This window comes from Vanellus vanellus (genome assembly GCF_965231255.1).
Source record: "Vanellus vanellus genome assembly, chromosome: 6".
In the NCBI taxonomy this organism is placed as follows: Eukaryota; Metazoa; Chordata; class Aves; order Charadriiformes; family Charadriidae; genus Vanellus; species Vanellus vanellus.
The window spans coordinates 45,830,161-45,937,426 of record NC_138911.1 but is presented as its reverse complement, the minus strand read 5'-3'; the positions used below and the strand labels follow the sequence as shown (position 1 = coordinate 45,937,426).

At 50.7% G+C, this 107,266-nt stretch overlaps 8 protein-coding genes across 9 annotated transcripts; 5 read left to right on the top strand and 3 right to left on the bottom strand.

The window, feature by feature from the left end:
* Nucleotides 1-3,516: 3,516 nt before the first annotated feature.
* ZC2HC1C (zinc finger C2HC-type containing 1C) lies at nucleotides 3,517-5,659 on the bottom strand (the record flags this gene model as incomplete). Its single annotated transcript, XM_082485141.1, has 2 exons — nucleotides 3,517-3,777; nucleotides 4,436-5,659. The coding sequence occupies 2 exons, from the start codon at nucleotides 5,657-5,659 to the stop codon at nucleotides 3,517-3,519; spliced, it is 1,485 nt and encodes a 494-aa protein (XP_082341267.1).
* A 991-nt stretch (nucleotides 5,660-6,650) lies between these two features.
* On the top strand, nucleotides 6,651-7,628 carry ACYP1 (acylphosphatase 1). The gene is made up of 2 exons (XM_082484987.1): nucleotides 6,651-6,756; nucleotides 7,218-7,628. The coding sequence occupies exons 1-2, from the start codon at nucleotides 6,673-6,675 to the stop codon at nucleotides 7,431-7,433; spliced, it is 300 nt and encodes a 99-aa protein (XP_082341113.1). The 5' UTR covers nucleotides 6,651-6,672; the 3' UTR covers nucleotides 7,434-7,628.
* A 785-nt stretch (nucleotides 7,629-8,413) lies between these two features.
* MLH3 (mutL homolog 3) lies at nucleotides 8,414-33,127 on the top strand (the record flags this gene model as incomplete). Of its 2 annotated transcripts, XM_082485255.1 has the most annotated exons (11): nucleotides 8,414-11,705; nucleotides 16,000-16,070; nucleotides 17,084-17,188; nucleotides 19,051-19,123; nucleotides 19,774-19,845; nucleotides 20,869-20,977; nucleotides 28,846-29,005; nucleotides 30,206-30,229; nucleotides 30,442-30,523; nucleotides 31,848-31,999; nucleotides 32,654-33,127. In XM_082485255.1, the coding sequence occupies 11 exons, from the start codon at nucleotides 8,414-8,416 to the stop codon at nucleotides 32,723-32,725; spliced, it is 4,212 nt and encodes a 1,403-aa protein (XP_082341381.1). In that variant the 3' UTR covers nucleotides 32,726-33,127. The 2 variants fall into 2 exon arrangements, with proteins under 2 accessions (XP_082341381.1, XP_082341382.1); XM_082485256.1 differs by lacking the exons at nucleotides 16,000-16,070; nucleotides 17,084-17,188; nucleotides 19,051-19,123.
* A 1,169-nt stretch (nucleotides 33,128-34,296) lies between these two features.
* Nucleotides 34,297-39,845, bottom strand: EIF2B2 (eukaryotic translation initiation factor 2B subunit beta). The gene is made up of 8 exons (XM_082485257.1): nucleotides 39,668-39,845; nucleotides 39,249-39,369; nucleotides 38,560-38,708; nucleotides 37,651-37,814; nucleotides 37,274-37,369; nucleotides 36,233-36,370; nucleotides 35,461-35,527; nucleotides 34,297-34,540 (listed from the first exon to the last, which is right to left on the bottom strand). The coding sequence occupies exons 1-8, from the start codon at nucleotides 39,828-39,830 to the stop codon at nucleotides 34,383-34,385; spliced, it is 1,056 nt and encodes a 351-aa protein (XP_082341383.1). The 5' UTR covers nucleotides 39,831-39,845; the 3' UTR covers nucleotides 34,297-34,382.
* A 10,466-nt stretch (nucleotides 39,846-50,311) lies between these two features.
* Nucleotides 50,312-56,099, top strand: PGF (placental growth factor). Its single transcript, XM_082485258.1, has 7 exons — nucleotides 50,312-50,480; nucleotides 50,653-50,692; nucleotides 51,383-51,579; nucleotides 53,019-53,095; nucleotides 54,719-54,748; nucleotides 54,839-54,901; nucleotides 55,660-56,099. The coding sequence occupies exons 1-7, from the start codon at nucleotides 50,415-50,417 to the stop codon at nucleotides 55,679-55,681; spliced, it is 495 nt and encodes a 164-aa protein (XP_082341384.1). The 5' UTR covers nucleotides 50,312-50,414; the 3' UTR covers nucleotides 55,682-56,099.
* Nucleotides 56,100-61,948: 5,849 nt separating this feature from the next.
* RPS6KL1 (ribosomal protein S6 kinase like 1) lies at nucleotides 61,949-70,265 on the top strand (the record flags this gene model as incomplete). Its single annotated transcript, XM_082485891.1, has 10 exons — nucleotides 61,949-62,186; nucleotides 63,101-63,225; nucleotides 64,056-64,148; nucleotides 64,979-65,026; nucleotides 65,739-65,871; nucleotides 67,224-68,153; nucleotides 68,944-69,033; nucleotides 69,188-69,270; nucleotides 69,559-69,654; nucleotides 69,766-70,265. The coding sequence occupies 10 exons, from the start codon at nucleotides 61,949-61,951 to the stop codon at nucleotides 69,874-69,876; spliced, it is 1,947 nt and encodes a 648-aa protein (XP_082342017.1). The 3' UTR covers nucleotides 69,877-70,265.
* A 2,436-nt stretch (nucleotides 70,266-72,701) lies between these two features.
* On the bottom strand, nucleotides 72,702-90,127 carry DLST (dihydrolipoamide S-succinyltransferase). The gene is made up of 15 exons (XM_082485658.1): nucleotides 90,012-90,127; nucleotides 85,349-85,382; nucleotides 83,955-84,003; nucleotides 82,840-82,895; nucleotides 82,427-82,501; nucleotides 81,976-82,031; nucleotides 81,176-81,287; nucleotides 80,465-80,641; nucleotides 80,099-80,172; nucleotides 79,402-79,499; nucleotides 76,701-76,831; nucleotides 76,079-76,152; nucleotides 75,166-75,249; nucleotides 74,456-74,623; nucleotides 72,702-73,927 (listed from the first exon to the last, which is right to left on the bottom strand). Exons 1-15 carry the CDS (start codon nucleotides 90,078-90,080, stop codon nucleotides 73,793-73,795), a joined length of 1,392 nt encoding a protein of 463 aa, XP_082341784.1. The 5' UTR covers nucleotides 90,081-90,127; the 3' UTR covers nucleotides 72,702-73,792.
* Nucleotides 90,128-96,138: 6,011 nt separating this feature from the next.
* On the top strand, nucleotides 96,139-99,253 carry PROX2 (prospero homeobox 2; the record flags this gene model as incomplete). Its single annotated transcript, XM_082485745.1, has 4 exons — nucleotides 96,139-97,620; nucleotides 98,175-98,282; nucleotides 98,757-98,951; nucleotides 99,068-99,253. The coding sequence occupies 4 exons, from the start codon at nucleotides 96,139-96,141 to the stop codon at nucleotides 99,251-99,253; spliced, it is 1,971 nt and encodes a 656-aa protein (XP_082341871.1).
* Between the last annotated feature and the right edge of the window lie 8,013 nt (nucleotides 99,254-107,266).

The following is a 107,266-nucleotide window of genomic DNA, read 5'->3' as shown; positions in this document are numbered from 1 at the left end:
TACTCAGCATTAAGGCCTACAGAAGGGAGAACCTGCCTGATGCCTGCTCAGCCAAATGTTCCTCCACACTGTACTTAATGTCTGTCACTTCTAACTTTTTATCAGGATTTTTAGTAAATTGTGAAATGAGAGAGAGGCAGAGATCTGGACACTGAAAATGCAGCACGTCTCTGAGAGGGGGGATGATACTGCAGCAGCAGAAGAGGAAGCTGAGCTGGTGTGAGTAACATAGCTTGAGCAGTGCCAGGGTAACACTAACCATGGTAGCAAAGAAGCAGGGTAAATTTCTGTGCTGAGCCTGATGCTTTGGCTAAACTGTTACTAAGTTTTAAACAAGTTATCAGAGACCCTGGATACTGCCGTCTGTCTTGACCTGGAACAATAGCTCAGCAAAGAGGGGTGAGCTGCCCATGGTTAGCTCTGAAACAAAGATAACAAATGAAGCCTGGTGCTTTAATTTCAGTAATTTTTGTTTAATCTACAGTTTCAATCTCGGTGTTAGCTGTTTGCCTGTCACTTAAGAGAAGTCCCCAACAGATGGATTTATTTTACAGTATTAAAAGCTTTTCTGTGTGTATCTACCCCAGCCACCATTTGCACTCTGTTGACTTTTAGGGTCCACTAAACACAGTCAATAAAACGTGGTGCAAGGGAAATGGAGTTAATATTACAAGACAGGCAGTGGTACTGAATTTCTGAACTACTCTTTGTTTAATTCAGTTACACCTTTCATTAATTCAAGAAGGCTGGCATAAAGCTTCCAGTTTACTCCTTTCCTACCTCTTGTCACCTCTTGCGATCCTCTATTTTGAAGTTCTGAAGGGAGAGCACTGGTCTTGCTTCTCCGATCAATTTGGATATAGCGTTATTTTCCCTTGTTTCAAGTCTGTTTGTTTTTTTTTTCTCTCCTCCCTAGGTTTGTGCACTCCTATACCTGGCTGGCACAGTGCACCACTGACCATTTCTGGGACCTTCATGCTTCTCTAGGGCGTGCCAAGGGATTGGGATTTCTGCCCATGTATCTATAGGGCAGAAGCTCTGCAGCTGCTTTCAGGAGTCTGGGACACCCATGGAAGGCTGGAGTGTTTCTTCATGTTCAGCTTCTGAATATGAATAGTCCAGTTTAATCTAGTTGCTTTTTGTCTTATTCTAGGTTCCCATGAGCTGCTGCTACATTACTGAAGGACTTGCAAAAGGAGCTGCTGGAATTTTTTTGTTCCTTGTTTGCTTCCTGTTGCAACTTTCTCATACAAAGTAGTCATTCTTACTTTGAGAACACAAACCAGTCTGTGACTATTTAAAACAACTTTTACACAAAGAACTAGTCTTAAGAAATGAAAAATCAGAATCTGGAAAAATAACTAACTTAGAAATGTGCAGGAACTGTCACCAGTTAGAAGCAGATGATTCTCTAAAAGGGGCTGTAGGACACCTATTTCCCCCAAAAGACTTTTTAACAGCGTGTGACAAAGACCTTTAGCATGAGGCCAAAATCACCAAGAGCTACCTTGCATCTCAAGAAGAAAGCAAAAGAAGGGGTATATTTTTGTCATAATTCCCTACCATTGCATCAACTAAGATGAAAATAAGCAGATGACTCAAGGAAGGGTGCAAGACCTGTGTTTAGAAGACCCTAGCAACATGGCCTGCAGGAAAACTCCAGATTTTTTATATAAATCTAATTGTTGATCTAACCCTGAACATACGAGTGAAACAGCTAACAAGTTTTCTGATGTGAAGTTCCTTAATGTCCTGTCTTGGAGCAGGGCGTGTTTGGCTTTTTTTAGCGGTAGCAGTTCTTAAACATTCTGGATGGAAATTAAAAATAAATTAAAAAATATCAGAAGCCAAGTTAGGAATTGAGGGAAGGTTGCCATGGGAAGGAAGTTCCTTCTTAGCTCCTAATACAAGACGCCTGGAGATAGAAACAAATGCTCTGTATCACGAGTCTTAATTTCCAACTCCTGCCGTATGGTCCCTTCCATGATTTTCTCCAAGTCCACCTTGAAACAATGCGAGTTCCTTGCCTGTGCTAATCTATTTGGAAGTTTTTTCAATGACCTCACTCCTCTCCTGGTTAGAAACCTGATTTCCAGTCTGAGCTTATTCATGACTTATTTTTGATCTTGTGTTGCATTATGCTTTAATTAAGTGTTTCTTCTTCCACCCTTTCCCAACTCAGAGTCCCAGCTATTGTACGTGGTAACTAACACGTTGGGATGTTTGTTCTGTTGCCTCAAGGGTCTGGCTGGTTCAGAGTATCTCTGCTGTTCTATGCACGTGAATTGACGTATGGACTCAAACAGTAGGTACCTGCTACTGCTAGCTTTTCTAACCCCCTGAGTTTCTGATCCTGAGCTGCTTGTGTTGAGGAAGCCTTTAATAATACTCCTCCCAGTTCTCCTTTTCTAATTCAAGCAATGTCACACTGCATTTCTAAATGGTAACATTACAAATCTTCAGCTGGTAAGACATAGCTTCAGGATTGTCACCATCATTCTAAAAAAGCATTTAAATCAACTCTTGGGCTGCTGCAGAACAAGTGTGGAATAAACATACCTACACAGCTTTCATGATTCAACTGAACAGTGCTATGACAAATATGACAGAGCACGAGCAATGACCAAGCAGCAGCTCTGGATGCTGTTGTCTAGCACAGACACCAGGGGCGGAAGAACACAGCAATCTGTGTGCTGAAAAAATGTTAACTGCTTACATAGCTTTCTTTCCTGTCTGACTTTTCAAAATGCCTTGTCTAAATACTGAATAATTTTGAAGAATGTGAGTCCTTTCTATGGCCAAAAAAAAGAGGAACCCCTCAGATCCTCATCTTTTTTGTAGGTAGCTATAATAAGAATGCTACGCCTGCCAGAACCACTGTCACTCTTAGCACATTCAGGGGTGAACTTCTGCACCTACAGACTAGTAAATCAAACAAGAAGCAGATGCTGTTTGGCCCAGCTCTTCTTCTCATGACCAGCACTACTCTTTGATTTTAGAGACAGAAAAAAAACCTGAGTCTGCATCCACTGATGAGCTAAAGGAGAGCAGCTCTCTTCACATCAGACACCGCTAGTTTAAGAAAAAAAAAAAGGCAAAAGGCAAAAGCCCAAGCCTCCCTAACCTACAGGCAAGGTAGGATTCTAAAGAACAGCCCCTTTCTGATGGCTGGTTTGCTCCTCACTGCTGTACCCCTGACAGCCTGTAGCAACAGCCTTTATTCCCTGCTCAGCTGACTGAACAGTGACAGCCTTACACCTACACTGAGAATCCACATTGAGCTCACCAGATGGGAGAAGCAGCCCCCAGAGGGACATCCCGCGTGGGGCAACCCAGGGCACAGGTCAAAGTACACAAGTTCTAGTATTCTGTTTGTATGTCCTGAGCTGTTCATACAAGCTCAACACTCACAGCCAGTGTTGAGACGAGGGAAAGCGCAAGTGTCTGAGGCTGGAAACCTGGCAGAAAACAGGCAGGGAATCACAGGAGCAGGTACAGTTGGACACCGCCTCAGCATCACTTCCTCTGCGGTGGGGGTGGGGGCCTATTCTTGATGGTTTTGCATTTGGGAATATGTCTCTCGGCTGCTTGGGGAGCAAATCGGCGTCTGCAGTAGGGGCAGGCAATGTAGTCTGGGTTTTCGATGGGAGGCAACGGGGGCAGGTCAGCCACCTTACCTCCCTTGGAGAGGACTTGCTGCACCTGGCGGGCCTGGCGCAGGGTCTGGATGAAAACCTCATGCTTCTGCCTCCAGTTGTTCCTTCTGGGTGGATTATTCTGCAGAAGGGAAAGACAGTCAGAGCAACTGGCACCACCATTAGCCTCTATTCTCAATTTTATGCTCACGGTCCAACTCAGGTCAGCGATCCCTGGGCATTCCTTGTTGATGTAAAACCCTCCCTGAGAAGCTGAGTCCCACAAAGGGGATCAAAAAGACCAGCACTGAGGAGGATTTGAAGGAAATACTGATGGAGACATCGATACTTAAAAAGAGCTTGAGAATAACCAGAAAAGCAAGCAGTAGGGCCAAGGAACAGGAGAGGGTTGCTATAACTGCTTTGCAGGAACAAAGCTGCATGTTTCCACTGCCTTTGTTTTAATAGTCTGTTATTACCTGGATTTTCAGTTAGTTCCCTGCAGCCTCGAATGTCACTGCAGCAGACTCAGTCTGCATCCTCACTACAGCAAGGCGTGAGCTTTCTCCAGGAGTACACCCTTGACACGTTACAAAGACAAGTCGCTTAGGACCCCTGCCCCCCACCTACTACATTTTAAATGGATCTATTTATCCATTTGGCAAGAACCTGGCAATAGCTGGATTGTGTATCCCATGTACACGTGAAGGCACTCACATCTCAGTTGGAATTAGATATTGAGGTGGAAGGAATGTGAGCAGTAGATGTGGATTGTGGGAGGCAAAGGGACTGCACATTACCTGAGGCCTCTCTGAGCAATTCCACTGCTGATACTGTTCCAGTTCTGTGCCCCTAGCTCTGGCCCTGCTGGAGTCAAACACTTTCCTCTTGGAGCCTTGGCTCTTGCCACAGACACTCATGTGCTTCTCAAGCCTGGTGCAGAGAAACTTACGTCCACAGAAGCCGCACAGTCCAAGCCCTCCCTGCTCCACAGCACTGGCAGCCTGCATGTGCAGCATCTCTGCGGACAGGGGGTCACCAGATTCTCGGTCTGAGAGGGGAGAGGGAGAAGGGCTATATTTTCGGGCCAGCTCTGAACAAGAGATTAAATGCTCCATGGGCATGCGGTCTCGAATTTTGCTGTTGCTGGCCACCAGCCGCTCCTTCTTGAGTTTCCCCAGAGCCAGCTCCTGGGGGTGGAAGGTGGTGCCAGTCTTGGGGATAGTGGCCTCTGCAGACTGCACCCCACTGAAGACCCCATCACCTGGCCTGACTGCAACTCTGAAAGCTTTCTGTTCAGGGTGCTTTGCAGCCTTTCGCTCATGGGTCCTCTCCACTTCTCTGTCTCTTCTCTCCTCTGCCTCAACAAGCTCCTTCTCTCGTTGAATCCTCCTAAGCTCCTCCTTTGTCCTCCTCAGCTTCTCTCTGAGGAGGGCCTCTTTCTTTTGAATTTCTTCTTCCAGGTTTCGTCCATCTGCCTCCAACTTTAGGATGCAGGCCAGCTCTCTCCTGTATAAATGGTAGGCTGACTGTTTAGGCTCTGCTGTCCAAGGAGAGAGCACTGCACCTAGCTGAGCCCTCCCTGCTGGAGGCTTCCCTTTGCTTATTGATCTAGGGCTACTATTTGTAGCTTCCTCCATGTATGGGGAACTTCCGACCTGTGCTCTGTTGACCACCACACTCACACCCTTGTGGTGAAAGATTGGTTTCAGGGGATGTGCACGGTCCACTCCTTCTTTCCGTCTGGCTACTGATTTAGCTGGCAAAGTCTTGGTCTGGCTGGTAAGATACTTGCTCTGCAGTCCAGCTGAACAGACAGCTCCGTGCCTGGAGCAGTGTTGACTCCTTTCTGCAGAAAGAGAATATGAATAGCTTCGGCTCTTTCGGGCATACAGATCCTTTAAACTTCCCTCTATGTCAGGCATGAGTTCATGCTGAAAGTTGTTCTTCGGGTGTTCTAGCTGGGAACTGGGAACAAGCTTAGCAGCTGCCACCACAGAATCCACTGGTGGAAACAAAGCCATTCAGTGCCTGAGAAAGAGCCTGAGGTTAGAAAAGCAAAGTCATTACAGACTATCTTATCCAAAACTGGACAAATTTTCTCCTAACAGGCTAAACCTGGAGGCCACAATGACAGGCCATAATAAATATTAGCAAAGGTTCTGTAACTTTTCTGGGTTCCGTAATCTTTATGCTCCTTCCATCTGGGGAGCTCCCATGCTGCCTCTTCCAGCCCCAATCGTTTATGCAGCCAGAAATAAGACATGCTTTTATTTCGCTTTCTGCCTGAGCCTTATCACGATAGCAGCAGAAATATGCTGTACTGCCAGAGAAATTGTCATACTCCCCCAGGGTGTTTCCCATAACGCGTCCCTTCAATTTTGGCATCACAGATCCGCCAGTGTGGTACACAGCTGTCCGGCAAAGCTCGGTACAATCTTCCCGTGGCTCGTTCTACCGCATCCCCCGAAGCGTGCCAGGCACCCAGGCCACAGGCCGGCCCCGCGGGGCGGGCGGCGTTACCTGCGGGACAACGGCCGGCGCTCCGCCCGGCCACCTCAGCAAGCTGCGTCGCCTCCCGTTTCGCTCACTGGTCTGCCATGGCCCCAGAGACCCGACACCGCCTCCTGCCCTTCGCCCTCGCCCCGAGGCAGCGCGGAGCCCTGGCTCGCCGCTCCCCGCCCGCCGCCCCGGGACGGCTGTTGCCTGGAGACGGGCACGCGAATGCCAGTTCCTGCGCCGCTCTCGCCAGCGAGTGGCCTCTCTATGGTTCCGCCGCAACACTCCTCTGCCACTCCCCTCTCCGGAGGACCCCACCTCTATGGGGGAAAGGGGATTGGCCGGCAGGCGAGCCGATATGCATTACTCATGAGGCCGTTAATGAGGGACGAGCCCCCTCCTAGGCCGCTCGGGGGGCCTGGCTCTTCATTGGCCCCCAGGGCCGGGCGAGGCCACGCCCCCTCCGCGAGAACCGCGCCGCGCAGGCGCAGCGGGGTGTTGCGGCGGCGGCGGCGGCAGAAGGAAAGAGGCGGCCGCCATGGCGGAGGGCGAGGGCTTGGTCTCGGTGGATTATGAGGTGTCCGGCAAGGTCCAGGGTGTTTTCTTCCGCAAGTACACCCAGGTGCAGGGCGTGGCGTGGTCTGGCGTGGCGTGGTCTGGCGTGGCGTGGTCTGGCGTGGCGTGGTCTGGTCTGGTCTGGTCTGGTCTGGCGTGGCGTGGTCCTTCCTCCTGGGGTGCGCGGTGCCCTCTATCAGTGCTGCAGTGGTTCCTTTGGGCGCCTCAGCGGGGCTGCATGGCAGCCATGGCCCAGGCTCTGGCTGCTTGTGGGTGGGGGTTGTCCTCGCTCAGTGCTGCGTGATGTAAGCACAACTGAAAAGTGCATTTGAGCCCCAGTTTTTCGTGTGAAACAGTTTAACGAGGAGTTTGGTGAATCCTCTGCTGCTTCCCTGCTGCCCGAGCCAGAGGAACTTGCTCGGAGGTCTGTGTCTTTATCTGTAAAATCCGACTCCTGTGTGTGAGTGTCTTTCTGTAGCTGTCCTATGGTTGGGATCGATCTCATTTTGCTCTGTGTTGTCTTCTCAGGGGGAGGCAAAGAGGCTGGGGCTCGTTGGCTGGGTGCAAAACACGAGCCACGGCACCGTGCGAGGGCAGATCCAGGGTCCGACAGCCAGGGTACGGGAGCTGCAGGAATGGCTGAGGAAGATAGGAAGCCCCCAGTCCCGCATCAGCCGAACCGAATTCAGCAATGAGAAGGCGATTGCGGCGCTGGAGCACAAGGACTTCCAGATTTTGAAATAACTTCGTGCCGGGAAGATGCAAAACAGGGAGCGTGAGCTGCCCTCAGTGAAACGTTTTCTGCCCCCCCCCCCCCCCCCTTCTCCCTGTTCCTTCTGTATCCAGCTCTAGAGAACTCTCAGAAACGATGTATTTTTGTTGCAGAACTTTATTTATCCCCCCCCCGGCTCGTTTTAGAATAAAATTGCTTGGAGCGTCTTGTGTGCATCTATCATACGAGGGGGTGGGGGGTTGGGGGGTTGGGGTTGAGTGGATCACAGGCCTTGCTTGGGACGTCAGGGGGACTACGACTCCCAGCAGGCCTAGCGCCCGCCAGGTGCGGGCGCTAGGCCTGCTGGGAGTCGTAGTCCTCGTCTCAGGACGCTTCCGCACATGCGCTCTGCGCTCCCTGCCCAGGCCGTCGCTCCTTTCGTTTACCCTCCTGAGGAGACGCGTGTGGGCCCGGTAACTCGCCACGGTTGGTCTCGCGCCGCGGCCGTTGTGGGGCTACTGAGGCGGGGGGGAGTGTGTGAATAGCGGAGGTGCCATCTCCGGACGCTGCAGTTTTTGTGAGGAGACTGAGGTAAAAACGAAAGCAAAGCAGCGCTGCCTGCTTCTGGGTGCTGCCTTCTGTGTGGTTTTGATGCAAGTGGAAGCAGAAGGCTTTTGGTTGCAGATCCTTTGAGCTTGGCCTTCTCTGGGTTTTGGTGTATTAAGCTTGAGAATCGTGTATGTTGTTGGTAAGGAGTGTAGACTCACGTTCTGGCTGATTACCCTGAAGGCACCAAGGATGTGGAGTCAAAGCCTGAGCAGAGGAGTAATCACAGAAAAAGTCTTTGACTACCAGGAAAAGTATATTTATGAAGGTGAATGCAATAAATAAAAGTGTTTTTTCAGGTCTTTAATTTGCATTTCTCCTTTTTTTTCCTCTCCAGTTGTTTTAAGGAGCATGGAGGAGTGAGCTTCCTGAAGTTTCTTGAGTTTCTCGTCTTTCTGATTTTGACATGATCAAATGTTTGGTGGAAGATGTGCGAGCCAGGCTGCGTTCTGGAGTGACTATCAACTCTCTGGGGCAGTGCGTTGAGGAGCTTGTCCTCAATAGCATCGATGCCAAAGCAACATGTGTAGCTATCAGGGTGGATTTGGAAGCTTTTAAGATCCAGGTGGTGGACAATGGCTCCGGGATGGGGAGAGAGGACTTAAATGCAATGGGAAAGCGGTACTTCACCAGCAAGTGCAGCTCAGTGGGAGACTTGGAGAACCTGAAGTTCTATGGCTTTAGAGGAGAGGCTGTGGCAAGCATAGCCAACATGGCCAGCGTAGTGGAAGTTTCATCTAAGACCAGCAGGACAGCAAACACATTTGTGAAACTGTTTCACAATGGGCAAGCACTGGAAGTCTGCGAAGCTGAATTGAGCAGACCAAGTGGTGGAACTACAGTCACTGTGTGTAATCTGTTCCATCAGTTACCGGTGAGGAGAAAGTGTATGGGTCCTGTGTTGGAATTTGAGAGAGTGAGACAGAAAGTAGAGGCTATTTCGCTGATGCACCCCTCTGTTTCACTCTCTTTAAGGAACGATGCTTCTTGTTCTATGGTGCTTCAACTCCCTAAGACAAGAGATGTATATTCCCGGTTTTGTCAAATTTATGGACTGGGCAGATCCCAGAAGTTACGAGAAATAAATTATAAGTCTGGGGGATTTGAGCTAAGTGGTTATATCAGTACTGAAGGACATTACAACAAGAATATGCAGTTCTTGTATGTGAATAGGAGGCTTGTTTTAAAGACGAGACTACATAAGCTAATTGATTTTTTATTAAGAAAGGAAAGTGTCATTTGCAAGGCAAAAAGTGGCCCTGCGAGCAGACAGGCTAGTTCAAGCCCTGGTCGCCATCGTTGTGGCCCAGAGTTGTACGGGATCTTTATTCTCAATGTGACCTGTGCGTACAGTGACTATGATGTGTGTCTGGAACCTGCAAAAACTCTAATCGAGTTCCAGAATTGGGACGTTCTTCTAACTTGCATAGAAGAAGGAGTGAAAATATTTTTGAAACGAGAACATTTATTTATTGAACCATGTAGTGAGGACATCAGAGAATTTAATGAAGATAATGACTTTTGTTTATATAATGCTGCAGCTCTCAAGCCCTCGCTCTCTGACAAGAGCAGCATCCAAGACAGTTTTAAGAAAGCATGTGATGAAATTGTGGATTCCTATGAAATATGTAACTTGCAGTCAAAAGATGTCAAAAGGAAATCTGTGACTGGAAAAAAACCTTCAAATCTTATAGAGTCAGATAAAAATCTACAGGAAACTGAAATTGCCCCAAATCACAAGATTGCTGAACCGTCTGATCCATGTAGAAACAACAATGTGGAGATTCCACTGCTAAGCAAAGATGACACAGCTTCTGATTTCATTATATCAAATATCTCGGAGCAGGAGCCAAAAGACACCAACAGTTCCCAAAATACGTCTGATACTCATTTGAAACCTTCAGAAAATCTTCGTTCCTCTTTTAGTGGAGGGGCCAGATCAGAAACAAGAAAAATAGACAGTTGTGGTGACCTGCAGCATTGCACAGAGAATTACATAAAAGACGTGGGAAGCCAGCAAGGCAAAGTAGTACAGAAAAGCAATACGGTCCACATCTTAAATAATGATGTTATTCAATCACCGACTGATAGAGAAGACCCTACTGAAACAACAATGGGACCTGAAACTGTCTCTGGAAGTTCATTGATGCGATACTGTAGTGCAAGAAGAGGAGACAGGGAAACAGCTGAAGTGATAGATGATTCTGGAAGAGGGGCTGTTAGTTCAATACCGTTAAAATTGTGCTCTACAGGCACAACACATGTTATGCAAAATGAGCCCCTACATGAATGTGAACAAACAGAAACAAATCTTGAATTAAACATGCAGTGTGGACCTGGGCCTGTCAGTGCCAAGAATATTTTTGGCCACAAAGTGAATTTTCCAATTCAGTCTTCAAATGCTAAGGATATTTCCAGTAATACAAATAAAGAATATACACCTCCTTACACCAGAGAAGTATACATTGCTGATGGTAATGAGCGGTTAGAGAACAAAACTTTGTCAGATCAGGTGAGTGAGGGGATAGGTATGCCTATTGCCACCAGTAAAAGGCATGAGACATCGAATGTCACAGAATTGCCACTGGCAACTGCTTCAGGTATTCCTCACGATAAAGTTATAAAAAGCACTAGAAGACAAATAGCTGTGCCGAGATCTCAGCCCTCGAAGAAGCTGAGCTTGTCCACACAGCTGGGTTCATTAGAAAAGTTCAGGAGATACTATGGAAGAGTCAAGTGTACGCTACCAACACCGTTGTCAGAGCGGAGTGAATTCGATCTCCCAGTTTTTAATTTACAAGCTGATTGTGACTTTTCAAAGAATGAGAATGACAACCATGGTAGTTTGAGTGCTTGTGAAACTCCGGCTTTGGAAGATACAGATTCTAATAGTAGTAGCCAAGTTTTTGGCTCTTTGGTAGAGACTTTATTCTGCAGTGGAGAAACTTCACAGGACAAACAAGCCTTTTGTCAGAGTTCTTTGACGTTGTCTGATTACTCTCAGGTTAGTAAAAAAAATACAGGTTGTAAAAGATCTCCAGGGTCATTATCATCCAAACTGTCCAAAATGAAAAGTGACCACAAAGTAATAGAACAACTTGGTGAACAATCCCAAACAGATTCAGGTAGAAAAGATGACTGCTCTTTTGATCTTGAGTCTTCAAATAATGATTTTTTGTACAATTCTTGTCAAACATTTTCCTCAGTGGAAAAGATGAGGGAAAGTAATTACAGCATTTCTAAGGGGGATACATGCTGGCAATCAGGTGGTACAAGAGCAGAGTCCATGAAAAGTACTGTCAGCCCATCCCCACTCAGCAGCGTAGAAGGGGAGTACACAGTCTCTTCAAGCATCATTTTATCATTACCTGCTAAAAAAGATTGTACTAACATCATCTGCAATTATAAAAGTACATTAGACGAATCCTCAAAACAAAATTTGAAAGACACTGACGTTCCCCATATGACCTCCCCAAGTAACTTGGAATTCTCTGCAGACAACACAAGCACGGGCAATCCCAGGAATGATTTGTGGTGTTCTGACTGGCTGCAAGATTTTGATGTTTCATCAGGTAGGACAATATACATCAATACAGCAACTGGACTGAGCACCTATGGCACTCCTCCTACTGAAGGATTTCAAGCTGCCTGCATTCAAGATATAACAACAATGGCTGTGAATGTTGTCTCAAAGAATGGTAAGAGGGGTGGTGGTGATTGTCGTTGTACAAATGGGAGGAGGAGAACTGTTTGTGTTCTGCTGCGTGCATAAAATATCTTGCTGACAGCACCTGACAGTTTATACTGAAATATCCACTACCTTACATGTAGTAGCTCTATGGAAAACAGGAAATTGTTGGAGACTATGGAGACAGTAAAACATTAACATTCAAGATATTAAAAGATAATTTTTAATAAGACGATAAAAAGAAATGCTAGCACCTTGTCAATTAATAGGCAGCTGACTGGGCATCATGACATTTACTGTGATCACAGTTATATAAAATCTTTGTTATATAAAAGCGAGGGATACATTTTAAGTGTACTACAAAATTTTTGTGCTTTTTAACATTTTGTCCTAGCTGCATACACAATTTAAAACAACCCTTGAAAAATGAACATAAATCTACTCTTCATTGAGAACATGTAGTCTCCTTTCCGCAGATGTTGGAAGGCTGTTCCTTCACACTTTGTAGGAGCTACATCTCCTACAGCTTTGTAGGACGTGTACAGTGTTGTTGGTGGTTTGGTGATGGACGTTTTCCAGGGGTGACAGGACACTACACTGTATTGGTTTGTCAGTGGTGTGGTGTTTGTGAGTCCTTATTGATCTGTCTGTTGGGTTTGGCTTTCTCTGTTTTCCTGATCTGGCTCGGCAGAATTCAGTCTTTGGTGATTTTCCCTTCAATGGATTTGTCTTTGTTCAAAGTTGTTCCTTGGTTTGTCTATAGGTGCATTTTATGAATGAAGATGCAGCCGTTTGTCACATAGACCTTATTTTCTACTGTATAATTTGTTTTGAAAAAGTAGTTTAGACTTCTTTCTAGATAGTTCTCCTGTGAAATATTTGTCTAATCAAACATGATAGCCTCTGGTTTGTTCCATTTACTTCCTTCTTTGTCACCAGTCATAGAAACACTGGTGCAATGGGTGTTTCGGTTGTTAAGCTATTCCCTTTTAAGTATTGATGACAATAATTGTTAATCTGTTGCGTTCCACTGAAGTAAATTTGTTACAAGGAGAAGAACATCACTGTTTTTATTAGGCAAAATTACTTGCAAGTACACTCCTTGACTAACACTTTAAATTTCTGTGGTTTACGAGTTTCTGTTGTCCTCAGTGCTGTTTAGTAGCCAGCTGAAGCACTGAGATGTGGAACTTGACCTTCTATCCAAAATGTTTGGATAGTGCATTCATGTTTATGAAGAGAATACCTCACATAACCCTATGCTTTCAGATTATGTATAGTCTGTAGTCTTTGAAGACATATATTGTGTTGCATTTTTTTACCTCCGATGGCATTATTCCTTCTTAGCCTTATCATTGGTGTTACTCTCCATTGTATCAATGGTGCCACTCTTTTGTAACCCTGTCAGTGGTGTTATTCTTTGGTGGGATGGCTACTGCAGCTTTTTTGCTTCTCTTAGGTTGAAGGTCAGACCTCCCAAACCTTCACAAGGTGTTTGGACCCTGGCTAGACCCTGTATATCTTAGATTTTCAAAGTTCAACAAACATGTTGTTTCACACATTTTCCAAGCAAAGGATATTAATTCTCTTTAGTCATAGGAATAAACATAACTGTGTCCTAACACAGCATTTATGTCTCTTCATGTTGAACACTTGTTTTGGATTGCTGTTAAGGTCTAGGAGTGGAATAATTTCTTCGCTTGCTATGTATGCTTTCATTTTGCTTTTTAGAGTAGTGTCAGTAACTCCATGGTGTTGACTTACAATTTCACAAGCCCGTGATTTATTAAGAACAGCATCTCATACACAAATTTAGGGAAATTACGCTTGTTGGTGGCAGGTGGAAGGAGGTAAGAATAATCCATATCCTCTTTTCCATGACAGCGGTGACCGTCTGCTGTTTTTTCCAGTCACATGCCATGTGCACAACAGAAATGCTAGGTTTTGTAGGTTAGACTCAGGCATCTTTGTACTGATTAAACTGATTGCTACAGGAAAATTTATCAAGCTTCATTTCACCATCAGATGCCTCTTTGAATAACCTAATACTATGCATTCATAGTAGGTTGACATACCAGTTCAGCTTGGTCTTCATTGTTATGCCAGCTACGTTTGCATTTTTTGTTACTTTTATTACTTTATTGACTGATATGTCATTACACCAATATATTTTAATGATCTAATTGAGGCAACTGAAAATGAATACTCAAGTGTGGTAATTGTATGTGGTTTGCGTGTATAAAGTAGATACATTATTACCCTCAGCACCTTTTCTGATATGACTTGTCAGAAAAATCACATTAATAATATCTCTGCCAGCTCTGAATTCTCACTGGCCTTAGGGCAAGAAAATCCTAGCTTTGTGAAAAATGTATGTCCTGAACAAGGATTTTCCCTGCAGCAAGAGGCAGGGAAATGAATCTTTGTTGATGATTCTATCTATAAAATACTGGACTTCAGTTCACGTAGATGATAGATGCTTCTGTGGACTTGAGGGATAATATCTTTGAATGATAATAGCTATAAAAGTTCTGTCAAAGTCTGAATTAGGTGGCATTTGTCAACTTGCCACAGTTTACCAGGAACTACATCGGGCCATCTTGTCCTCTATTCTGGGCTTTGTGACAGTGGGATGCTGAATTACTCTCCCATGCTGCTTCCAGTTTGGATTCTTGAAAGGATTCTCATTCCCCAGGGTAGGATCATCACTGGTCCTTACTGGGATGGAGGAACAGTCAGGAGTCTATGGACTGGCCTAGCATCTCGTAGAACCTTTTCATACTGAGCTTATCAGCACGCAGCTGGTTTTCTTTGGCGTTATCACTCAGCCGCTTTTCCTGAATGCACACCCTTAATTTCTTTGTAGAAAGGAACTTTATTAATTCATTATTATTTCACAAAGAATAGAAGTCTGAATTGTACCAAAGGAAGGGTGAAATGTTTACCACTGCGCTGGAAATCTGAGCCACTTTTCTTAATAATCTCGATAACAGTGCTGCTTTGTAATATCATTAAATCATTTCTGGGTGGGTAGGAACATGTTGTTAGGCTTACTCTGATATCTCATGTGGTCTCACTGACATAGTTTTCAGTTTTACAAGTTCCTGATAACTGTATTAAGTATTGATAGGAGTGGTGATAGACTGACAGTTTTGCCACACCCTAAAAGAGGGAAGTTAAAAGTGTTTTGATATCTGACAGAATTTACTACATACCTCCTCTTTCCTTTGGGGATAACACTTGTGATTGCACTAATTCTGGAAGTAATTCTTATGTTATTAACTCTGCAGCCATTTTTCAAGAAGGACAGTCTTGCAGAAGCCACAGTAATATTTTAAAATAATACATTTCCTGATGTGAGTGTGTCTGATAATTATCAGCTTTTTACATACATTTCTCAATGTTAGATTGCAAAATGTGCAAGATACTCTAATTTGTACAGGGCTAAGCACATGCTCCTTTATAAGAATATAATACTTGTATAGCTTTTTGTAATTTTGCATGCCTTTGAATCTGCAGCAGTAAATTTATATTGTGTTTAGGGATTCAGTTCAGGTGCCATCCCTTTAGAAGTGAGATTGTGCTACCCTTCCTTCCTAGACCTCGAAAAGAGAAGACTCTAGCAAGCCAGGATCTGAGAGGTAGGGACGGCTTTCCAGGACACAGCGTTCTTTGGTTAGGAAAAAAAAAAAAATCAAAGAATTCTCCCAGGTGTCCCAACAGGAACCCAGAATTACTCAAGGTCTGTTAACAATGGGACCGTGTGAGTCATCTCAAATCTAGAACTGGAAAAAAAAAATCTTTTAGGGTTGAAGGCAGGTTAGGGGATACTTATTTACAGGATGAAATACCCAGTTCTTTGTTGAATTATGTCAGTAGTTTAAAGACTGATTACCTACTCCCTTCTTTGTACTTGTTCCAACCTTGGAATGTGAAAAATAGTTTCAATCCTCACCATTTTTTTTGCGGTGGAAATGATGAAATCATCTTTTTGGTATGTGGCTTTGTCCAGAGGGAGTGGGTAGCTAAACAGGTCTTTCTTTCCCTCCTTCTCCCTCCACTGCATTTCAAGGGCCTGTTGAATTGTGCTGCAGCATGTTTAGGAGTCAGAAAGCTGCAGTGTTCTTCCGAGTTAAAGACAACAATAAAGAAGCCCAGTCTCATATTCCATTTTTTATTTTTACGTTCTCCCCTTTTTATGATGGGAAAAAATATAATAATACTTGTGTGAGGTAGAAGTACCCAATGCCCCTTCTATTGGTGGATGGTGGTAGTCCCTGTATTATCTATGCGTTCTTTCCTAGATGATGAAGGGGAGTCTCTCCAGTCATTGCTTTCAGAATGGGATAATCCTGTTTTTGTTCCCTGCCCAGAGGTAAGTTTTATCTTGCATCTCGTGCTAAAATAGGAGTCAGTTTAGCCTTCTGTTGTTTCCTGACATGGGGACTAAAATTGCAAATATTGTAACTGTTGCATATAAGTTATTCAGCGATATATTAACTATAGACCTGGACATTATGTGTTTTTATAGACTATTTATATGTATGTCATTGTTGTAGATTTATTCAAAGTGAGAGAAGCAGGTATCAGGCTAATCTTTTGCCTTATATCATTTCAAAAGCAAAACATTATTGTAAGCTGTCTTTCCCTCTACAGAGAGTCGTCTTAGTATCAAAAGTTAAAGGATGGCAAAACTGTAATACAGTGTCTGTCTTCTTTCTGGACAGAGTTAAAATAACCCAGCTTTCTTCTCTGGGATGCAACGGATCTTAAAAGTGTATTTTACTATACTCATTTTTATAGCCTGGCAGGATTATAGCATGTGAGAGGGAAACAATGTTGGAGCTTTTAGAAAAACTTCCTTTGTTGTCATGAGGTAGTATTATCTTTAATCATCATCTTGTGTGTGTGTAAACATATGTATGTAACCATTTCCACCTGCAAACAATAGGGATGGAGTAGCAAACCACGTGCTGTTGAGTTTCTGAAAAGGAACAGTTCTGTTCAGTTTTTGCTGTGACCTGTACTCTGACTCATTTCAGGATAATACATCTTTTGTAATGCAATCCATTGAGAGCTCACGTAGGCTGATAATTAACTTCAGGTTTTCTGATAGGTACTTTAAATCGACTGAATGTATTGAAGTTAGCAGCTAATATCCAGATGGAAAAGTATATGGGGATGGAAGCGGAGGGATTGCTGGATAGTATCTTTAGCTAGTGCTTTTCTTGTGTAGAAAGACTGGTTTGTCAAAATACAGAGTTATTTCCAGTTTTTCTTAAAGCTGGTTTATTTGGTGTATTCTGTGTGTGTGTCTGGGTTTGTTTTTGTTTTTGTTTTTTTTCATATCCTTTATTGCCTACTCGATCTGTAATTCTGTTTTTATAGATTGCTGTTGATGTGACCAGCAGTCAGGCTGACAATCTGGCTGTGAAAATTCACAATATCTTGTATCCTTATCGTTTCACCAAAGACATGGTTCATTCAATGCAGGTACAATATGATCTATTACTAGTTTTTACCCCCAAATTCCCACACAGCAGATGGGATTTGCTGATGTTTCTGCCTGATGGGAAAGAGGTATCCAGGGAAATAGTTCGTATCCCTAATTTTCACAAGCACAAACAGAATTCTTGGTTGCTGTGTGATACCAGCAGACACATATGTCATGCCCAATCTTAGTATCATCTCATGATTAGTCAGCTATCTGCAAGTGACTCTAAAATTCCTTGACTGTATGGTTAAATCAAATTAAGAGGCAATCCTGTTACTGCTGCTTAGAAACACCGTTAACTAAATGATATTCCAATGGGCATTTTTTTTTATTTATTGTAGGCATTTGCTTAGTTTGTATTCCTCTGAAATCTGTCCTGTATATTCCAATGTTATTGACCTTAGAAATTTAGTTCTTCAGCAGAGTGGTTTCAAAAGTAAATCCCAGATTTTGTGGAAAGACTTGAAATTTCACTTTAAGATTTATGTCTCCCCTGAAAAGTGATTCTTAAAAATAGCATCTTAGCATCAAGTTTAACTGGTTTAGTGCTTCTTTAGCAAATGTTTTGAATGTTACCTTAAAAGCTAGTATAAATGTATGGCTTCAGCTTACATTATTTTATGGTTTGCCTGGATGGAAATGCCAAAGTGGATTCTCTTCCTCTCTTGCATCCCAGTGACAAAAGGCTTACAGGCCCAGTTAGCATTATTCTCATGCAGTCAGGTTGCTGTCTTTGAGATTGCAGGTTCTAACTGTGTGGGGCATGGTAATGTTGATCTCCAGGGTGGACAAGGATCCAAAGTATTCCCTTGCTTATGTTGCATGTGCAAGAATAACGGGAATAAATAAAGTTACTGCAGTAAACAAATTATGTTTCAAAAAGACAGGAGAGGAAAGGTGGAAAATGGAAGGTACCATTTTTCTGTTTACTCATAATAAGAACTGTTCTTTAAAACTTACTGAGTGGTTCTGTGATTAACTTTACCTGCGTAATGTTTTCCTTTGTTTGTTTTTAAGAAGGTAAAGCTAGAAGAAGTTACCACATCCCATCTCTGAAGAAGCTAAATACTGCCTTCAGTACACTATAACAATTTTGACAATCTCTGTAGAAAAGACCAAAAGCACAAAATGTTGCATCGTTCCACAGGAAAAGAATAAAAAGAATCATTAATATCTTGCATCCTTGTAGAGAAATAGGATCATCTATTCATTTTTACCTAGGAGGTGAACAATGCACATGTTGCAAGACAGAATTTGGAGTGAGCTCTATCTATGTGACCTGGGGAGAAATTCCTCCCTAACACCAGATCTGTTAATTTAAATCCAACAGTAAGATACTGAAAGTATTGTGCTTTTGGTGATATCAGCAAATCAAATACTCAGAGTTGCTGTGCACAGCTTTAATTCCCAACTCAAGGAGGCTTCTACTCAAGCATTTAATCCATTCTGTAAATTTCCAGCTCCACCTTAGAACAATTAGAGCTCTTGCCCTTATGACTCTCTTTGAAAAAATTGATCCAGAATTATTTTCATGGATATTTTGAAACTTTCTCTTAGTTCCAGAGTAAACTGTTTCATGAGCGATTTATGGTCATTTAACCTCCTGCCAGTATTGTCTTTTAGCCTTTTCCATATTTGACCTCCCACTGTATTTATAGAGAGTAATTACATACCTTCTCAGTCTGAGTTTTGCTAGGCCAATTTTTTTAAGCCTTTGGGATTGGAAAATATCTCCACTCCCCTAATCATTCTACTAGCTGTTTGTTGTGCTTGATCCATTTTGGTTGTCATCTTCTTTTGTTTACTTTCATTTAAAAAATAATTTTATAACTGGGTAATGATTTTTCTGAGTATCTTATAGGTTCTTCAGCAAGTGGACAATAAATTTATTGCTTGTTTAATCAACACTAGGAATGAAATGGATAAACAGGCAGGTAAGAGTGGTTATTAACATGAAATTGAGGTGGCTGTCAGGTGCAGTTAGACTGCAGAGGGAACACTGTCCTGTTTATATTCTCTTCTTGCCTTGGGATGATATTGTGAGTAGAGGAAAATGTTAGTCTTCACTTGAAATTTCCTGGATCTTCTTTATCTTTATTTTGGACATTGTTGAATGTTCCTACTGCCTTCAGATTGGTGTTACAAAAATAGATTGTACTCAAATTACTAACATCTTTCAGACTCTGTTCACAGTGTCTGGACATATTAATTGTTGAGGCTTGCTGAAGCTGTACAAAAAAGGCATTCAAACCCAGTAGTTTTCGTAACATTTTTAAAGACTATTAAACAGAACAGCTTGTGAGTGGCCTCAGCTCTCATTCTGGGGTTAGATGAAGATGTCAATAGACAAGAGTTTCAGACTTAATCTAATTACCTTAATTTAAATGCCAGTTTGGATCACTAAATTTCTGTTCTGTAGTGACTTAATGTTCTGCCAACACAGCTGCCTCCTCACTTTATTTCTGTAAAACTGGCTGATAGTTATCTTCTAAATGTGGCCTCTAGAGAGTGGTCATTCTTCCCAACCTGTGCAGTTGTCTGGTACAAAGTTGCCTATTTCTCATCTCTTGTGGTACGTGTTTAGATGGAAACCTCTTGATTTTGGTGGACCAGCATGCAGCTCATGAACGGATCCGCTTGGAGCAGCTTATTGCAGGTGAGAATTCAGATAATCTTAGCAAGAAAGATAATCAGTGCACAGAAAAGTACAAACGAGCTGCCTGAAAGGCAAAGCTTGCTAAGTAACTTATTGTAATGATCAATCTGGGGTGTATGAAACCAATAGGATATTCATTTGTTGTCTTTTATCCTGATCCCTAGGAGAGTGCAGACTGTTCAGTATCTGTAGTAGTCATAGTATTGGCAGCTAAAAATCGTTACAGTGTTTCCAAAAATAGAAGATATACTCCCTACCCACAGAACTATCAAACTAAAATAGTTCTGACATAATGAAAGAGCAGGAAGACTGATAGGAAAAACAATGAAGAGGAAATAGAACAACATCAATAAGATTATGTGGTTATGCTGTGAAGAATAAGACACGGGATGCAGAGTAAAGAGCATAGTTCATTCGGTTCCTTTTTTAGCTGAATACTGTGCTTAAAGCCTGAAATTTCCACAATCTGAAACTGTTTGCAAAGGGATAATGGTCTTCTCTGTAAGCTCATTAGCCGTTGGTTTCAGTATTAAAAAGCACAATAGCCATCCATCAAGTACTTAAAAATCATTGACCTTCTCTTTCATCAATAAAGACTGCGCAGTTCTTGCAGAGAGGGTTCCAGGAACTCTGCTCCTTTTGGTCAGGTACTGAAAAAAAGTTAAAGACTGAATAGAGAAATGCTTGATGAATAGTATTTTATTGCCATTTATATCAGACTTTTCTGTGGAAAAATTTCTCTCTGTGAGTTGGACTAAATATACAGTAGGTTTTTTTTTTGCTATTTAGGGTGACTCTTTTTTGGAACTGGTGGGAAAAAACAAAGTGGCATTAACCAGCCCTTCCCCAGAGACTAGATGTCTGGTTTGTGACATTCCCAGTCCTCCACAAGTTGCAGGAGAAGGCATTCTTTGGTCACTTTTTAATCCAAACAGAGGACTACATGCCAAACCATAGGGTCATTGAGGGTAATGGCTGCGTAAATATTCTAAGAGAGGATACTTCTAAACGATTCATTCACAGATTCCTATGAGAAGGAAGCTGCAGCATATGGCAAGAAGAAATTACTGTCCTCCTCCATCTCTCCCCCTTTGGAGATTGAAGTTACAGAAGAACAAAGAAGATTTCTACGGTTAGTAATGGCCAGTAGCTCTAAATTTTGGGAATGGCTCTGTTGACCAGGAAGATCTATATCTCTATATGTATTGCTAGGTTACCGTGAAGCTCAGGAAAGCAGCTGTTGATTCTTTCCTGAGCCGAGATCAGTTGGCTATATCTGTGCTGAGGAAAATAGGTGTGTTTCTCAGGCAGGTCGTTACAACATCTCAAGACAAAACCATGTGGTGTGCCATCTCTGTGCTGCTGCAATGTGCTCTGGTTTCCCTGGGAAAGTAAACCTTCATGTGTGGGCCAGGAGAGTGCCAAAGCAGTCTCTGACAGATCTTAGTGTCTGGGGCTCAGGACTTGGGAGTGCACACTGGAGTGCAGCACCCATAGTGTCGATCTAGTGACTGATTTAACAGGCTCTGTTTGAGAAGAGCAGGATGGGGTATGGAAAGTTTCTATTGTGAATCCTTCAAAAATGCATTCTTTAATCCTACGTGCTTGCCAAGAGTAACTAATGAACAGTTTCCCGAATGTTTCAGAATGGTGGCCTAGCTACTATTAGGATATTTAACTTTTGTACAGCGAGAGTTTAGATGCAGATTTGTTGTTGGACTATTGGAGACCTACTGGACACTAATCAGACTTTTTTCCCCCCAAATGCCTACTTGTCACCTGCCACGTGCATTTGTGGTTTTTTTTCCCTGCATTGTGCTTCATTTTCAGGTGAAGTTCTATCTTAACAGTCAGAGGACTACCTTACTATTCTCAAACTGCTCTTTTTTGTGATGCCTTTGGCAAACTCAACAGCTTTTAAATCACTACTCGTTAAAATTGTTGCCTATTATAGGGATACATTTATTTGGTGTAAAGCCCTTTTTGGGTGTATTCCAATCATAACAGTATCACTGCTGTATCCGTTTGGTAACTTTTTTGTGTGACAACAGCCAATACCAGAAATTCCAAAGAGAAGTGTAAAGCACTGTTACGTTCCACCTGTCTTAGGGAAAAATGTGAGAACATAACCATTCCTGTTCATGTAATTCAGTAATACAGGCCCAGGCCCAGGAGACCAGCTTCAGTGAAGGTAAGGCCTCACTGGGGAAGGGGATCACGGCGGATAAGGCCGGTAAAGGGCTCTTTTGAGGGCTCTCGTAGCCGGGAAAAGCGGCTAGCTCGTGTCGGAACCGGCAGCTCGGGAGCGGGCTGCTGACGCGGCAGGGGCGGAGACAACGTCAGGCGCGGCAGTTCTAAACGGGCGGCCAGTGGGCGTCACCCAGGCCCTCACTGCGGCACCGTAGCGGGAGGGGGCGAACAGGGCGCAACTTTTCGCAGGTAGGTCACTGAAAGCCCTGCGTCTGAGCTGAGCGCAAGCTGGGCAAGCGCAAGCAGAGGAACATCGGTGTGCAGGGGCACGGGCTCAGGGCTTGCGGGAAGCTGACAGCAGAGATTCAGCACCTCCCGCCACAAGAGAAGAACGTGCCCCCAAAACGGTCAAGAGCTGCTGCAAGAAAGAATGTGGGAACTCAGACCGAGCTCCCACGAAAGCATGTGGCTGTGCAGGTTTCAGGCTGCAACGAATGCCTGAGCCTGGCACTGCTCTCACAGGGAGCCAGTGACACTGCCTGCATACGGTGTGATCAAGTAAATTATCTGCTCAGGCAGGTGGTCGAACTGAAGGAAGAGGTAGAAAGGTTAAGAACTATCAGAGACTGTGAAAACGAAATAGACTGGTGGAACCATACCCTGAGGCAAAGGCAGCAGGAAGAGGCTCCATTGGAAGTGGATGATCCCCTTCCCTCCTGTCACCAGGTGGAAGGAGAGAACTTAAGGGATAAGGGGGAGTGGAGTCAGATCCCTCCCCGGAGAGGCAAGCGGAACCCCTCACAGCCCCCCTCACCATCCCAATTGCCCTTGCAGAATAGGTATGGGGCTTTGGAAATCGAAGACCAGGCGATTGAGGATGGAAAGGATGATCCATCCAGTGAGGTGCCCAGTGCTGGGCACTCACCCCGCTGCCTCAGGACTTCCTCAACCAAGAAAGAAAGGAAGGTAATTGTGGTAGGTGACTCCCTTCTGAGGGGAACAGAGGGCCCTATCTGTAGACCGGACCCATCCCACAGGGAAGTCAGCTGCCTCCCTGGGGCCAGAATTAAGGAGAAAACTCCCTTCTCTGGTTAAGACATCAGATTACTACCCACTACTGATATTTCAGGTAGGTGGTGATGAGGTAGGTACCAGAAGTCTAAGGGCAATGAAGTATGACTTTAGGGCCCTGGGACGGCTGGTTAAGGGATCGGGAGCACAAATAGTGTTCTCCTCTATCCCACCATTTGCAGGGGTTGACGAGGGGATAAATAGGAGGAGTCAGGAAATTAACTCCTGGCTCCGAGACTGGTGTATCCAGCAGAACTTTGGCTTTTTTGATCATGGGCTCATCTACAGGAAACCAGGCATGCTGGCAACAGGTGGGGGAAGCCTAACCCGAAGGGGAAGAAAGATCCTGGGACAAGAGCTAGCAGGGCTCATCTATAGGGCTTTAAACTAGGTTTGAAGGGGGATGGGGATGAAACCAGGATTACAAAAGTGGTGCCTGGGAGAAGTGTACCAGTGCTTCTGGGTAAAAGTGTTAGCAAGGTCTTGCAGCCTGTCCCAGTGGTGGTGGGGGATGGTGAATTGTGTGACAGCAAAGACATGAGGGGTAGTGATAATTTGCTAGCTACATTAGTGTCTGAGTATGATCAGGTGCGAATTAGGGCTTGTCCCCCTAAGAAAGTGGCAGGACAATTAGCCCAGCTGAAGTGTATCTATACTAATGCACGCAGCATGGGAAATAAACAGGAGGAGCTGGAGGCCATTGTACAGCAAGGAAACTATGATATAGCTGCCATCACAGAAACATGGTGGGAGGACATACACAAGTGGAGTGCTGTAATTGATGGCTACCAATTCTTCAAAAAGGATAGGCAAGGAAGGAGAGGTGGTGGGGTGGCCCTCTATGCTAGGGGCAGTTTTGAATGTCTGGAACTTAACAGTGTGGATGGCAGTGTTGAGTGTGTATGGATAAGAATTAAGGGGGAGGCCAATAAGGCAGACATCGTGATGGGAGTTTGTTATAGACCTCCCAATCAGGATGTAGAAGCTGATGAAGTATTCTATAAGCAGCTGGCAGAGGTCTCACAATCATCTGCCCTTATTCTTGTGGGGGACTTCAACTTCCCAGACGTCTGCTGGAAATACTACGCAGCAGAGAGGGAACAGTCATGGAGGTTCCTGGAGTGTGTGGAAGACAACTTCCTAACACAGCTGGTGAAGGAACCAACTAGGGGAAGTGCCCTACTGGACCTACTGTTTGTTAACAGAGAAGGTCTTGTGGGGGATGTAAAGGTTGGAGGTCGACTTGGGCAGAGTGATCACGAAATGATAGAATTTTCAATTCTTGATCAAGTAAGGCGGGGAGCCAGCATAACTGCCACCTTGGATTTCCGAAGGGCAGGCTTTAGCCTGTTTAGGAGCATGGTAGAGAGTGTCCCTTGGGAGGCAGTTTTGAAGAGCAAAGGTGCCCAGGAAGGCTGGGCATACTTCAAGCAGGTGCTCTTAAAAGTGCAGGAGAAGGCCATCCCCTTGTCTCGAAAAATGAGCAGACGGGGAAGACGACCAGCCTGGCTAAATAGAGAACTTTGGCTGGACCTCAGGAAAAAAAGGAAAGTTTACATTCTCTGGAAAAGGGGGTTGGCAACTTATGAGGACTATCAAGATATAACAAAGCTATGTAGGGGGAAAATGAGAAGGGCCAAAGCTCAATCAGAACTCAGCTTGGCTACTGCAGTTAAAGACAATAAGAAGAGATTCTTTGAGTTTATCAATAGAAAAAGGAAGACTAGGGAAAATGTAGGCCCACTGGTGAATGAGACAGGTGCCCTAGTGGTGGAAGACACAGAGAAGGCAAGTTACTGAATGCCTTCTTTTCTTCGGTCTTCACTGCTAAAGCTGTCCCTCATGAATCCCATACTCTGAAGGCAAAGGGGAAGGTCTGGAGAGAGGAAGATTTTCCCTCAGTTGAAGAGGACCGTGTCAGAGACCACTTGGCCAAGCTGGACATTCACAAGTCCATGGGCCCTGATGGCATGCATCCGCGAGTGCTGAGAGAGCTGGTGGATGTTATTGCTAGACCACTCTCCATCGTCTTTGAACGGTCATGGAGAACAGGAGAGGTGCCTGAGGACTGGAGGAAGGCTGACATCACTCCGATCTTCAAAAAAGGCAAGAAGGAGGACCCAGGGAACTACAGACCAGTTAGTCTCACCTCTGTCCCTGGGAAGGTAATGGAGTGACTCATTCTGGATGTCATCTCCAAACACGTTGAGGAACAGGAAGTTATTGGAAGTGGTCAACATGGATTTACCAAGGGTAAATCATGCTTGACCAATCTGATAGCTTTCTATGATGTTATACCTGGTTGGCTGGATGAGGAGAGAGTCGTGGATGTCATCTACCTTTACTTTAGCAAGGCTTTTGACACTGTCTCCCATGACATCCTCATTAGGAAGCTGAGGAAGTATGGGCTAGATGAGGTGACAGTGAGGTGGATTGAGAGTTGGCTGTGGGACAGAACTCAGAGGGTTGTGATCAGCGGCAGAGTCTAGTTGGAGGCCTGTAACCAGTGGTGTCCCCCAGGGGTCGATACTCGGTTTTGTTTAATATATTCATTAATGACCTGGATGAGGGGACAGAGTGTATCCTCAGCAAGTTTGCTGATGATACCAAACTGGGTGAGGTGGCTGACACCCCAGAGGGCCGCGCTGCCATCCAGTGTGACCTGGACAGGCCGGAGAGCTGGGCAGAGAAGAACCTAATGAGGTTCAACAAAAGCAAGTACAAGGTCCTGCACCTGGGGAGGAAGAATGAATGCTAGGCACCAGTATAGGTTAGGGACGGACCTGCTGGGAAGTAGCTCGGAGGAGAAGGATCTGGGGGTTGTGGTAGACAGTAAATTATCCATGGCCCAGCAATGTGCTCTTGTCGCCAAAAAGGCCAATGGAATCCTGGGCTGCATAGGGAAGAGTGTGGCCAGTAGGTCGAGGGAGGTCATTCTCCCCCTCTACTCTGCACTGGTGAGGCCACAACTGGAATACTGTGTCCAATTTTGGGCTCCCCAGTTCAAGAGGGACAGGGAACTGCTGGAGCAAGTCCAGCGAAGGGCAACTAAGATGATTAAGGGCTTGGAGCATCTGCCTTATGAGGAAAGGCTGAGAGAGCTGGGACTCTTTAGTCTGGAGTAGAGAAGGCTGAGGGGAGACCTTATTATGGCTTACAAGTATCTAAAGGGTGGGTTGAAGGAGGATGAAGCCAGGCTCTTTTCAACGGTTCCCAGTGACAGGACGAGGGGTAACGGGCACAAGTTAGTACACAAGAAGTTCCGTTCAAATACACGGAAAAACTTCTTTACGGTGAGGGTGACAGAGCACTGGAACAGGCTGCCCAGGGAGGTTGTGGAGTCCCCTTCTCTGGAGATTTTCAAGACCCGCCTGGATGCAGTCCTGAGTAATGTGCTCTAGGCAATCCTGCTTTAGCAGGGGAGTTGGACTAGATGATCTCTAGAGGTCCCTTCCAACTCTGAAAATTCTGTGATTCTGTGAATATTTGGTTGCCTTTGTTCGCATCTCTTAATGATGTTCTTGCTAACATCACAGTATTTACAATGCCTCTTGTTCAACTTCAAATTATTTTTGCACTTATCTTTTAATGTCTTCCATTTCTGATATATCTGCTTTTGAGACTGGATGGCCAAAATTGAGTACAAAATACCAAGTGAGGGTATACCATTGATTTATACAGTAGCTTTGCAGTTGTGCCTGTGTTTCTGTCTATTATATCCACACCTGATATTTTGTCTGCTTTTTTGGCTACTGCTGATTGCATGAATTGCTCGTTTATTGAATAATCATGACAATGAAACAGAGTTGTTTGTGGGGTATTTTTAAAATTTTGCTATTTGTGTGCCAACAAAATGTACAACTAGATCAAATTATTCCTGATGATTTGCATTTATTTGTCTTCAGGAGCAGTGAATTCAGTTTTTCTGTCCATTTTTGTCCATTTTTTGTTATACCTTTTTTATTCATCCTACTGATTTCATTCATAATTTTTCTACTTGTTTTAAGTTCTGATTGAGTTCAACATCATCTTTAGTCTCAGCTAACGTAAATAATTTTGTGTTTTCTACAGAATTGCCTGCTTGACCATGCCCCTTCTTTTTTTACACATCATTAGTAAACAATTATGAAGATACACTGACCAACTGTTGCCAGCATACCTCTTTTCTGTAGTCTCTAAATCATGACAAATGTTACTTCTGTGTCCATGACAACTTTTTGCATTTCTAGCCACTTTTAAGAGGTGTCATTAGAGGCTTTTTGAAAGACCAAATAAATTCTGTGAGCTACTTTTCTTCATCAGCTAAATCACAAACATACTACAAAAATCAGTAAGATAAAGTAAGTCAGAGAAGTGTGGTTTTCTTTTAAGGATACTGGTTAAATTATTCAGTACTGTGAGATGCCAGTTGTGGTTTTCAGTTATAGCTTAAGATAATTGGTTCAAGAAGCTTACTGATGCTGGCATATGCTGGTGCTAGTTTACTGGTGCTTTTATTATGTTGCTCTTCAATTTATCAGTGTTTATTGGCAGTTCATCTCTTTACAATCACTCTGTGAGACTATCCTTATGAAAAAGTTACAAATAAAAAGTATCATGTAAAAATCTAAACTCTGTTGTTATTTTTGCTGGCAGAGTATGACTATATTCTGTGGTGAAGTTTGATATAGTGAAATAAACTAACGTCCCTAAAAGACCTTTCTGTTCAGCTATGCTTGCTATTTAATAGTTCAGATGGACCTCTGGTTCACCTGCAGCTTAGATTCTGTTATTTGTCTACTAAGCATTGTTCTGTTGACTCTCTTGAACTTCCTTTTTTTTTTCCCCCCCTGAAAAAAAAAAAAGGCCTGATTGACTTCAATAGCTGCTTGGATTCTGTCATTTCACCACAATGGGCTTTTTCTGTCTTTCTCTGCTCTTACTGAAGGCTATACATGTCTTCTTTTTTTTGGGGTGGAATTACACAAATCATCTCCATATGGAGGCTAATAATTGTACTATTCTCGTGACTGATTTTACTAAGTTTAGATTACCTTCTTTTTTGTTCAAAGAATCTCTTGTCTAAAATTGACTTTCATCACCTTTTGTTTTAAGTGTTTTAAGTTAATAAAATAAACTATATATTGTTAGTTATTTTCATTTTGAAGACAAGTTCTCATCTGACTGTGAAGTCCCATTTTTGTGTGTATTTTTCAATCCACAGGGTAACATATGTCAGATTAACTAGAGATTGCTCTTTCCTGGGTTCTCTTTCCTTAATGGGATATAAAATTCATTAAACCAGCATAAATTTCTTAGAAAACTTTTTTTCTTTGTAAGTATTTGCAGTTACATGTGAATTGAAATGACAGTTTTTTAGGTTAGACTTAAAGGAGTCTTTATGCTGCGTAATTTCAATATTTGGAGTATTTATATGTTGAACCAGACACCTTGTGCATCTTTAGAAAAGACGGATTTATAAATTTAGACATGCAGCTTCTCTTCACATAGTACAGGAACTCTTAGGTCTTGTGGTTGTGGAACATGAAATATGCACAGTTGATTGCAGTGAAAAATCATGGCTGAATGTAGGCTGAAAGGGCAAAATTACTTGGAATCTCGTGATGCATGGATTTAGAGATTGGAAGCTGTTGCAGGAAGAAACATATATGGGGACTACAGAAATATTTACGCATACTGTTGAGACATAGCTACTGTGGTTGATGTCTTATTTCTTGGTTGTTTTTTTTTTTTCCTCAGATGCTGTTACAAAAATTTAGAGGACTTGGGTCTTGAATTATCATTTCCTGAGACCAACAGTTCCTTGATTCTAGTGAGGAAAGTGCCGCTGTGTTTTATAGAAAGAGAAGCCAATGAAATACGACGGAAAAGACAACCTGTCACTAAAAGCATTGTGGAGGTTAGCTGTGGATATGGGTGAAATTGTGATACTTGTTCTGTATTAATGGCCCAGGATATTAGAGTATCTCTGTTATGAGGGAGACAGTGAGGTCCCTTGAAAGATGTGGGTGCCATCCCTTTTAGCAGCTAAATAGTCCCACAACTGAAATCTCTGATCTACAACAGAAATGATAGGAGACTGTTTCAGACTTGGACTAGCGGAGAAGCTAAGAAAAATAGTATATAGTCCAGGTGTTTCAACACTGTAGGGCTCGTGAATGCTTGAATGAACAGTGAAATGATTAATATTGCTGATACAGAAATATTATTTGTTAGGATTTAAAGTTGTTTTCATGAAATCTCTACATGGGTAGTGCAGCTTTCTAAAAGCTGCTGTTCCAGATGTTCTGCAGTTTGAGGAAGGAATTGCTGAACTGATTACTTGCAGTTTCCATTGTAAACAATTCTCCACAATCGTAACTGTTTCAAGGACTCCTTAAAAATGATTTCTGGAGTACCATATTCAGCCACTAGGCTGAGCCATTGTTAATTAGTCCGGTCTTGCCATACATGCCTTTTGATTTGAAAAGAAGAAACAGAGAAGATGATTCATCTCATTAAATTTTCTTTTCCAACCTTGCTGTAATCGGGAAGCACTCAAAATGCACTCTCCTGGTGTGATTTGGGAGCCAAGACCACCAAAAGTGGTGGAGGAGGGGATCAGGTCTGTGCCTCACGAGCACTTATTCTTAGCTGACGCCTTGATATCTCATGATTGTTTTGGCAGATCTATTCTGCAGTCTTTTTTACTTTAATGAGGACTGGTAGCACCTATTCATGATTGATTATGAATTCATTGCATTTTAGACATCAGAAACAAAATCCACATGGACTATTATCCAAATAAGAAAGGGCAGCTGTTCAAAGATGACACACATTCATTGCACTCTGAGGTATATGAGTTCCATTATACCCATGCTACAGAGAGGAAACTGATGCAGAGAGAAACCAAGTGATTAGTCTAAAGTCTGATAAGATACTTGTGAGAGGTCAGGACTTGCACCTCAATCTTTCACACTGTGGTCAGTGTACTAGCAATGGCATAATTTTTCCCAGTTCTGGCACTTACACAGTAAATTATATACAGATGTGGACAAAGCAGGGTATGGGCAGTGAAAGGCAGAAATAGCAGCTGATGATATTACCTTTTTCTTTCCAGGAGCTTATTCAAGAACAAGTTGAGGTGAGTTGCTGTCTGTTGCTGCTGTCTGTTGACTATAATAATGCAAAACTTTCTACATGAACCAAAGGGAATAAGTGTGTTAAGCCTCAAATGAAAGAGGTGGACTTGATAATCCACTAGCTTTTCCTCATTTTTAGTTTCCTTTGTGTTACAGTTCTTCCTTTTTCTCATATTAAATGGAAAGTAAGATGATGTTTCCTTACGACTTTTAGCTAGTGCAGACCACAGGAGGAGGAGCACGAGGGACACTGCCTCTGACGTTCCTGAAGGTGTTAGCTTCCCAGGCCTGTCATGGTAGGGAAACTGTACTGTTTTCTTTTTTTCTTTTTTTTTTTTTTTTTTAAACCTTTCTGTCTCTGCACAACATCCTCCCTGGGGAGGTGGTTTCAGAATGTGTTTGCAAGAATTCCAGGATTACAGACTGTGTGTTACATAGGGATGAGGAGATAATGGTCTTTTTTATGGACAGCACTGTGAGGGACAAGCAACACTGCTCTGATTTATTCCTGTATGGGAATAACTTTCCAACCCTCGTGTGAAACACAGATAGAATACAGTTCTGAGATGCACTCATCCATGTGAACTCTAAACCATTCAAACAGCAGCTCTATGAGGGGGCAAGGGTAGTTGCTGGAATCTGCTTGAAAGCAAGCAGGAAAGAAGACTTAAGACACTCTTCCCAAAAAGCATTTTTTATTTCATATAAGTATCAAAAGTGCTAGTTTAAGTGTGCCTGTGACCTTTGAAGTATTTTTGGAAGGAGCGTGGTAAGAATTTACATCTTCTAAGGGACTATGGCTTTCCAGCACCTAGAAATGAGCAGACCTTACAGGTACAGACTGCAGTAGCTCTAGCCTCTGTGGCAGTTCCTGTGCCATATTCAGCATTAACAAGATTAACGCTGAGGGGGTAAATGTGAACCAAAAGCATCTATTTTCACTGCATTCTGCAAATGGCAGACAATATTTATCTTCTTTTATATCTAAAAAAAGTCCCATGGCTGAAAGGCAGATTGCAGATGGTCTTGTGCATCTCTGAAGGCTAGAGATTTCAAACATCTCTGAAATGACTCCCTAATGTTCTTCTTGGATTTGCTCTGGGTGTCATTAAGTGCTCACTTGTGAGAAAGGACTTAGTGGCAGGGCTACCATTTGGTCTTGGAACTGATGCCTGTCAGTGGCAGGCACACAGAACTGATAAAACCTAAACCACGGCAACAGCTGTTATCAGTTCCATAGTACTTTTTTATTTGCGAACTGGTTGCATCTTCAGCTGTAACACACACGCCCCCCGCAAAAAAGAAAGGAAAACAAAAAAAAGCCCATTGCATTTTGCAATGTCATCTGGAAAGTCAAAACCTAATAATCTTACCATCCATCAGACTTGGGTTAGGTGAACATTTAGGTCGTGGAAAGCTGATCCTTATGCAGTAGGCTGGTTAATTGAGCTAAACCCTAAGTCTGCCATACTGCAGCCTTTGGGCTGCCTTTGCAGCGTCCCAGCTAATCTTTGGGAGCTGCCCTGTTTTCTGTGAAAAACACAGCTATGGAGGGAAGTCTGCTGGGTGGTTTGAACTCTCTTTGGCAGCACGTGCAATAATTTGTATCTTTTTTTTCAGGAGCTATTAAGTTTAATGAGCATTTGACTCTGGAAGAGAGCTGCAGGCTTATTGAAGCTTTGTCATCTTGCCAGCTGCCTTTCCAGTGTGCTCATGGAAGACCTTCCATGATGCCTCTTGCAGACACAGACCATCTACCGCAGGAAAAGCAGGTACTGTGTGGGACACAGATATGCCTTTGATAATCCATACTCTGGATTATCAGAGCCATGTCGTGCATGTGTCTGTTAGAACTACAGTGGGCCAGTTTGAAACCATCACCACTGGCTGCATCTTACTTCGATTTTTACATAGCAGTTACCAATAAAATAAAACTTCAGAACATTAAACCTCTGTCCTGCAAACGCTTTAGCAAGGATCTTACCATATTTCATGTGAATGGTCACATTGACTTGAATGGGGTCCCCTAGTCCTTGAAGTTAAACATGTATTTAAAGTGTTAGCAGTTTTTAAGTGTAAAACTTGGAAAACATGTCAATTCTGATATTCTACTAGTGGTAAAGATGCTAATTAAACAAATGTATACTTCCCCAAAGTCTAAGATGCTATAAAATGGGGAAAAAAAAAAGAAAAAAAAAAAAAAAAAGAGCAGCATTTAAATAAAAAAAAAAAGTCATTACTCCTTCCCTTTTTCTATTACTGTGCTATATTAAATTATGAAATAGGATTCTGTTGAAAGTCAGGTGGGACTTTGAATTAGACATTAAAACAACTTGGGAATGACTATATTAGGACAAAGAGTATGGAGGCATTGAAGCTCATTTACTTAGTTATGATTTAGTGCTTTTCAATTTTTCTCCCTCCAGCCTAAACCTAATTTGGCTAGACTGCGGAAGATGGTGCGAGCGTGGCACCTATTTGGAAAAAAAAGACCCTAATCAAAGCTGCAGCCACTGGAAGTGTTGGGATGATCCAGGTTCCCCTGTTGTTAAGACAACAATACACTATGTGGAGCCAACTTTCTGAGCCAGTGTGGTCACCAAAGTTCTGCTCTGACTACTGACCTAAGAAGCGGAGACCAGCCAGGAGAACATGGCAGGAGCCCACCCTTGTAGCCTGGAGAAGCACCAACGTTCAGGAATTACATTGTAAGCCTGGGCCTTATGTCAGCGCTTGACTATCGGAGGCAAGAACTTGCAGCCACTCACAGTTACTAAAGTGCTTTTTCTCTGCAACTACAGCAAGACTATGCGTAATAGAGAAGAGAGTTTTAATTAATGTATTTTATAGTGCTTTGAAAATGGGGAGGTATTTATTAATAAAACTAACACTAAACTCTTTCTGTGGGCTCATGGCAGTGGCTGGAATGAGGACTGACTAGCTTCATGTTATATATAGGCCAACTTAGGATCAAAAAACATTCTTTTTATTTAACTAGGCAATGAATGACACACCCAGCTGTTTTCTCCAGCTCTCTGCAGTTTGCATTCTTGAGCATGAGATTTCTCAATCCTAGCATAGCCCCACATTCTCAGGGTACGGAAACCTAGCCCCACAGAAACAACTAAATAGCCCATGGCGTTTTTTACAATAGGCAGGCTTTTTTTTTTTTTTACAGGTTCCAGTTCAATTTTGTGTCTCAGTCTAAGGTAGAGGAGTAGAGTTTATTTCAGAACAGTAAAAGAAGATGATGTTTTTGTTTAATCACAGATATCCAACTTAAAATCAAATCAGAGAGATATGGACGTCTGCTGAACCAAAAGCAAAACAAGGAGTGGAAACTACTTTCATTTGATGCCTTAACTGTGGTGTAGTGTATTGCCCATATATTGATAAAAGGAACTAAGCAAAAGTGATCTGACTGCCTGCAAGAGCTTGAGATTTTCAAAACGTTCCATGCTGCCCCTCACAAAAATCAAGAACTTTCTGAATGAGACAAGATCTCTACCCAAGAATAATTGCAGTCACTCAAGTAGTACAGGAAAGGAAAGACCCTTGGACTACAATAAGTGAAGCAAGAGCTTGAGCTCTGCCTTCTGACACAGAGGTGAACAAGCTAGCTCAGGGAACTTCTGAAGGTCTGCCTTTCATCATGAATGGAATTTCCATTCCAGCATTGTACAAAAAGCTGGTTGGTATTTCAGCAGCTTGCCAAAAATTGTCAAAAAATTCTAAAAAAAAAAAAAATCATTTTGAAGAAAATTGCCACTGGATTCCTATAATTCATATGTGAAAGCACACCTTAAAGCCTGCTACTGCATTATAGGTGCAGACAACTCACTACACTGGTAACACTCCTGCTGTATACAGAAAATGTGCTTAACAGCTTAGCTGCTCCAGACATTTACACATATGCCTTGTTGTTTCAAAACCCAAGTGGGTTAGTAGCGTCACATGGCTTCTAACACAGCACAGGGATCAATACCCATCAAGAGCTCTGTCTTCTGTTGCTTTTGCGTAGGAAAGACATTGCTGAGCTAAGTCCCCACTGATGCCCCACAGCAACTCGTCTTTGCAATGTACACTTTAATTAGCAGTTGTATCTTTCTAAAGAGAAAGATAGGAAAAGTCTGGAGAGTGACGTGCTTCATGGCATTAGAGCTCATAGTCATCAGGATGGTAGAGCTCACTCATGAGGCGGTAGATGTAGGAAGGTGCATTCCCCCCAATGTTAGAAATGAAGAGAGTAATGAGCTCTGGTGGGACATAGTCAAACACTGGGCAGTGAACGTTGATCTTTGCCAGTATCTCCCCTGTAAAGAGAATAGCAGCAATATTAGACAAAGCAACTCAAAGTACATTTAGCCTTCTGCACATCTTCCTGAGCCCCTGAAGAAACTGGCTATGCATGTGGCACCCCCGAAGTCAGTACTGGAACATCCTGAGTATTTTCCAGCTTCCTCACTGATGTCACTGAATTACAGGTATACAGCAATGTTGGATGAATGGCAGCACTCCCTTTTGGTAGCTTTTACTGATAAAAAATGCAGATCCCTTCCAATGTAGATTTACTAGTTGCCAAAAAACCTGCCAGCATGTAATTAGAATACAAGAATCCGGATGCTGCCAAAGTTACTATTGAAAGAAAAGCTCAGAAGGCCAAAAGCAAACACCCATGCCAAACCTGATATCTTCATTTCAAAAGTGTTTGTCACATAGAAATGGGGCTTTGAAAGAGCCTTTGCTATCTGAAAATGGGCTTGGGAGCTGATGCCTTTCTAAAGATGGTGCTTGCGTGGGAAGCCCATTGCAGAGATACCGGGTTTCAACAAGTGGATCACATAACGAAGTTTCAAGACATTAACATGAGTTGTAGGAAGGAAAGGAAGCTGCCCTTGATGTTGGGCATCTGCTCTGTCCCACAGGACAATGCCACCTGCCTGGCACCATTATCACAATCCTATAATAAAATACTGACTATTTTGGAGCAGAAGCAAGAGTGCAGAGATAGTGTTCAAAGGAAATAACTTCCTATTACAGAAAGTACAGAAAAATTATGTATAAAATAGGATGGTTCCCAGCACTGTTTTCTGCTTAAGACAATAGGAAAGGATTTTCTGTCTTGGGTTAGAGGTCAGTCTTGTGTTTAAATTTTATGTGAGCTACTAAAAAGAAAATATTAAAATTATAGCCTGAACTAGCTCAACCAGCCTGTATAAAGAAGAACCAGTACCTTCTGTGAATGGCAGCACTTCCTGTGGTGACACAAACTTGTGGAATGCATCTTCTTCGTTAGGGAACTGAATGAGAAAGAGTACAGGAAGGTCAGGAAAAATGAGACTGCCTCATTATCCTAGTGAAAACAGGTCCTGGGTGCTCGAAGGAAGTAAAGCAGAGGAAGACAACTTGCCAAGTCATACATCTGTTTACAGTAATTACATAGTGCCTGTGCCTAGAACCTCTGTAACATCTATAGATGAAGGGTTTTTCCTCAGAGCTTTTAGAGCCTTCTATGACCTGGCTGCCATTCTGCAAAGCCTCGGGAACTGGAGCAGAGAAGTGATTTCCTCAGTCTGCAATTTTATCTGACAATACTGAAAAAGTACTGAGTGTAAGAAACAGTTTAGAGGATCTCTATCTACCTCCTCTGTCAGTACACAGGGTCTTTCAACACTAACAATGTAACTTGAAATCCGCTGTGGTTGAAAAAAAAATAAGTCTGGTGATGTCAGTCTCTAGGCAGCAGTCTACATCCTTATCCCCAGTGCACTGCTTACTCAGCACCCATGGCAGAAGAGGGTGCTTCAAGGAGATCCTGAAGTGTGCCAGATTTGGGCGAGGATCTCCTGTTTGAAGTAACACTGCTAGATGGGGGAGATGGCTCACTTATCAAACTCACCTTGGGACAGATTGTGCTCTCGACCCTAAGCTTCCACAAGGAAAAAAAATATCATCCCCCATCTCTACGTAGAGCATGTGCAGTCCTGAATAGCTGCTGTACTTACCTGTGGTGAAAGCTTGAACATGGGGGCACACACGATGAGTGGAGTGGAGTGGTGTTTAGCTGCCAGTGCCAGAGTGTGAGTCCCACTCACAGCAATCAGGGCACCGTTGGCCAGGATTGTCTTTGTACCAATGATGACCTTAAAAGGCAAATCAGCATTAGATAGCATATTCCACGGCAAACTGGGGAAGGAACGCTTCCTGGCTCGGACCCTGCTGGATGAGCTGGAGGAGTTTGTCAGAACAGCCAGCCAGCCAAAGGCTGGAGCTGTAGGGCAGCTGGATGCCTGATCTGTTTCATCTGGCACTGGCTCTGCACCAAGACGTTCCTCTCTAACAAGAGCATGACTCCAGCATGGTGAGGCCAGCACACAGAACTTCAGAGGACAAATGTATGTTCTACCACAAGGAAAACTAAGCAGAAACTGGGCTGTGTTCCCTGTTGTTCTATAAGCTTGCAAAGTAAGCTTTGTACAAGTAATGCGACTGCTAGCTGCAACAATTCCCTTGCTGTAAAATGGGAATAATGCAAAGCAGCTTAAAATATATAGGTAAGAAGTGGTGTAGCTGGATTTTATTTTTACAAGTACTTTTTTTTTTTTTGTGTTGTTAGTTTGGGGTGCCAAGTCTTCATCTCTATAAAATTAAAGAACAGGTCTGTTTGAAAAGACACACCTTGGTGATTCCCTTCAACACCCATCTTGTGTTCCAGGCAAGGGGAATTTCTCCCCTTTGGAAATGCTACTTTTTGTTCCATCTTCTTTAAAAACTGAGGTTAATCCTTTGAGACTCTCCTGGCTTGCTTTCTTGTAACTTTTCTGCTTCTTAGCCACTAAGGCAGAAAAACCCATCACTATGCAGTTAGTCATTGTATTGACGTGGGGTTCCAAATGAATATCCACCCCAGCTCTAAATAGGGACTATTACAATTTTGAGTCTTCAGTGAAGAAACACATCCATCTCCACTGGGACCTGCAGCTGTTTTGGGAGGCCTAAGCACCCAACCTGCCGTGAACTCCCTCCTCCAGTGGAGCCCTCCTTACCTTGTTGACTCGAGACATGACAGCAAAAATAGCTGCGTCACTCATGACAGTAGTTTCAATGTTCTCTTTAGATAATCGGACAGCCATTTCGTGACCCTAAAAAGAGGGAGAATCCAATTGATCCCCTGGGACATATCTCCTGCACTGCAGTTGTAGAGATATTAGCACTCAATTCTTGTCTGAACTGCAAAAATACCGAGCGATGAAGCACAAATACAGCCCTCTGACTGAAGGACACAGGGAAGGATAACGAGCCGTCTTCAGTCTCTCCACTGCAGAGGAACTTTCATAACATTCAGCTTGCCTCCAGAGACAAGAGTTCAGTAAATGCACGAGACAACGCAGCACCTGGAGAAGACAGCCAGCCTGGGCCTCACCTGGCAGAACGGCGCACACTCTGCCACGATGACCTGGAACTTCCGCTTGCGGGCAGCTTCTTTCAGGAAGGCCTCAACGGTGCGCGAGTAGCCAATGGTCATGATCACCTCGTTGGAGTGGATATGCTCCAGTGCCTGCATAGCAATATTGTCAGTGGTGCCCTCTGTAACAGAAGGAAGCCGTGGGTGGAAAAGCAGCCAGGAAAAGCAACACGTGTGCTGCTAGACCCGTCCTCCAACATCATTTTTTACTAAAGGAATGCTATGAGCACTGGTAGAACAGGAGCAGCTTTTTCTCCCCATTCTTCTTACTGGTGCAGAGGGACAAAGAAGCTGGCCCTTGAATGCCCTGTGCTCCCTAGCTACTCATAGAAATAGCAGTATTGAAACCTCCATCATGAGGGGAGTGGATTGCGTCGGCGTAACCACCATGCCCACACAACAGTGACAGAAACCCAATGGTTTTACAGTTCAATAGCACTAGAACTACGTGGAAAGGAGAAGCAGGGCAACTTGGGCCTCAGAAGGAGAGTCGTGTGCCTGATCTGTCGCAAGATCACAGAAAAATACATCACAGTGCTTTGTGCACAAATGTCAGGTTATATGTGCACAGGGATTAAGTCCAACCTTGGCATATTTTTTATACTCTTCTTCAGAGGACTCAACTAAAGACTTCCCAGAAGACCGAGAGCACAGGCCACTAGTCCCCCACACTGTTCCTTCCACAATGTTCCACCCATCTCCCTGTAAGCCAAAGAGGACTTAAGTCCTGGGAGTAGCAGGACTTCAGCTCCTTCAGATTAAGCCTCCCAGCCCTTTGCTGTTTTCTTTGCACCTAACTGGACAGGGAAGCATCCATCCCAGCCCATAAGAAGCTTCACTCATGTGGCAGTTCAGACCCATCTGTACCTAGCTCTATTAGCAGCTCGTTAATAGCTTCAATAACATTAGCTCTGAGGGGAGGATAAGGGGTTCTGAAGTCCTCGCTCAGTCCTCCGGAAGTCAGGAGTTTGTGCAGGGATTCTTGCTGGTCGCTTTCCTCACTGCGCCCGTGAAGCCTGTGGAGAGAAGCAGCCCTTCAGCCTCGGGAGAGAGCGCCAGGCTGAGTACCATCCCCGCAGCACGGCACACCTGGATGTGAACAGAGAGAAAGAAAACCACACGCAGGAGGCACACCAGCCCACACCGAAGAGCTTCCCTAGCTGCCTCTGGCAGAAGGACACCCGAAGCTCTGCCAGGAAGCGCCTTCCTATGTCATGTGCAAGTGCTGCAGCCCGCAGATGAGGAGCCGGCTAAGGCTACTGCTCCAGTGGGACAGACCCTCCCAGGAACGCAAGGAGTGAAGAGTCCGAGGTCAGGGCACAGACTGTGCTCAGACACCCACAACACATATGCCAAGCAGAGTTTCTCTAGAGGAAACGCCATCAGCTACGCTGAAAACAACAGGTTTCCTTTACGTTAAACTCACCGAATCCCTCTATAGGAGAGGTGGGAAAAGGTGATGATGGAAAACTACAGGGGTCTCACAGAAGCAGTGGAACATGCCGAGTTCTGGGCTCCTAGGAGGGGTGCAGATGACCGCAAGAGGGATGCCTCACCTGCCGTACTCCTCCCGAATGACCTTCAGCACTCGCCGCACCATGTTGCCCACGGTTGTCTCAGACGGCTGGGCTGTGGCCATCCTCTGGCCCTCTCTCCGGATCAGATCCATGAGCTCCCCTGGAAGCAGGGAGGGCCTCCGTTACCGCTGCCCGGAGCACACCCACCCCACGACAGTCCTACGGCCAGAGACCGGCGCTGGCACTCGGAACGCAACACGAGAAAAGGTACCCACGACCCCCGCCCCGCCCGGGCCGCCGCGCCAGCGAAATTCACTGGGCCTGCCCCGGTCTCGCTGCTCCATCTTCACCCGGTGGTCGCCACCGGAGTACCGGGCCCGACAGCAGCGCGGCCCGACGGCCCCGAGGCGTCCCCGCTGCTGCTCTCCCGCAGCTCCCCCCGCCGCCGCGGCCCTCACCGGCACAGCTCCATTGCCCGTGCGCGATGATCTTCCGCAGCAGCGACAGCGTCTGCCGCGCCGTGTCCTCGGAGCGCGGCCGCTCCCCGCCGCCCCGCAGACGCGCCACGAAGGCCTCGATCTGCTCCGACAGCTCCGAGCTGCGGTCGGCTGCGCCCGGCATGGCGGCGACTGCAGTGCTCCAGACCGGCGGGGCTCCGCAGCCCCACGCACGGCTTCCACTTCCGCCGTGCCGCTTCCTCATTGGCGGAGGCTCCCAGAGTGCTCCCACCCCTCGGTGGCGGCGCAGCCAATGAGAAGTGCGGCTGGCAGGTGGGCTGCGGCTCGCGGAGGGGGTGTGCGCTCTCTCGTAACCTGGGAGACGCGCAGTGACCCCTGACCCCAGTTGCCGCGCCGGACGCTGCCCGCTGCGCGGAGGCTTGTGGGACGGCGGCGGGTCGGGCCCGGAGGGAAGGGTCAGGGAGGGGTGGCGGTGGCCGGGCCTCGCTGCAGGCCTCGGTGTCGGGGAACGAGGTCTGGTGGGGGTGCGAGGGTGTCGGAGCCGGGTGAGCGGGAGGCGCCCCCTGAGGTGGGCGCCAGGCCTGGCGTGGGCTTCCCCGGCACAGCTCGGGAGGTGCGTGCCAGCCGAGTACCTCGGGCCGGCACGGGCGGAGCAGCAAGGTTACCTCCGTGAGGGGTGGCACCTGGCCTGCACGCCGCTGTTGATGCCTCCATGGAAGGGAACGCTGTGGGCTGGCGTCAGGAAGGGCCTGTGCAAGGGAATGCAGGGCAGGAGAGAGGGAGCAGCCGCGTCTGTGCCGAGCAGCAGGGAGAGCCCATATGCAGGGATTTACTTTGGACCGTGTGGTGTTCTAGATGCAAAGAGCCAAAGCAAATGAGGTGGGAAAGGCGCAGTTCCTGGCAGTCCAATTGTTCTTGCTGGCAGAGCCAGAACCAGCCCTGGATAAGGCAGGAATGTAGCTCCTTTGTGTCTAGTTCCTGGAGCTCTGTGTCCAGGGAGCAGGCAGGAGCCACGGTGTAATTCTCACTGCAGTGCTGCTTTACTCTGTGGCTCTGCTCTGTGTCCTGTTGTTTTAGATTAGGAAATCAAAGCAAACTGGTTTATGCTGGAAACTTTCAGCGAGTGCTTCCTGCAGGGGCCTGTGGGGCCTTGGGTGCTCATTGCATCTTTTTTGTGCTTGTCCGATTCTTTTAGGACTTTACCCTACAGCCAGCTGCCATCCAGGGACTGCTGAGTCCCCAGCAAGATACTGCCAAGCTGGTGCGCTGGGTCTTGAGGATGTATTGCAGGTGATTTGTCACCCAACACCTGGGCTGGGCTGAGAGTTCTTCCACATCTCTCTCCTCCTGCCACTTGCCCCTGTGTGCCTGGAAGCCAGAGTCCCTGCCAGCCTGGGGAAGGAAGCTCACTGCATCCCACAAATGCCTAGTGAAAGGCCATGCCCCTGGGTTTGCCTGCATGTGCTTGAGGGGTGATCTGCCCTGGCTGGAAGTCAGTTTCCCTCCTCGATGAGCTTGTCTCATCCTTTGCCCCTGGAGACAGTCAGCAGAGGGTAACAGGGTTTGCCCTGCTGTTGGCTTGGCTGTGCTGGGCCCTGCTGTGCTGGCCAGGCACATCTTTGTTCTATGCTGTCTTCTCCCTCTTCTCCCCAGTTTTAGGGGTCTGTTTGTCTGTTTTCTTCCATCTTGCTTAAATTGGAGGCTCCCTGGAGTCCAGCTATGCGTTTGTGCAGGGTAATGCAGTTCCCCCTTTTGCCCGTCTGCACAGCTACATTGCGGGCAAGGCAGGGGAGGACCGCCCTCACCCATCGACTGCCTGCCTGCCTCTGCTGCTGGCTGTGCCTGTCCCTTGCTGTGTGCCAGCTGCCATGGCGTGCAGAGACTGCTCCCACGCACACACCCTGGGACCGGGGCACGCAGTGATTTGGCCAAAAAAACAAAATTAAAAATCATTGCTTTTGAGCTTTCATTTGTTTGTTTACTTATCTCACTAGTAAATAGCAGCTCTTGGAGATTAGGCAGGAGGGAGAAGAGGAAGGGAAACCGGACTCTGAGGTTATGACCTCCTTGTGGATGCTGGGCTGTTTACATTCCCTGCTCCAGTCCCAGTAACTATTGCGGGGCATTTTCTTCTCAATGCCTTGCCAGGCTGCAGAGGTTTTTCCCTGCTTGTGCTGTTCCTGCCCTGTTCCCTACAGCACTTTCCACTGGGTACTGCTGCCACAGCCTGCCAAAGACTGCCAGCAGTCCCATGTCCCTTGAGGGGCAGAGTCCTGCACTTTGGCTGCTGCCTTGTATTTCATGAATGAAAGCCTCTGAATGGGGATTTCAGGAGCTATTAGCCCCGTGGAGCTGAGCTGAGCCAGAACCTGTGGCTCTCTGGAAAGCTGAAAGGCCAACCCTGGGCTCTTGCTGCTTGGAGGGACTGCAGTTATGAGACATCTGGTTGTCATTAGCCAGCAGCTGCTGCCAGGAGCCAGTGAGTTAGGCAGGGGGTGGCCAGGAGGACTGAAAAGGAGGGAGTGGGGAAGAGGAGTGGCAGCAGGGGCAACGCAGAGAGCATGGGGCAAGTGAGGAAGGCAGCTGGAAAGACGTGTTAGTGTCCTGGTGCACTCGGCTGAAATCTTGCTGCTTTGCAGGTTGTGCTGGCCACAGTGGCAGAGGCAGTGTGGTGGGGGGTGTGTGTGTGCACCCCTGGGCAACTGGAAGGAGACTCACCTGGTGGTCCACAGCTGCCAGGTGTTATGGAGCCGGACCCCCCTCTCTTGCCGTGGCCACAGGCAGCTGCCTCCTGCACAGCACACCCTCCTTCCCTTCCCCGGTGTATCCAGGTCCCCTGGGGCAGAGTTGGCCACTGCAGCTTCCCAGCTGGTGCGTGAGCAAGCGAGGAGGCTGACACGACTGCAGACGGTGCTGGTGCTGTGGGCAAAAGAGCTGAGCAGGGGATGAGCTGGCCAGCTGAGCAAGGCAGCACGTTTTCTGGGCCTGCAGAGGAGCTGAAATCTGGCTCATCTCAGAGAGCTGCCAGCCCGCCCCAGACGGTGTCCTGCTCTGTACCATCAGGGATGGCTGCTGGAATCGCTGCTTCCTCTCCACCCAGTGAATTCTGCATCCCCAGGGGCTGAATGTCATCCCCCAAGTGCTCGTGTCAGGGAGGAGAAGGCAGGACAGAGGCTGGGTAGAGCCTGGGAGCACTGGAACATCGTGTGCTGGGAGGCTGTTTGGATTAGAAACTCTCGGCGGATAAGTGGGCTGGATGAAATGCCAGGGAGGGGAATCAGAGTTTGCTGAACTCTAGTAATTGGACTCGTCTGCAACACCCGGGTAAGCAAAGCGAGCTGCTCACACTCAGCGCAGGCAAAGGGAAGGAGCCAGCAGGCGAAAGCCAGCAGAGCCACGGCCCAGCAGGAACAACAGGGCAGGCTGTCAGCACAGCACAGGCTGTGAAGGCTGCATAGGTGACACGGGAAGAAGCAGCATAGGGTCATCGCTGGATGCCTATGTCGCTCGCTGAGCACGAGTGACAGTTAAGAGTGGCATGGTGCATGGGAGTGGGGGGAACGTGAAGCACAGTCCAAGGAGAAAGATGCACCAAAGGTGTCTGGTGTGACATGATTGTCTTTGGAAAGTGCATGCTCAAAGGCCAGAGGAGATGACTTGAGCCCAAAGCTCTTACAGCCACAAGTGTGGAGGCAGAGCTTTAAGCAGGAGTGGATCTGCTGAAGGGCTGAGGGAGCCCAGTGTTTTCTGCATGCTACAGGGGAGAAAGTAGGTCACTTAGTAAGTGAAAGGGATAGAAATGATGGGCTGAACCGAGTGCTGAATGCACATTTAAAACTCGAGTTTCCAGGGAAAGAAGACAAAAAAACCAAACAAACAGCTGGTGATCAAAAGCAGGTACGTGAACAGCTGGGAAGCTCAGCTCTGTGGGTCTGGAGGCGCACGCACACGTTGCCTGAGTCATCGGCAGTTTTAGCATGCTTGAAATTCATGGCTGACACTGCAGGTACCAGGACACGTGTTCTGCTGGTCTTTGCTGATGACCCTGGTAACAACTGTCCCCTAAACTGGTCATCCTCGGGAAAGTGTGACTGCCATAACCACCTGGGTGGCCAAGGAGAAACAGGCAGGGCTTGCTATGGGGAGTGACAGGATGGATTCAGCACCTCAGGTTAGCGAAGGATTTGATGCAGCTCCTGGCTCGCCAACCCGCATGTACGTGCTGCGTCTCTCCCTGGAAAACGGCTGCTGGCTCATCCTCACGTCAGCGCAGCACCCGCGGGCAGGCCGAGCCCATAGCCAGACCCTTGTGGTACCGTGGAGTCCGTGATCCCTACAGGAAACGAGTGGGCGGTTCTGAATCCAGCTCAGGGACTGTCTCTCCTGCCAGCAAGTTTGCCATTTGTGCCCCGCTCCTTTTTGAAGCCTTAAAAATAGAGACCGAGGCCGGGAAGCGGGAGGGTTTTTCTAGGGCTCATTGTGGAAGCAGCCCAGGCTGGGCTGCCCCTCGCCCTTCCCGGCCCCCGGGAGAGGCATGGGAAGCTGGAGTCCAAACACCTCCCCTGGATGTGGAGCTTCACTCGTCGGCTCGTTCATTTGCAGCGGTTCCTCGGGTCTCCTCTCGGCAGCTGGAGGCAGCCGGTTCAAAGGCCAGGCTGGTCAGGAAGAAGCGAGGGAAGTGTGGGAAGTCACTGCGTGTCATGTAGGAAAACAAGCCCCAGTGAGGGACAAGGGATCGTGGTGCGGGGCTGGGCGGGAGGTGCTGGCCCCGGCATCGCTAACGGTGCACTGGGCCTCCCTACCCGGAAAAGGCGTTGGCTTTGCTCGGTGCCACCAAAGGCACAATCGGCTCAGGGATCTTGGTGGCACCATGCAGGTGTTGGCCATGGCTCCGTCCCTGCTCTGAGGGCATGCGGCAGGCTGGCTGGGCCGGGCAGGAGGTGATGCTAGGGGCCCGTCCCTCCAGGCTGGCTTTGGAGAAGCCCCCCAGCAAACCTGGCGCGGCTGCAGGAAGCCAGGCCCTCGGGGCGAGACAAAGCGCAGCCCGGCTGCTTTGTGGTCACCAAGGGTTCTGTGACACCAGCAGTCTGGGCTGCTTCCTGGTCACCGGCCAGCTCCCCGCAGTTCCTCCGCTCACGCGCTCCCGGCGCTGCAGCTGGCCCCGGGCTCGCTGTGCTCATTGTCTGCTGCGGGTGATGGCAGCTATTCAGCGGCTGCCAGGTTTCAGGGAATGGGAGAGATGAGCCACTCCTCCACCCACGTTCTGGGAAAGCCTCCGGGACGAAGCCCTGCCGATGCACACGTTCGCTTCTCCGTGGGGAGAGTGTGCTGCGGAGCCCACATTCCCCCTCCGCCTGCATCCCACATCATCGTCCCCCCCCCGCCATCCTTATCAGCAGGCGTGATGCTGGGGAGCAGAGCTTGGAAGCAGCCCAGGCTGCTGCCCCGTCTCGCACAATAGCGAAGCCTGCTGCTCCCCGTCTCCTCGCCTGTTTGCCTTCCAGAGCCAGGCAGAGTCTCGCCGTCACTATTATTTTGCTTTGTGTCAATATTATGACAGCTCAAAGCAGGAGAACTGCATCCACATGATAAGCAGCCAGAAGCTCTGGGCTGGGTGCGGATCAGGTTTGAGTTTGGCAGGGGAGAGGAGCGCCTGGCAGCCCCTGGCCACTGGCTGGCTGGGCCGGGAGGCAAGGGGCAGTGGCAGAGCAGCGGGCGATTCCTGCCCCTGCACCTCTCCTCACCGTTCAGTGCTCGCTGCCCTTTTCCCGGGGGAGATGAAACACGATAGATGTGCAGAATACGCTTGGTTCTGCAGTGGAAAAGTAACCTCTGTCTTCTTCCTGGGGAGAGGGGCTGCTCCGCTCCCGCGGGGAGAGTGCCATCCCTCCTGGGGCTGCTATACCCCATCCCTCTCACCCCGTGTAGACCAGGGGTGTTTCATCTCTGCCGGTGGTGGAGGGCCACACACACGCTGCCGCACCAGTCTGTCCTGGTCGCAGCCTGTTTGGGCTTTCCCGAGTGCAGCGCTCTGCGGCTGCCAGAGAGATATTCCTGCAGTTTTTCTGGGGCTTGGGGCTCTGCTCCCAAGCTCCCAGGACTTCAGGAGAGGAGCTTGGGCAGAGCGGGGTGAGCCGTGCCGTGGGTGCCGCGTCTCCGCTTCCTGCTCTGGGCTCTCAGCACCTCGTGTGCAAGGGGCTGTTGTTTTGGTGCAGTAACTGCACGCCCTGCGGAGGCTGCTGACGCAACGCTTACCTGTAGGCACCCACGTATGCTTGGGGCTGTGGTTGGGCTCTCAGGTGCCTCACCCTGTTCCAGGGCTGTGTTCTTCTCCAAAAACCCGTGGCCCAGCCAGTCCCTGCCATGTGGGGCTGCCTGGCCAGCCGGCCACCAAACGCTGTGCCTGGCACTATGTGCTCTCCATCACCTCCCTGCCAGGCACAGCTAACATGGCAGGGCTGGGAGATGACTGGTCGTCATTAACCCTCCTGCCTGCTACTAGCATCACTTTGCCACCTGCCTACAGACTCTGTCCCCTGCCCCAGGCTCAGCCTCAGCACTAAACTACGCCTGCACTGAAGGACAAAGTGTTAAGCCAAGTGGCGCTGGGTTTGCCACCCACCGACCTGTTCCTGGAGCATTGGCTGAGGGCCACAGCTTCCCAGGGCTTGAGTCTGGTGGCCTCAGGGACCCCCTCCTCAGCGTCATCGTCCCTGCCCCCATGGGGGATTTAAGCCATGTATGGGATCAGCAGCCAGGCTTGCCATGGGTTCCCCTCACCCAGGTCTCTTGCCTTGAGCATCCCTGGTGCCTGTCCCACACCCCTCCGAAATTCGTGTCTGACCTGGGCTGGCCGCAGTGCCTATGACCTGGGGGGCAGACCATGCTCTCCCCGGGTACAGGGCCGTGCTGTCAGGTGCCTGCAGTTTCGGTCCTGGGTCCCTGGGGAGGCCAACCCCCCACCCAAGGAACCAAAACAAACAGCAGAGTTCCTGCCACGTGCGGCCGGGGCTGACTAAGGCCGGACGCTTCCGCCTGCCACGGGCAGCAGCGGTCGGGGCTGTGAGCCACCGCCATCAGGGTGCACGGCACGGCCCATTTCCCCCTATTGTCAGGCTCCCCCTCAGCAAACACATCCCCCTGCGCACCTGGGCTGGGAGGAGGCACTGGCCCCACAGCCGCCAGAAGCCAGGGATGTGCCGCCGCCAGCATCGCTCAGAGTCAGAGCCACCACGGCATGGCTCTGGGTGATCAGGCAGGTTGTTTGCAGGTTATTTGCTTGAGGAGCAATGCTGATCATCCAGGGGGCACCGGTGCATCCCTGCTTGCCTGCAAGGGTACTGGAGAGCCCCGTGTTTCCCAGAAGAAAGCAGCAATCTCCTGGTGGAGAGGCCTGGGTATCCCCATACGGAGGGGCTGGTGCCAGGGAAGCCCCAGCCAGACCATGCCCATCCCCGTTGCCACTCTCACATGCGGGTACATGCAGCTCCAACCGGCCAGTCTCCAGCCCTCTGCCTTTTCCCTTCTGTCCCCACTGCGGAGACGCAACCTGCAGAAGATTGAGCTGGTTTATCTCAGCGTTGGCTGTGAACCCAATCGTCAGTGCTCGCTGACAGGGGAGCTTAGGAGAGCCTAAGAGCCGGATCATGGGGCTGGGGAAAGCAATCAAAGGGAACACCGAGGGTGAAACATGGGCGCTCTGGGATGAAGGGCGGACGTGAGGAGCCTTGGGAGTTCTGTCACTGCGCAGGACATAGGTAGCTGCTGTGGGGACTCTTGCCTGCTGGGAGAGGCGGCAGCAGCAGCCTGAGGAGGTGGCTGTGACACTGGAGCATGGGGGAATTGGCACTTCCCCTGGCGGAAGCCTCCAGCCCTGATCAGACTGGCTCTGGTGTCCTAAATAGCAGCACAAAAATAATGCCCTGAGGACCTCAGGGGTGTTCTCCAAGGGCTTAGCCGGTGATGCAGGAGGTCCTGGGTACAGTCCGCTTAAGAGCATTGCAGGGATGAGTTTTGTTGGCGTCTTTTCATCTGAGATGCTGAAGGTGGGATTTTGCTGGGGAACAGACACCTGTGAGGGGATTTTGATGCTCAAATGGGGCTGTTTTATGGAAAAGGGGACTTAGTGGGCGCTCACCAGTGGTGAGCAGGGTGAGGTTTCGCAGGGGAGAGTGGCAGCCTGCGCTGGGTTCCTCCAGTGCTCGCAGGCAACCCGCACCCCTGCTGTTGCCCCTCGCCCAGAAGGTGTAAGAGGCACAGGGGTGAGCCCGTTCCCCAGCCGGGCTGCGCTGCGGTGTGCTTGCAGCCGGGTGCCAGGGCTGCCCATCTCTGCCGGACTGCCAGGCCTCAGCTGCAACAGGGATGCGCCATCATATCCCACCCGCCTCCCACCCCAGCACTGCAGGCAGGGCAGGGAGGTGGCACAGGCGATGCTCTCAGCCATTAGCTGCTGTATGGGGCTCACCGCAGGGGAGGCATCTGCCCTTTAAGGAAATGTCTCTATTTGCCTTATGTCCCTGGCTGGTCCCTTGAGCCTCCTCTGTCCCTTGTTGCCAAAGTGCGTAGCTCTGCTCCCCAGAGCCTGGTGGGAGGCGATGTGAGGGACACGCTGGTGCATTTATAGCATCGACCTTCCAGCCCTGTCCTGCAGCTGGGGAAGGGTAGGCTCGGCCCCTGGGGAAGGAGCGCGGCAGAGGGGAAAGAGAGTGGCCGCAGCCCCAGCCAGCTGGATGTTTCTTCCATTTGCAGGAGGATGTTGCTGGTCCCAGATTACCAGTGTCCAAATATTATTTCTCTGCTCCCGTCTCTGCTCTGTGCTGCCTAGAAAGGGGATGCTCATCCCAGGAATGTAAACTCTGCCCAAGGCCTCTGAGGAAATAGCTTCAGACCAGGAACAGGATTGCACTCGGCAATTAAGGGCTGGTCTCCCCAGCCACACGGCTTCTGCGGGAGAGCCCTTTGCTCCAGCGCCAGAGGCTGGCCTTGTGTCTGAGAGGTGGCCCCGAGGGACCTTCCTGCAAGGACAGGCGTGAGGCCCTGTGTGGTCATGGTCTTTGCAATAACAGGATTCTGTCTGTCCAGTGAGTTGGCAGCAGCTGCTCCTCGGGGCAGCCTCTGGTCCAGGCTCTCGGGGGGGAGGAAACGATCCCTTCGCCCCCCATCTCAAACCCGTCCCTGGGGAGGTGGGGGTGGTCCCCTTGGCCCAGGAGGGTTCTGTGGGGTGGCAGAGGGAGAGCACAGGCATGCTCCAGACATCGCAGTGGGGACATTAGCTGCTCCTTGCTGCCCAGTCAGGGGCAAGAGTGTGAACAGGCACCGAATGCCGCCATGGCAGCCCCCGGCAGCTGCCGTGCTGTGTCACTGAGTGATGAACTGCAGCGCACCCGCCCCCCCCCCCCGGCGGGGCTGGGATTTCTGTGCGCTTATCTCTGGAGGATCTCCCTGCTAATTGCCAGGCCCTGCTCCAGCAGCTTTCTCACACACTCAGCGGTACCAAAGCCGGGGAAACTCCAGCCAGAGCCCAGCTCCCACTGACGCCTGAGCTGCTGCCACCTGCATGGCCTGGCGGGGCTGGGGACAGGCGGCTGGCGCGTCCCACATCCCCTGGGGACAGACCCCACAGGTCTGGGGACAGACCCTATGGGGCTGGGGACAAGCCACCGGCATCCTCACGCCACAGGAACAGACCTCACACAGAGATGGGCAGGGAAGCCCCAGAGCAGCCTCCCCGCTCTCCCAGGAGGACAGAAACGTGAATCCTGGCAGGGACACAGAGCCCGTTATTTTCCTGGGACCTGTGGCCCACAGTGGATCGTGTTGCCTGCTGGCATCTCTTCCCTTCCCACCTCCCATAGCTCCAACTTTCCTGGCCGCTGGGGCTTAAAAATAGAACAGAAAATGCCACAGAGCTCCTCTGGGGTTACCCTCGGCAGCAGGGTTTGGCCCCAGACCTTCTCCAGGGAACTGCTGTGCCACCTTCACTCCCAAACTGAAGGGACCCCCCATGGCAGACAGGATGGGCTGGTGTCCCTGGGGCTGAGGGGGCTGGAACCCCCCCACCAGGGCTCTGACGGCAGGGGCTGGCTGGGCAGGCACGGGGTGGCCTGGGGGGTAATGGGATGGATGGGGGGGCATGGGGTGCCTGAGTGGGGACGGGGTGGGTGGACGGGCATGGGGTGCCTGAATGGGGACAGGACAGGGCAAGAGCAGGGGAACGGGGCGGATGGATGGGAAAGGGGCTGTGGGGTGGGCACAGGGCAGCCGAGTGGGCCCGGGGTGGCACATGCTAACCCTGGGAGAGGTGGACAGGACCCGGGGCAGCCCAGAGAGACGAGAAGCCCCGACACAGCCCCGGTGCTTCCAGCCCCCCGGCGAGGCACCGAGCACGGGTCGGTCCCTAGAAGCCCCACGGCAGCCCCGTGGGGAAACCGACGGTGCCAGTGCGGGGTGGGGGGCGGGCTGGAGGCAGAGGTACCGCCGTGCCCGGGGGGCACCGGCCGTCCCCGCGTCCGCCGGGGCCGGGCACCTGCTCCCGCCCCGCGGCGGGGCCGGGGCGGGCGGGGGCGGGGCGGGGCGGCGGCGGTGAAATACGGCGGCGGAGCGGGGCGCGCTCCCATGGCCCGGCGGCGGGGGAGGCGGCGCGGCGGGGCCGGTGGCCCAGCGACGGCGGCGGCGGGGCGGCATGCCGGCGGCGGCGGAGCGGTAGCGGCGGCGCTGAGTCGGTGCCGGGGCGGCGGCGGGAGCGGCGATGCGGCTGCTCGGTGCCTTCCTGCGGCTGCTGGTGGCCGGGGCGCTGGGGGCGCCGCCCGCGCCGGTGAGAGCCGGGAGGCGGGAGGGGGGTCGGAGCGGGGGCAGCCCGGCCTCGCCGGTGCCACTGCCTGGGGTGGCGGTGGCCGCCGGGGCAGCCCCTCCCGGCGCTGGGGCGGGGGGCGGCGGCGCATCCCCCCGTGCCGCCCCCGCCAGCGCCCGCCTTTCCCTCCCTGCAGGCTCCGGAGGCGCGGGGGACCACCGGCGCGGAGCCGTCCGGTGAGTTGGCAGCGGGCGGCCGCCGGCGCCCCGGCTGGGAGGGGGCGGCAGCCTGGGGAGGGCTGTGCGCCGGGCCGGGGGTGGAGAGCTCGGTATCCCCCCGGAGCCGTTATCCCTCCCGGAGTGCCGCGGCGATGCCCGACGGAGCCGTGACGGGGCCGGAGCAGCCTGTCCCCCCCCGCCCCAGCCCGCCCCGGGCGCTTGCGGCACCGGGCCGGAGGGGAGCGCGGCCCTGCCCCGGGCTCGTCGCTCCTCCGGTGCCGGCTCCCGGGCAGGGAAGCTCCGCTTCGGCTCCGCTCTGGTCTCCCTGCTGGGAAACCCGAGGGGACGGTTGTGTGCGGCGCTGCGGGGCCGGGCTTCGGCGCCCGCCGAGGGAGGGCGAGGGGAGGCCGGGGGAGCCCCGCCGCGGCGGGATGCGGGGGGGAAGAGGCGCGACTGGGAAAGGAAGAGATGGAGCTGGCGGGCAGGTGGAGAAAGAGCCTATCGAGGTGCACGTGGTGGCTGTGTGAGCCCTCGCACCAGTGCCGTGATGGGCTTACTGGGGGCACAAGGGGGTCCTCAGCATCCCTGTGCCCCCGTGATGGATGCAGGACCCCACTGTGGCTGCTGCACCTGCCCCGGCTGTGGGTCGGTTGGGCTCAGCCTCCCCGGGGAGCCTCCTTATGGGCCCTCCACCCCGCTCTCTTGCAGTGCTGACTTTTCGGGAGATCTGGAATCGTAGTTTCTGCCGTCCTCTCGAGCAGCTGGTGGACGTCATTACCGAGTTCCCCAACGAGGTGGAGTACATTTTCAGACCCTCCTGTGTCTCCCTGCAGCGCTGTGGAGGCTGCTGCGGGGACGAGGGTCTCCGCTGCGTCCCCGTGGAGACAAGCACGGTCACCATGCAGGTAAGCACTGCCACTGTGGGGCCATGGCTGCACCAGGGAGGGGGTGGGCTCCTCGCCAAGCACCGCGAGGGTGAACTTGGAGCTTCGCATCTTCCAGATGTTGTAGCAGCCTGGATAACAGGGCAGGGGGCTTACACACAACTGCTCAAATGCATGCCAAACCAGAAAGGTCCCTCTGCTCTTTGGGCTTGTCTCTGAGGCCAGGTGACACCCCTGGTGGTACTGGCCTCACTCCCTGCTTCCCTGCCCTCTCCTCTCTGCGTGGTCCCTCAGTCTGGCCGACTGCCGTCACCTTTCCAGACCTTCACTATTCTGTGGTGGGTCTGGAAGGTTTCCCAGTTGCCCGTGATTCTGCCTGCTGGGGCAAAGCAGGAGCTGCCCCTGAATCGCAGGGAGAAGTGAGGCTCACGCTGGTGCTGACAGTGAATGTGTGCTGGGGGCTTGGTGAGTGTGAAGAGCTGTGCCAGCCACGTTTCCAGTCCCCACAGTGGGAGCTGTGCGAAGTGGGGTGGAAGATCCCAGGCTGTGAACAAGCTGCCAGTCGGCTCTTCCCCATGCGCCTGGCAGCCGTTGTCCTCACACTGCAGCCCTTGTGCTGCACTGCCAGAGACCAACCCGCTGCTGCTGCGGGGAGCAGGGAAAAGCTGTGCTTTGCTGTGGGTGACGGACTAGAGAATGCCTGCAATAAACCACCAGTGATTTTGGTCCCTCTGGGGTTGAAAGCATGTTGGAAGGCAGGCTGGGAGTCTCCCAAAAAAATCTTGACTGAGATGGAGCAAGAGCCTGACATGAACGGGAAGCAAATCTCCAAGCACAGGTCTCCCTCCATGAGAGGGATCCTGCAGCTGTGTGCAGGGTGGCAACGCCAGGCACCGCTGTGGATCACACCAGTGATGAACATACCTCGTGAAGCCCCTGGATGTCCAACCCTGGCTGAGCTGTGGACTGACATGTGTCAGGGCAAATCCTTAACCCCTGGGCTGGGGAGGCACCGTGGTGCTGACTCCAGACTCGCTGCTGTGGGAAAGGGGGTCAGGAGCAGGCAGCAGCAACGGGAACGGTCTGGGAAACATGACTAGGGGGATATTTCCATCACAGAAGGGAGATGTGCAAAGTGGTCAAATATATGAAAGCTCTCCACGAAGGCAGGGACAGAAAAATCTCCTCTAAGGCTGGGAAATCCCAAGACCATGGGACTTAAATTACAGCCCTGAAGACACGGGGTGGCACTGGCAGAGCCTCCCAAGCCGCAGGGGTGTCCGGGCCTGGCTGGTGCTGCCTGCGTGCAGAGGTGGAGTCTCCACTGCCGGAGGTCCCGAGGAACAGGTTAGACACGCGTCTGCCGGAGAGGAGAGGCTAGGGTGGCGAGGCAGTGCTGTGGGAGCCCTTCCAGCCCCCTCCTGCCGCTGGCTGGGAAGTAACCTTTGCTCCCCTTTCAGCTCCTGAAGATAAAGCCGAACGGGGAGGCACCCTACGTGGAGATGACGTTCACCGAGCACAAGCAGTGCGAGTGCAGGTAGGGACCCCCGGGCTCATTTTGCACCCCTGTGCCCTTCCAGCAAGAGGGACCCTGCCAGCTCACCCTGCGTGTGGGACAAGGATGACCTGGGGGTACCACAGCTGTACTGGGACACCCCCACCATCTCTGTGCTGGGGTTTGCCAGTGCTTATGGCCCTTGCTCGGCTGCAGGCTGCACCGTGCCTCTGCAGCCTGCTCCCCCCAGCCAAGGGGGTGCTCAGTACTGCCTGCGGGGCTGGGCTGCTGCAGCACCCCGGCTCCGTGAGCAGGGATGTCTGTGCCCCCCATCCCTGCGGCTGCCTCGGCATGCCGGGCGTGCGCTCCTCTGGCCGGAGGAGCTGCCTGCAGGTAAGGGAGCAAGGCTGATAGCTCTAAGGCAGGTGTTTGGTGTGCGGCAGTGTCCCCAAGGTGGTGGCTCCTCAAGGAGCCCTGTGGCTTGGCATACCTGAGCATGACTGTGGCCCAAAGAGAGAGCTGAAGGGCTGAGCCTTGGGCCCCCATTTAAGGGAGGGTGCCCCATGTGGGGCTGGGGACCAGGGGTTTACATCCAAGCCGACAAATGAAAGCTTTAAAATGTGCAGTGCCAGCTTGGGCAGGATGGGGCCTCTGCCTGGCGGCTGCAGTGCTATGGGAACAGAGAGCCACTCCGGTGCTGCCCGCAGCCGATCCCTGCCGCAGAGCCTCTCCAGCACTGCCTGCATGGGGCTCCTGGCGTTCATGCTCCATCATGACCTCTGGGCGATTTAGTATTGCGAAAGCTGGGGCCTGAGTGTCCTGCTGGGCAGCTGTTAGACATGACCCTTGCCTGGAAGAAGAGGATCCCTGGGTTGGGTCGGTATTCCCCTGCAGTTGTAAGAGTGGCTGTGCTGGAGCAGACCCAAGGCCCATCCAGCTCCACACCGTCTCTGGAGCGTCTGTCAGTGGATGCAGAAGAGGGAGTGGGAAGAAGCACATGTGTTATTTCTCCCCCTCGTCCGCTTCCAGCTATTTTCTGTGCAGGGAATTTCCTGAGCCTGTTGTGGTTTTCCTACCTAGGGTAACTCCCAGGGGATCCCCTACGAGGAATTGTGCAGGCTGCCTTTGAATCTGTGTAAGCTTCTTGCTTCTGCAACACCTTTCAGCTTCTCCCTAAGCCACCTTCCACACCTTCACATCGCTTCCCTTTGAAGTTTAGCACAGGCGTGGTGGATGTCCTGACCTTGGCACCTATAGGGGATCCACACGCCAAGTATGTCGTGGCTGTTGTCTCAGAACCACTACTGAGACTTTGCAGCAAATCCTACGTGTTACTAAGGACGTTGCATCTTGCTTAACCAGCCCAACTATGAAAGTTGTCACTGAGAGCAGCCGAAACTGAACCTGTGCTTCCCAACCTCATGGGCAAAGTGTCACATCCCCAGGGGAGTCACCAAAGCTGACCATCCCCTGCCCCTTTGCTGTCTCTGCCTACTGCAATCGGCTCCTGGCTGAGGAGTTAATAACGTGGAGAGAAGTCATATTGGGTCCGTTTTAAGCATGAATGATAACAAGTAGATTGTGCTGCGCACTGGGGCAACTTAAACCACCTCAACAGAGAGCATTGCCCAAGTAACCACTTTGTGTCCTTTTTCCACCCCGCAGGCCCCGGCAGGACCTGATGAAGTTGGGAAGGTAAGTGATGTCGGGGGTGGTGTTACCTGCTGGGGTTGTGGGTCCCATCTCCCACACATCAGCCTCTCTTGTGGTCCTTTCGTTTCGAAGGAGGAGGTCCAAGGGACGAGGTAAGAGGAGACAAGACAAGAAGAGACGTAAAGACTGTGAACTGTAAGTGAGCAGGGGTAGGTATGGGTGGTGTTGTCTGGGTTCATTTCCTTGTGATGAGCAACTTTAAGTCTTTACTGACGCTGTGAGCAGTGAGGGGCCTGTGTTGAGCAGTCACAGGAGAAAGCAGGATGGAGGGGACAGTGGGCGGCTGTGGGGAAACAGGCCTTTTACTGAAGGCTCAATGGGTGCTGGGTAGTCCCCAGGCTCAGATGCTTGAAGCTGACCAGCCCCATCCAGGGAATGGGGATGGATGGGCTGGGTGACATGATAATGTGTAGCTCTGTCACCATCACAGACCATGCTGGGTTTCCTGGATCTGTGAATTTCCAGTTTCAGCCTCATCTTGCTGCCAGCTGTGTCCTTCCTGCAGTCCTTGACAAGTCATTGTTTGGGTTACTCTACCCTTTCCCTCCTTACATATAACTGACTGTCTCGAGCCGCTTGCCATAACAGCACAGGCTGGACTCCTACTGCAGACAATTTGGGGATATGGCGCCTGTGGCTGGTGCTTTCCCGTTGCATTTCCCTGTTTTATCTGAAGCTTGCTGTTCGGGGCTCAGCCACCACCTACAGCCCCATCGCCCTCGCTCCTCCCTGTGAAGAGGCTGCCTGTGGTCCCTACCCCACAGTCTGGTACTGGAGAGGCTGGGCACAGGAAGGGGGGGACCTGGGGCAGAGCGGGTGAGCCTGGAGGTCCTGGTGTGTCTGTCCCCTCCCTGTCCTGGCAGTACTCACCCCCTGCCGTGCTCTCTTTGCAGATGTGGCACGCCGCGAAGGTAGCCTCCGCTCTGCCCCCGGCCTCACTCCTGCTGTCTGGGTTTGAGCCAGCTGCATTTCCCCATAGCGTGGGGGACGTACGTGTGGAGCTGTGCCCCTCCAAGCAGCGGTGGGGAACAGGACTCTGGCAGGGAAGAGCTGACTGGACTCTTGCTTGGCCCTGGCGGGAACGCAGCCTGGAACCGAGGACTCCCTTGCCCCATCTGCGCTGTTTGGCAGCAGGACAAAAGGACCCATGAATGAGGCCTGGGGCTGAAGATGAGGAGGGGCTCAAGCAGCGTGTGTGTGTTTGAGGGCATCCTGGGGGCAATGAGGAGTGGAGCTGGTGGAGGTGCTGCTGGAGCTGGCTGGGGGACGGCATGATGTGGGGGGTGAGCGGGGACTGCTTGGAGGGCTGCAGCTGCAAAACTGCTCCGTCCTGCCAGCACCCTGCAGCTGGGGAGGAAGGAAACCTGGGGCAGGCAGGGCTGTGTCCGCCCCAGCCTTGGCATGGGGCAGCCCAGGAGGGTGCTGGGGAACTTGGCCAGGAAGCCCTCTTGGTGGGGAGTGGGAGGGACCTGGGGTTGCCAGGGCTCCTCACATACTCACAGCCACATCCCAGCCTTGCCCTGCTCAGTAAAACCTGGTGGTGAGACGGAGGAGGTGGCACTGCGTGCACTCCCACCTGCTTTCCAGCAGCTGCGGGCAGCACTCTGCCCCATGGGCACCCACCCAGGCTGGAGGAGGGCAGTCCTGTGGTGGCCCAGGGCTTGTCCCCAGCACCAACTCCTGCAGCACCCAAGGGGCTGCCATTGGTGCGATGCTGAAGATGGGCAACCAGCAGGTCAGGACCAAGCTGCTCTCCAGGCTGGGGGCTACCTGTGTGCTGAAGCTCAAGTAGGGGAGGGAGTGCCTTCCCACCCAAGAAACACCCCACCAAGGCTCCTGTCAGGGCATGCTGGCCTGGGGCCCCCATCTCTTACTGGGATCATCCTGGGGTGTATAGGGGACTGGGGTGCTGCTCTTTCCCGCTTTCCCCACCCAGCCAGGTCCGTGTCCAGGTCTGGGGGACAGCCCCAGCCCTTGTTTCTGCATAACTTAAGCAGTGCCCCTGGGGGTCTTCCTCTCCCTTTCCCACCCTGGCTCAGGGGGGCCGGGGCTGGGGCTGGCTGCCAAACGCATCCTGTGCTGCTCCCTGCAATCTGTACCCCAGAGCAGTGCACGTAGCTGGAAACCCTAAGGGCGAGTTAGACACCCCTGGCGTGGAGTTAAAACAAAAATCGGGTTATTCTTGAAAGCTTCAAGCAAAAGGCTGGAGGGTAAGATGTGCAATGGCTTCAATGTTACCATCAAATGAGGTGACCTGTGCTGAGGAGCAAGAGTGGAGACTACCGTAGCAGGTGTTGGGGTCCAAGGCAGCTCCTCCCCACACCTGACATGGCGGCCTGTAGCTGGGGCAGGTTCCCTCAGAGCCATAATGCTGGTGCTGCCTGAGGCTGGCACAAGGACATGGGGACAGGGCAGGTCCTGTGGCAGCGGTACCCTGGTAGGGAAAACTGGTGGTGCGTGTCGAGGTGAGGTGAACCTTCACGCTGCCACCACACAGCATAGCATGGACTGGGTGAGTGCAGCTGTGCATATCCTCCAGGAGCTTGCCAGATCCCTTTTGGACCCCATTTCCACTTCTGGCATCCACAGTGTCCTGGGGCACAGCTTGTGTGGACTCTGCCTCAACAATGGCTCATGAAGTTCCACCTTGGCTGCCTTATGGATGAGGGGGACTCTCTTCTCCCTTTCCCATGCTGCTCAGCATCTGCGTGGGCCACATGGCACCCTAGTTCTGGTGGCCTGTCCTGGTCCATGCAGGTTCTCCCTGTCCCCACCTGCCATTTCAGCCTGCCTGGTTGTGCTTTGAAGCTAAGGAGAGCTCTGCAGCGCTTGAGGGATGTACGTGATGGTTTCCATATTGTTTTTAACACTGAAAATTTCACTGCGGTAGTATTAAGCCTTTAAAAAGGTGGTTACGTAAACCCAAGGATGCTCATTAATAAAACTAAGTTTGTCAAGCCTGGTGATTAGGGTTAAAAAAATTCAAACAAACTCCTGCCCAGCAGCTTTTCCTGAAAGTTCCTGGTGTCTGGAGTCACCTCTTTAGCTGCTGCTGAGCACTGAGAGTTTTCAGGCAGCTCTGCCCAGAGCTGGTGGGGCCAGATGCCTGCCTCGCATGGTCACCCTGTGTTGCTTCTCCTCCTGCATTGCCTGAGCCCCCTGGGTGCTGTGTGTGGCCTCATCCCTTGCTCCTCACGTAGTACAGTGTCAGGGTGGACAACAGGATGTGGTACCACTAGCACAGAAGGTTTGGGAGCCACATCTCTGCATGTTGGGGTTCCTTCCAGCTCCAGGGGGTGTTTGACTGAGGCTTCACTGGTGAGGGGAATCTGATGAGCCCCGAAGCTCCTGGGACTGCTGCAGGCATCATGTGCCTGTGGGTGGACCAGCTCCCTTCCCTGTCCCTGCTAGAGGGGAGAAGCCTGGAACATCCAGGACCTTCCTCATCCCAGGGTGGCAGGGACTTCCAGCAGGGCATCACACCCAGTGGTGACATGAGGGTCAGTGTGGGGGCCTGCTGCCATGAGGGGGAGAGTGGGGCTTCTGGCCTCGGCGCTCATGGCCACCACCCATGCTCCCTCCCAAGGGGACCAGCCTCTGTCTGTCCTCTGTGTTGCTCCCAGTTGTGCCTTTTCTGGAGGCTTACACAAGTAGCTCCTGCCAGTGCTCCCTGGTCACAGCAGACATGTCCCCTGAGCACCCTGACAAGGTCAGCTCCATCTACAGACCCCCACATCCCCCAGGTGCTGCAAAGCAGAGCTGTAGGAGGGGACCGGTTCTCTTGTAAAGAGACCAAGACAGACCCCAGCCCCAAAGCCAACGGGGAGCAAAACAAACCTGTGGTGGTCCTCCATGGACAGGTAGCAAATGTGGCCCTGCCTTGGTGCTCCCAAATCCCCCGTCCTTCCCCTGCCTGCGTACCCCTTGTAGATGGGCTGCTGTCTCATGGGAGCAGCACAGCACCGGATTATCAGCATCCCCCTGGGCTCCCTGTGTCTCCCAGCCTTACAGAGCAAAGGTTTGTTTAATAAGGCGTTAGGAGCCAGAGCTGCAGTGAGATGGTTTAGAAGGAGAGTTATAGGGGAAACAAAACATAAGCTGGGCTCCGGACTGCACTAGGAACAAAATATCACGTATTTTTGGGAAGTCCCTGAAAAGGCGATGAGGAGATCAGCCCAGAGATGCAGCATCGTAGCTGATGAAGCCCCGACATTAAAGCTTCGCTGGTAACCTCCAGCCTCCCAGATCCTGGGATGCCAGCGGACCACTGCCTCCCAGCAGCTTCTCCCTGTACATCCAGGTCTCTCACATGTCTCTGTGCAAATAAAGATGCACTGAGGTCCAAACCTCTTCCTTCTGACTTAGGAAATGTTGCATCCTCACAAAGTTGGGCATAATCTTTCTGCTTGCTGCAGCCAGCAATGTTTGCAACCTCAGCGTGTTTTAAGCTTTTGCCAGCTCTCATGCATCTATTTTAGTCTGTGAGAAAATGGGCAGCTCTCATTGCCCTCCCTGTTACTTGTCGGTGCTGGTCTTGCTTTGGAAGTTCCCACTTCCTGACAAGGGCTACAAGCTCTTCAAGCAGGTTAATCTAAAAATAATCACTCAAATTTAACATCCTCCAGACAGCACTGACGTGGGAAACTGGAAGCCCAGGTACGGGCCAGTGTACCTCAGGGCAGGCATGCGTCTTCTCCCCTTGCAAGCCTCTTCCTCAGGACAGTCCTCCGGGCACTTCTCCTCACCCATGCCTTTGACTTACTATCTTCTGCGCTGCCCCTTGTCCCCTCTGCCTTGCTGGCCCTGCAGTGTGACTGCTTAGGACTGAGCGACCCCAGCATCACCGAAACTCGGCCCCGCTCAGCTCTGCAAAGCTCTGCTGTGGGCTCCCCAAAGGAGGTCAAACCACCGTCTTCCAGCTCCTCCCTTCCTGTCCAGAGGGGACACAGCTTTAACTGTGTGAAGCAAAAAACAAAAAGCTTTAAATACAGTCCTGATGTGACTTTGAGTAACAGCTGATTTATCTCTGCAAGTGCTAAAGGAGGTGTTTGGCAATGGACTCACTGGAGTTTTGTTCCCCTCCCAGTGACTCCTCTTCACACATCTCTCTGTCACCATCACTCTGATATCGAAGCCCCTCTCCCTTATGCTGGGTTTGGTGGTTTAGCTGTGCTCTCTGTCCTCTCCAGGCCCACGCAGGTCTGCTGAAGTCAGGCAGGTGAGCCATGCTGGTGTGGTCCCTGCTCTCATCCCAGGCACCGCTTCACTTCTTGCCTACTCAGACTTTTCTCTTGAAGAGGGGCCCCCGGGCTCTGGTGGGAAATAAAAGGTGCTAGAGACTGGAGGGCCTCCAGGGAGAGACAGGCTGGGCAGAAGAAATTGGTCTGTTAGGTGGAGACTGGTGGGAAAAAAGAACCTGGTAGTGTTTTGAGAGGAAACCAAAGAACCAAGCACATGGATTGTGTTTGGGCATCAGGTTGTTTCACAAAGCAGACCCCTTTGCTTCCTACCAGACCTGCCCTCCGAGGCACAGCATTAGCCTTTCACTCTCCCAAGCAAATGGTCTTTGTTAGAAAGACAGCGTTTGGTTGTTGAACGCTGAGCTGAGCCACTGGCACGAGCTTTGCTTCTCCTGTTCTGTTGTTAACAGACCGGGCTGTGGAAGAGAGCTGCGTGGGGCAGCTGAGCCAGGGGAAATCCCTCACCACCAATGTGCACAGGGTAACCAAGTAACAGGTCAGGCACAAACGGGTGCTCCCTTGGGCTTCCTGGCCTGGCTCTGGGGCCTTCACTCTGCTGCGGGCTCAGATGCCACCTGGTCACTCCGTGGGAAAGGCAGGGGCCACCCCCACAGCAAGTACCAGCTCCAGCAGGGGCTGAACCATCCGGGCTGGTATGGCTCTGATGGCACAGTACGGGGCCAGCTCCTGTCAAAGTGCATCCACCCTTTCAGAAACATTTCCTGTTGCAATGGGACATGCCCAGAGATTAGCAAGGGATGGACGAAGATGCAGGTGCCTCCCTCTTCCCAGCCGATCTTAGCACAGTGTTTCTTAGGGCATCACTGGGATTTCATTCCAGCTGTCCTCCCTTTGCAGGTCCCCTGCCGCCCCTCCATAAAGTAAGTTATTTGTACCGACCATCCCACAGACACAGCAAAACAGTTGATTTGAACCATAACTGGTTGAGTACTCCCGATTCAGCAAGTCTCCCTCACTAATACCCGCGGTGAACGCCAGGAACGCGTGCTGCCAGGTGAAGCCAAAAACTGATATGTTCTATGTACCATTTGTTAACCACCAGCTGGGATCTCGACCATGCTGCCGTTCTGGGGCGCTTTTAACACATTTGTACTGATGTTCCCTGCTCTCTATGCTTGAAGCAAGTTTGTAAAACCAAATGAGTCTGCAAGAGTTGGTAAAAGGGCCAGCTGAGAGCCCCGGGGGGGGCTGTGCAGAAGGGGCAGGTCACCCAGCACATCCCTGCCGCCTGAAACAGGTCCACAGGGAACTGCTGGAACAGGTGCACCCCTCAAGAGGCAGAGAGAGGCAAAGGCTATTTAAACCACAGCTAATTACCTAATTACGGGAGGAAGGAAATATGGTAGCAAAGGCAGTACTTAATGAATGGGAGCTTTATTAATTAAGGACAATTAATGGTGACTAACGGTGATGATAAAGCAAGAAGAGCCATAGCGCCCACCGCGCGTGAACAGGGCAATGAAGAACCCGCTCTGGGGCGGGGGCGGCGGGACCCCGGTCGGGATCCCCCCCGGTGGCGGTGGGTGGGATGGGTGTGGTGATGATGATGATGATGATGATGATGATGATGATGATCTCATCCGCAGCCAATCAGCGCCGCCCCGCCAGCCCCGCCGCCCACGGGGGCGCGCGGCGGCGGCACGCGGGGCCCGGGCCGCGCCCCGCCCCGCCGCATCTGGCGGCGCCGGGGGATGCTGCCGGCAGCGGGCGGCCAGGTATGGGGATGGGGATGGGGATGGGGATGGGGATGGGGATGGGGATGGGGAGCGGGCGGGCGGGCGGGCAGGCAGGTGGGTAACGGGGGTGATGCCCGGTCACTGGCGCCGGCGCCGGTGCCGGTCACCGGGCGGCGGAAGGGCCGGGGCGTGCGGCGCGCCTGACCCGCGCGTCCCCGCTCGCTGTCTGCCGGCGGCGCAGGGCCATGAGCCGGGCGGAGGCCGAGCCCTGCTCCCGGACGCTGGCGCAGGCCCGCGTCTACCTGGGGCAGCTGCGGAGCCGCGTCTCCCCGGCGGGGCCCGAGGGCGGCGGGCGGCGGGACTACCTGGTGGAGGCGGCGCGGCAGCTGCGGCTGGCGCTGGAGCGGGACGTCAGCGAGGACTACGAGGAGGCCTTCAACCACTACCAGAACGGCGTGGACGTGCTGCTCCGCGGCGTGCAGGGTGCGCGGGGCCGCCTCGGCGGGCGGGGGCATCCCTCCGGGGAGCACGGCCAGGGGACCGGGGCATCCATCCGGGAAGCATGGCAGGGAACCGAGCGTGGCCAGGGGGCCGGGGCATTCCTCCGGGAAAACCAGCCAGGGGCCAGAGTATTCCTCTGGGGAGCACGGTGAGGGGATCAGGGCACCCTTCTGGGGAGTGCGGCCAGGGCGCTGGGGCATCTCTCCGGAGAGCATGCTGGGGGACTGAGTGCAGCAAAGGGGCCGGGGCATCCTTCAGGGGAAACCAGAGAGGGGGGTTGGGCATCCTTCTCGGGAGCAGGGCCAGGGGACTGGGGCATCCATCTGGGAAAACCAGTCAGGGGACTGGGGCATCCCTCTGGGGAGTGTGGCCAGGGGACTGGGGCATCCCTCTAGGTAGCATGCCAGCGGACCAGGGCATTCCTCCGGGGAGCATGGCTGGGGGACTGAGTGGGGCCAGGGGATCCCTCAGGGGGAAGCAGCAAGGGGACTGGGGTATCCCTCTGGGGACTATGGCCGGGGGCCAGGGCATCCATCCAGTGAAACCAGACAGGAGACCAGGACGTCCCTCTGGGGAGCATGGCCAGGGGACCAGCGCATCCCTCCAGGGAGCATGACCAGGGAGCACAGCCGCGGCCTGGGACATCCCTCTGGGGAGCATGGCCAGGACATCCCTCCATGGGGCATGGCTGGGGGCTGGGACATCCATCCAAGGAAACCAGCCAGGGGACTGGGGCATCCCTCTGGGGAGCGTGGTAAGGATGGGGCATCACTCCAGGGAGCTTGGCCAGGGGAGCGGGTCACCCCTCAGGGGAAACCAGCTCCCCTCTGGGGAGCAGGGCATCCCTCCAGGGAGCACAGCAGGCACCTCATGCCCACCCTCTGTGGCACCCGCAGTTGACCCCAACAAGGAGCGTCGGGAGGCGGTGAAGCGGAAGATCACACAGTACCTGAGGCGTGCGGAGGAGATCTTCAACTGCCACCTCCAGCGGGCTGCAGGGGGAGGCAACCCCACCGCCACGGTGAGGGGCTGGCATGGGGCAGCACAGGTGGGATGGTGGTGGATCGATGGTGCTGAGAAACCTGGGAGGGACACACATAAAGCAGTCACATAAAAGGGACACATAAAGATGTCACTTTAAGGTGGCATAGAGAAAATGGCAGACATATCAGCTGCAGATTGTCCTGGCACGTGAGAGAGCTGGCAGCCCTTTGTCCTGCCTGGAGCGAGCAACTGAGGTGGGCCCAGTTTGCCTGGGGCTCTCCCAGGACCGTCTCCCCTCACGCCCCCCCCTCGGCCCTGAGGTGTTTATGTTTTAGCTTGCGGCCATCACAGTGAAAATGGCCATTTTCGGTGGGACTGAAGCTGCTGGCAGGAAGCACCTTGTCAGATGTTAAAAATGTCATCTTCCCTGTTGTTCCCATCTGCATGGAAACCAAAGATGATGACTGCCTGCCGTGTTGTGGGAAGAAGGTGGTTAATGAAAGGAGAGGGGAGTGAGGCAGGGCAGGATCGGGGACTGGTGAGAAGGATGAGAGGAGATCACCAACTACCTTCCGTACAGATCCCCTTAGCGTTGAAGCAGTCCAGGTCAAGATGTAAATATTGGAGTGATTTTACCTCTGCTGTGGGTGCAAGCTTTCCCTGAAAACTTCAGAAATCCAGGAGCTGGCCACAAAAACAGTCCAGCTGATGTTAGGAATCAACCATGGCAGTTGGAGAGATGTCTCTGGATGTTGACCAGCCTGGCAGTATTGCTGCCCGCTCTGGAAAATACGGGGACTTCTCCCACCCTCTGTCATGGACAGTAGCATCTCTAGGCCCCTCACCCTCTTCTTCACTGCCTTGCAGGGTTACAGCAGCCTGCGCTTCCGCCCAATCAGGACACTGAGCTCAGCAGTGGAGAACCTGAGACGGTGTAAGGTTGTGGGAGTGATCGATAAGGTAATGACTCAACCTGGAACTGGGACAGGGAGGAGGGTGAGGCTGGGGCTGGACCAAGGAGAGTGTAACGTGGAGGGTGCCGGCAGCTCAGATGGGGGTGCCGTCCCCCAGCGCACCCACCAAAGAATGTGAGCATTACCATCCACACCATTCCCACCAAGGAAAATTTGCAGGCAAGGATGCCAGACCCTTTAGGTGTTAGTTGGGAAATCTGTTAATGTCCCCATTCCTTTTGCTTACAAGATCTCCCGAGATATTTACAAGGAGGTTGATGCATCTGGTTCTTTCCCATGCATGGAATCATGCTTGATGCCTAGGTGCCATGATGGACTCCTATGGATATTCTAGACCAGCAGAAGACAAGCTATACAGATGAATCAACTAATTAGTAGTTCATGATCTTGGAGTGAAGTTGGCTTACTGTGTCTCCATACACGCACTGGCACGTCGCCCTCCTGCTGTTCATACATCTCAGTTTGTCAGGACTGATGTGGTCCTCCTGTCCTGCTGAGGCCCAGGTTGGCAGCCCAGCACACCCCACAGAGTCCAGAAGGAGCAGTTCGAAACCCTTTGTTGTGAAGGAAGCAAAAATGGTGTGGGAGTCACCTGTGTCTTTAACTCTCTGCTCCCTGACTCCCTGGCTATCTCATTGCTAATAACCTGTGTTTTGTCTTTCAAGAGTAGAGGTTTGAGCACCACCAAACTCCTCTAGTTGCGTGGGAGTTTGTTGTTTCAGACTCGAGTCCCTGGGTCATTCCTGTGTGTGGTGGGTGTGGGTTGGGGCAAGAGCAGTCACCGCTTCTGACTGATACTGTGTATACTGCTCCCAGGTGCAGATTGTCCAAGATCCAGCCACTGGTGGGACCTTTATACTTAAGGTGGGTGTTTTCAGTTTCATCTGCCTGCTTCTCCCTGTCATACCAGAGCCTCCTTGTCTAAGCAGGTGGCTGGGGCAGTTGAGAGCACCAAAAAATAGCAGATCAAAAAGGTGTTAGAGGAAGTTCATTGTTCATAAAGCTTCTTTTGGCTGCCTCAGCCATCTTCTGTGATCGGAAGGGAAGTGGTTCTCCTTGGTCATCCATTCCTCTGCCTTGTAATGCTGCAAGCCAAGCCTTGTGCTCATGTTAATCTGGGTCAACCACCAAAAAAGGTGGTGGGTGAGGTGTGATCAGTACAAGTCATAGGGCGTTTTCCAGTGGCCTTGGAACTGAAAATAAAGGATTTTGATAATTTGACAAGGAGGCTTTGGCATGACAGGGAGAAACATGTTCCAGAAGGGAGAGGAGAGAGGGCTGGGATGACAGATTCCTGTCTGAGGGAAGTAGGGGCAGCTGTGGAGGAAGGCCGCTGCTCTGGACCAGCAGTGTCCTCTGGGTCCCACAGTGCAGGTGGGGAGCGCTCTGCCTTGGCAGAGCTTTGCAGAGCCCTGCCTTGTCACAGCTGGGTGCTGACAGGGAGGTCCATTGCAGGTGACCCAGGTGGACAACAGGTGGCACGCTACCTTTCTGGCTGGCCTCCTGCCCTGCCAGGTGCTACAGGGAGTCCAAGCCTCTACTGTGCTGTAACATCCATCTACCTGTATCTCCTCAGAGCCTCCCCAAATCCCATGTTGAGACCCGTGAGCGACAGACCATCATCCCTCATGGGGTCCCCTTCATGGTCAAGCTGCTGTGCTACTATGTGAGTGAGGACTCCATCTTCCTCCACCTGGAGCACGTGCAGGGTGAGTAGGGACAGCATTACCTCCCAGCTGTGGAGCATCCTGCTTTATCCCCAGCCCCCCTTTCTTTAAAGTCTCAAATATGTTTCTTCTGCTGCTTTGGGACTGTTTTTTATAGTGACAGCACAAGCTGTCTTCTTCATAGAAGGGTGATGGGTACCAGGGCTTAGAGACTTTGTGAAAGGAGCTGCTCAGTCGTATTGGGGATTCTGGAGGTTTGGTAAGAGCTGACAGGGGAAGTAACCTAGAAATTGACCTGTGCAGACCTACATGGAGAAAGAGGCTATGTGTGTAGGGGTGTTATATGGAAACTAGCTTTAGGGATCACTGCATCCTATTGGGCGGGAATGGTCATGCCTTGAGGTAAAGAGGTTGATGTGGTCCAGTGTCTTGAAAAGAAAACCCTCTTCATTTTACTGGCATTGTTTATCCATGACAGGAAAGTGATGGAGGAGAACCAAGTGAGGTAGTTCACCTGGATGTTATTGAACAAAACTTTTGATAAGACCTTTATAAAACACTTTTTGGTTACAAAAGAAGAGGCCACAATGGAATTTGAGATCAGACCAAAGAGAGGAGATGGAGAATCAGGGCATAAAGGGCAGGGGGCACATTTGGGCTCAGGTACAACAAGGAGGTGAGCTTGGGACTTGTCCCAGGTCCTGATTCAGAAGTGTGACAAGGTGGAGGCTTGTTCCAAGGAGCTTCTTTGCTCTCTGCTGGTTGCATGGATGTGTAGGGAGCAGCAGCTGGAGTCCAGCAATGACAAATGAAGGCTGACGTGTGTTGGAGAACAGCCTCAGCTCGTTATGGTTGCTGTGGGGATGAATTTGCAGAAAGCAGCCAGCAGCTGAATGTGGTGGGGCTGGGAAGCCCTGGCAGTGTGCTGTGGGCTCCAGGGCTCACTGCTCTGGCTCATTGCTGACCCACGGGGTCTGTGCCATGCTGTGGGAGCTCTCTAGCATCACCGTCACGTGGGGAGGAAAGGCTTTCAGGAGAAAGTGTGGATGGCGGTAGGATCAGGGGCATGTGTGAAGATGTGGCTGCCCTGTGACATGGAAGTGGCAGAGCTGGGGTCACAAGGAGACTGTGCAGAGGGAGGAGCAGGGCTGCTAAACGAGGGGGGAATGAGCCTTTGGTGTGCCAGGTCCTGGGGGAGGTGTGGTGTTGAGCGTGGTGTGCTTATAGGGCTGGGGAGTATTCTGCATGGACTTGAGCTTTGCTGGGGAGACTAACGATGCTCAGTCACGTCCCCAGCATGTGGGCCTTGGCTTGTGCCTGAAGGGACCATGCCCACAGCGAGGGAACCAGGGATGCTTTCTGCCTCATCACTTGTTCTTCTTTCCACTTTCCAGGGGAGACACTGTGGTCTCACCTCCGCTCCAAGTACTGTGTCCAGCAGGGCTCTGCTGATTCAAACACCATTCAAGCCCTGAGGAACCGTGGCAGAGAAGGTGTCGTGGGAAGCTCCCAGGGCAGCAGCCAAGTCTCGATCTTCTCTGCTTGGACAGGCAGTGGGCTCCCAGGCTCTATGACCCGCCGAGTACTGGGAAACACCGATGCTTTGCCTGCTTGGGAGCAGTCCCCTGACCCCACAGACCCCAGCTTGGGGAACCACTGCCGGCTTCTCCTGGCTCCCACTGGTGGCACGAGAGCTGCAGCTGGAGGGCAGGATCTAAGCGTGACCCAGGCTATGTCTGGCATCATGGACCATGTTCCAGCAGCATCAACCAAAGGCCCCAGCCACCTTACCAACCAGGGCCTGGTCATCTATCCCTGGGACGCTCTAACCAGCAGCATGGACTGTGTATCAGAGAAAGCAGCCTCTCAACACGACCCTGGACCACATGCCAGCAGAAGGCCTCCCCAGACACCTGGCCCTGCACTGAAGACTGTGAGAGGGGGCCAGCCAGGGACAGGGGAGCCATCATCTCAGCAAGTGTCTGAGGTCCCCTGGGCTCGGCCTCTCCTGACCTCCTCGGGTCAGAGGCAGCTTTGTGCAGGTGTTGCCCCGTCCAGCCCTGGCGAGGTCCATGGGCCTGACCCAGTGGTGTGGGAGCCCTCACGGGGAACAAGCCTGACCTGTGGCCAGCTTAGAGAGCAGCCACTGTCAGGACAGGGCCGGGCTTTGGCTTCCCATGGGCATGGCCAGAGAGTGTGGGCTGTGAAGGAGGAGCAGGTGCAGCTGTGGGCAGCGGAAATCCTCCTGGCCTTAGAGGGACTTCACCAACAGGGTGTGTTGTGCCGGGATCTCAACCCCAGGAACCTGCTGCTTGATGCAGCCGGTAGGTAGTGCCCCAGGCTGGTGCCCCAAGGAGAAGGAGGCTGGCATCTTGTCTGCGAGGCTGCCATTTGCCCAATTTCCAGGGACACGGGATTTCTTGAGTTTGCTTTGGGGGAGGGTGGGAGTCTGGGGACAGTTTGGAAGTTTCTGAACCTGGAAGTGTGGTCTCAGTTGGGATTTCCGAGCGGTTATTACAAGAGATGGCTCTGCAGCGGGAGAGTCAGGGGCCGCAGCCACAGGAATGCATTGCCCCTGCTCCCACGTCGGGGCTGGCTGCCTGGGAAATCCCAGCATGGGGAAGCTGAGACCAGCCGAACTGGGCCTGAGGTTAGTTGGGATTGCAGCTTTCCTCTGCTTGTAGTTACTGCTCACTGGGGTATTCTGGAGCCTGCCCATCCCTTCAAGCAGTGGGTACCACTGTCAGTGCGAGCTCAGCTGGGGCAAGGGGGAAATTGCTTAGGAAAAGAAAAATGCAGAGAGCTTTGTAAGGGGAAAGCCAACCTCCCTCCCTTTGGCACTGCTTCTTTCCTCACTACAGCCTGCCCGGGGTCCGTCAGCTTGGAGCCCACCTAACCAGTCTCACCAGCTGCACAGGCCTGCTGGGCAAGCACTGGGAGGCCGGGGGATGCACAGTGCCAGGGGATGTGCAGTGCCTCTGCATCCAGGGCAGGGCGGGGACCCAGTGCCCTGGCTGTTCCCAGTTGCAGGGATATGGCTTGGCTTTGTGCTCCGACCGAAGTCCCTAGCTTTGTCCTAACCTCCCTGCTTTTGGCTCTGGTGCTGCTCTGCAGGTCACGTCCGTCTCACCTTCTTTGGCCAGTGGACAGAGGTGGAGCCCCAGTGCTGCAGCCAGGCGCGGGATGAGCTGTACAGTGCCCCAGGTAAGGGATGTGTCCCCTGCTTTCTCCTGCCCGTGGCCCAGTGCTGCCAACTGAGGGAGAGGGGGCTTCTGCAGGCGGTGAGATGTGCCTGGCATAGCACCGCCACTGGTGCTCCCTGCCTCCAGCTCTAATGCCTCTCTGGCTCTTTCTGCAGAAGTAGGGGGGATCACGGAGCCCACCGAAGCTGCTGACTGCTGGAGCTTTGGCTCTCTCTTGTACGAATTGCTGACTGGAGTGGTAAGAGGCAGAGGAAGTGTGCAAGGAGGGGGGAAGGAGGAGGTGACACCATAGCACAAGACCTCCCTGCTGTGCAGGGCTGGGAGGATGCCCTGCTGGCACCCCAACACTGCGCCAGGTTACTTCAGGCGTATGATTCCTAGTGCCTGTGCATGGTCCCTGGGTGTTAAGAGACTCAGTTTTAAATCCTGCTGTCTAGAGCTGGGGTTGTGTTGGCAATGAAGGCTCAGCAGGGTGCTCCTACCCTCCTCAGTGCCTCCGCTCACCATCACCCTCTGCCTCCTGCAGCCGCTGTCCCAAAACCACCCTTCAGGGATTCAGCCTCACACCCAGTTGCATCTGCCAGAGGGACTCAGCCTGGCTGCTATGTCGCTACTCACCGAGGTGAGGGGCTTGGGTGGGTGGGAGGAAGGATGGGGCTAGAGGGTCCAGCCTGGGTAGCTTTTCAAGTTTCCCCATCTCCCCATGCTGCTGTCCCACCCCCTTTCTCTGCAGCTCCTGCAGTACAACCCAAAGCGGCGTTTGGGCTCTGGAGGAGGTGGCATGGCAAAGCTGAAGTCCCACTCCTTCTTCAGCACCATCCAGTGGAACAAGCTGGTGGGCTAGGCTGGCTGTTCTTCCCGCGGGGAGCTGGGCACAGAGCCACTGTCCCAGGGCACTTGTGACCCCAGGTGGCATAGGCAGCTCCGCCTGCAGGGGCAGGTTTTGCCCCAGGGTGGGTTACACATGAGGTTTTGCAGCCTTTCATGTTCTTCTGTCTCTGCTTGTGTGTGTTGGCGTCTGAGAGAAGAGGCTGTGGTCTGGGCCAGGCTGTCTTCTCCTCTGTGTCCTCCTTGGTGGGAAAGGGAGCCCAGGTGCCCACACCCAGGAAGAGGCCATGGTCACCTTCTGGGGCAGCCCTTGCTCAGCTTAGCACCGTGCCCTCAGACTCCCTCCCTGTGGTTTTTATCTTTGCTGCTACGACAGTGACCCCCCCAGCCCTGTTATTTTTTGTGGCTTCCAAGAGCATCTCCTCCGGGCCCCGCTGGCTGGTGCCCGAGCCCGGCCTCTGCGCCCATCCCTGGCTGCATGTGTGTGGGTAATGCCTCCTGCAGGGGCAGGATGGGGGGGAGCCGTCTGCCCTTCTCCCCCTGGCCCTCTGAACAGAATAAACCACTCGTTATCGCTTGCAGAAGTGTCCTTTGGTTTCTGAGCTGGACCAGGGAGGCTTGGGCTGAGTGAGGGAGGGCCCCAAATCTGTCTCAAACCTGCGCGGGAGCCCTGGGTTGGTGTCACCCGCTGTCTGTCACCACCTTGCAGCCAGAACCCAGAAGGTGGCACTGAGTGCCTGGCCATCTTCCCTTGTGCCCTGCCTGCCTCATGGCTTTTTGGATCTGCATGGCCATGCAGCTTCAGCTCAGAGTTGGGGAAATGCATAGCATGCCTGTGTTTTCTTCCAGCCTTGACTGTTGTCATCACCCATTCTGGCTCCAGCCTCCCAGGCCTGGGGGCTCCTTTCTACTGGCAGGACAGCAGCGCCGCTCTCCCCATTGCTCTGCTTTGAGCATGGTCATTCCTGGGTAGAACAAACAGTGAGGGTTTAAAGGGGTGAACTCTGAGAACCAGCACTAATGGAAGGAGGGTAAGGGTAAATACAAACCAGGATGGAAGAAAAAGCAGCGTGAACAAAAGGTGCCTGCTAACAGCTCAAGGCAGAAGCTGCTGCGTTTGTTTGTGCAAGGCAAAAGCCATATGCTGAAGGACAAGCTAGCAGTGGCGTAGTTTTGGCCCTCCTCTCCCAGCACTCCCTCCCATTGATAACTCATCCCCGATAGTAAGGAATTACTGGCACCAGTGAAACCCTTCAGTGGCTAGCTGGTTCCAGCTCCTGCTTGTCACCAGCAATAACACCCAGCTGCTGGCTGACTCGGCCTGGCTCTTGGGCAGCAGCAGGAGTGCTTGTCCACCAGAGGGAAGCAGAGCCCGGGAGAAACTCATCTCCCCCTCCAGCAAAGGCAGCGGACACCTCAAAGGCTGTGCAGAAGCAGGGGGACTAACCAAGGAGCAGACCACTAAGCAGGCCAGGTACCGGGAGCTGCCAAGCCTGCAGCTTTTCCTCACTGGGGCAACCCATGCTGGCTGACTCCTCCAGCAGCAGGATGCCCCCTTGGCAAGCAGCCTCCTAGTTCTGATTTGGGGGAGAATCGGCAGGACTGACTCAGGCCTGCAGCCGAAGCCACAGCATGGCTTCTTGTCACAAAGTGCCCTGGGCATCGCCCAGGAGGGTTGAAAAAAAAAAGGAAGCTTCAAGCACAGCAGCTGCACAACCCTCCTACAGCAAGCCCCAACGGCGCCGGTTAAATAAAGCAGTGTGTTAGGCTGCATCATTTTAAGAGCTTGACGTTACATTCATTCCCGGGGTAGTTCAAAGGCCTCATTTATTGCAGCTCTAGACAAGAATACAGGCATCGCCCTTCCCCAGGCTCACATACAAAGTCAAGGTGAGCCCTCTGTATCCTAAACCAGCATGGGGAACTGGGTGCTAGCAGAGTTTAACCAAAACCTTCTCTTTCATTCTATTTATTTGTGCAAGAGCAGCTAGACTCTGCCTTTCCATTACAGCACAGGGAAGGGTGTTTTTCCTCCCTCTCCTCCTAAACTTCCTAACCAACCAGGGACAAGTCAGAGGAAAGCTGACTCCATGTCCAGGTCTGTCCATAGCTGCCAGGAAGCAGCAGGAACCACTACCAGGAACTGCTCTCCCTTTTGTCAGCATGCCAGCTGTCAGCGCAATTGCTTTCTGTTAAAAGGGACTGCCGCCTTCACTCGTAGTTGGAAAGGGCAAACCATTCTCTGAAGTTGATGTCAGAGCTGGAAAAACCCTGCCACGATCCAGGAACCATTCTGTGTTGTTCCAAGAGGGACAGCTCCTCTGGGAAATGCTCTCAGCACCACGGACAGCCTTTGGTGCACCGCTCCCCTCCCCCCTGGACACCTCTCTCCCTCTCCAACCCCCAACAGCCTTTCTCCCCACTATCATGATTTACAACACTCCCATTGCATCAGGGAAAAACCAAACTGGCTCCACACCTATATACTTTAAGAGCCTGTCCAATTTCTCCCTCTTGGCCATCACGCCATTTAGCACATACTGGGATTTCCTTGCCATCTGCAACAGTTCTGTTGCTAGACCACAAAAAGGATGATTTCCAGCCCTGAAAACCTCATCTTTGCTGGGAACAGCCAGTTCTGTGCCAAAGAAGGTTTGAGGACAGTAGAATTCACAACCAGAGAAGCCTCAATTCAGTACCACGAGAGACAGGCCCAGTTCCCATTCCCTTTTCTCTCACCATCAGATAACATGCTTCTTATGCTACACTAGGGATACAGCTGCTGCCTGAGTCCTCGCCCAGGAGCTGCTGCTCACCCCCTCAAACACACCCCACCTCGCAGTCGTTGCCCAGTTTTATTTCATTTAAAATCCGCTGTGTTAAATATTTTAGTTACAAGTTTTGTGTAGAGGGTAAGAGTAATAGACTCTGCAGGCACTAGCAACCCCCTCACTCCCCCATACATGTGTGCGCTATTGGATTAAGGACTGCTCCCCCCTCCCCCCAAAACCAGCAGCCTTGGGCTGGGATATAACATTACACTGAAAGACCCGGCCCTCCCCAGCTGTCTCTTCACTGGTAGCAGGCCAAGCCCTCGCACGCAGGAAGCCAGCAGTCGGATCCACCGTCGGTGAGCTGTGATTCAAGGACAGCTGCTGGGGGCTGGTTCTTACCCCCGTGTTGGGCATGTAATGGTGAAAGAGTTGTCCCCCCAGGAACAGTGCCACCTCCACAGAGCTCATGGGCTCTGCCTACCCCAGACATGAACATTCATGCCACAGTGACCAGGCTGGACAGAGACCAATGATCTCCAAGGGAAAGCAGGGAAGCTGCCACTGCTGCGTTCCTGTCTGTGGAGGGAGTGTAATTAGGGCACTGCCAGAGGCACGACGCCTACCTCAAGCCCTGCTCTGATCAAAACCTCTGCTGCACGTGGCCTGGGGGTCCCCAGACTGCCCTTGCAAGGCAGATGAGAGTGAAATATTTTCAAGCAAAACAGGGACAGAACAGTGGCCTTTCCTCTCCTCTCCCTCCCAGGAACCTCAGTGCTAGGAAATAAAGCTGAACCCGCCTTGGAGCGGCAGGGAAGGGTACCCTAGCACAGCAGCAGCAAGCAGTTTCCACTGGTATAGGACAAGCTAGAGGTGAGAGTTTGGTGCTGTGAGGGAGAGGATGCCATACAGATGGCTCTGGAAAGGCAGTGCCATTCAGCGGTTGGCCCACTGCATAGCAATCCTCGTGAGAAACTGAACCTTTGTTAAACAGAACAGGAAAGGAGGTAGGAGCTACCCCCACAATTCCCTCCGGGACAGCTCTGATCACAGCGGAGAGAGGGAGACTGGAATGACCCCTGCCAGTTCCTGAATGCCCTGCATCGTCCCTGCTGGTGCTGCGGCCCTGCCCTGGGTGGGTTGTGTGGGGGTGCGGCTGCTCTACAGGTCGAGCAGCAGCACGCGGGGATCCTCCACCGCTGCCTTGATCTTGCGCAGGAAAGTCACTGCCTCTCTGCCATCAATCAGCCGGTGATCATATGTCAGTGCCACGTACATCATGGGCCTCACCTCGATCTGGAGGGGAGGAATAAGACAGGCATTAGTGAGCTCAGCCCTACCGCCTGCATGATGCTCTCCAGGACACTGAATTTACATGCCATGTAAATTCAGTGAAGATCCGGCTTTTTCCTATCCTGAATCCAGGGCTCATGCCCTCCTGGATGTGCCTGCCCAGCAGGATTACCCACCCATGCTCACTCAGTGTCACACTGACCACCATCCAGGCTGGGTCCACACCACACAAGACATGTCCCCTTTCCGGAGCTGTTCTCTATCGGAAAGGCCACAGTCTCCTCCTCCTCCCCACACCTAAGCAGATTATCCAGTTCTCCCCCTCATGGATAGGACAAGGCCCCCTGCACACCTCAGGCAAGTAGCAGTGCCAGCAAAGCTGCCCTACACCCATTAGTCTCTGCTCCTCCTTCACAGTAAAGCCTTTTAGAAGTTGACACCAACCCCCTAGTAAAAGCATATGGTCTATGGTCCTCATCCCACTGAGCCCTCCCCTGTGTTCACTGAAACCTCCTGTGCAGCTCCACCTACCTTGCCTCCCACAGCCACAGGCCTGTCGAAGATGGCATGCATGCCTAAGATGGCAGACTGGGGTGGGTTAATGATAGGTGTCCCAAAGAGTGACCCAAAAACCCCTCCGTTGCTGATTGTGAAAGTGCCACCATCCATGTCTTCAATGGCGAGTTCATTTTTCCGTGCCTAGAAGAAAAAGTGAGGTCTTAGCCACACAGATCACAGAAGACAAAGGAAAACGGTTTGGATGTTCACCCTCTCCAGGAATAAATGCTGATGGCAAGAGCTTCATTTAGTGACCCGTTCAGCTGAAAACCAGCACAAATTACTTGAAAATGCATCCTGTCTTTAGATCTGAACATTTCCTGGCTTTGTGGAAGGATTCTCTTGCCTTTGCTTTCAACTCTGGCGGCTTTTGCAGCAGATAGACACAGGGACTTCTACCCCAGGGCAGTTCAGCCTTGGCCTCTAAAAGACTAAGGTGAAGACACAGGCTGTCACTAATGCATAGTTTGTGGTCTTCTGCAAGGACAAGTAGATAGGCCTGTTCTATAAGGGCATGGGCACAGCTACAGCTGTAACTGGATTGCTCCTCACAGCACAACTCAGTGTGTCAAAGGTCAGAGATGACGACACAGGAGGGACTGAATCAATTCATACCCATCCAGCACCTCCAATTCTTCCCATTCCTCCCAACGTTTTTCAGAAAAACCTCCAACTTTCCTTACCTTTTCTCCCAACTCGTAGATAGCACGCTCTATGTCAGCAAAATTCATGTTTTCTACATTCCTAACAACAGGGACCACAAGACCCTAGGGAGAAGCAAAGAGCACGATCAGCAAATTCACCGCAGCGACACACAGATAACTGTTATCGGGCAGGAGCCTGGCTTCAGTCCAGCAGAGTTCCTGCCTCCCCCTCAGCCCACAGCAGGTGGTTGGCAGACCTGCCTCACACCCTGGCAGCCTGCCGGGAAACCTGGCAAGACATGCACCATGGGCTGACACCATAAATGAGACATCTTCTTTGCCTTTGTAAGCCCATCTCATGAAATCAGCCAAGCCTGTCTGGATCCAGCTCCATGTCCATAAAAGCAGGTGAGGCACTGGGCAGAGTTCAGCTGCCACCTCTTTCTAGGTGAGAAGAGCAGAGTCCCTTTGTGCTGGACCTCCCCTAGACTTTGGGATCAGTGCCAGAACTTCAGTCTTGGCCAAACCTCTGCCTCACAACAGAACCAACTAATTCAACATCTGTATCTCCATCCTATATCTACCTGGACAGGAACATCTCTTTGAAGCAGCAATGTGATTCACAGCAGGGTTAGCCAAAGGACAGGACATGCAAAGAACATACCATCAAAGGTCCATGAAAACCCTAACTTGGCCCTATTCGTTAATTACTGAGATCTATATTGACCTCGTTACTACATCTCCTAGTACAGTGGTAGAATATTCTCGGTCCTCCATTTTCTCCCAAAACCCATGTCAGCAGTCCACAATGTATCAAATGTCTCATTCAGAAGATCAGTCTCATCGGTAAGTTTCCACTGCAGAGGAGCTCAAAGCTGAGTTGGCTCAAAATATATGACCATCCCAAACCCAAGGCTGCAGGAACCATGGCCAAAGCATCCAAGGTACCTACCCGGGGAGTTGCTACAGCGACACTGATGTCCACATAGTCCCTGTACACAATCTCTTTGGTCGTGTCATCAATCACTAGAAGCAGAAAAAACAGTTACACACACAGTACTCAAGATGAAGGGCTAGAGGCCAGAAGCAGCCACAAAATCATAACAACTTGCTCATCTCTAGCTTAAACATAACTCCAGAGAAGAATGAGCTCTCACTGCACCTGTGGGAGAATCATCAGGATAGACAGAAAGGAAACACAGTCCAGATAGGTCAGTTCCCCTCAGACATCCCCTTGGTTATTCTCTTCTGAGTTCGAGCAAGCACCTCTGACAGCCCCCCAGGAACTGCATCACACCTACAGCAGCTACCTCTACACCAACCAGCAGGCTCTTCCCTCCACGGGCTGTGCATGCCCCAGCCCCGCTCCTGGCAACCCCTTCCTAATAGGGCCCCTCTTAGCAAACTGTACTCTACCTATGTAAGTGGCATAAGCAAAATCAGCTGCAGCATGTATGACTGTCCCCCCTTTTCTGCATATTTGAATTGCTTGCCCAAGCTATTAGCCCTGCCATGGACTTGGCCACGTGTTTTCCCCCACTCTGCCACATTCACCGGTGAGACATGCAACCCACCTGCATTCACAACGGGCTGGTCCTGCAGAGCAAAAGCTGCAGCTTTCACAAAAGCCGACATGAAACCTAGCTTCAGGTTGTGCTTCTTCAGGAAGGGATCCTTGTGTACGGCTCTCATCTCCCGGATGTTGCTGCAAAACACATGATAATGCTGGTCAGCATGGAGTCCAAGGAAACACTGCTTCCTCACTCCATAAAAGATTTCAGTGCCAGCCCCAAGGACTGCAAACTTGCACCACCAACTGGCAAACCTCCAGTCTGCTGAAAAATCCTTCAAATGTCATGGATGAAATGGGCTGAGGGTGGCTCTAAGGACCCTGCCAAAGGATCTAACAGGAACTGGGCCTGGACCACAAACTCAACAGGACAGGGGGTCTGACCTGCTGGAGAGCAGCTCTGTAGAAAGAGACCTGGGAGTCCTGGTGGACAACAGGATGACCATGAGCCAGCAATGTGCCCTGGTGGCCAAGAAGGCCAATGGCATCCTGGGGTGCATCAAGAAGAGTGTGGCCAGCAGGTCAAGGGAGGTCATCCTCCCCCTCTACTCTGCCTTGGTGAGGCCGCACCCGGAGTACTGTGTCCAGTTCTGGGCTCCCCAGCTCAAGAAGGACAGGGAACTGCTGGAGAGGGTGCAGCATAGGGCTACCAAGATGATTAGAGGACTGGAACAGCTCTCTTATGAGAAAGACTGAGGGAATTGGGTCTCTTTAGTCTGGAAAAAAGACGGTTGAGGGGGGACCTGATCAATGCTTATAAATACTTAAAAGGGTGGGTGCCAGGAGGATAGGGCTAGGCTCTTTTCGGTGGTGCCCAGTGACAGGACAAGAGGTAACGGGCACAAACTTGAGTACAGGAAGTTCCACCTAAACATGAGGAGGAACTTCTTTACCTTGAGGGTGGCAGAGCACTGGAACAGGCTGCCCAGGGAGGTGGTGGAGTCTCCATCTCTGGAGACATTCAAAACCCACCTGGATGCGTTCCTGTGCAACCTGCTCTAAGGTGGCCCTGCTCTGGCAGGGGGGTTGGACTAGATCTCCAGAGGTGCCTTCCAACCCTATGATTCTATGACAGGGTTAATCTGCTTGACCCACACTGCCAAGCACAAAAGCAAGATGTGGCACGGCATATTTCCTGCTTCAGCCTGATGTTACCACTGATTTTCTGGAGGCACCACTGCCAACACCAGTGTGGCACAGCAGACAGCAACTCCAGGTGTGGCTGGGCCAACCCTGGAAAGTTGGAAAAACAGGAAATGCCAAGAGCAGAAAAGATGCATGTGGTGACTGCGGCAAAAGACTTCAACTGTTGCACAAGCCCAGCGCCAGCCAGTATGACAATGCCTCTGTACCCAACTCTTTGGCTTTGGGAGTTGAGTGAATATGAAAGAAATCTTCCCAAGTGCAATGGTAGTGGGTGCCAACCCCCCCCAGCCCTCAGACTAATCATGCTTCCCCACTGCTTCTATTTGTCAGAACTGAGGTCATTTACAAAAAGTCAACCAAGCTGTGGCTACAAGCTCTGCCTATTCCAGGCTGGTACCAGATGTTGTGGAATTGCACGGTCCATCCCTCACCCGCCTCCACAGACCTTGAATCTTTGAAGAGACAGTTTCAGCAAGGGGCAGGGGTCTCCATGGTTTAGAGTGTTTGTTTTCCTGCACCTAACCTTGTTTAGGGCTAGGATTACCGCCCAAAGACATTAGTGCCTCCCAAGACACAAGGACTGCAGCAATGAGAATGAGGTTTGCTATGGAACTGGCTCATTATGGCTTCCTCCTTTCAGACACTGACCCCCCACGGGAAGCAGGAGGCCTCAGCATAGGTCCTCAAGAGTCAACCTCACAGCAATCAATCCAAACCAGATTACCAGATGCAACAAGAGCCCGAGGCCAGCGTAAAGCGACACCTCAATGAGCCTCTGAGAGGAGATAAAGCTGCAGCACTTCCCCTTCAATCAAGACTATTTTGCCAACCTTATTGTTCTGAGACCCAAATATTTACATGTTTTGTCTTAAGGAGCAGAATAGGATTTCACAAGGCAATTTGATTTGGGCACAATTTCCCCTTAATGCACTGTAACATAAGCTGACCACCCTCCAAAGCCATTAGTGTGCTCGGTCCATGCAAGCACTTGAGTCAGGAGACCCCCACCTGCCTGGAGGGGATGGGAAGGATGCTAGTCTGTCTCTGGAAAGCTGCACTATCCAACAGCAAGGACCTCAGACCTATGTACTGCTCACCTGAAAGGCTGATGAGCCCTGGGAAACCACCTCAAGGGAAGCTAAATATGCCCACCTCCAACAGCAGTAACCCAGTGGGGTGGTAGAAAGCCAATGCTCCATCTTGGTGTTTCCTAATAATCACTATACAGGTGACACTAGTCACTCCTGCTCTTCTGCTCAACATCCGCCAGTCCTCAACTAAGAACTACGCAGATGAGGAACCAGGTTGCCCCTTTTACAAGCAGCAGATGACTCCTGAGGAATGAGGGGCTGGTAGGAAGCTATGTATCCCTCTTACACCACAACACCAACATGGCCCTGATGAAGTTGCGCAGACGGTGGTAAGCACCTAAGAAAGAGGTCCCAAAAGACACGTTGCAAATCTCTGCAAAGAGGATCAGTAAGGTCTTGGCTGCTATTTAAAAATGACTGCCTGCATCTACTTCTACTTGTAAAGGGATAAAGAGGTCTGCTCCTCACCTCATATCGATCTCATTGAAAGTGGTCAGCATGGCACAAGTATTCTGAGCCTCCTTCAGCCGCTGAGCAATACGCTGACGCATCCTATTCATTTTCACCTGAAAATTAAAAACATGTAAGCAGAAGCTGCCTCAAATTCATACAAGGGGCAAAACAGAAGAAACTCAAAAGACCCTTCTTCCCATCTGATTGACTAGCAATGGATGCTTAGGGCCAAGGTTTTTACTCCACCTCTCCCTGAGGAGCAGGACAGGCTGAGTAGTTGTTTTCACTATGGAGCTGCCCAGCTCAACAGTTTCCAGCATGAGGCTAATGTGAGAGGAGTGAGACTACTAAGAAAGCAGGCTGCTCAACCGTGTTCTCTTAAGAATGCACAAGGCAGGTGAAGCAGCCTCAGCCCTTTGCTGAGGACTCGTGGACAAACCAATCAGATCACACTGAGCCTTCTGTGTTCAGTTAGGAGAGTTCAAGACAGGACTTCTTCCTAGAAAAGACGTGTCAGATTGGACCTGGCTCTTCCTCCACCCCACCCCTAAGTGGAACCTTCATGTACAGCATTTCCTCATCTGTCACAGCCCCATCGAGATGGGTGTGAACAGGTAGATATGGACACATCTAGAAAGCTTAAGCCTTATGCTAGAACAAGCTATCACCCAGCAACAGAAGTGCTAGCAAGGCCCCTGTTCCCACAGCTTACCCTGTGCTCTGATCTGGCACCTTTGCTGGGCGCTGACTCCCCAGGAGGGGCTGCCGCTGGCTTCACTGCAGACACTGAGGGTAAAGAACACATCAGTCAGAAAAGGAAGCCAGGGCTTGACTGCAACACCGTAAGGCAGAAAGCCTGTTTGAGCTCCTTGCTCAAGTAAGACAGCACGGAAGCAGCCTTGAATTGGGCAGCACAGGTACCAGGCATAGCTGAGCTCTCCAGTCTGGAGCATGCAGGACAATAATGTAGAGAGGCAGGCATTCACCATAAATCCCAGAGTGTTTGCCATCTTTAACCTTACACACTCTCCCCAAGGGAGAGAGGGTTGAAAATAGGAGAAAGCGGCTGTTGCCTCACCTGGTTTGCTGTCGATGGGCTGAGTTGACACAGGCGGCACTGGTGGCATTGTAGTGGGAATTGGTGCTGCAGCAGGGGGAGGAGGAGCCGCAGCAGGGGGAGGAGGAGCCGCAGCTACAGGTTCAGGGGCTGCAGGAGGAGGAGGGGCTGCTGCTGGTTTAGCCTTGGCAGGAGCAGCTGAAAGACAAGGAAGAACCACAGTAAGGGCACCCACAGGTTCCACTGTCAGGGATCTCCTAGTTCAACCAACCTGATAAAAGTTAACCCTCTGGCAGAAAGCCTTTATGTTCTCAGCACTACTGAACTGATAGGAGCCACCACAAGAGGATCCCATGGTGAAAGTGTTTTACCCATTGAAACCCTAGATCTCCTCACTGTGCAGGAGACTGGATGCTAAAGAGAAAAAGGCGGAGAAGTGGGTTATATCAAAAAGGCGGAGAAGTGGGTTTTATCAGGGGAATTCTCAAATAATTTTAGCTTAGAGCTGCAGTCTCCCGCAGAGGAAGCAAAAGGAAAGTTCCCCCTCCCCCCGAAGGACTAAAATTATGCTTTTCTAATGGACAACAGAATAGGAGTATTTTCTTCAGCTTCAGAGGCAGATGAAGGAAACAATAACCTGTATCATGATCCCTCTAAATGCACTGCTTCCATCTTCAGAAAAAGAGTGGTGGAAACGGGAAGGCCTGTGCAAGTTATACATGCCTGACTTACCTCCAGTTTTCCTGAGTTTGAACAGAGGTGTTCCCCCTTCCACTTTGCCACCATCGGGTACCAGAAGGGCTTCAATCACACCAGCTGCTGGGGCTGGAACTTGCACTGATGTCTGCAAAAAGGAAAATCAGTGAAATTCCCCCAAACATTGGATAGAGAATAAGCGCCCAAGAGAAGATGTCAATACGTGCAGATACACATTGTAATTTGGCACAGACAGTGGCTCTGTCTCACACCGTTTGCACCAATTTTCACACCCTCCACTGGGATTTTGTGCCAATACGTAGAAGTTTTAGGAGATGCTGGCAGTGTAGTGTATAGCCTGATCTTCCTGCTACAGGGTACAACCAAGAACTGACCTGCTGCCATCATCTTCCTGACAGCATCATCAGAAGCAGAACTTGGCATGGAGTTTTAGCAAGAACTTCAAAGCTTAAGAGTCCTTTAAGGAGTAAGTAAACTTAAAGGCTAAATTTAAAACAATCTGAAGACATCCTGTGGCTCTGCAGATTTCTCCTCTGTTTAAACACAAAGAGTTTTCAAAGCTTAGAGCACTGAAATTGGAAGGAGTGGAATTGTAGCACCACTGATGCTTAATCAAATGGATGAGAAAAGAAGAGTTATTGGAGAATTGTCACCTAAGGCACAGCCAGCTTTTACGCTAGATGAGAAAAGCTTTTCCGCATGAAGGGAGGAGACACAGGCAGGGCCTGCAGGCTCTAGGAGCTCTTAGCGGGAGAGGAGTCATACATAGCACTCGCTATAGAACTAGAAAAAGTTTTGGTCCAGAAAACTCCTACCTTGTCTGTTTCAATCTCACACACCACTTCATCTTCCGCCACTGTATCTCCAACAGCTGAATGACAGATATGAAGACCACTGTGAGGAGGGAGGTGTGCTAAGGCCTCCCCTCTTAACCCACAGCAGTCTCCCCCACTAACCCAGAATTTTCTCACCCCTGTTTTCCACAACTTCTAAAGAAAAGTCTAGCTCAAATAATCAATCCACTGCACAGTCAGAGTCCGATTCCAGTTTAGACATCAGCCTTTACCCAACATTACCCATAACTGAGAGGTGCCGAGGCAGCAACTGCAATCCCTACCCCTTAGGAGAACTGTAATTAACCGCCTCATTTGTCACAGACTGAAAGGCACAGAGAAGGCTGTCAGCCAGTGAACTACAAATCATCCCCGAGCTGTCCAGTGCAGCAGCAATGGTGCTACGAATTTCAGGGAAGAGGCAACTTCTTACCTTTCTCCCACCTGACATCTCCTTCTGTGACTGACTCTGCAAAGGCTGGTGTGTTCACCGTAACCACGTCATCCCCTGTGGGAGAGACAGACACATTTGAACATATTCAGAGCTCAAAACTTAAGGCATTGCTTCATTCTTGTCATCAGGACTCTAGTAGAGAGTGTAGGTCAACAGACATCAAATGTTGGCCACCTTCTTACTTCACACTGATTAACATTTAAACACAAGAAAAATTCCCATCTGACTGAAAGTCACATTGTGACAGGAATGCCAGACAAAATCCCTGAGCCATCCATCGAGGCAGGACAGCAGTGGGCCTAGACCAAGGATGGAAGAGGTAGCTTCAGCTGTTGTCAAGACAGCAACACGTAGCACAAGAGCCATCCCATTGACTCCAGACTTTTACTTACTACATACTGCAGTGGTTCTGAAGTAGCGGACGGTGAAGACACTGGAGCTATTTACTCTGCAGAAAGAGAGAAAGATACGAACACAGAAGTACGTTCCTCTGCAGGCTGCCGGCAGCAAGCTCAAGTACAGAATTTACATTTGCTTAACTGATCTGAAAGGCTGCTCAGCTCTTCTGATGTACTTGTTCCAAAGGACTCCTACCTACTCTTCAAGCTGCAACAACCCCACTAAGAAAGGAAACGTTACAGCTTACCATCACTAGTGCTCTCCAACTCAGTGAGAACTGAAATTTATGGAATTTTAATTTAGGGAGACAATCCAACAAAACCCCTGTGACTTAAATACTGATAAAAGGCTGACCTAGCCAGCCCACCCTATGCCCAAGCCTACTGCAGTAACCACTTTTTACCTCCAGGTCAGGACTGTCATCTCTACAGAAGCTGCTAGATTGCTCCAAAAAAAGAGAAAGTACCATAAATTGCCTATGGCAACCCATCCAAGAGACAGCTATTTCTCACCACCATGTCCCTTCACAGGGAGCTGGCAATCCCAAGCATTCCAAAAGATGTTTTTTATACCTACTGACACTACAGTCGGAAACCTGAAGCAAACATGCTTTAGCATTTCCTCTAACAGAAGCTACTTGCTGCAAGCAGACCAGCATTTCAGGCTTTTATGGATGCACTCTTAAGGTTATTTCCCCAAATAAATTTTTACAAGACCACCTCAGCAATGCAAACTCAGTTGCCACATGAACAAGAGCTCCCTGAACCATCCCACTTCTCCTGACAAAAATCCTACCAGGAGGCCACTATAGAGCAAACAAGACTTCTAGTCAGATAATCAAAGGGTAGAGATCCATTTATCACCAGTCTCCTCATTCTTGTGCATTCCCTGCCTCGGTATCTGCTTCCAAACAAAGCTTATTTTCTTCAAGTATGCCACAGTTCCTGACCTGCAAAACCTAGACTTTGTTAGCGCTAGCTCCATGCTCCTACAACGTGCACAGGGATTTTTTGACAGCCAACCATATTCTGCCTCCCAGCCCCCAAATCTTATCAGGGCTAGAGCAACCCCAGCCTCTCCACATCACAGCTTTCCTGGGGATACTTACACAAGCTTCCTGCTGTTGGTGTAAGCCAGTCCCTGGCTCCCAGCCACACCTGTGAATGAGAATGGTGTTACCCCACAGGAACGTTATCCCATCCAGCCCTCAAGTATCCCTGTCAGGTAAAAGAGTGCTGAGGACACCACTGTCTACCATGAAAGAAGCTTGGGACTAAGTGCAGAATCCAGCCATATAGAGGCACCTCAGTGCTATCAAACCTGCCCAGAGCTTGCCAAGAACAGCGGTCTTGTCTTCATCTAGATTTACAGCAACGGGAAAAAGAGTTCTATCTTAACCTCAAAGCTGATAAGGATAACTTTGAAAAGGGCAAAGCAAGCAGTGGCTATCCCAGTCAGAACAAAACCAGGAAACAGCTATAAGGGACACCTCCAGGACTGCTAAAACCCCAGTTGCTGCTGAGTTATGGTCACCAACACAAAGAGGTTCCTAATAGGAGCAAGGCATCAGTCCCCTAAGAGGCACCCCCAGGAAGCCTCAGTGTCATGTGGACAGGTAAGGAGGAAAAAAAAGAATGAAAACAGGGTGTAGTGCAGAGTAGCAAGCCACCATCATCCCTCTTCTCTGTCCACCCCGTCCCAAGAACACTTCTTCCCCAGAACTCACAGCAGAGAGGTACTTGCATAGCTTCTCAGTTTCACATACCCCACTGTCCCCTTCCCACACTACTCACATGCCCTGACACTGCAATTTTTATTACGAACTGAACTCCTGTCCTTTGTCTCTTTCAGGGCACTGGGCAGTTTTCCAGACTGATCTTAAAGAGAGTCAGCATAGCAATTGGAGAACATAATTACCTCAATTACACAATGCCAGAAGGAAGAAACATTTCCCCACTTGATTTTCAAAAAAAAGCAATACAATTTTGACACCTTCCGCTACTAAAGAGCTGATATTGGAACTCTAGAAACCAGAAAAGTTAAGCAGATTTAACTGGTTTCTCAAAGTGGAATCAGAAGTGAGCAATGTAATGCTATATAAACACAGTACAGCTAGAAAAAACAGAGCTCTGGGAAAATCCAGTTTAAGCACCAAAGAGGAGTTCACAGGCATACTAGATTTGACATGTCACTTAACATTCACTCATCATTTTCAAAGGAGTTTATTAGAGAGCTAGGCCCTGCAACAGCATCTGTTTCAAGCACCGCAATGCTTGAAATACACTGTGCTGCTGCTCTGAAATTTTCACCAGAACCGAATGGATCAGGCAGCATGTACATTAGGCAAGGGAGGCACTAACATGGAAATACAGCTCATTTCACCAACTGTTTCTTCATTACATGATTGGCAGAAACAAACCCCAATCAAACCTATTCTCAATTTCCATGATAAGCTCTGCTCTGTCTAGGTAGTTTGAAATGAAATAAAAGCATAACACTCACCAGACAGAGAGCATCTTGCCAGAGTACAGTTCCCCTGTCAGAGAGAAGAGGAACTATCAGTATTGCAAAAAGATGGACCCACCCTAGAAGGACTTTGGTTTTCCCACAAGACCTGGATCAGAGACGGGACCCACCACTCCCATGCTCCAGACTGCAGGCATGCTACTTTCCTATAGTGTGCAAGAGCGCAAGATGATGATAGCATCTACACCCTTCTCTTTGCTTTGTCTCCTTCCAGGATGCTTTGCTGTGGAATGATGTTAAACCAAATGCACTTGGTTTTTAGTTGTGGCTCCAGCTGTTTTGACCTTCTCATGCACACTTTCCTCTTCAAGAAGGAACAGATTTCTAAAGACTCATTCACTAAAATTTGTTATGAATGAGAAGGTCAAAGGTAGCTACTGGATACAATGAAAAAACATCTCATGATGTTTACTCCTACAGTCATGAATGCAGCATCTAAGGATTTTTTTGTTCATTTTTTATAAGGCCATGGAGCCTTTGAAATCCAGAAGGCCAGAATTTCCCTCAATTGCAAGATTTCTACTGCCTTCAGTGAGTCAGGAATTCCACCTTCTGGTGATGTTTCACCTCATACCCATGTAATCATTGACCACATTCCTAGCTCAGCGTAACATTCCTCAAAAGTAAAAGACATTTCAAGATATTCCAGTTACTTTCCCTATTGTTATTATGCATTTCTCCAGCATTGAACCTGCAGATCTGGAGAACCTAAGAACTCTTTAAAAGCTATAGGAACATATCACAGTAACCATGACTAAAATGCAGTTGACTGGTCTGGAATAACAGCTACTCAACAGCTCAAGCCACCCTTACACAGCAGCTAAGGTAAGAGATAAAAATTAGTTTTCATTCACATATTCAGTGTCTGAAGGGAAATTTGCATATAAGCCCCCATTGCAGCTTCACCAGAGCAAGGAGGATGGGATATAACTGATCTTAAATATCAAAATAATTTGTGCAGCTGTGTGTGATAAGACAACATAGAGATCAAGGACCAAAGAGATACTTAAACTTGTCACACTGTCTATAGGACTGAGTGCTGTAGCATGCAAAAATACGTTCAGTGAACACTTCATATCACCAAAACTACTAACAGGCCTGGAATCAATCCCTTGGCAGTTTAATTATCCAAATTTACTGATGGATTTGGCTTCTTGGATATTAACGCACAGTCAACTCAATGATTGATGGGCAACTGAACAGGGTTATGATTAGCTGTGACGAGGATGCAGGCAGCCAGGCTGATTTGCTGCTAAGCCAGTCTGGGTCTGGCAGAGCTCAGGAGCTCCAGCACAGCGTCTCACAGCTAACCTGCTTGCCGATCCACTGCAGGAACCAACAATCCTGGACCCACATTCCTGCAAGACCAGGTTCTGGCAGGGCCCACTGGAGCCCCTGCCCCAGGTCTGGCTGGAGAAGGGAAAGCAGGGAGCACTGCGCAGGCTTTGCAGAGTCATCATGAATGCTACAATGCTTAATCTTGGCGCAGCACTGGCCCCCTGCTAACTCAGATCTGGTTTGTGTAGAGCCAGCCCTAAGCTGGGATCAGTAAGACAAACTTCAACTTAACTCCTCTTGGTCAAGCGTCTAAAACATCACAATCCTCAGCACATATGTTAGTTCCCATATTGATCAAATTCTTCCCACTTTCTGTAGTGTCCCAGATAACATGAAGTCAATCACAAATAAAATACCAAGTGACGTGAGCTCCCCTCTGCCCAATAATATTTTCCTGGGCACTTTATAAAAAAAAGTGGCTAAAGGTATTCCTAGCATCCCAGACAAAAACTTGTTAAGAAAGAGGAACAGCCTCAGACTGAAGCAGAAACAGCCAATTTTATTTGCTCAGGACCAGTTTACTGTAACGTTAAAAAAATAACAGTTTAGAAGGCCTGTTCTAAAATAAATCATTGTGAGAAAACACATCTGCAGCTCTCCTCCACGAGAGGTGCCAAGTCTGTGTTCCACAACTGCTGCAAAATTAAGGAAAAATTGGTATCACTCTACCCTTCTGCCTTTTAGGTCAAGAAATGAGGGAAAGAGCTCTAATGCAGGGAGATACTGAGATTCCTCTGTCTTGTGTTCTGCAGAACCGCTGTGTGTCCACCTCTTAATTACAGTACGTCAGAGATGCATGTGCAGCTCCAGGAGATGCTTGACAAGGCTGTTTCCTGTCCCCTTTTTTTCCTGAAGGAATCACTGTGATTGCACCTGTTCCTGATATCACCTGGCTAAATCTGCCCTCAGCCTGACCTTGGAGCTTCTTCAGTGAAAATGGAAACATTTAGGTTTTGTTAGCCCGCATTAGTACTTTGGGTCACTTTAAAAAGACAGCCTTCACTTGGAGAAGTAAGTCTTGGTCTAATTAGCTAGTGACTCATGTACCAAGTGATTAATTTTCCCCCCATGTTTCACATGACTTCTTGGAATTGTTTTTATTACTGATATTATGTCAAAGTGACCCTGGCACACAGCGTCCCAGGCCACACCTTTCAAGGAGCCATCATCTTCCAGTAGGTCCCTACACAGTGAAACAAATTATGGAATACATTAGTCAAAGCGACAGCCTGTATACCTACAGGTTTCTTCTTCAACAGAGGGAAGAGGGACCAGTTCAGGTAAAGACATTAACTGAACAGGAGGGTACAGTTAATTTCAACAGAGGCAAAACAGAAGCCCAGTGCTGGGCAGCTCTCCTGACAAGCAAAGCAGCAGTCAGTTCTCCGGTCCCGGCTTCTTCAAAGCAAAGAAGCTGCTGCTTTAACAACAAGGATGATTGCAAACCACTGCTACACACAAAAAACGCCACTGCACGTCTTTTATGGATGTTAGCGCAATTATATATAGCATGGTAGGGCAGATGCTAAGATGGGATGGAGATAACAATGCTGAGTGGCAGAGGATACTGTTACTAAGACAACAGGCTGAGAACTCCTCCAGCAGGTGGGGAGGATCAAACGGGGAAGAAAAAGTGCTTTACAAACTCCTCCCCAGATAAATAGAAGGACCTGATTATCAAAGCTGAACACAGCTCCTGATCAAACCATTCTTTTCCAGACAAACTGTTCTCTGGACTTTTTCAGGTCATCCTTCAAAACTGCGCCCCCCCCCCCCAAGTCTTATGTGCTCGGATGCAGGCTACTGATGCACATTCACAATTTCTACTTGATATATGAATCCGGGACCTTTTTCTCTTTTACGAGATCATCAAAATCCAGCCAACCTCTCCCTACCCTCGTTGGTTCTTGCTGACTCCACTGTTCTCCCACACAACCCTACACTTCTGAATTTTGTTCTCACTTCTCCCATGTGAGGTTTGCCAAGTTCTGGCATTTCTTTCTGTCTCTCGAAAACACCTGTATTATTCCCTTTGTCAAAACTTACTTCCCATATCTCTACTCAAATGGAAATCAAACTACTACCACCATCTTTACTTCTCAACTTTCCCAGTACACCTAACTAAAATTACCTCCTCTTCCTAGTACTCAGCTATAACCTCCTGTAACCTCCTGATTTGCAGACTAGTTTTGTAAAAGGTTTGAATACTCCATCTGACTTTCCCTCATGTTCTGTATAATTACACTGCACCACTGAGAGCTGACAAAGCTTAAATATTGTTAAAACCCCACTTAAATAAGCTTAAACTGCACTATAATCAATTTGTATCTACATATATATGTATAACAGAATATAACTCTATAGTTAGTTACAAATTGTTTATAGTGCAGTTTATATATATACACATTTATCAACACAAATCTGTTTTAGCGCCCAGAGACAAGCATTTAACACACAACAGCCCTATGGGGAAGCACGACATAGTTAAATGTTCAAGATTACAATTAGTCGTCAACACTTGCTCGCCTACATTCACACAATGGCTAAAATCAAATCTCATGCTCTAAGGCTTCAGCTGATCATCTGGAAGAGAAGTGATCTTTTTCCTCCTGTAGCTGTACGTATATATGTATGTATATGCATGCATATACATATGTATGTGCATAAAGCTATGCAAGTTTGCTATTTAAACGAAAGATGTGGCCAGAACTCAGCAAACGACAGAAACCAGCTGGCGAGGAGCAGCCCCGATGTCGATTTAAGTAGCTGGCTCTGGCTATTGGACTCCGCAAGCCCAAGTTACCGCCGGCACAGGTTACTGCCGTTTGCATCGGTTCAACGACTGCTTTGAACGCTGAGCACAGGAATTAAATAAGAAAGCAGACACCAGCTTATCTGCGGTTTCTGCACCGGGCCCACCCGGCCGGGGAGGGTCTCTGCCCGTGGAGTGGGAGAGGTGGGTGGGTGCGAAACGAGCCGCGGCTGCCAACCGAGAGGCCCCCCCAAACGCTTCGGCGCAGCGACAGGCGAGGACGGCGGGCCTGGCCCGGCCCGGGCGGAGCGGGACGGTCCGGGGGCAGCGGCACACGCTCCGGCGGCCCCGGGAAGGGGCAGCCCTGCCGCCCCCCCTCTCGCCTTCACCCTCCCGCGGCGGCGGTGCCTCACGCTGAGGCGGCGGGCGGGGGGGGAAGGGGAGGGAGGGGACGACGCGTCCCGGTGCCCTTGGCGGTGCCGTCCCCGCCCGCCGAAACAGCCGCCCCCCTCCTCCCTTCCCGCGGCCGGCGCCCGCAGTGGGCAGTACCTGCCGGAGGGCGCGCAGCGAGCGGCCCAGCGCCCGACCGAGGCAGCGGGACCGCCACAGCAGCAGCATCGCGGAGGCAGTGGCGGCGGCGGGAGGAGCCGGAGGGCGGACACCGGAAGCAGGCCCGGCGCGAGCCGGAAGCGCGCAGGACCGGACCAACCTCTCCGGAACGGGGGGAGCGGGGCTGGAGGGGCGACACCATCGCGGGCGGGGGGGCGCTGGGACAGCTGTGGGGACAGGGCTGTGGGGTGAGGACAGACCCAGGGGCTGTGGGGCACGGACAGGCGTGGGGACTGGGTTGTGGGGTGAGGACAGGCCTAAGGCAGGGGCTGTGAGTCAGGGACAGGCTCGGGGACTGGGCTGTGGGGCAGGGCTGGGGCAGGAGCAGGCTGTGATACCTCAGGAGCCTCCTGTTTAACCATACCTAACATGGCTTCCACAGCCCCGTGTAGGGCCGGGGGGCAGGCGGGTGGTTCGGTTGTGCCTTGTGTCCTGGTTGTCAGTACCTTTGTGTGGCCCTGCCTGCCCCCGGCACAAGTGGACACGGGGGCTTTCATGTTACGAGTTACATTACCTATGAGTTATGTTACCTACAGTTCCTGGTACGTAAACACCCCTATGTGTTACCAAAGGGTGTCGTTTCATGCTGCTCTTCATTGAAGCAACTCTGGATTGCTGCACGACAGCTGTACAGGTGGTCTTCCTGCTCACCTTGACACATCACGGGGTTGGGCTCATGTAGGATGACATTGCCGCAAGCATCAGCCAGGGGGATGTTGCATGGTTAGAAATAGTTTTAAACTAAAAGAGGGTGTATTCAGACTAAATATAAAGAAGAAATTTTTTACAGTGCAGGTGGTGAAACACTGGCACAGGTTGGCCAGAGAGGTGGTAGGTGCCCCATCCCTGGAAACATACAAGGTCAGATTGGACAAGGCTCTGAGCAACCTGATCTAGTTGAAGATGTCCCTGCTCGTTGCAGGGGGGTTGGACCAGATAACCTTTGAAGGTCCCTTCCAACCTAAACCATTCTATGATTCTATGAAATGGGCAAGGAGGTCATCTCACCACAGCAAACAGGAAAATGGGTCCACAAGTAGGCCCCATTCCTCAGGTGTGGTCTGTATGTTCAAAATGTTTGAGAATTCCCCCAGCTGGCTTCTGTTTTCCAGGTGGGGAACAACAGGTGGAATAAAACCCAAGGAACACATTTGCAGAATCTGAGAATTAGCTTGGGATAGTCATGAAAGGCTGTCTGGCAGCCAGGCATTTCAAGGAGCTAAGTCCAGGTTATGCACATGTCCTTAATTTAGCCATTGCTTAATAATATATGAATGGTAAACTGTAACTGTTATAATAGTCTCCTAATATAAATTTGCCATGAACATAATTGGCATCATTTTCAAAGAAAAGAGGTGGAACAAAAACCAACAGGGGATAGTCTCTGAGGCTTTGAGGAAGTGCTGACTCCTTTAATAAAAGGCAACTGAGCCAGAAAGGCTCTCTGCCAGGGATTTCTCCATAATCTGTCTTTTTAGGGCTAATATCCTTGAACAAAACCACCTGATGTCAACTGTTAACCACAGCCTCCTGCTGTGAATACACCAAACATTGCTGTGTTCAGTAATCATGTGGAGGCAAAGCAGATGGAGCCCCAGGAGCAGCACGTGTGGCTAGGCTTTGTCCACCCACCCCCCAGCTCCTGCATAAAGTGTCTCACAACCACATGTGCCCTGGGGGCACGTGGGTTTGTCCTGGGGCTGGGGTCAAAGCCTGCTCAGCTGAGAGTGGTGCTGGCTCTGCTGGTTGCAGCAGTGTCTCTAAAGCACCCTGTGATAAGCAAGGGACTCAGTGTTGCCGCTTTTCCTGTGTTGTTCCATTTCCTGGCCAGCCAAAATGCCTCCGTGTCCCAGTGGCAGGGGATGTTGGAAATGCCTGGGTGCTTTCCATGGGAGCTGGGCAGCACCTGGAGCTCTGAGCTGGTTCCTTCCTTGCCTGTGGCACTGCTTGCTTCTTGCCTGGTGTATTTGCATCATCTCACTCAACGGTTCACCATCTGTCATGCCCTGATCTGGGACATGGGGGTCCGGGAGGACCTGTAATGATTCCACGTGTGAGATTAAGACACAAACAAGGTCAAATACTGTCTGCTAAAGCTTTATTGTTGTCTCCCAGCCTTGGTTACTGAAATGAGCACTAGAATAAAGGAGGAAGTAGAGGAAAGGCAGAAGAGAGAAGCAGTATTACGGAGCACAGCAAGAGTATAGTCACCACCACAGGCCCTCAGTGTCCCGACGGTCCTCTAGCGCCAGCAGCGTCCCGTTGACTCATGATCCTCAGGTCACAATGATGGCGGGGGTCCCAGGTCCCAACTGCAGAGGGACACGGTACTAATTTATAGTTAAAGTTGCTCAATACTTGACCAATCAGTATAGAGGCCACTTTTGCTTGGCCAATCTTTGGCAGTTGGTCATGTGTTGTAACAAGTATCTTGGAAGATGGTTGCACCTGATGTACCCCTTGATGGTCACATACACCACGTCAGCGGACAACTTTGGCACATCTTGCAGCTTAGTTTGGCAAGTTTCAGGTGTCTCCGGCCCCTGTTGCAAACTATATGGCTGGTCTGCTTGTGATAAGCGAATTTTGAGACATCTGGACTACTGGTTTCCTATTGAGATATTCTAATGTTGAGACATCTTGTGTTAAGCGAATTTTGAGACATCTTAACAGTCTCTTACACCGTCCTGGGTCTTGGATGGGGTTTCCAGGCCAAATTGTAGGGGGGAATTGCCTGTCTGGCCCTCTGCACACCTGGGCATCCAGCAGCTCGGCAACAGCCCTCGCCTGCCCAACCGCAGGGGCTATGAGCCTGGGAGACAGCCGAGCAGCAGGGAAGGTGGCTGGACTCCAGCGCTGGACCTGACCTCCTGGATGTCCATCTGCATATTCAGAAGTCGTTCCCAGCCGGTTGGCTGCCTCTGGCCTCCCCACTCCCTCTTTAAAGGACCTGAGCGCAGCGGGAGGACGTGCTAGCGCTGCCTCTGCGGCATTCCACAGCCTCGGGCCGCCTGCCCTCGGGGCGCTGCGCTCCCTGCGCCCCTGGAGCCAAGGTGAGTGGGGCGGAATGGTGCGAGTGGCTCGGGTCGGGGCCGATCACTGAAGACAGAGGAATGCGGCATCTGGGGAAGGCTTTGGGGGGATTTTTGCAGTGCTGGAGGGGTGTCAGTGTGCTCTGTTGCATGGCTCCCCCACTGAGGAGAACTTGGGGAGACCATGTCGGGTGGCTCCCATTTTGGAGAGGACACATTTGCCTTCTCTTCTGGGCATCTTTGTTTCATTCCTTGGTCTTTTTCTTCAGGTAAGAGGAGCCTTGGCTGCTTTTTAGTGTTTCAGAAGGTGGCACTGGTGAAGGCTGGTAGTAAGGAACCAAAGTACGCATCTGCTAACTCAGTGGGGAAAGGGCTGCATCAGCACGAGCGGTTTGCTTGGGACAGAACTGCCTGGTCCTGCGGTGCTGGGGAGGCTGCCAGGGGCGAGCTGAGGCTGCACACAGAGGACTGCCATGGCCTGGGACCACAGCCTCTGCTCCCACTCTCCAAATCTCTGGCAGAAAGATGGTGGTGCTGGAAGCCTTAGGCAAGTGGAGGACTTCTTGTCAGTTCTGAATTCATCTGCTTATGAGGGGTATATTGCCCTGGGTTTCTGGGGCTAGGAAGCCTCAGAGTAGGGGACGAGTAAGCTCACTGACCTTGCTTTTGAACACAGAGGAGATGAGAAGTTGTGACCAAGTGCTAAAAGAAGGTGTTTCTGTGACAAATTGATGCATCCAAAAGTGAGGCTGCAGGACCAGCTGCCTTGTGCCCATGCCATGCGGAAGGGCTTAAGGGTGAATTAAATCTGTGACTGCATTGCATTTGCTGCATGGCTTTGTTGGAAGCGGCTGGCAGGCTAAGAGGCAGCCGCAGGCGATGGTGAAGCTCGTTTTACAAGGGTGGGAGGTGATGCTGAGAGCTGCCGGCACCCCGGCCTTGCACTGGCCTCAGGTAAACCGAGCAGTTTGAATGACCCTCACAAGAGACTGTTAGGGAAATGAAATCCTAATGTTTGGGAGGGGTGGGGAGACAACCCGGGAGAGCAACAAGTGTTAGACAACCCAAAAAATACTTGGTTTGTCAGGACTAGAGCTCTGCAAAAGGTAGGGCTCTCCCAGATACCTGCCTGGAATAAAAGACTGCTTGAAGAAAGGCAACCTGCTAAAACCCAGTGAATAGAAACCCATTTTCTACACTGCTTATTAGCCTGGGGGACTCACCCTGGTGCCGACAGTCATGGGGACAAGAGACTGATTGTGTTGAAAATGATCAGACATTTCTGACTATAGCAAAAGAATCTCAGACACTTTAAAGGTGTCTGGAAAAGACATAAACCGTCCTACTTCAGGGATGCAAAGCTACTGCTAATTAATGTGATGAGGAAGAAGCATCCCAGAGGGACAGTTACTCTGTAATTGCCCAGAGCTTTTGTGCCTTCTTTTGCAAAGCTGTCCAAGCCATCGAGCAAGCGGAGGGGGTGGATCCCTGCCTGGAGTCAGCATAACATTTTTAAGCCGGGAGCTGCTAGCTCAGTAGTTTTTCTTTTCCCTGGTAATCCCCATGCCCATCCCCATTCCTTTTATTCTGTGTTTTAACAAGTGTTTAGGAGCACTTAGTGCTGCGTTAGCCTGAACATCCCATTGTGCCCCACTCACAGCAGGTCACATCACACTTTCACCCTCGCTGTGCCCCTTCCCACCAGCCTGTTTGTGCTGCCTTGGCCCCACAGCACTACTGTCCATCACCATGCCCTCGGGGCTGTAGTGGCAGGTACTGGGTGCTGGGAGCAGCACGCAGCAGGCATAGAATCATATAATGGTCAGAGTTGGAAGGGACCTTAAAGATCATCTAGTTCCAACCCTCCTGCCATAGGCAGGGACACTTCCCACTAGACTAGGTGGCTCAAAGCCCCTTCCAGCCTGGCCTTGAACACCTCTAGGGATGGGGCCTCCACAGCTTCTCTGGGCAACCTGTTCCAGTGCCTCACCACCGTCATAGTGAAAAATTTCATCCTGATCTGTAATCTAAATCCACCCTCCTTTAGTTTGAAGCTGTTACCCCTCATTTTATCACTACACGCCCTTGTAAAAAGTCCCTCTCCAGCTTTCTTGTAGGTGCCCTTCAGATACTGTAAGGCTGCTATAAGGTCTCCCCAGAGCCTTCTCTTCTCCAGGCTGAACAACCCCAACTCCCTCAGCCTGTCCTCATAGGAGAGGTGCTCCAGCCCTCTGATCATCTTTGTGGCCCTCCTCTGGACCCGCTGTAACAGGTCCATGTCCTTCTTATGCTGAGGACTCCAGAGCTGGATGCAGTACTCCGTGTGGGGTCTCACAAGAGTGGAGTATTGAGATAGAATCACCTCCCTCGACCTGCTGGCCACACTTCTTTTGGTGCAGCGCAGGCTGCAGTTGGCATGCCCTGGCCTGGCTGCTACATGCTGTGAATGCCTTCGCCAGGGATGTAGCTGCCGTCCCCATGCCCTGCCAGCACCTGGGAGCACCCAAACCCACCTTTGCCCGGGTATGCGTGGCAGAGGGCTCAGTCTGGTGCTCACCACCCTTGTACCTGAGTCCACAAGGCCAGAAGGGAGTTTCCCTGAAGGCCTCCGGCACAGGCACAGCTGGTGGTGTGGGAAGTCCACACTGCTGGGCCCATCCAGGGCTCAAACCATGTGAAATGAACTCTGGGCACCATGAATGCCTGGCTGGTAGGTGGAAGTTGTGACAGTGTCCAGGGCGTTGCTGCTGTCATGCGACTCCCGACAGCCTGCTCATGGGTTTGGCAGTGCCAGGAGCAGGGAATGGTCTGGGAACAGGGACGCCCTGGGAATCTGGGAGTAAAATCTCTGGCCACCTGCATGCAGAACTGCTGTATGATGTCCTGCCTGCTGACGTTTCTTGCTCTTTCTCCATCTCCATACCTCTAGCAGGCTGAAACCTCAAACACCTGGGAAGCCTGCCAGTCCATTGCTGGAAATGATCCCAAACCATCTGAGGGTCAGCTCTCCGGTGTCCAGGCAGGAAGAAGAGACAATGGATGGCAACACTGCCTCTGAGCAGGGCAGAGACTGTGCCACTTCAGGGCACAGCCAGGGGCTTAAGACAGAGCCATATTTCCAGACCGACTCTCTCTTGCCTTCCCCCAGCACATCCCTGATATCACAGCTCCTCAGCCACCCAATGGTTGGCAGGAGCCTGGATTCTTGCATCCTTTTCCCTTCCTCCCAGGCAGTGGCCCTCCCTCAGGACTACCAGTGCGGTGCATCTCCTGGAGAAGGAGGGCAAGCCCTGGCTTTCCCCAGAACCCGTGCCCCAGCTTCCATGCTCTGTGCTGGTGACAGTGACCAGCTCTCCAACCAGCACCTACGAGCCAAGCGGGCCAGGGTGGAGAGCATCATCCAAGGCATGAGCCTCCCACCACTCCCCCTGGAATTCGGCACCAGCCTGGAGGCAGCTTTTGGGCAGGAGAGCAAGAGGGGTAATGAGATGCCCCGGGAGAGCAAGAGGAAGCCGAGAGTGCCTCAGCAGGGTGCGGGGACAGCCAGGCGAGTTGCCCCTGTGGGGGGCAGCTCCCATGCTGAGGGCTGCCAGCAGCTGAAGGAGCAGCTCTGCTTTTTAGAGCAGCAGCTGAGGTGGCTGCAGGAGAAGTTCTCCCAGGTCTGCAACTCTGGGGATGTGTCCCAAACCCAGGAAGGTGCCGAGAAAGCACATCCACTGCCTGGGAAGCCTGGAGACAGCCCAGACAAGGACAGTGCCACTGCCACCAGTGACCCACACAAAGCACCTGTCTGGAGGAACGTCCTGGAGGTGCATGGGCTGGAGGAGGATGAGGACAGAGGCGACATGGGTGACTTGCCCTCGGCAGCGAGGGTCCTCTCACAGGCACTGAAGCACGAGCTGGCTGGGGTGACATCCCAGGTGGTGGACTCTGTCCTGAAGACCATCTGGCCAAAGACAGCCAGCCACCTTCTGCAGCAGCACCACAGCCTCCCACTGCCGGGACCAGGTGCCAGAAGGGAGTATTTTGCTGCTGGGAAATGCAGAAAGCCACTTGCTAAGCCATCTCCCATGAACGCACCGGGCTTGCTGGGCTCACCCCAGGCTAAGGCCCTTTCAGAAACTTCAGGGAAGAGCCCAGGCTCTAATGCTGGTTCCTCCAGTTCAAAGGGGGCCAGAAAACCCTGTCAGGTACCCAGCATGGGTTATCCACTGGGTTCGGCCACCCCTGTCCAGGACAGCCAGCTGCTGAGCCAGCTGCTGGGCTGCGGCCAGCACGGCCCCTGGGGCAGCAGCTCTCGCAGGAGCCCCTCTGCTCCAGAGAGTGGTCCTCTGGAGCCCCTCAACTTGCACTGGGGAACTGTGAAACTGAGGTCGTCGGTTGTGAGACAGCAGCAGCAACATCCCCTTCCCCTGAGCCCTGCTGATGTGGAGAGCCTGGCGTTGCTGCCGACTGGCAGGGATGGCTGCGGGGAGCTGCAGGCTGCGATGGATGGGGCGCCCTTTGCATCCACCCATATATCCTTTGGGGGCAACTGGAGAAGTCCCTGGGCTCAGCTGAAGCTAGAGAGGCTTGGATGTGCTCCCCTTGTCCTCCAGAGCCACAGCTTGGCACAGCCTCTGCTGGTCTCCCCAGGGCCAGGGTCCTCCCTGCTCCACAGGGGGCTAAAAAGGAGTGGGCAGGAAAGCTGCAGAGGGGCACTACTGCTCCTCGGGGTTGGTTAGATGCTGTAGCCTTAGCTGAAGGTAGAAGTCAGGAGCTCCCAAGCCTGCTTGTAGGCTATCCTGGTGGTCCTGTCATCCTATGCCAGGAACAGGTGTCTCATGGATATCCCTGTTCCCACCAGCCTGGGAAGCACCGTAGGCAGCAGCAGTTTCCCCAGGGATGCTGAAGGGAAAAGCCAGTGGCTGCTTGTCTGGGGACAAACCCCCTCTGCCCTGCTGCCAGGCTGTGGGAAGGGGTTATTGAGGCACCAGGCATGGGCGTGCCAGGGCCACTGCTAAAGGACACACCAAGCCAGTCGGGCTGCTGCGTGCAAGCTGCGTTGGGGCTTTCCTTGACCTTAAGGCAGATCCAGGAGGCACTGACCCCTGGCCACCTGAAGAAGGCCAAGCTGATGTTTTTCTTCACCCGCTACCCCAGCTCCACGCTGCTGAAAACCTACTTCCTCGACGTGCAGGTAAAGCAGCAGCACCCGGTGCTGGTGTCCGGCAGGGCTCCTGTGCAGAGTGGCACCCAGCCCGCATCGCTGGGGAACCACAGGGAAGGGGATGCTCTCGTGTGTCCCCCCCACCCTGCCCCACTGACAGGATGGGGGGATGGCACACAATTCAGCATGGGCTGCCCTGGAGCAGACGCTCGGGGCCACAGCAGACCTGGGCTGCCAGGTCATCGCTCTGTGCGATCGAGGCATTGGGACTGAAGCACATCACGAATGTGCCTCCCCGCCACAGGGCTGGTGGGATCCAAATCTCAGTGGGGAGTGGCACCGTGGACACCCCCACGTCACAGTCCTGGCTGGTGCTTTTGCACCCCTGGGGCAGGGCTGGGTTTGGGGCCAGGCCAGTGGTGCCTGTCTGGGTTTGTGGGGGCCCATGGGTCAGGAGGCTCCAAGCTGGGATAATGCCTGTCCTCTGGCTCTCCCCCCTGGCAGTTCAGCCGCTGCATCACCTCCCAGCTCATCAAGTGGTTCAGCAACTTCCGTGAGTTTTACTACATCCAGGTGGAGAAGTTTGCCCGGCAGGCTCTACTGGAGGGTGTCGCAGATGCTGGTGCCCTGTGGGTCTCCCGGGACTCAGAGCTCTTCCGTGCCCTCAACACGCACTATAACAAGGGAAACGACTTTGAGGTGAGGAGAGGGAGGCAGGGGGCAGGGGCAGGGGCAGCGGGACTGGTGGGATTTGCTGGGGCAAGGAGGAGCCGGGGACCTGGTGGTGCTGTGGGCTGATGCCCATCTTGCTGCAGGTGCCAGGGCGATTCCTGGAGGTGGCCAGCCTGACACTGCGGGAGTTCTTCAGCGCTGTCAGGGCAGGCAAGGATGCTGATCCCTCCTGGAAGAAGCCCATTTACAAAATCATTTCCAAACTGGACAGTGACATTCCGGAAGGGTTCAAAGCCACCAGTTGCTCCCAGGAACTGCTCCACAGCTGAGCCTCCATGAAAGCAGCCTCAGGTCCTGTGTGCAGCCACCATGCGCCGAGTACCTCCTGGGCACTCTGTACAGCATCCACTTTTCTGACTATTTTCTTTCTGTCCAGTATGACAGCTCCTTGGGTGAGGTCTACTGCTTGCCTCAGGGGGTGGGATTTTATGCTGTGTGTTTTATTCCCCTCCTCAAAGCCAGTGGGGTCCTGCTGGAGACCCAGGGAGGGGAGGGATGGAGGTGAAGCCATCAGGTTGGCGCCTGGGAAATCGCCCTGCCCCAGCTCTCCCTGTGACCCTGGGCAAGCCACCTTTCTTCTCTTTTCCAAAGGTCCACAGGTCAGGGCAAACAGCCTTTCTGTTTATAAAGCAGGCACAGGTCCTAGCAGTGGGCAAAGTTTTCTTGGCACAGCAGACTGGTGGATGTGCCCGGTCCAACAGTACGGCTCGGTTTCTGTCCAGATACAACACACCAGTATCCAAAGAAAACAGCTGGTTAATTCCAGCATTCCAAGCACCCCATGAGGATGGTTTACCCTGTCTGGGAGATGTAAAAACAGTGTTTGTCACAGTCAGCATGACCAACTACCCCCCCCTTCCCCCTGCCTCCCCTCTGCTGTTTGGCAAGAGCTGCATGCTGCGGCCAAGCAGGTGAGTGTGTGCTGGTGGAAGCGACCAGGAGCGACTGCCCACCAGCAGCAATGCCCGTGATGCTGGAGGAGAGCAGGGAGTGCAAACAGCCCTGGTTGGCCCACCATCTGGGGGACAAGCGCCTTGTTAAACAGCCACCCGTGTCCCCTTACACGGTGCTTCTGCTGGCAAAACTGCCCCAAACATCTCAGCTCCACAACCTGCCCATGGTGAAAGAGGAGCACGTTATTTGGGACCTGTCAGTCCCTGTGGGTTTTAACACAAGTTATCCTCACTGGTGAGGAGCTGGCCCTGAGGTCTGCAGCCCCATTGCCATAAGGGTCTAAACCCAAGGAGGTTTCTTTTCCCTGTGACCAGGAGTCAGTGGCCACTTTTCTACCTGACAGAGGGTGGCAAAGTGTTTTGTGTTAAGGACTCTCGGGTCCTGTCAGAGGCAGCGGTGAGGAGGGAAAGGCTAAGAAGAGGAGCAAGGTCCTGGGAAAGGCCCAGGAAGAAAGCTCTGGGAGGGCAGCAGTGTTTAACTATGGATGAGCAATGACATCCCCTGTGCAAATTGCTCGGGGAGAAGAGGATTGGGAAGAAGTCAAGATGTTGTTGGACATGCTGCAAGGTGCAAGCTTGATAGTAGAGCACAGCAAGCAACATGGGAGAAGAAAACCACAGCTCCAGCATCAGACAAGCGCACAGAGTGATCCAAAGGCACTGTGTCTGCAGGGGTAAGGAAGCGTGGGATAACGCCAGGGCAGGATCAGGTCTCCAAAATAGGAGCAGTTTTACAGTGGTTCTCCCCATCGTGAGTGCAGCTAGCCAGATTTTCTGCTTGGATTTGTATGTTCATGTATTGAGTTTTGCATATTTTACATCCCCAACAACAAATTTACTCAACCCATTTTTAAATAAACGCATAGTTTAAGTTACCCCTTTGCACTCCCAGAGACTTTATTTGATAACTTCTGCTCTGACATGTTACCCTGGGAATTTCTTGCCTTTTGTTGGGAAAAGAATAACACCGTGACAAAAGGGCTTACTCCTCCTACCAGCACCCCTGCAGGGCTGAGCAGCCCCTACTAACCATCGTCCTCCCTTAAACGCCCACCCTCACCCCAATGCCTCCAGTCAGTCTGCTCTGAACTGCAGCTCAAATCAGGTGCAGCAGCCATCGGGAGGGTCACAGGGAGACACATCCCAAAGTTTACAGATGCCTGAATCAAATGCACAGCACCTGAGAGGTGCTGCTGGTGGCACCGTGAAGGACAGGATGGCGCCGTCCCTGCTAGCAATAACCACCGCAGAGCTGAAGCAATGCATTGGGTAGGCAAAACCAACACTGCAGGAAAAGGAAATGGTGGCCTGCCTCTGGGAAGGGGTTAGGAAATTCTTTTGGCTGTAGCTAAATAATTAGGGAACATAAGAAGCAGGTTTACTGAAGACATCCTGTTGGAACAAAGCCCTTTTACAGACAGTCCCTGGGGGAGCAGTTTCTTGCTTCCTCTGCTAACGTGCAAGTTTGTGGGTGTCACTAAAGTGGCAGGTTGGGGGGCTTAGGGCAAGGCAATGCCCCAAATCAGAGTCATGGAGTGGCTGAGGCTGGAAGAGACCTCTGGAGGTCATCTGGTCCATCTGCCCTGCTCAAGCAGGGCCACTGAGAGCCGGTTGCCCAAGACCATGTCCAGACAGCTTTTGGGTATCTCCAAGGGGGAAGACTCCATAACCCCATTGTTAATGAAGATGATGAAGAGGATTGGACCCAGAGTTTGGAGCAGTATGGCTGCTGCAGCATTTCCCATAAAACTGCAGGGAAGCAGGAATTACAGAGCCGTGTTTTACACTGGCTTCTGCGAAACGGGGACCTGCATGACCATGACAAACGGCAGCCTACATCAGTCATCCTTTGCCTGTGATGAGGCCTCACCACTTATATCCATGAGATGAATTCTGCCGAGGTAGATTTTCCATCCAACAGAAAAAAGGGGGAAAAAAATCAGGGCTAGAGAGACTCTGCAAAAGACACAATTCTGCAGGGCTCTTGTCTGCCTGGCATCTTCCCCAGCAGCTTTTCAACCCCCTGTCCACCTTCAGCCAAGTGTGACAGAGAGCACAAAGGTGTGAGGGATGCAGAGGGAGGATCTACCCACCTTTTGCTCATTCCACACTCCCTCTGCAAGCAGAGCTCCCGTCTCTGGGGAGCGTGGGGTGCAGCTGCCTCCTCCTGGGGTGCTCATCCGCCTGAAGCCAGGGGTGTTGCATCCGGGCAGGCATGGCTCTGCTGCCCAACGCTGAAGTGGGGTGAGCTGAATCACAGCCCTGTGTTCTCGCCAGAGCCTTGGACAAGCAGCAGCTGCCGGCTGGCAGAGCAGGAAGGAGGGGACTCGCGCCGCCTTCCCTCCATCTCAGTCACAGGAGCACTGATACAGAGAAGGTGGCACATCTGGTGGGATGGGAGGAGAGCTGGGGTTACTCTAGGGGTGACAGAGCCTGAAGCATAACGGAAATAGGGTGTGGATTCTTAAGCAATTAGGGTTTCACTGGTTGTGCTGTGCAGGGTATGGCGTGTAATTTCATTTACATTCTAGCGGTGTTGTCAAACAAAGACTAACTGATTTCTACTGACAAAGTGTGTCTGCTTGGAGGGCTGGGGGAGACAGGAGAGCCGCTGCCCACACAGCGACTATGGTCATGACCCTCATGCTTGGGTGGGCTCATGCTTTACCATTTCCCACTAATTACCTGAGGAAGCAATGGGAGTAGCGCGCTCACCTACTACTGACTTAGCTTCATCTTTAAAAAAACCCAAACGCCTCTTTTCCTTTACTCTGTCCAAATTCCTGTGGTATATGCAAAAAGCCCACAGCCACCCATAACTGTCTCCTCTGGGAACAATTCTTTGGGGCCATCCTTTTACATTTCCAGTCGCATTCATAACCCATCTGCAGCAACGCACCCACTCTGCAGAGTTAAACAGCAGCAGCAAAGACCGCTGAGCACTGAAAATCACCATTTCCTGCCTCCAGGCTGCTGGTGTCCTGCAGCAGCCAAAAGAGGGAGATGTGACCACATCAACTAAGCTGGCGAGGCCCCGACAGTCCTTATGTACTCACGCATGTTATTACCTACCATAAGAGCCCTTATTACTCATGTACAGCTAATTAGAGCTTGAGGAAGTTCCTAGTGAATGTTCATCTCGTGTGCCAAAATAGCCTGGGGGGAAACTGACAAGCAATAAAACATCTCTAATTTTTCTTTACTCCTGCTAATGACTCAGACTTGCCTGCAGCAAGTGAATCAGCCCTAGAGGTTCCCAGCGCAAGCAAGTGTTCTTGAAAGGGACCTTCACACACATATACATATCTCAGATACGTATTTGACATCAGGGCAGCTCTCTTCAGGTAAGCATCTCCTGGTGGCCCATGCTCATGAAATCTCAGCAACATTTGCTGCCCCATTATATGCATAGGAAGGACAGATTAATTCAGGTTACAGTACAAATACCATATTTGAGAGACCTGAGGTTGCTTTTCAGCTGGAGAAGACATCCCTTCCTCTGCCGCCCAGAGCTACCCTGTGCTGCAGACCTGGTATCACTCCAGGGGAAGGTGAAGTGACACATGGAGAGGCTGTGAGGATCGGTCTCAAGGATGAAACACCCTGTGGGATCCCTCAGGACAGAGTGATATCTCTAGCTGGTAGCAAAACCTTTTCATTTCTGCACACCATGAAATACCACATCAGCATGACCAGGGGATGGGAACCGGGGAGTGGAGCTGTACCAGGCACCAGCCTCATAGCAGCAGCTGCCACTTGGGCTCATTTCCCTTGACTTATGCCATGAAAAGCCCTGTTTTGATGAGACAGTGGTGATGGAGCCACACAGACTGGGCTGCACTCTCCCTCTGGAGCACCCCGGCTCACCAGCCTGCCTGCAGCAGCTCAGGTGTAAGCACTAAAGCTCACGTGCAGAGATGTCCTCTTAGGACAAGAGGAAATGGCCTCAAAGTTTGATTGGATAACAGGAAAAATTTCTTCACTGAAAGGGTTATCAAACATCGGAACAGGCTGCCCAGGAGGAAGGGGTGGAATTGCCATCCCTGGAGATATTTAAAAGACGGGTAGACGTGGTGCTCAGGGACATGGTTTAGTGGTGGTTTTAGCAGTGTTAGATAGATGGTTGGACTTCATGATCTTAAAGACAACTCTATGAGCGGGGTGGAGAAGGGAGATGTCTCACAGGGAGCTCTGCCCAGACCTGGCAGCACGGGCAGGCACCGCGACAGGGAGGGCATCATGTAGCCCAGGGGCCTTCAAGGAAGATACTTGTGAGCAAGGGTGCACAAAGGAGTGAGAATACAGCCTCTGCTGGAAGCTGAGTGCAGACTCACCTCCACCACCCAAAACCAGCAGGTTGGCTGGGGTAATGCTCATCTCAGAGGGGAGGCAGCTAGCATGGGAGAAGATGGGAGCCAGGCTGCCAGAGAACAAGCACACCTGTCCAGGTGTAGATAAATACCAAACTAGCAAACCCATTTTTAAAAGCTGCCCTGATCTAGAATGCTTGAGAACAGCTATTGAAGTAAAGCTATGTCACGGACCTCAAGGAAAAGCAGATTTAGGTCAACACTCAACATGTGTGAGGACTCAGTCCATATTTATGTATTAATTTCTCCTCAGCTAACTGTACAGGCTGCTGAGTTGCAGGTGAAATCCCATGTCTTTAAGTTCCATGTCAAGATTGACTTTTTTTTGCCTTTTTTTTTTTGGTAACATACAAAAATTAGAGAGTCCTAAAATTTGAGAAATTTCCTATTTTCTCCTTTTGAGATGACTTTCAGCACATTTACAGTAAGCAACCACATCTACCGTCAGACTCCACAGTATTCCTACAGGCTTCCCAAATTTAGTAGTTTGTTTTTTAGCACTTGGCTTTTGATTAGAAGTTCATACGGTAATTTTCATTTTGTGTATTAGGGTCAAACACCATTCTTGGTTTTGCTATTCCAATAAAACACTTTCTGTGGCCATTTCCCATTACCTACTAAGCAACTCTTAATGCCACACATTAAGTCCAACTGGCATGAGCCAAACGCGGCAGCTTCCCTGCTGGTGTTTATTGCTCAGGCTTTTATTCTTTTCTCACTAGTTGTTCTGCTAGATTAACAAGGATCATTCTTAAAAGTGCCAGCCTGTACGTGACAGGATCAATCTTTTTGTCTTATCGTAATCATGGAAAATAAGCAGCTAAAAGCAAGCAGTGAAGTGAAAAGTTGGGAGTACGAAAAATACAAGATAAAGGAAAAAACCATGAAACTTCAAGGAAAATATTTTACTGGATTTCCCGAAGCACATATGCGTCATCCATAGCTTTACATAAAGAACAGAAATTATAAAAAAATACTTCATATTATTTTAAAAAACTAAGCAAAATACCTGACCACACATATGTGTATATACATATCTATACATCGCTATATAAAACCCGTCCTCAGAGAGTGAGCACAGAATATCCAACAGCTTAAATGATTCTTTTCTAATTTCCAGGTCTGTGAGTAAGAAACAGTAGAAATGAGGACAACTTTTGAAAACACCGTGAATTCATGCTGAAGGGAAACGCGAGGCCAGCCCTGCCCTTCTCTGAGCCTACTGAGTCCCCGGGACTGGCAGAGCAACCTGTGCTCAAATAAAAACAAGTACAAAAGCCGTTTTTAAATAAAACACTTCAGAAATAGTAGCTACAGTTACAAAAAGATAATGCTATAGAAATGGTATTTTTAAAAGCAACCATTATAAAGCAGAACACCATCTATTCATGTTTAGAAATGTCCTGGGCTGCAGCTGTGAGCGTTATGCCAGGCAGCAGCAAAGCTCATCTTCTCAGCTCTGACAGCTGCTGGCCCAGAGGTTGTTTTTAGTTTGCTGTTTCTTTTGTGGGAGGCCGTACCCATAGCACAGCATTTCCAAGCGAGCAGGGAACACCAGGGGCTTTTTACTTGGCAGTGAACTCTTCAAATAACCTCTGGGTAGCGCACAAGCCCCTGTGCAGCACCTGGAGCCACCACTGCTGTCAGAGCTCAGGTAAAGCCCTTCGCCGCGTTCTTCTTCATCACACTGCAACTTCAAACAGCCCATTTATTCTGCAGCTATTTCTAACCTCTGGAGCTTCAAGCAATCTCACCTCAGGTTCTGACTAAACGTTTAATGAGCGATGTTATCCCAAAGACCAGAGCAATCTTTGCAGGAAGCGGCCGCGTCTGGAAGTTGGAAACGCCACCTCAGTAAGGCGCAGTCAATGAAGGTCTCTGTATTCACTGCACAGGGTCTTGGCTTCCCAAGGCTGTAACGAGCCAACCCAAGGCAGGAGTGGTCAATCTGGTGACAAATGTTCTGTTTCAAGAACTCCACGGAGCTTTGACTGTTTATTGAAATGTAAAGGAGTGACAATACTATACTCACCCATATGTTAGCACTTAACTGGAGAAATGTCCATTAACGCTATACTTTTACAATTTGCTTGTGTAAACATCCTCCATACCTGCAATGTACCCAGGATGCCGGTGGCAATTCTTTCTGCATTTTAAGTCACACCAATCAGGGAAACAAAACCCTTGCAGATCCTGGGCTTAGTCATAAAGATGATTACATTTCATTTTTTAGGAGGGGCCACTTCATGCTGGAAGGAATTATCTTTGGGTCAGTGTTTCTTGAGCAGCTACTGTGGGGAAGACTGCAATAGCACAGAGCAGCTGTTTGGTGCCAAACAAATTGTTGCTGTGTCAACTCTTGAATAGCTGAGACAAAACTACAGAATCCTCTTTCTCCCGAGTCGTTGCAAGCTTGTTTCCGTAAAACCACACTTTGCATTTCAAACAAAGAGATAGCCATTTGATAGCCATTTCTTTCCTTTGCACACTCAGGAACACTGGTGGCCATCCTGTTCCCTGCTAACAGCCTACGGTCTGTCTGCATCAATAGACTCAGTGAAGCCCACCATCTCCTCATAGTGTCAACTTACTCGGATCACCACACCACCACATGTGACCATTTGCCCCCAAATTTACTGGTTATGCAAAAGCAAGTTTAGCTTTTGACTGCATTATGAATAGCAGGCCAACATTTATGCGAGAATACCCTAACTCCAATTCTCTCTTTTTCTTAACAAGTAAGAAATATCAAGGCCTCAGTCAGTCAGTAGACTGGCAGTTGCCATCAGAAAATCTTACCTCTCAATACTACTGTATGGCCTGTTACGTCAACCACAGCCCACCAACAGCCGCAGAGCCATCCAGCTGTTCGTCCCGCTGTTGTTCTCCAGCAACTAGCGGCAGTAGCAATCCTTTGCAGAGCAGCTCCTCTCTTTGTAAACGATGCTGGAACCAGTGT

Coding starts and splice junctions, on each gene's coding strand:
- ACYP1 (XM_082484987.1), top strand. CDS start 6,673: ATGGCGGAGGGCGAGGGCTTGGTCTCGGTGGATTATGAGGTGTCCGGC. Junction 6,757..7,217: donor TCTTCCGCAAGTACACCCAG/GTGCAGGGCGTG, acceptor TTGTCTTCTCAG/GGGGAGGCAAAGAGGCTGGG.
- DLST (XM_082485658.1), bottom strand. CDS start 90,080: ATGCTGCTGCTGTGGCGGTCCCGCTGCCTCGGTCGGGCGCTGGGCCGC. Junction 76,153..76,700: donor CCAGCCCGTTGTGAATGCAG/GTGGGTTGCATG, acceptor TTCTGCTTCTAG/TGATTGATGACACGACCAAA. Junction 75,250..76,078: donor TCGCTGTAGCAACTCCCCGG/GTAGGTACCTTG, acceptor GCTTCTCCCTAG/GGTCTTGTGGTCCCTGTTGT.
- PGF (XM_082485258.1), top strand. CDS start 50,415: ATGCGGCTGCTCGGTGCCTTCCTGCGGCTGCTGGTGGCCGGGGCGCTG. Junction 50,693..51,382: donor CACCGGCGCGGAGCCGTCCG/GTGAGTTGGCAG, acceptor GCTCTCTTGCAG/TGCTGACTTTTCGGGAGATC. Junction 53,096..54,718: donor CACAAGCAGTGCGAGTGCAG/GTAGGGACCCCC, acceptor TCCACCCCGCAG/GCCCCGGCAGGACCTGATGA.
- EIF2B2 (XM_082485257.1), bottom strand. CDS start 39,830: ATGCCGGGCGCAGCCGACCGCAGCTCGGAGCTGTCGGAGCAGATCGAG. Junction 36,371..37,273: donor TCATGTCTCGAGTCAACAAG/GTAAGGAGGGCT, acceptor TTGCCTTTTAAG/GTCATCATTGGTACAAAGAC. Junction 35,528..36,232: donor TGTTCAAGCTTTCACCACAG/GTAAGTACAGCA, acceptor TTTCTCATTCAG/TTCCCTAACGAAGAAGATGC.